Source organism: Neopsephotus bourkii, unplaced genomic scaffold (genome assembly GCF_033783945.1).
Source record: "Neopsephotus bourkii isolate Nb327-2 ecotype Australia unplaced genomic scaffold, CSIRO-AGI_Nbou_v1 NB_107, whole genome shotgun sequence".
Taxonomy (NCBI): Eukaryota; Metazoa; Chordata; class Aves; order Psittaciformes; family Psittacidae; genus Neopsephotus; species Neopsephotus bourkii.
Genome location: NW_026900624.1, coordinates 14,263,502 through 14,369,267, shown reverse-complemented (window position 1 = coordinate 14,369,267; position 105,766 = coordinate 14,263,502). Strand labels below are relative to the sequence as shown.

At 39.8% G+C, this 105,766-nt stretch overlaps 2 protein-coding genes across 6 annotated transcripts; one reads left to right on the top strand and one right to left on the bottom strand.

Moving 5' to 3' along the window:
• Positions 1-243: 243 nt before the first annotated feature.
• IFT56 (intraflagellar transport 56) lies at positions 244-52,208 on the bottom strand. Of its 5 annotated transcripts, XM_061361919.1 has the most exons (18): positions 52,084-52,208; positions 51,858-51,995; positions 51,374-51,466; positions 45,122-45,236; positions 37,754-37,803; positions 35,991-36,136; positions 32,354-32,525; positions 31,893-31,967; positions 30,695-30,797; positions 24,047-24,102; positions 22,336-22,389; positions 21,917-21,980; positions 15,747-15,835; positions 9,563-9,646; positions 7,261-7,330; positions 4,584-4,690; positions 2,711-2,844; positions 245-1,361 (listed from the first exon to the last, which is right to left on the bottom strand). In XM_061361919.1, exons 1-18 carry the CDS (start codon positions 52,084-52,086, stop codon positions 1,250-1,252), a joined length of 1,665 nt encoding a protein of 554 aa, XP_061217903.1. In that variant the 5' UTR covers positions 52,087-52,208; the 3' UTR covers positions 245-1,249. The 5 variants fall into 5 exon arrangements, 3 of the variants coding, with proteins under 3 accessions (XP_061217918.1, XP_061217903.1, XP_061217912.1); XM_061361934.1 differs by lacking the exons at positions 51,858-51,995; positions 52,084-52,208 and adding an exon at positions 41,744-41,789 and having other exon boundaries at positions 244-1,361; positions 51,374-51,391; XM_061361928.1 differs by lacking the exon at positions 22,336-22,389.
• Positions 52,209-57,779: 5,571 nt separating this feature from the next.
• GUCY2C (guanylate cyclase 2C) lies at positions 57,780-103,961 on the top strand. The gene is made up of 27 exons (XM_061361878.1): positions 57,780-60,724; positions 60,755-61,520; positions 62,823-62,890; positions 65,963-66,178; positions 68,513-68,634; positions 69,510-69,606; positions 72,086-72,200; positions 73,418-73,553; positions 75,705-75,790; positions 76,214-76,325; positions 79,907-79,988; positions 81,484-81,589; positions 82,130-82,192; positions 82,800-82,871; positions 83,816-83,920; positions 84,966-85,052; positions 88,344-88,476; positions 90,290-90,427; positions 94,528-94,616; positions 95,355-95,446; positions 97,040-97,198; positions 98,511-98,703; positions 99,061-99,235; positions 100,189-100,287; positions 101,065-101,159; positions 101,848-101,924; positions 102,962-103,961. Exons 3-27 carry the CDS (start codon positions 62,883-62,885, stop codon positions 103,134-103,136), a joined length of 2,832 nt encoding a protein of 943 aa, XP_061217862.1. The 5' UTR covers positions 57,780-60,724; positions 60,755-61,520; positions 62,823-62,882; the 3' UTR covers positions 103,137-103,961.
• Positions 103,962-105,766: the final 1,805 nt, after the last annotated feature.

The following is a 105,766-nucleotide window of genomic DNA, read 5'->3' as shown; positions in this document are numbered from 1 at the left end:
TGTATGTTCCACATACACCCAGCCTCCTTATTTTCAGCAAACTACCATAAAATCAGGATCAAGGCCACTGGCTTACCTTAGACAGATTAATGAACATGCATTTAATGACCAGTCACAAATCTACCCTCTTCCACAGCAAAATGAATATACTATTTCAACTTTTGCAGTATGAAGCAACACAGACCAACAAGGCATTCCATTCAGAGCTTTAATCAAAGTGAATAGATTTGAATAGAAATAGACAATAGAGAATACAGTATTCTGAGTTCCCCCTAAAAAGATAAAAAAATACTTTGTCAGTATTTTACAGATCAACAAAATGTAAACTTTCCTTTTAGAAACAATGTACACGTTTCACACTACAAAAATTATAACACATTTCTATATTACAACTGATGCCTTCTTAGAATTATATATTCCCTGAACTGTTCTCTTTAAAGAACAGGAGAGTATAATAAATCCCAAGTATAATAAATATATTGCTAATGAGGGTGGTAAATGCTGAAGAAAATTATTCAAAGCATCCTGCTCTTTTATCCATCAGATTGCTAAACTAAATGGATCACTCACATGAATTGTATTAACATGAATCAGTGTTTTGAATGTCAAACCTACAAAGCAAGATTAAACAATACAGTCAGCCAAATAAATGATGGTAATAGTTATTAAGATTTATCCAGAAAAGGACAGTGCTCAGAACATGGTTTGTATTTTACTCCAGACAGGTAATATACGTGTTTACATATTACCTGATACCCTAGTATTTGCTTTTGGTAGTCCCTGTCATCTTCTCTATATGCACATTCCATCACTTGCTGAATAGAGTCATTCAACAATTCTCAGTCATTCAACAAATGAGTTTTCTCCAGAGGCCAGAAGGCTTGCTGGAAAAAAAGCCCACAGAGCAGTCCAGTAACTTGTGTGGAGAAATCTGAGGAACACTCTGACTTGTGGACAGCTGGAACTATTACTAAAAACCTGAAAATTAGAATGAGGAATAGAGATTGATGCAACAGGAAAAGTACCAGTAAAGGTTTAAAAGCCAACCAACCAAAAAAAACCCAAACCAAACTTGCTGCATGTTTTGCAATCTCACTCCACTACACTGTTGCTCAGCTGCGTCAATCTGCTTGATCATTTAAAGTTTTGCAAGGAAGGAGATACCCAGAATGCACAGAAGAAACCAGGACCCACATCTTGAAGCCACGCACAGAGCAGTAACTGACCCAGTTCATTTTGTGGCACTGACTTAAACAGGGACTCTGTTCTCCTTGGCCCACTTTTTCATGATGCGGACAATGTATTCTACTTGAGAATTGCCAGTGCTCTTCAGAAGATGCAATACTTCCCGTAGAGTCTCTCTATAAAGGTGAAAAGCAAAGATTTAAATGAGGGCAAGACCCAGCTTATACAATAAACAACTACCCATATCCAAACTAGTTTGCAAAGCATGGCTCCTAGACAGAGGGGTCCATTAATCTGCAGAGCAGTTAGAGGTAAAAATGCACAGTAGATGTGAACCCAGGGAACACAAAAACCCCACCTTGTATTTCATTGCAATGAGAAATTAAAAGCAAGAAAGTCAGCAAAGTGTAATTAGTTTGGAGTTTAGTGCTTGCATGTGTGTATATTCATATATAGATCTTTACTTTTGCAAAATAGCTCCCCAGAATAAAGCAAGCTTTTTTTGGTTTTGACTTTAATGCTGTTTGCTAGTCTTCAGTATGGAAACATCTAGCTTAATACTGCCAAAGCACCTTACACATTAATACAAATAACATGGAAATGAACATTACCAATATGATAAACCAGTATGAAGCTCCAGTTTACCAGCTAGTTTACTGCAAGAACTTGTATGCATACTGAAAAACAGGCAACCTATGTGTATTTCACTGTATCTACTGCAGTAATTGCTAAAAGGACACTTGAAGGGTGCACTAGTTAATGAGATTACTCCAGCACAGAAGGGAATACAAGAAGGGTGTAAAAGCCAAGATACATACCTACCAGTCATGTATGAAACAGCAACTTTGGCCAGGGGAGAATGGCCATCTGGCATTACAGCAGAATATTTATGAGGGATCAGTTCTTAAATATAGCCCGAGTATTCTGTCTTATTCTCCCATCCAATGAAATGGGCCGAAAGCAAATTATCACTAACACAGGTAATTTCCCTTAAGCTTTCAAGTGAGTATATTTATCTGACATGTACAGCTTCTTCAGAAAGCAAATTTTAGTGAAAACACAGTCACATCTACTCACATTGTTTAGTCAAATTGTGTCCTTCCAACAGCACTGAGCAAATGTTTTCTTAGTTCTATTCTGTGAACCTTAAAATATCATGGAACCGTTTTCCATTCTTATGCCATTAACGTGAAATGAGGTGCTTTTCCCTCAGTTCACGAATATAGTACATTTATAACTTAACTCGTCCTAATACTACAACTAATGTATTTTGGTTTCATACAGTTCATGGCATTAACTGATGAGTTATTCTCCACTATATATTCCAGAACTGTTTGTGTGGAAGATACACTTAAAACTGAACACCTCATATGGAAGCACCGGCCAGAGTGTCAGTTTTCTGAAAGGTCAATAGAGAATTGGAAGAGGATACGCAGACCTAAAGCTGAGATGATGATTCTGCCTTACAGCTGACTGGAAGTAAGAAAAGAGCAAAATAAATTCAGATACAACACAGAATACTCACTTTGCTTCTTGTCCAGCTAAGATCATTTGAAAGACACCCACACAAGCACCTCTCTTGCCTTCCCAGTATTCAGTATTGCTGTCCAGTCTCTCCAGAACATCAAATGCTTTGGCTGAATAGTAAAACTGACGCAACTGCACAGAAAAGTGAAACGTTATTCATGACAATATGACCATCTTTTAGAAGGGGATTAAAAATTGTGAGCTTAGTTTTCGGAAATCAGCACTAAGTCATGGAAGCAATGTTCATTTTGCTGTTTTTCTGCAGGCAGCAAGTGATACAGAACAGGCACATTTCAGTAGGGAAAGAGGTGATACTGTAACATTACTGGTCAATGTCTTTGAACATTATAGACAAACTGCACTGTGAGCTTCATTAGTTGGCAATGATCTGCACTGTTGTTTTGATCATATACAGATAACACTAGCTTATAGAACTTCTTTTTTTATGAGGTGCCCTATCCAGTGTTGTATAGATACTGACTATACTGAAATCCTTGATAAAACATCAACTTCCAACTAGTCCAAACATTTTAAAACAGAACTACTTTTCCTTACGTAGGTCACAGAGGATGGTCACAGAGACCTTGTGATGGTCACAGGGACATATTTGATGTCTTTTAGGTTTAACTTGGAACTGGATTTTTTTCTTCACTGTTACAGTACAGTACAAAGTAAGATTCAGTGACTCTGTAATCCAAAATTATCCTAAACTTAAGAAAATCCTTGTACCTTATCATTTCTTCCTTCAATTCTCTATTTGTAAATGTGAACAAGAAGCAAGTTGGTTGAAAACAGTCAGTGTGAAAGGAGTGACTACACTAACAGACTTTTTATTTCAGCATAACTTGTGGACCTTATTTATGACTGTGAGTATTCTTAACTTGGGCAAGACTGAAGAACAATGTTCTTTATGGCTAGCATCTTCCCATAACAGAGCACAGAAGGTAGGCTGAGAACAACCTCCCATCCTTTGGTGGTTGGAAGTCTGCATCTGCTGAGAAAAACCCTGGATGGGCTGTGGGAGTTACTTTAGTCAGAGAAACACAGATACTACAGGATGAACAGATAAATAGAAAATTCAATTTTCTGCAGATAAATGGTAATTTTGACCATAGGTGACTGGCAAGCACTTAAACAGGTGGGAATAAAGATAGTGAGTATAAGCAAGATCAGATGTGTCACCTAAAAAGATAAAAAATTAATATCTATCTCTCCAAACTGGCATCTGACCTAGTTCCATTAAGCAAATACTGGTTCAATGTCCTTCTTCTATCTGACACAAAAGCAGGAAATGTTTTACCCCAAGTCATGTGCTGTTCCCTATATGGACAAGATGAGATCTTGCATGAAAAGCAGCAAGAAATCAGCCAGAAGTCCTTCGTCCCAGCTATCAGCATAGCAATGGGGCATCAAGCTACAATTAGTCTCAGGATGCTGTTGACCTTGCTCCATCACATTCGTTCAGCATTCTATTGAGTGAAGCCACTACAAGCTTTCAGGAAAAAATAACTGTCCAGGGAAAAAAATGCAGCATAAGGCTCCTTGCTGAATCTATGCTGGATTATTATTTTTTTTTCTAAGAAGTTTCTTGTCATTTCTACCAATAATGGCAGTATAAGAAACTGTTATTGACAGCTCAAGCATGGAGTAAATTATCAATGTTTCATTCAGGGGGCTGTTTATCAAGAAGGCCTGTAGGTTAAAATACTGACTAAACCTTGCCAACTCATCCACATTAATAAATATCCCGCTGTTATAAAAGAAAGTACACTAGTGATGACAATGATGAAAGACATAAAAAAAAAAAAAAGGCTTTTGGTACAGTCACTGAATTAACATGCCATACACCAAGTTCTAAAGAGAAGACTCACTTTGTAACAATCATTGGCAATGAGCTGCAACAGGCTAAATGAATCTCCTGACGTCTCCATCTCCAGATAGAGCTTCCAGGCCAACTGTGGTTTCTTATTCACAATATCTGCAACAACAACAAACAGCTGGGATTGTGAAAAGAATATGCCCCACATAATACCCAATGGCAGGTGGAATAAATGTTCCAAAATTTCTTTACTTAATATAGCACAACTCTCCTGATTTAAGATGTGATTAAGGAACAGAATGGAAAGCATTAGAGAAGTTATTTTATGCAAGACAATGAACTGTAGAAATCCATTTAGATGGTGAGTTTTAAGATTATGTATTCTTACACATAGAAAAATTTTAATTGGCACCAAACCAAGGTCTTTAATACTTGCTGCCTACCTCAATCTAAACATTCAATTCCCATGATTCATAACAAACCAAAAAGGGGTGAATGTTTCCAAATTCCTGAGATTTTGTGCTGGTTTTAAATTTGTCTATATGACCAGAATTTTTCATTGGCCTTTAAATTTAAACACCACTGCTATACACAAATAGAAATAGAAGAATATGAAACTTCCATCTCAGCTAGTGGAAATTCTGCTAGGGTCTTTGAACACAAAAAGTGCTAATATTTGATTTTCTGGAGATAAGAACCCATTCTATTGATACTGAGGTTGATATTGGTAATTCCAGACTCATTCAAGTACTGGGAGAAAAGAAAAAATTAAGTATCCCTTTCTTTTTCAAGTCTTATCAGTCTCCTTATCAAAGAGGAGCTGGCTGGTCACACATGTACCACTCATGCTCCTTCAAAAGAGGGACAGTTTAGCTTATTATATCTGTGACCACTGTTCTAATGAGTATGTTGCAGGTAGAATGGGTGGCAGTCATCAACAATAAACATGTATTACCAAATCACAGGATTTATAGACACTTTTAATTTAGAAGACAGCAAGACATCAAATCAGGTTTTTCTCTCATCAGCTCCAGATACCATATACAGTGGCAAACAGCCAGATCTTAATCTCCAAATACCAACCCATCTGTCTAGAGAAATTGAGTACTGTGCTAATTCAGAGGTTTTTTACCTTATCAAGATGAATTTGACATAAACAGTATAGTTATGTCTTACATCCAAAAAAGATGCATCTCTGGTACTTTTTGCCCTTTAGAAATATTTCAGCATTGAATTGTTTACGACTCAATACCTGATCATATTCTGACATGAATGTATTATGATCCTTTGTAATTTCTACAGCAGCCTTTATCCAGAAGGATCTAATAGTGATTTACATACTTGCCACAAAAAGATAACTACATTCATCACTGAGCAGTTGTTTCTGCAAAGAATTCTAGCAGCTAGAATACTAGCACAGAATGAAAAAACAAATTTTAAGACTGACAAAGAAGAATACAGCAGCTCTATGGAAACTTCAGCAGGAATTCAGAATGGCAAAAGGCATACTGAAAAATAAAGAGTAACTCCTATGAAAGAGTTAGAAAATTTTTAATTGATAACATGGTGTTAAATCCACTTATATAGTAAGTAGCACCTTCAAAGAGTTCTGAATCCCCAGATGTATGTCAAAGAACTGCTATAGCACAGAATCACAGGAATGAACACTGTCTACTGAACAACTTACTCACTTTTCAATGAGAGTTATCCCATAAAAAAAAAAAATTCACATAAAACATTCACATATAAAGCACTCAAACACAACCAGGTACCACAGCTTAATGAAAAAGGAAATAAACTGGCATGTCCTAAAATGGAGTCATAGACAGGCACCCAGGGGTGTGATGTGCCTGCCTGAGAGATCATGTTAGAGATGTTTATCACATCTGCCATATGGCATAATGTCCCAAAACATGCATATTTACATTCCAAGGACAACTACTGAAAATGGTTAGATAAGAGAACCTTTTTGTATTGAGGCACTGTAAGGAAAATAAATTAACCTTCAAGAGTCTCAGTCTTGAATCATTAGACAAGCCCACTTCTATACTATTTTATATGTGGCACGATAGCTGTACCTGTACAGAGGTGTACTCTGCAATGTTTTAAAAACTGGTTCAAAAACCTAAATATAATTTGCTATAGGATATTAAACATAGCAAAAGTTTTCAGGGTTCAAGGGAAGAATGGAAAAGTTTTTGGAAGAAAAAACATGCTGAGATTATAAAGGACATCCCTCGGGCACAGAAGTTTGGAAAATATGAGCAGTAATGCAGTAGGAAGAAAAATACTGTGTAAGTTTGCCTGATTCTTCTCCCTAGACAAGTGACATTGGCTCCTTCTGTTAGATACTGTTGGGACTGACCCAGTATGGATGCTTCCATGTATCATTAGTCTGAACATTTTAAAAGTTGCAACTCAGTCTTTGAGACAGAAAATCTTCACTCAAGCAATTGAGTAAACAATTGAGAAGAAAAAGGGTCACTGGTTAGGACAAAGCTGCATTGATGGAGCTATAACAGCATTGCAGTGAAGCAGTAATTGCTTACTAAAGCTAGATGTATGAAAGGTGCAATAACCACCAACACTGTAACTAGTGCAACCAGTGTTTCACTTTCATAGTTCTGAATCCACCTACAACATTAAATTCAATTAGGAGAGTGGATTGCCAAGACTGATGCAATAGAGGAGGATCTGTATTCTGCAATGTTGAGAGTAAAGTGACTCACAGCAGCGAGCTAGCCAGCTAAGGTAAACAAAATCACGCTTTATCTTCTCACTCCGGATCAAAAGGAACACCTGAAGGAAAAATGAAAATAAAAGATTATACATGCACCTACTTTTAAACAAACAGAAGGCAGACCTGCCTCGTTTCAACATGCAGCTAAGGCTGAAGCCACATGAATGACTGCTTCAAGAGAAGAGATAGGGTATGCAAGTGCAGTGTGGGGGTATCTCATCTCTCTGTGTCGAGTAGGTGGAGGATTCAAACAGGGCCATGCTTATCATGGGACTTGTACAGCTTCGAAACAGCAAGCTGTGAGGAGGGTGCGGCCTACTCTGAGCAAGTGCCAGTGGGCGGCCATGCAACACAAACAGCACAAAGGAACACTGGGCCTGTGGGAAAAGCTATTTGGAATGTGTTTGTTTAGAAAGCAGTGCAAGCAATTACATTAGCATCTTCTTGAAATACCAGAATTTTCACATATATATGAGCCTTTCCTCCCTATACATGTCAGAGAGAATTCCAGGTCAGCAATAAAACATTTCGAACCCTTTCGGATTCAGTAGGGTTCTGAGCCAAAACATTTGTCTTTTGTAACTTACTGTACAAATACTGGTTTATTACATTCTACATCTAAAGGGATGTGTGTGGAAAAGTTATACATTTAATAATGTATTCTGGCTTTTCTCACAGAAAACAGCTATTTATGCCCCTCTGCAGGTATATCTGTAGCTATACTAGGATGCTACTGGCAAAACTCCAAATACCTTTATAGGAACAGATATATGTGCTGGAACAGGAAGTTTGACAATTTACTGACATTTTTACTGGCTAAACATTGCTGATCCCCTAATTTGGGCTGGGGGGGGGGGGGGGAGAAGAGGGGAGGTGGTGGTGAAAGGAGGGGAAGGGGTAGGAGGGAAGAAATAAAAAGAAAGCAGCACTGTCACTGTAAGTAGAACTTTATCATAGGTTTATTTCATTACTTCTAGGGAGGTAAGCTTTTAAATAACTTATGTGCTATATGTGGAGGTATTTTACGAGATTATGAGACACTGGAGGAGGGGTGATCTTTCTATGAGAGTATCATCACAATCAACCGTCACACCTTAGGCCAGACTAATCAATGTAATTACATAATTCTGTTATTTAAACGCATCAGCTATAAGCCCAAGTTTATATAGAATCATTTATAAGAACGTAAGAGGGAAAATGCGGATTAACAGCAGTTTACAGCTCCGTGTTTCTTTGTTGCCTGGCTGCAGCTAAAGCTTACTTGCAGCATTATCATTTTTATGAAGTCTCAGGAATCACTGTAGCCTAGTAGCATAGTTTTGAAAGAGTCACCTACATTTTCATTAAGCTAACTAAATTTAAGGTAGGTGAATTGAAATATATATCCATTTTGCATGACAGTCTTGGATATTTTTCTTAAAGACAGATGCAATTTCAGGTTACAGAAATTAAGGGTGTGGGTGTGGGTACGGAGAGGGGGGAAGAGAAAAAGAAAAAAACAGGGGGCTCCATTGTTGAGAAACCTGAAGAGTTAAAAAGACAGGAAAACCAAGCAAACAAACAAAAGAAACCAAACAAAAAACTCCAACCCAAACCAAAACCCCCTGTATGATTCACTTTTGACTACATGATTGTTTTGTTGGGATTTTTTCTGGCTTGTCTTCTTTCTGGTCTTGTGAAAAATGTTGCTTCCATCTTTATAATAGTTATTTGCTTTTGCATATTTTAGTTGTAATTAAGTTTCTAGTGCACACAGACGCAAAAAATGCTGTGTGTAGAAGTTAATCTCTTCCAGCTGCATCTGGATACTGCTGAATAAGATAGTGAACATTTCCTCATTTCCCTGCACATTTCTCAGAGGAAGACATACATCTATTTATTTATTTATATACAATTTTCTAGGGATACCTAGAAGCTCCTAACTATTTGATGTCTTTTACTCAGCATGCCCCTGTCAGCCTGAACAATAAGACTGCCTGGGATCCCAGACAAAGCGTAGGAAATCTGATTAAGAGGGCATTCTTTGATCAATTAGAGATAGCTGCAAGCACTCTTGTGATGCACCACAAGCAGCATGGCTTCCCATATAGCTCACATTACAAGATTAGCAAGATAATCTTTTCTGAATGGTGTTCACTGAGAATTTCACTTCCTCTAAGAAGGGGAAGATTATATTCTACACAACCTGCTTATTTTCAACCAACATGAAGATCTGGAGCGAAAAAAATGAAGGAAAGAAGAAAGTATGTGGGAAATGTTTCCACTGTTTTTTAAGGTAAGTAAATGCATACCTCTTCAGCCTCATTAAAACAGCCTGTGGCAGCTTTGGCTTGAGCATAGTTGAAGTTAAAAGTATCATCATTGTAGAAGTAACTCTGGAAAATAAGATGCACAGACAAAATCCAAATAAATAAGAAAAAACCCCTCCTCCCATGGTATAACAACATTAAAAATACCCCTGCTCTCCAATCTGAGTTAGACTATAACAAGACAATGGGAAGGAAAAAGAAAAACCCACATTATGAACATAGGGCATTTATAAACAGTGGGTAGAAAATTATGGACTGACTTTCCATCCTACATTCATGACTACAAACACAGCTGGAACATTCCACAATATTAACCATGAGATGTCTGGGGAATGCTTCAAGATCAAAATTGCAGTGGCAGCTTTGTGGGTATAATTTTCACTTCAGGCATGTGAAGACACGCTGTGCTGCCATAGTCTCTTTCACCTCCTAAGCACTTATTTCACCACTAGGGTGGTAAATAAGTAGTTGACTCCCTAATGGCTTAAGGAGATGAACAGTTTGTTTTTCCACGACTTCTCAAGGTGCAACAGGAGATCCTGTGTATCTGGCTGTGTGATATATGCTAGTCTGACACACTGGATCCCATGATGGAGGTGGAGTTGCAGTAGCAGCTGTAGGCAGGCAGCACACCTGCCTGGTGTGTAATAGGTGCAGTGAGACTTCTTTGAGCTCAGCCTTTGCTTACATGCACTCTATTCGATGTGCAACACCACATTTTTCTCTCCCATAATATTAAACTGGACAAACCTGGTTAATGACAAGTCAGGTTGATCTGCATCTTTTTTGAAAAGCTGTATGTGCCAAAAAAGGAAATGTAACTCTAAGTATAAGTTAGCCTGATACTTGGGTTTGACCCAAATAGCTTAGATTTGATAACGGTCATATGTCAAGACTGAAGTATAACTCAGATGACCAAAAGCTGTGTTCTCTGTTCAGCACTTATACTGCTACACCAAGTAGACCTGGTAGAGCTAAGGTGGAACACAATACCACAACTACAAGCGTAGATGGAATTGAGGATCCCTGCCGAGCAGAGGTGCAGTGCTTATGAAAGAGCGTGAGAAAAAAGCAGGGTGGTTTATGCAGGATAATTGCTGTAACAAAGGCCTTCCTGGTGCATAACAGCAAGGCGTGTGGAATAATTGTGGAATCAACTTGGTTGGAAAAGACCTTTAAGATCATCAGTCCAACTGTTACCCCAGAACTGCCAAGTCCTTGGATGGGCTCTAAACGATGTCACTAAGGGCCTTGTCTACGTGATTTTTGAACATTTCCAGGGACAGTGATTCACTTCCCTGAGCAGCCTGTTCTAATGCCAGATCATCCTTTTGGTGAAGAAATTTTTCCAAATATCCGATCTAAACTTTATTGGATATTAGGCACAGCTTGACCTTGTTTCCTCTTGTCCTATCACTTGCTACTTGGGAGAAAAGACCAGCCACCTCTTTGCTCCATCCTCCTTGCAGGTAGTTGTACAGAGCAGTAAGATCCCCTTGAGCCTTCTTTTCTACAGACTAAACAACCCCAGTTCTCTCAGCCATTCCTCATAAGACTTGTGCTCCACGTCCTTCACCAGCTTCACTGGCTTTCTCTGGACCCACTCCAGCAAGAAGAAATGTTTTTCCTTATATAGCATCTACAAAAGAAACAGAACTTGTGTAGGAAGATACAATTTTTGTTTTGTTCCCTCTTTAACAGTGAGGAGGAGGTAAAAGGCATAGGCATACTTGGGACTGTACAAAAGATATGGGAAGGCATACTTGGGACTGTACAAAAGATATGGGAAGATATAAAAGAAGGGTAAACCCCCTTCCCAGAGCTCTCTATCTTCTTTCATGATGTAGGGACACTTGAGAAACTTCTTCTGTTTCCTGTTGCAGGCAGATAACAAAGGGTATTGATCCCATCCACCCACATACATCAAGCTAGTGCCTTGATAGGAGATTGGGGGGGGGAGAGGGAGCACCTTTTCTCAGATGTCTATATTACGGTTCAAATATAGCAAGCTATAGCAAATATAGCAAGCTATGTGAAAGCATGAGGATGAACCAATCAGGTGAATCTTACGCTCAGTTTGTGAAAACATTTCAGTACCCTTAGGGTGAACTAATGGGTTTCACTGTAGGAGAATTACAACATGTTACTGTATTCTTCCTCAATGATAGTTTCATGTGCATCAGCAGAAGTCCAGGTTAAGCAAAGCTGGTGAGCATAATGCTAGTTTTACTGCATGAATAGTTTCTTCTTTTACTGCATGAGTAGTTTCATGGGGGAATGGCTTTAAACTCAAAGAGAAGAAATTTAGACTAGATATTAGGAAAAATTCTTCACTATGGGAGCGGTAAGACACTAGCACAGGTTTCCCAGAGAAGCTGTTGTTGCTCCATCCCTGGAAGTGTTCCAAGGCCAGGTTGGATGAGAACTTGAGCCACCTGGTCTAGTGGAAGATATCTCTGCCCATGGCAGCAGGGCTGGAACTAGATGATCTTTAAGGTCCCCTCCCACTCAACCCATTATGTGATTCCATGATTCTTCTGTTCAAACAGCCCCTATGTATTTTTTAACGAAAATGAAAAAATAATTCTGTCAACAACAAAACTCAAAAACAATGTCATTTTATCCTAACTGTGTAACTGCTAGAGACCACACCTGATGCAAAACCCAAAACCAATAGAAATGAACTAGTGCTGCTGATAGTGCAACGCATTCACAGCAACTAGATGTTTCGTTTTGTTTTTTTCAAACTACATTACATGTACTGCACTTCACTCTTGTGAGGTCTTTTTAGTGGTCTTCAATCATTTTATAAAACTAACTGTGCTCTGAGTGATGTCCATTTCAATGACATGCTCAGATACCCAGTTGAACAATGAAGCATTCGTTGTGGCTAGAACTCAGCTGAGCCTGAATTAGCTTTTCTTCTCAGTTGATCGTCAGTGTTATTGTGTCACCCTCAGGGCAGCTGGCAATACATTTATAATAAGGTATCCTCTGAGACATTCTCATGCCTACAGCAGTTTTAATCAAATCATGAATGAAGGTGGTGTTTCCTGAGATAACGTAATACAAACAATGTTCAAGAGTGCACAGCTCCACTTAAAGAGCTGCAGAGATTCTGTTAAACTTTATCCCTGTGAATGAAGCACACCAGTCACTGTAAAGCCACCTAAACTTTGCCTATAACATGGCACAGGAAGAACTGTTTGCATCCCTGTGCCCTGAAGAGAAAGGGAATGACCTAAGTAAATCTGAGCAGTGGCTAGTCTCAGCTAAAAAATCATGAGAATGATGAACTACTTCAAAAGGATCATGCAATGAAAGTGGTAGTAGGCAGAAGACTTTTGCCCTTAGTCCTTGCTATTTATCAACTGCATTGTCTCAAATACCAGTATTTATGATCCCCTTCAAGAATTTAACAACGTATTTTACTTAAGCCTAATCGTATTGCAACTTGCTAGATGCAGTCTATAAAACCATCCAAAATTGCAATCTCAACCCTACCTTGAACTATGACAATTAGTTTCATAAACCACCTGTGTTCTGAGAGGGACAAAATGCGTTTTCTTGGAAAAGACACTGAGTTTGATGTAATTCCAACAAGCTGTATCTTGTTTTCAGCCTCTCCTAATACAAATGGAGGTTTCAAATACACCTTGTTTATTCTAATCCTCATATTGTATAATTTTCTTTTCTTAACTTCCCTCTGTAGCAAATAATGTCTATCTTCTAGATGTCTTTAGATAACATTTCAATTTCTAGTTATTGTCCAAATCACCTTACTTTCAGAATTTGAGGGGGTTGTGGTCAGTATTTCAAATAAGAGTATGCCACTGTGCAATGAAAGGCATCAATCTTTTTTTTACACTGAATTTTCTTTACTTAGCTTAATATTTTGTTGCACCCTTATAATGAAAACCAAGGAAGTATTATCTTTGCTTAAATATGGGTCAAATCAAAACAGACATATGGTTACTGATGCCAAGGTGTGTATATGTGGGCAAGTCCAGCTTGCAAGCTGAGATCCACATATGTATGTTATGTATCACAGTAGTTCTGCATGCTTTCAGAACAGATAAGTTTTTAAAACAAAACTTTCAAGCACAAGCAGTCAGATAACCCTTCCCCTCTCCTAGGCACACATAATAAAATCGTTTCTCCCAAATTTCACAAGGTCAAATGCTCCTTCTAGTTGATAAATATAGCAGGATTGAAGGCTTGGCTATTTGTACCTGTCACTGTTTCTGCCTCCCTTCTGACAGTTTTTAAGCATTAAATCTATTCCTCACCTATACTTTCACTGCATAGGCTCTTACTAACATCTTACAAAGTAACACCGAGTATTCTGTGCTCTTCCTTTTCTCTTCAGATTGTCTTTCCAACCCTTCCTATGACACTTTCCTTTATACCCTCACAGATGCATAATTGTCTCATCTAATCCCCCCCCATAGCAATTCTCTTGCCTCATGACTTTGACCTCTCCTCTGCTCACTCCATTGCCTGCTTTCACCCTCTTAATTTCTGTTCAGTGTCTTGTTTGTTTCTGGCTCTTTTATTTACAAATACTAGCCTTACTTTCCAATATCAATGACAAATCCATTTGTTTCCCCAGATGATTCTCTCTCTCTCATTTCTAAGTTTTCCCAAATACCTTGGAGGTGGTGAGTAATCACATTTAACTTTAAACTTTTCAGGTTAGAACTAGTTGTTTAAGAACTTTTTAAAGGAAACAGCAAGAGCTAGGCATTTCTATGGGGTGACTCATTGCATTCTAAGGAAAGTGTAGGAAATACATAGGATGAATTTTCCTCTGGAAATTACCATCTGCCCCCTTTGGCTATAGACTGAGACCAGATCATTGGTTATAACTTAGAAATCTGACTTTTAGATGGCTCAAGTTAGGCAAAACAAATCTCACTGTTAAGGTTCCAGCTCTCCTTTCCTTCGACTGTACTCACACTTCAATTTGGGGTGGTGATGGTGTATGTCTACAGTGGAGCCATTCCAGTGCTTACAGCCACTTGGGATTTCTTCAGTGATGTCTTTCCAGGTAAAGTTTAAAAACACTGCACCTTCATTTTTCACCCACCAGATGCTTTTGCCACCATTACACAGAATCACAGAATAGTTAGGGTTGGAAAGGACCTTCAAATCATCTAGTTCCAGCCCCCCTTGCCATGGGGAGGGAAACCTCACACTAAACCACCCAAGGCTCTGCCCAGCCTGGCCTTGAGCACTGCCAGGGCATGTTTTTCTTTAGATCTCACCCACCTTAGAACATTGCGATTTTGCTTATCACGTGTATCCCCTTAGTAATTTCTTTTTAGATACTTGTTCCTCTTCCTACCAAATACAGAGTTCTTAGAGCTCTAGTTTCAAATAATTGGAAGAAAACTCCAGTTGTTTAATCACACTCCAGCCTCTCTCTCTCCCCTCACATCTGACTTATAACTGGGTATCTGTAAATTACACCCATTTTATCCACTGAATTTTGGTAATCCGGTAATGCTGTATTGTAACAACTGCAAACACCTTCTCTTACTTTGAAAAATGCAACATTGCCTGAAGGGTACCACTCAGATTATTTATGCAAAAATAATGTTCTTAGCTTACTGCTTTGGTAGTAATGCCCTATCTTAGCTGTTCAGTGGCTGCTCTCCCTGGAAAATATAAGCATTACTACTTTCCAGATCTTTCATGTCCTATATTCCTTACACACTCTTGTTTATTAAAATGATGTTCACAATATAGCAATTGTCAATAATCTCCATCACTTATTTGGTAAATCTTGAGAAGACATTTGTTTGGTTGGTTTGTTGGCTCTTCTCCATGTTGCCCACTCCATAAATACCCCCATTTTTTCATTGTCTTCCTATAATTATCTTCCTCATATTCTGTGATGCCACCAGAAAGCCTGATAATGGTTAAATTGCAAGTATGAGGAAACCATAATGCCCATCATGCTGCACAATGCTATCTTAAAAACAGCTTCTTCACATTTTGAGCCTTTTGCTGTACCTGACCACTTACATCTCACTTGTTCCTGTGTTTTGTTGTTACTGTTGTGTTTCTGTATCCTTTTATGTTTACACAGTGTCTCATACAGTACAGTCTAATTCCATTAGTATTCATTCCATGCATTAGAGTACTAAATAATAATACTAACCTTGACTGAGTTGAGGTAAATCAGGACATTACCAAACTGTCTAAGAAGAAAGAAGTAGGAGGACATGCACTGTCTTCCTGGAATGGTATCTAAAATTCAAAAGAGAAATGCAAATTTGTAGAACTTAAAAGTCACATGGTAATGGAAATCACTGCCAAGGTGGCTGGCAACTGTGAAAGCAGCTAACTTCTAAAAATAGCATAGCTTGCCTTTTCAGGCAAAGGACCATACTAGAGGTTAGAAAAACTATTAGTTCATCTTGTCAACTTTCTCTACAGCATGCAATAACTATTGCAAGACTGTATTCAACAGCAAATTCTATGGAGACAAACTGTTTAAGTAACAGGCCTTCTCCATGGCACAATTTCCGTAACATAATTTTACTGAGAGTTATTCTCACACTTAGGACACTTCATACAAAGCCTGAGTTTGCTATTCTAACCTAGCTAGGCTTTTTTTTTTTCATAGAATCATAGAATCAACTAGGTTGGAAAAGCGCATTAAGATAATCAAGTCCAACCTTTAAAATTAAGCTTTTCAGTTATCCTGGACAAAGAAGATCGATATATTTTAATTTTAGTTTCACTAAGAAAGTAAACCTGATATGCTGAAAATACTGGTATTAAACAAACAAACAAAAAAAAAACAAAAAACAAAAAACCCAAAAAAAACCCACCAAAACCAAAAAAACACACAAGAAAACCACTGAATGAAAAAAGACAACATGAAAATTAACTTCCATGCATTTGGGATTACCAAATTGCTCACAAGTAGTGAGGCCATAAATAAATTAGGCATATCAGTACAAGTAAGTGTCAGTAAACTTTGCTGCCACTATGTTATTGTAAACTTTTTACCATCATGCTATGCTGTAATCTGCCCCAAAATTGCATGCTGTGCTACTCAAGAACTATTTTAAAACTTTTTTAGAGATTCTGAAGTAAGCTTACTAGGACTAATTTTAATAAGACTCAATCAGCAGAGACTGGTCAGAAATGGATCATAGAATCATAGAATGGTGAGGGTTGGAAAGGACCTTAAGATCATCAAGTTCCAACCCCCGTGCCATGGGCAGGGATGCCTCTCACTAAACCATGTCGCCCAAGGCTCTCTCTAACCTGGCCTTGAACACCGCCAGGGATGGAGCATTAACACTTCTTTGGGCAACCTGTTCCACACCTCACCACCCTCACAGTAAAGGACTTCTTCCTTATATCTAACCTGAGTTTCCCCTGTTTAAGTTTCAACCCATTACCCCATGTCCTGTCACTACAGTCCCTGATTAAGAGTCCCTCTACAGCATCCTTGTAGGCCCCCCTCAGATATTTGAAGGCTGCTATGAGGTCTCCACGCAGCCTTCTCTTCTCCAGGCTGAACAGCCCAACTTTCTCAGCCTGTCTTCATGGGGGAGGTGCTCAAGCCCCCTGATCATCCTCGTCGCCCTCCTCTGGACTTGTTCCAACAGCTCCATGTCCTTCTTATGTTGAGCACACCAGAACTGCACACAATACTCCAACTGAGGTCTTATGAGAGCAGAGTCAGAGCAGGATCACCTCCTTCGACCTGCTGGTCACGCTCCTTTTCATGCAACCCTTGACATGGGTGTTTCTGGCCTGCCAGCACATACTGCTAGCTCATGTTCAGTTTTTCACTGACTGTCATGTCAGTGTCGGTCAAGGCCTTCTCTGCAGGGCTACTCTGAATCACTTCTCTGCCCAACCTGTAGCTGTGCCTGGGATTGCTCCGACCCAGGTGTAGGACCTTGCACTTCACTTTTTTGGGTGAGCCCAAGCAACAGCTAGGAAGGCACAAATGCAAGTGATGTCAAATCACTAGGACTTCATGATGTCAAATGATCATTATCACAGTATACCATCCTCCATGTATTTTTAGTGGAAGATTTCATTAAAAAACCAAGTAGAACGCCTGCAAATCTCACTCATCTCAGCAAAAACTACTGGCAAACCCCCTAGAATTTTATAGTCCTAGTTCATCCCATGTGACTCATGCAGGAAGAGAAAAAAGTTCTCGTTTTGAAAAATTTCTTCAGGTGACCTAAGAATACCTTGAAGAAAAGACTGCACAAAGTCCAGAAGTGTTTCATTCCTCCCACTTGCTTGGTCCTAAAAGAGGAACAGTGAAAATGAAAGGAGTGCTTTCCTCCATTATCCTTCCAGTGTTTTTAGGACAATTTGTAAGACTGATGTTAAGCACCAAGAAACACTGCACTTAATGGAAATGTTGATGATAGTTTACTTTCACTAATGTTCCTCTTGCCCTATTTTATCCTTAACTTATCTCAGAAATCTGGTCTGTTTAATTTTCCACCCAGTTGAGACTCTGGGAGAAGAGCATGAGAATTAATTATAAAAATCTACTTATATCCTCCTTTGTAATACCAGTTCTATGTCATGTCACTGGGATTAAGTATTTTTAATAAGCTTACAAAAACCCAAACACAAAGCAGTAAACCAAGCTGCTGTTCTGGATGTTATTCATTGCTGCTAGAGGGGGAGTACAGACTCCTACATTGTAAGTACTTCCTGATTTGAGGGATGTGGGGGTTGGTTTTGGTGGTTTTTTTTTGTTTGGGTGTCCCTAATCCTCCTAAAATACATAACTTTCAACATGAGACGAAATGTGTACATATACAAACACATTACACTGTGTATTTCTTAAACTCTCTGATGTTGCTTTTTTCTTAATGCGGTCATGGGATTTCTACAGTTAAGAAGAGCAAGTCAGAAAGAAATCTGTAATGAAAAAATATTCCACATCTTCATTTTAGTCCATTAATTTTTGATAAAACACATTAAAATCAGGAGCCCTGTAGACACAGTTGTGAGCAAAGGATTTACTCACTAGTGAACACAACCTACTTTTGTAACAAAGCAGCTAAGTGACTTGATAAAGATCTTAAACAGACAATCTAGTGGTACAAGCTCCTTGCAAGGTCTGGCCCAGTGGGAAGTGCTGAAGCACAACTTACATACTTGAATAGCAGGAGCAGGCTATTTAGCAAAACCCCAAACAGCAAGAATTCTGTTCTTAATTCTAAATCCAGCAAAACAAAGGCAGCAGAACAAAACCGACCACAAATATACAACATAGTGGCTAACATGCTAAGTTACATAAAAACATGAAAAATATCCTATTGGAGCCAAAGTCTATCTGGTTCAGAAGCTTGCTGAATAAGAATATAGGTATCAAAAGAATATATTCTGATTTCAAATGTAATACATGCTGTGCTATGTAATGCTACTTCCTTCGAAGTTTCCCCTAGCTTCCAACAATCTGCACTGCAGACTTCCTAATCATCACTGAAATATTGTGTTAAACAGCCAATGACACAGTAATTATTTTGTTTTGTTCTCTCTTTCCTCGTTAATTCCTAAAATTCTCTTCAACTTTTCTGATAATTTTGCAAATACAGTTTAAGGTGTCCCGCCCCCACCATAGACTACTTTGCATTAATCAAAGCTAAATTCAATTTGCATATTATTACCGAGCCTCAGATATTCTTCCACAGCTTTCATGATTCTGAAAGCTTTCATTTTTCCTTCATTGGGTAATTTCATACCATTGGCAAACCTAGTCATGTCATTATTTGTCCCCTATACCTCATTAATTATGAATACAAGCCCTTTCTTTAAAGAAACAAAAGGTTCCTTCAAGTGTTCAAATCAGGTGCATTTTATCCTTTTCACTCCTACTTCAATAAAAGATTTCTGTTAGAAATGAGAAAGGTTATTATGTAGCTTCCTTTCTTGAAATTAGTACTGTGGGATTTTTTTGAGGTATTTGCTAACACATGAATTTTGAATTTGATTATACTCAGATCGCTGTATCAGAACGAGATTTTCATTATAAAATTTCTAATCAGGTTCTATGTAATCTTTATATCGGTCTAGAGTCACTTGCTCACTTGTGTGTCCTGTAGGAAAGATAAAAACATGGCATTTAAAAATGAATTCTTTATATCATGCTATGTCATTGCATTTAGTAGGGCAATATGGGCAGAATAGAAGTCTCCAACAATTACTGAATTATCTTTCTATATAAAAACTCTAACCTCTTTAATATGCCACTCACTGTTCCCATCCAGGCTGGCTGGTGAATATTTAGCCTTAATATGGTAATTCCTATTTGAGCATGTAATTTAAAACAATTTCATGTTACTCACTGATAAAGAAAATATATTTACTTTACTCTGAGACAAGGTTTCTATAACATTTAGAACCACTTCTCCACTAGCATCATCTATTTAGTAATACCGCATTATAGATTAAATAGGAACAATATTCTACATGTTACCTTCCTCCTATCACATTTAAAAATTAATTTAGGTTGATACCTTCCTCTTCTAAACTCAGGTGCTCTACTTTATTCATCTTCTTTTAAAACATCTTTGTCTAAAAACACTTACATATTTGGTTTTCATGTGTTTGCTTTTTGTTTTGTCCTATCTAAAATGAATTCTGTTTGCCTCTTCTGTTTCCTGTCTACAGTTTGTTTACCTCCATCTGTCATCTATTTGAAGCTACAAAAACCCCCGCACTATTTCACTGTTAAAGGAGGAGTTACTCTGAACTGTGTGCTCTTCTGTATGTAAGCTTTCTCCCACAAGTTTCTAAAAAGATGACAAAGCAGTTTTTACATGGAAGTACCAAGCCTCTAAGATGCTTGCAGTGGAAACCAATGTTTCCACTTAACCTTTAGTTGGAACCGATCCTTCCCATAGGCTCATTTTTTTCCCAAATAACCCACCTTCTTAATTGAACTACATTTCTGTTCTTTTATTCTTTTTTTTTTCCCTCCTTTCTGCCCCTCAACCATACCTCAAGTCTCAGCCTCTCTATCTTGTTCTGCATATGGGTTTAAAAATATTTCACAATAAAATTAAGTCTTCTAGCTTCCTAACAATTTCAATTTTGGGTTTGGGCTACATCTTCACTATACATCTTTTCAGGGTATCTCTTCTCAGACTGTCTCTGCATTATTTTTATCCATGTGTGCTACAGTCACTCACGACACCTGCATGACTGTTATGGGCATTAAGAGGTCTACCACCATTTTATCACTCACGCTGACTTTACTGGCATCACAAACCCTGTTAGTTATATGCCCACTGAATTCTCCACTACTGCAGTTCACATTGCTTCTTTCTATTAACTTGGATCCCAGCTCCAAAGGGAAAGCCCCAATGCAAAATGAATGTGTTAGAAAAACCTCATCTATGGAATCACTTCCAGCCTTCCAACATGAAACGCCCTGCTGCATAATCTCAACAGAATAAGGGCTGCAAGAGGAACATAATGGCTCAACAGTATTTCTGAAAGTTTCATCAGTGCTGTCGCTCTGCCTCTTGAGCTCCTTCTCTTTAGTCACCATGGACGCAGGAGACAGCGTTCTGTCTCTGAGGACTATAAGCACTATAAACATGCTTAAGTTATCCACCTAAAGAAACAATTCTAGAGAAAATGCCTACAATTGAAGCACCATTTTGGCTGAATTTCTGTGTTCCAACTACTGTCTTTTTACTTGGGATTTTGGTTTTACTTTGGTAAGGAGAAGGGAAAACAAGCTCTTGTTTTGGTATATTATTGAATAAGTAAATATTGAAAATATATTGATTTTGTTGTTAAGTTTCATTTTTGCTTTCTTATTTTTTTAATTCCACCAAAGAGTTAGTCACAGAGCCTCCATTTCTCTCTGTAGTCCAGTTCTTCTTTACATTTTTATCATCCTCAGTTCCAGGGCACACTTGTGCTAGAGCTCTATGAACTCAATAGGCATTTGCTAGCAGTCCTAGATTTGTACCTGTGAGGCTTCAGCTGCACACTTCCTCTAATTATGCTGTTGTCTTCTGTTTCTGTAATGGGATTAGTCAAAGGCAAACTGCCACTGAATCTATCAGTGAAGACTAGCAGCTTGCAGTATAGCCTCTTTTCCAGCCAAATTCATGCAGTAAGGTTTAGAATCAATTGAGACTGCTAATTTAAGCTTGCAAATTTGTTTTCAAATATATGTTAGACTGTTACTCACACTATAGCAACAAAATACCTAGCAAGTGTCATGCTAACAGTCAGCAGTTAGACAGAGATATGATGGTATATATTTGGATACTGTAAGAAGGATTACATAATGGAGAAAGAACATTTTGAACATACCACATTCACTGGCTGATTCACCCACCAACTGGAAAAACTGCTGAGCAATTTTCAGATGATCTCTCTGGGAGACAAAAACAAAACCACAAACCCAACATGAGTTCCAGAGCTCATGCTCCAATACACAGTGAAAATACACGCTGAGGAATGGACAGAGATGTACCACTGTATATTTCTAGAAGGCAAACAGGCCTTTTGGAAGCAGGACAGAAAAGCCAAATTCATCTTGATTTATTGTCAGGACTAGCAACAGAGATTTGCATTTCACTCATTCTAGATTGAGTACTATACAGAAGAAGATTAAGAGACTCAGAGATCCGGCAATTAAATGACTGTCTCTTTTACTCCATTCTGGTCCCTACAGATCTGTTCGTATTCTGCTGTTGGAGAAGTTGGAGAATCTCATGGGCTTCACTTACCAAGCCCATTTCTTGTCCAACTGCTGCATTTACCACTCCTTTGAGGATGTACTCCTGGGGGGGGAAGAAAAATAATGTTAAAAGCATTAGAGAGGACAAAGTGAAGATTTCAGGAGACGAGTAAGAGCCACCTATGTCTACATATTTTCTTCCTAAATTCAGCTCTATCCCAAATCAGTTTAAGAGGTAGGTGGTTAATATGATACTATGATGGTGTTTCAGCACAGTAGGACAAAGTTACCCCCCAAAAACGCATTTTACTCACTAGTCACATCTGCCAAGTATGTGCGATGAAAAGGTGTAATGTGATTTCTGGTAAGTCTTATGCCCAAAGACAATGCACCAGAAGGAACACCGTAACATACTATCATGCTTTCTTCACAATCATGTAACGAAGAATCATAAGTGCTATATTGTTATATTAAGGCACAGATCTCACATCAAGTATGCATATTGGTTAAGTATAACCACTAACATCCTTGCTCCAAAATGCACTGTATTTTTCATCAGGGCAAAAATGTCACTAGATTTGTGCTCTGTGATCATTTTATTACTCTACTGAAATTAGGAACAGGACTAGAGTACCCTGTAATCTCTACTCTGAGATACAAGTATAGTTTAATTCTTCTCTAAACAAGATTTTCTCAGCATGTAACAGACTCATTTGTCTTACTAAAATCTTTTAATTAAGAATTATTTCTATAAACCTGCTTTAATCGGTACTTTTGATAAATCTGGCCAGCACTGTCATAGGAGAAAGAGAAACACCTACAGAGCCCAACAATGGAGTGCAAAGAAATAATCTGAGAGTACTAGGCAGCATGGTAAATAATAATTTTAGCACTCTTACCAACTCTCTTACAGATGCCAAATTATTACCCTATAGGTATCATGACAAACAAGAAATTTGAGAAGACCTGCAGAAGGATATACAAGTAGTTTTGCAAGTCTTAGCGGGGAGTTCCATGTGAGAAAATAGGGGGAAAAAAACTCACAAAGATTCTTGTTTCGAAATGTGACTGAGAATGACACTATGTTATGTGTATTGGGCACATATATCAGAAACAGAGGCTAAAGGATCTGCCAAAAAGGATGCCAAAAAACCATTCACGTAAGTCTTGCTATACTGAAAAATGCAAGAAGTGGAAAGCAACAGCAGAAGACACTCCTTAGCACAGAATCACCAGATCTGTGTTCTTGAGGTTTTCTTTCCCCTCCCTCCATCTAATTCTCACACAGACTCATGAAAGGTCCCTTTCATGCCCAGCTATGTGACCTTTGGAAAATAAACTGCAAAGAGGAATAAATCAGAGACTAAGGATGTTGGAACAGCCACAAAAGAAAATTACAGTAGCAGCCAAGGGACACTGCACTTCCCACTCATTGCAGCCAAAGTGAGATAGGATTAGAAAAGACCTGTTATTTAAAACATTTAATCTAATCTAGCTAATTTTTACAGAAATATTATTTCTTGTATGTATTCTTAGTTAATCCCAAGAGGTACAGTAAAAAACATCCTAAGTATTCATATATTCACATATATAATTTATGCATGCACATTAAGTCTATTGTTGATAAAGATGCAAAACAGAAGAGTTTTAAGAGTGGGAATGGGACAAGCTGTCCTCAGGATACCACTTTTGTATGTGGCAGATTTCATATCCACTTATAATCTCTGTCTTTATATACCATGACATCAGTTTCCAACTACCTGTGGAGCTGTAGGTTCCAGGTCCTTCATCAGGTTATAAGCCTCCTGCACATCATCTGAAATACCAGACATTAGAATGCGTGACAACCCATAGCACACTGTATTAGAACAAGTCACTCGTCCTCTACAACATTCCCCAATAGTCACAGACTAAGAAATAAAGCAGTCAGACAGGAGGAGAAAGATAACTATAAATCACTGTGAATTTATATCACAATGGTGATGGTTTTCTAGAGCACAACAAACATGGAGTGAGTAATAGCTTCTTTATTACTACAATTTTCCTAGTAGAGATGACTTGCTCCCCTTGTTCATTATCCAATGGCTACCTTCTCAGCAGTACAAGGTCAAGATAATAAATCCATCATCTTCTTGTCTTTTCTCATATTTATTTACCCCTTAAGGAGGATAGGGTAACATGAATCTGGAGGTAAACTTCATCCCTTCCTTGTCAATATATCAAAATCTATCTAGCAGCTCTTACCTGATCCTAATTCTAACAAGCAAAAAGCACTACTGGTTTAGAAGTTTAAATGTAAAGTTTAAATTCAATGAACAACTTCCTTCCACACAGAAATAAACAAACAGAAAAGATCTTGAACACCTAAAATAAAAAAGATGTTGGCACTATGGTCAGCTTCGTAAACCAACCTAGTGAAGATGCTCTTTTTATTGGCAAAATTTTGTTAATACAGCCTTGTACTGGCCTCATCAAGCAAAACTATTTTTTGTTAGTACATACCATCCATAAATTGTGGGGATAGTACTCTAGTGTGACTTAAGGCAATATACACTGGAGCTGAAGGGCTCTCATCCAGCCCCTCTGCTTATGTACCCATTCCCTTGAGCAGCCATGTAGCAAGCCAGCATAAGGTACTAGACTAGCTGGAAGACTTTTTTTTTTTTAATTAAAAATAGGTTTGGTTTATTTTTTGTTAATTTTGGTTAGCTCAGCTCACCATTAACCAACAGGAGAAAAAAACCCCAAAAACAACAAACAACAAACCAGCAGCCTTCATTTTCATTAATGTAGACCATCGGCGTGGAATTTTGCTCTTCAGGCGCCAACAACCCCCAAACCCTGATAAAAGTCACTATCTTAAAAAGCCGAAAAAATGGGATGCATGTTTGTGCTTCAGTCAGTCCAGCTCACAGCATGTTGTAGTACAAACCTACCTTTATCAGAAACCTTTAAGTTTTGGAGAAACAGATGTACTGGCTCCTTTGTCAGTATGCAAGTCATTTGTATACTACAGTGAAGAACAGAAACTAATTATTGCTAGTTTGACAGCAAATTTGTAAACAAGGCTGGTTCTTAAGTGATGCAGAAGATGTACTTTCCTACTGTGTAAGTAGAACTTAATTTGAAACATCGTATTATTAACAATATTATTGGTAATAATACCAGTATTACCTATGGTGATACTGGCAACAAAATACTGCACAGAAAGGTGACTGGGAACAGCAAGCATAGATTTACCAATGCTAAAATGTACTGACTAACCCAATGTATGACTGCTTGTATGGATAAGGGATAGTAGTAGATGCTGTATAATGTGATTTTATTGTATTGTGGCAAATTTGTATTTGCCACAATACAAATTTCTGTAACAACTAATAGTTATCAGTAGTGGGATATTCTAAACTTTGTCACAGTCTGAGCTGAACTGAAACAATGGGGCAGTGTTTCAACTGTATATGAAGACAAAAGAAGCAGTCCGGGATACTGAGCACCAAAGAGAACTTATTCCAACTAAAAAGATTAAATCTCACCGGTCTTGTTAATTACAAATCCTACAGATGTTACTCAGAATCAGTATCTGAACTCCAAGTCAATCACACTCACAAAGCTTTTTCAATGTACTATGCTTGTGGCTGCTCGGATTCTCTGATGAGCTTACTGTGATGCAAAGAATAACAAGGTGGTATGACTTACTTGCAGACTTCAGGGTGTAGAGAGTGCCTGCAACTGGTGTGGTGAGGGAAAGGTGCACAATGGGCAGGGCTGCACTGGGTGCTCCCTGGTGGAGGCTCTCCTGCAGCAGGTGGCTGAGCTGCAGGAAGCTATTAATAGGCTACAAGGTGTCAGGGTAGCTGAGAGGAAGCAGGACTGCTTGCTCCCTGCCCAAACTGTGCAGAGTCCTCAAGGTTCCCCTGTAGCTCATAGAGGAAAGAAGGAGGTTGTTAACCCTCGAAGCTGGGAATTGGTGACAAAAAAAAAAAAAACAACAAAAAAAGGAGGAAAAGGACAATTGAAAGCAAGGGACTTCCTCCTAAACCTGTTGCCCCCACGCAGAACCGCTTTGCTGTCCTGCAGAGGGCTCACGAGGAAACGCACTTGCGCCAGAAACAGCTGGCTGATGCACTAGTAAAGATTTCTACTGGTGCTGCCAGGAAAAAGCGGCGGGTCCTAGTAGTAGGGGACTCTGAAAGGAACAGAAGCACTCGTCTGTTGGCCTGACCCGGTCTCAAGGGAGGTGTGTTGCCTACCAGGGGCACGGATCAGGGATGTGGCAGAAAGGCTGCCTGCTCTGGTAAGCCCCACGGACTATTACCCACTTCTGGTGATACATGTGGGTGCAAGGGATATAGACAGTAGTAGCCTGGGGAACATAAAGAAGGACTACAGAGCCCTGGGAGAGGTGGTTAGGGGCTCTGGAGCTCAGACAGTCTTTTCGTCTATTCTCCAGGATACAGGGGAGGACCTAAAAAAAGCTAGGAGGATTATCCTGGTTAATAAATGGTTAAAAGGGTGGTGTCACAGGCAGGGGTTTGGGTGTCTTGAACATGGGACCCAAGTTTGTAGGCCAGGTCTAGCAGGGACTGGTGGAGCTGGTCCGATAAAAGAAGGGGAAGAGCAGTTTTGGTAGGAGGCTTGCCAGACTGGTCAAGGAGACTTTAAACTAGATGTGTTGGGGGAGGGGGGCATCATTCCGTCCCAACACACCTAGTCACCAGTTGCCAGCACCTATAATAAATGCTCGGAGCAATGGAGATACATTCCGACTGCTCCAGCCAATGAGCCAGCTTCATTTGGAGCTCGGCTCAGATGCATCTATACAAATGCCTGTAGCATGGGGGACAAATAAGAGGAATTAGAGATGTTTGCTCGTCTATAGGGGTATGATATTACAGGCATCACAGAGACATGGTGGGATGGCTCCTATGACTGGAGTGTTGGAATGGAAGGTTACAGACTCTTCAGAAAAGACAGGCCTGGCAGGCTTGGAGGGGGAGTTGCCCTTTATGTTAGGGATAGGCTGGAGAGTATGGAACTCTGTCTGGGGACAGGTGATCAGTTAACAGAGAGTTTGTGGATCAGGGTTAAAGGGAAAAACAGCGATGGGAGACATTACTGTGGGGATCTGTTATAGACCGCCTGATCAAGAGGAATCTGCGGATGAAGCACTCTATAAGCAGATAGGAAAAGCCTCACGCTCACAGGCCCTTGTTCTCATGAGTGACTTCAACCACCCTGACGTCTGTTGGAATGACGGTACAGCCCGGCACAAGCAATCCAGGAGGTTCCTCGATTGTGTGGGAGACAGCTTCCTTCTGCAAGTAATAGCGGAGCCGACAAGGAGAGGTGCCATGCTTGACCTCGTGCTCACCAACAGGGAAGGGCTCATTGGAAATGTGACGCTCCAGGGCAGCCCTGGACGCAGCGACCACGAGATGGTTCAAGTTGAGATCCTCAGGACAGTGAGAAGAGCGTGCAGCAAGCTCACTGCCCTGGACTTCAACAGAGCAGACTTTGGCCTCTTCAGGAACCTGCTTAGTAAGGTTCCGTGGGATATAGCCCTGGAGGGCAGGGGGTTGGTCTTCAAGGATCACCTGCTACAAGCTCAGGAGTGTTGCATCCCAACCAGAAGGAAGTGCAGCAGGAGGGCCAGGAGACCTCCTTGGATGGATAAGGAGCTCCTGAGGAAAATTCAAATGAAAAAAGAGTTTTATAGAAACTGGAAGCAAGGACAGGCGGCTTGGGAGGAGTACAAGGATGTTGTCCGGGAAGCTAGGGACCAGGTTAGGAAAGCTAAGGCCCAGTTAGAATTCAACTTGGCTAGGAATATTAAGGATAACAGGAAGGGACTCTACAGGTACATAGCAAATAAAAAACAGATTAGGGAGAGTGTAGGCCCCCTCAGGAAGCTCTTGGGTGAACTAGCTACACAGGATTTGGAGAAGGCTGAGGTTCTGAATGACTTCCTTGCCTCGGTCTTCTCTAGCAAAGGCTCTGATCACACCACCCAAGTCTTGGAAGGCAGACGCAGGGACTGTGAGAATGGAGACCTTGGGCCCACTGTAGGAGAGGAATTGGTTCAAGACCATCTTAAAAATCTGAACGCGCACAAGTCCATGGGTCCTGATGAAATCCATCCGTGGGTCCTGAAGGAGCTGGCAAATGAAGTTGCTAAGCCACTGGCCATCATATTTGAAAAATCATGGCAGTCAGGTGAAGTTCCCGACGACTGGAAAAAGGGAAATATAACCCCCATTTTCAAGAAGGGGAAAATGGATGACCCGGGGAATAACAGACCAGTCAGTCTCACCTCTGTGCCTGGCAAAATCTTTGAGCAGATTCTCCTGGAAGGTATGCTAAGGCACATGGAAAACAACAAGGTGCTTGGTGACAGCCAGCATGGCTTCACTAAGGGGAAATCCTGCCTGACCAATTTGGTGGCCTTCTATGATGGGGCTACAGAACTGATGGACAGTGGTAGAGCAGCTGATGTCATCTACCTGGATTTGTGTAAATCATTTGACACTGTCCCACACGCCATCCTTGTCTCTAAATTGGAGAGACATCAATCTGATGGATGGACCACTCGGTGAATAAAGAACTGGCTGGCTGGCTGCACACAAAGAGTTGTGGTCAATGGCTCAATGTCCAGCTGGAGACCAGTAACGAGTGGTGTCCCTCAGGGATCGGTGTTGGGACCGGTCTTGTTCAACATCTTCGTTGCTGACATGGACAGTGGGATTGAGTGCGCCCTCAGCAAGTTTGCCGATGACACCAAGCTGTGTGGTTCGGTTGATACGCTGGAGGGAAGGAATGCCATCCACAGGGACCTTGACACGCTTGAGAGGTGGGCTGATGCCAACCTCATGAAGTTCAACCATGACAAGTGCAAGTTCCTACACCTGGGTCAGAGCAATCCCAGGCACAGCTACAGGCTGGGCAGAGAAGAGATTCAGAGCAGCCCTGCGGAGAAGGACTTGGGGGCGCTGGTCGATGAGAAAATGAACATGAGCCGGCTGCAGTGTGCGCTTGCAGCCCAGAAAGCCAACTGTATCCTGGGCTGCATCAAAAGGAGTGTGACCAGCAGGTCGAAGGAGGTGATCCTGCCTCTCTACTCTGCTCTCATGAGACCTCACTTGGAGTATTGTGTGCAGTTCTGGTGTCCTCAACATAAAAAGGACACGAATCTGTTGGAACAAGTCCAGAGGAGGGCCACAAGAATGATCAGGGGACTGGAGCACCTCCCATATGAAGATCAGCTGAGAAAGTTGGGGCTGTTCAGCCTGGAGAAGAGAAGGCTGCGTGGAGACCTCATAGCAGCCTTCCAGTATCTGAAGGGGGCCTATAGGTATGCTGGGGATGGACTCTTCATTAGGGACTGTAGTGACAGGACAAGGGGTAATGGGTTCAAACTTAAACAGGGGAAGTTTAGATTGGATATAAGGAGGAAATTCTTTCCTGTTAGGGTAGTGAGGCACTGGAATAGGTTGCCCAAGGAGGTTGTGAATGCTCCATCCCTGGCGGTGTTCAAGGCCAGGTTGGACGAGGCCTTGGGTGATATGGTTTAGAGCGAGGTGTCCCTGCCCATGGCAGGGGGGTTGGAACTTGATGACCTTAGGGTCCCTTCCAACCCTAACTATTCTATGACTCTATGATTCTATAAGTATAGATCTCCTTTTTTTCTGGCAATTTTTCAACATTTTGGGGAAAAAAAAAGTAAGCATGGATTTTATTTATTTAAACATTAATAAAATATATTTTTCTCCTTTCAGATGCTCTGGTCATCTAAACTTATAAAAAAGTAGTGGACTGAAAAGCAGTTATCACATCACCTTCTATTAGATGACTGCAGTTAACACCTACTCAGTACTCAGCCAGTCAAGCTGCAGTTGAATAAAGGAACACAATGAAGGAACAGGAATGGCTCTTAAAGTAAACTCATATAAAATTGAAAGAAGCCAGAAAACTAGGAAGAGAAACAATACTTTCCAACTGGTTCTGGCTATCTACCTGCATTCTTTGAGAGTTGTATAGTAGACTTGGAATGAAATGTCTTGCTCACAAACTTTTTTCACAGTGATTTTGACTCATACTCTGTGTCATATTTACAGAAGTGTAACTAGTATAACTCTCACTATAAATAAACACCATCCCCAAAGCCATCTTCTGCAGCCCAAGAACCTCCAATACTCTGCTGAAGTACATTTATTTGGCTGCACACAATGAAAGCCCTTCTCTACAAGCCATGGGAGCTCTTAGATCGTTATTTTCCAGAGGAACAGAAAATGAAATAAATTGCATTTCACTACAAAGAAAAAAGAAAGCATTTAACTGAATAGTCAGTTGAGATCAGATGAATTAATGTCATTCCTGAAGCTATGGAAGAGCCAGAGGAAAGTGTTATTTACCTTGCCGGAGGTAGTAAATCACAAGATTTAGTCTTGCCTCAGGAATAACATCCACCAGAGGAGGCAGGACCTGCAAAGCCCCTTCTCCTCCTCGGAACACCACCTGCAGAGAAAAGCAGCATCTTGATAACTGTATTATCAAAACCTTGTCTATGATCTCTTAATTCAGGGAAATTAATCCTTAAATTCCTATATTAACAATAGGAAAAGGGCAGTGGTACTGACATTACCATATTCCCTACTTTAATATAACTATAGAATGATACTGTGTGACAATATTTATTTTGAAGAATATAAAGTATTTAATTCATCAGTAAATAATAACTTATTTCAGCTTTTAGCAACTCAAAGCAGTAATACATTATATATCAAAGTTTTTAAATAATATGGTCTGAGACAAGAGTGAGGAGAATACATACAGAATTACAATTTGCTTATGAAGTGTTCACATGGAAAAATTAGGTTAACATGTCTGCGTTTACTTAGAATGCCACAAGATCCTAAATTGGTTAGGAGCAGTCAATTACATTCCAGTTTCACATGATAGATCCTCCAACAGAATCTAACATACTTATTCAGTAAACCACTGGCAAAAAGAGAAATTCAAAATAAATAATGTTGACTTACAAAATCTCAGTTGGAAAGCAGTTTTAACTCTTGAGGGAAAAAGTGTTAGCTTGTTGTGACTACTCTTGAAAAAAGACAAAGCAAGCAACTCCCCATTGTTAAATAAAAGCAATCTACTCTTAGGGGTTGAGCAGAAAATAATATCACTGCATGGAGAATTAACAGGTGATTAGCGACCTTTTAACTGCAGAACACATAGCAGCCTGCTGAACACTGCAGCTTTTTCCTGACAACTGTTGTTTCTACAGTGTCCTTATTGACTGGGTTCCACAAAATATCTTGCAAAGGAGTTATTACAGGACATAAATTATTTTAATATGCCTTCGGGGTTAAAAACAATAGCATTATCATTTTCTTAACACAGTCTCAAACTGACAGGAAAAAATGCCATGGAAAAAAAATACACTTGATGGCGCATTGACTATAGAGGTAGGATGTCTGGAGTGGGATTTACGTGGCAACAGAGATTCAATTTGGTCTGTAGGTCCCAAAATATTCCATTTTATGAATCATTAGGAAAAGCTCTACAAAGAGTGTGGTTCATATTAAGTCCAAGAAATACATCACTCACCAGATTGTGCTTAATGAGCTCTTTGCCAAACTCAAATGATGATGAAGCACTCTCTGTCAAGTTCTTGAGCTCTGCCTGGAATAACATACAGTCCAAAATTTTAACACAAACATAAATCGAGTTTCATACAAGCCTGACAGAAAGACATCTCCAGCAGTGCTGGATCACTGGAAGGTTTTTGCCTTAACAGTTTTATGTAATGTTTTAGCAATTGGGTAATATATATAGACACAAGGTCATAAGTAGGAAAAGATTAAGACTACAGGGCACACATGCTGACAGATGGCTTAACACCAGGAAAACTGACAGAGGTGACATTCCTAAGAGAAGAACACAATGACAAAATAAAGACCTGTATCAACATTACTCGTTAAGACAGATAAGGAAAAAAAACCAACCAAAAACCCTGTGCAGAATCTTGAATAAAATAAAAGCGAACTGAAGGGCTGTTCAATAGATACCTCAGCAGCCTTCCCATTGTGAAGGTGGAAATGGTTACAAGCCTTAAGGTTAAGAGCAATGGTACTGTCAGGAACTTGCTGAAGATAAACAGCTAGCACTTCCTGTGATACATCATAGTAATCCAGTTTGTAATAGCATAGGGCCACATACACATTCAAGGCCAGATATTCCCTGTGGGAAAGAGGATTAAAGAGAACATTTAAATTCCACCACAAAGTTATATTACAGAACATTAAAATCAGTGATAAAGCTCTCACGTGTCTATACATCTTTTACAAGCATGTCAAATCACAGAATCACCAAATCAACTAGGTTGGAAAAGACCCGTAAGATCATCAAGTCAAGTCCAACCATTACCCCAGGACTGCCAAGACCACCACTAAACCATATCACTGAGGGCCTCATCTACATGGCTTGTGAACACTTCCAGGGATGGTGATTCCACCACTTCCCTGGGCAGCCTGTTCCAATGCCTGACCACCCTCTCTGTCAAGAAATTTTTCCTAACATTCAGTCTAAGCCTACACTCAGCTTGAGGCCATTGCTTCTCCTCCATTAGCTTGTTACTTGGGTGAAGACACCAACCCCCCATCTCACTACAACCTCCTTTCAGGTAGTTGTAGAGAGCGACAAGGTCGCCCCTGAGCCTTCTCTTCTACAGACTAATCAACTCCAGTTCCTCAGCTGTTCCTCTCAAGACTTACTCTCCAGACCCTTCACCAGCTTTGTTGCCTGTCTCTATACCTGCTCCACCACTTCAATGTCTTTTTTGTAGTGAGGAGCCTGGAAGTGAATTCAACATATAGGTTTCGAGCTGTGGCCTCACCAGTGTAGAGTACAGAGGGATGATTGCTGCCCTGGCCCTGCTGGCCACACTGTTTCTGATGCTGTTGGCCTTCTTGGTTGCCTGGGCACAAGCTGGCTCAGGTTCAGCAGCTGTCAACCAGCACCCCAGGTCCTTTTCCATGAGCAGCTTTCCAGCCACTCTTCCCCAAGCCTCAATCATTGCATGAGGTTGTTGTGGCCCAAATGCAGGATCCAGCACTTTGCCTTGTTCAACTTCATATCCACTGGCCACAGCCCATCAATCCAGCCTGTCCAGATCCCTCTGCAGAGCCTTCCTATCCTTCAGCAGATCAACATTCTCATCCAACCTAGTGTTATCCACAGTTTACTGAGGGTACCCTTGATCCCCTCATCCAGATTATCGATGAAGATCTTGAACAACACTGGCTCTAACATCGAGCCCTGAGGGATACCACTAGTGACTGGCCACCAAGTAGATGTGATGACATTTACCACCACTCTTCGGGCTCGACCATCCAGCCAGTTTCCAACTCAGCAAAGAACCCACCTATCCAGGCCATGCTTTATTATCTTTTATGACAGTGGCCAGATTTAGCTCCACTTGTGCTTTTTCACCTTTCTAACTTTTTCTCTACATAACCTAACCATATCCTTATACTTTTCATGGGGTAACTGTCGCTTCTTCCACAGGTGATAAATTTTCTTCTTTCCTGAGTTTCAGCAATATCTCCCTGTTCACCCAGGCTGGTCTCTTCCCCACCAGTTTGATTTTCAGCACATAGGGACCATGTGTTCCCACACATTAAGGATTTCATTCTTGAAGAGCATTCAGCCATCCTGGAACCCTTTGTCCTTCAGTAATGTTTCCCAAGGAATTCTGCCAACCAGCATCCTAAACAGGCCAGTCAGCCCTCTGGAAGTTGAAGGTTCTGCTGACCTTCTTTCTGACTTCTCCAAGGATTGAAAATTCAGTCATTTCTTGATCACTTTGCCTCTAACCATCACATCACCCACCAGTCTTTCTCTGTTTGCAAACAGCAAATCCAGCCAGGCATCTCCCCTAGTTGGCTCAGTAACCAGCTGGATTAGGAAGTTATCTTCCACACTCCCCAAGAACCCCCTGGATTGTTTCTTCTCTGCTGTGTTGTACTTCCAGCAAACATCTGGCAGGTTGAAGTCCCCATGAGAACAAGGGCAAGTGGTTGTGAAACTTCTCCCAGTTGTTTGAAGAACACTTCATCTGCAGCTTCATCCTGGCTGGGTGGTCTATAACAAACTCCTACCAGGGTATCAGCTTGGTTGGCCTTCTCCCTGATCTTCACTCATAAATGTTCAGCCTTCTCACTCACCACACCGAGTTCAAGGCTGTCAAAGCACTCCCTGACATACAATGCGACCCCACCACCTCTTTTTCCTTGCCTAACCCTTTTGTAGAGCCTGAACTGGGGTTTCTCAGAAATGCTTAGAGTTATTAGAGCTCTAACAGTCAGCTAAGATTGAACAGATCCAGATTTGCATTAGTGCTTTCAATGGCAGCTACTGCAGCTTTAAAATTACCTGTAAAACTTTTGCTTTGCAAATTGCGGAAATGGTGGCAACTTTACACTAAGAAAATGCACAGAAGACAAGCACTATTTGGCCTGACAGAACAGGATTTTCTATATAAATACATTTAATATGCACATAGAAGTTCGAAAATATTTTAATGGATCTTATTATCTTATATGAAGTACAATTATTTCAAAAACTCCTTGCCATTACAAGCTATCAAGCCAGAAGAACTAGACACAAAAGATAGACAGGCATTTGTGGAAACAATAAAAGTGTATCTGTTGTGAAGGTTACCCATTCAGCTTTGAGTGTTTCTTTCTATGGGTCTTGGAAGTTAAAAATTCTCTTCCCTGAGCATTACACGACATATATACACACATTATCATGGACTTCTCTAAAGCATCCAAACGGAAAAAAGAGCTATGTCTCATGGGGAAGCAGTTTCTATTTTACTAAACAATTATTTCATCCACTTGAGAATTCAATTTGTTATTTGTTAAAATTCCAAATTAAAAACTTGCAGAAAGGAAAAACGTCAGCAAGTGTCATAGCAGGAAAAGGGGTAATGGGTTTAAACTTAAACAGGGGAAGTTCAGGTTAGATATAAGGAAGAAGTTCTTTACTGTGAGGATGGTGAGGTACTGGAACAGGTTGCCCAAAGAAGTGGTAAGTGTTCCATCCCTGGCAGTGGTCAACTCCTGGTTGGACAGAACCTTGGGCCTCATGGTCTAGTGTGAGGTGTTCTTGCCTATGGCAGGAGGGTTGGAACTAGATGATTTTAAGGTCCTTTCCTTCCCAAACTATTCTATGATTCTATGCTAAATAGAAACTAAAAGAATTTCAGACTTAAAGAAATACAAGGAACAATCTACATGAGACCTAAGAACTGAACCCTTCTTAGAAAGACTAAGAGGTAAAGAAGTCAGTAACCACAAACAAGGGTCACCAGACTGACCATCACGGGGCAGGGGAGGTTGGGGGAGAAAAAAACAAAGCAGGTACATAACCATATATAATCTAAGAAGTAAATAACAAAATAAAAAAAAATAATTTCAGAATTAATTACAAAAAATATCACTTAAAGCAAAATATGAATTTTTCAATAATGCTTTGCAATGAACAAAATTGAGGGGTTTGCAACTTGTGTGCATTTTGTGGTGGGAAAGGGACATAGTGATTGGGAAAATTTCCTACTTTCAGAAACCAAGCAGCTAAATAGAATTCAAATACCAACAGCATCAGAGAAATTGCAATAAGGTTCAGAGTAAAGGTGCCCACCGATTATCAAGAAGAATGCGTTTGTAGATATCAATAGCTTCTTGGTAGTGGGACCGCATGTAGTGGATAGATGCCAAGCTAAGCTGATCTTCTGTAATGTCATGCAGATTCTGATGAGAGCTCATCAGTTTCTTCTCATCACCGAACTAAAAAGAATGTGACATATTCTCAGATGAGTTCAGTGAGAAAAACATTTTAATTAGCTGGATTAGTTTTGTCCTTGCTGGCAAACAGCAGGTCATTAATACTAAACATCTGGAAAACCTCTGTTATTTTAAAGTTAATTTGACCAGTGGAGAAAGCAAACATTTAGAGAAGGCAGACCAGTTAAAACTAGATAAATGTGAGGCTGAAAACTACGTAGACATTTTCCTTTAAAGTGTGATTTATACATAATTACATGTCACATGCCTCAATGGATAAGAGGGAAAGAGCTAAATTATTTCACAAACAGAATTTTGCAACACAAGATTTGACTGTTATTACGTGAGCCAGCAGAAATCTTACGGCTTGCAGATCCAAACCTTATTTCTCATGGATAGCACAAAAATTCAAGACTTCCCAACACACAAGAACTAATTTTCACAAGACTTATTTACAGCATTAAATCTCTTTCATTAGCTTCCTAAAATTCCAGTTTCTTTAACTAAATTGTTTATTTTTAAGGGACTGCTGAATAGTACATAACATGCACACAAGGATAAAGTCAAGGAATAGAGTTAAACATACCCATTATATTTGTATTACAATACTAAAGGTGAGGCTATTCACCTAATCACTCCACCCAAATCAGTTATTCCAGTGCTTCCCTTTTCCGATTCAACAGTAATCATGAATTCTTTTACCCACAAAATATTATGTATTTGGTTTTCGTCTATCTTTCAGGTTTTCTTCAAATCCTTTTCCTCCCTCTTTGAGTCAGTCACAAAATGATACCCCAGCATAAAGGCAAGAGAAGCTGCTGAAGAGAACTAAAGGCAATGAGCTTCACAATTTTGTAAAACCCTTTATATTCCAAAGACTAACCAGATGAACTAATAATTACTCAACTTCTCTTTATCACAAACATCAGTGTCAGCAGCACTAGAAAAATGTTTTTTTAAGATTTCTCTCTTAACAAAGATTTAAGTAAAGAGAATCTTATGTCAAAGCTAACATTCAGGATTTATACTTTCTTTCAACTCAGTCTTTTCAGTAGCACAATACTTGTTAAGTATAAAACAGTATAACACAACCCCAAATTTAATGGAACATAGATATGTGTGGTAAATGAAATAAGCATTTAATTCTTGTTGAAACTAATGTAAATTTCATGCTATAAACAATGTAACTTCTTGGATACTGAATGATTTAGGAGGATCAGTAACAGCATACAGACCACTTTGGTCAAATTGCTAAATATAAGGCAGCAGCAACTTACAAAAACTTGGTACACAGAAGAAGAAATACAGTGGCTTATACATTTCTGATTCTATTTGATTTCCAGGTTCCTTGTGATCAAAAATACCATAAGGTTCCTGTTGTATGACTTATGTGACATGTGCTTGTAAGACTTTCCTTAGATACATGCTGAGGGCATCGACTCTATGTTTTCACACTCACCTTCTCATCCACATGTTAATACAGAAGGGTGGTTATGGAAAATGTTTGCTCTCTTGCTGTCACAGACATTTTAATTATTCTGCCAGGTTGCCAGCATAAACTACACATTATCGAATTGAAAAGAAAACAAACAAAGCAGGAGTGAAGAAAAGACATCATACCTTATGTGCCAGGTGAAAGAGTAAACGGTTCTGAAGACAACTCTTAGGTGCTGAAAGGAAAATTCAGTAATTATAGCTGCACAGAACTCAAACTCCTATTTTTTACTTTCTTTCTCAACAGACATGCATGCACCCATATTGTTTCATTAACTAGCCCAAGAACAGTTCTTCACTGATGTAGCCTTTGCAGGTTATGTCCGTGGCATATTCTACCAATTTTAGAGTAGTTTAAAGGCCTCCCTGCTTCGTACCTTCATTCACTGACCATTTCTTTTTAAATATCTTTTGAAAATAACTTTTAATTGGCCTCTTGTCTTCCACGAGCCTTTAAACATTTAGGAATTGCACTATCATTTCCCTGCAGGGCCACCTGGGTTTTGTGTTTTTTTTGGTGACACATAGCACAGCATCTTTCAGACAATAAAAAGCAGCAACAGATAAACTCATAATCAAGGCTCCTTCTACAACGTGTCACATTTAAAATAAGTTGTGATTCATAATTTTAGGAATCTTGTCAACTTCCAGCGTATTGTGAAACCCATTGCTGCTATCATTTTGTTATGTATGCACATCATATTATGCTCAGCTAAGATTCAAACTAAGATATGGAAAGAGATTTAAGGGGGACATATCCTTTCTAAAGCCACTGAAGTTAATGAAATTTCTTGTTGAAGCAGGATTAGAAATTCCATTTAAGTCACTCCATATGACACAAATCATTAACTGTAGAGCTTCAAGACACTAGAGAGAGCCTTGTGCTTCACTGAGAGTGACAAAGGTCCTAGTCCAACAGAGCTATTAATTTCTTTTGCAAAAAATCTTCCAAAAAGCTTTCCCTTGTTTCCTGCATTTTCTTTAGCCTACTCAGCTAATGAGCACTCTCATTCTTGCTCACACCAACCAGCTGGCAACCTATGTTTCAACAGAAAGGATGAACATGGAATCTTTCAAAAAGCAGAATGACTTACTGTGCTTATGAAGCCACAAAAGTTGCAGAGTTAGCAAAGCAACGGCCTGTAACACAAGGCTGTAATTCTTCTGACATCCTAAACCATGAAAGAGGGCTCAAACCACCGAAACCTCTTCCCTCCACCCTCCCAAGATGGAATTTTCTAGTAATAAGTTAGTTTTTTGTGGGTTTGGGTTTTTTTTTAAGCATGAAGGGACAGATTTTCAGGCTTCTTACTCTTTCTTCTCATGGCAGAAACACCCTTTGTAAAAGTGGACACTGCCAAAACCCAGGCCATTCTTGTCAGGCTGGTGGTGTAAGCCTGCCCACATAATTCTGATAGGTACAGCAATTATTTCTCTCGCTTCCTCCCTCCCAAGCTGTGTTAAGAAAAAGAAGACAGAGAGTTGTCTATTTTAACAACTGCTACAATACAAATGTCCCAAAAAAGCCAAGGTGGTATGAGAGCACTCTCGCAAAGCCACATCTTAACAACAGAGCATCAAGTTTTTAAGAAGTTAAATGACCTTCAATCTAGGATAAAAAAATGGGAATTTTTATTAGCCAAATTATTAAAGAACAGAAAGGTTTTTTCTGATCTACAATCAGTATTGTATAAGCAACAGTAGCAATGGGATAATTAGAATGTACTATTGTGTCAGAAATTCTTTCATTCACTGAGTTAGAAAGTTAAAGTATCTTAATTTAAATGCATGCTCTTCAAAATGTTGTTGGTAATGATAGTGTGGCAACTCTACATGTGCCTCAGCATTAACTGATAGGTTTCAGTATCAAAGTTTAGAAGGGTTGCACATGGACCCCACATGTGTGAAATTTAAACCAACCACAACCACCCCTCACAATTTAAAACATTTGGTCATCAAAGACTCCAAAAATATAAGCAGGACAGATTGTGGGATTTACACTGAAAATAATGTATTGTATAATCACAGTGCTATGCGTAAAGACACTTTTTTTTTTTTGAGTGGAGTTTAGCATTGATTTTGCTGTGAAAATTGTGACTTGAAAGCAATACTCCCTCAAGAATCTAAACCAAGGAGTTCTTGTTTCACTGGTCAGTGACTGCAGTGCTGCCTTCTTAGACCTGGCATCTGATCTGACATTAAAATTATTATTTACTTCTTGTCAAAAACTGAAGAGTTAGTCCATGTTATTTTACACCTATTACACCTAAAACCAGGCAAAAGATGAAACCCGAGTACTGGTGGTGGGCTTGGATATACAGAGGGAGAAAATATTGTTCTCTGTCATATGATATTATTTGATACTATCCATTTGATAGTCTTTAAAATAAGACACTTAATGTCAGCCAAAGAAGGAGAGGGCAAAAAACAAAAGAAAAAAACAATCCTGTTGATATAGTGAGCAGAGCCATGGAAACATTAAATATCAGCAGTTTCTTTCCTACCAGTGCCAAATGCATGTTTTGAGGAAGACAAGGAAACGTATGAATAAGATCGGATTACTTTCCAGAAAGAATTTGGTTATGAATATTGGATAAAGCTGTTGTCAATCACTGAATCAGGAAGGGATACAACCGCCTCATCAGAGATAATGACTTTTAAAGGACATTAGGCTTGTTCTTTTACTACTCTTTGCTGCTACTGAATTTCATCGTTGCTGATGTATTGACGCCACAAGGAAGCAGTCTTTTCCTATCCTACTTTTTCAAGAAGATGATTGTAAATTATTACTTTTTTTTATCAGTACTAAGAAATCTAGGGATCATACCAAACATGATGACAGTGCTGCATGGCAATAAACTGAACCCTGCTCCAAATCTAGTATTGTCCTTGTGGTAAAGACATGACTGGGATAGCTAGATAGAACAGATCTCTTTCAAGCTAGGAAACACACCAATATTCCTGTATTAGAATTTTTGTCATGATCAGTGCTGATGTTCCAGGTACTAAAGTCATAGCTGACATTGATCTTAACATTTTTCTGTATAGTTTTATGTGCTGACGCTGAACAGGTACCCAGTGAAGTATTTGTAAAAGTATAATGAACAGAAGACAGTTATCTTCACTAATTACTAAACAAAAAGTTAAGCTCACTAGAAATGGCAGCTCAGACTCCTTGTGGGTTCCATTTTGCTGCCACAGGCAGTAAGAAGATGATGAAACACAGTAATAGACAATGTGGCATTTGTGCCCTCTTGCAAAAGTGCAAGGCAATGCTGGTCATGCATCCAGTGTTAACAAATCCCATCTAGCAGATGTAATGCATATGCTGTAGCAGCACTTCACACATTAATGGACACAGAACACTTCTTATACATAGCAGGAACTGGGAGGAATGAAACAGGGTTAAGAAGGCTCCAGCCTGACATCACACAAAATAGCACCAGAGGGAATATTATTCTCCTGTCCCTGAGAAACAACACCCTGCTCACTTGAATATGGTAGATGAATGAAGTCCTCTGTGCCTCAGAACCACAGTTTCACTGGTGGAAGGAATATGCAAGGGTATGGGGAAAATGTTTGTAAAAGCCATGGTGAGGCAGTGAGGTTCACACTTGCGCACACTTGAATAGCTCGACTGTTTAGAATTTTCTTGAATGAAATTTACAGAGGACATTCACTGAGATTTTCCTATTCCCAAAATACATAAAAGCTAGCGCAGCTATGTTCAGTTACTTGCAATATATACACATTTCATTTCAGTCATGCCTAAGCACAGGAAGTTAAAGATCACTGAAGCAAACACTATCAATTATTACTGTTCTGTAGCTTTAACAATACTTTAAAAGGAAAGCAAGAAAATAGGGTTAGTAGTTTTTAAAGTTTAAATATGTATAAGTTGGTATTTTCACTTACACACTTTGAAAGTTCCATATATCTAAATCTGCTGGTTCAAAACCACAGCTAAATGCAATGAAAACGAGTTACTGCTCTCAAGCAATTTTTCCATGCCCGTTTGTAACTGCACATTTTCACTGGTGACAACTCTGACACCTGGCAAACGTTAGGACGTGCATAAGCAAAACTGGTTTGGAAAATGTCATTGCTCTTACTAACCCGTTTCTGTTCTGCTTTTGTACAACATTGCTCCTTCCAGTATAGCCTGTGAAATGAGAAGTATCTCTGTTCAGTTAAACCACATTCAGATCTGACACATGCAGAGTTGTGAAGAAGTAACATAATTACAAGGTTTGCCCATAAAAAATTAGAAGGGAGGAAAAAAAAATAAAAATCCCAAAACTACAAACAACTTTAATAACTGGTTGAGCAACGTAACTCTGTCTGCACATGAATCCTTAATTTAATTGTAAAATTCCATTTATCCAAAAAAGACTGCTTTTCATAACAGAGTTAACTGTAGCCCCACTTACGTACATTTTGTGGTTTAAAAGAACAGTTAGTTCTTGTATTTTTCTTAATGCAGTACTAGCCAATGGCTTCTGAGAGCGCTAAGCAGGCTTCTAAACACTAGGACCAGTTGCCAGGATCACCACGCAAATGTGCCAGGCTAAGTTTCTACTCCTTATCCTTTGCAAGACACATAACCTGTAAATGCACCATAAAGTTATTTGGTTTTATAATAAAAAAGTATGTATTTGTTATTACTTATTAAACGAAGATGAAGACTTTCAGCCTCATCCTCCCAAGGTTAGAAGGGTTATCACACACATGGAAAACACATTCAGCCGAAGTATCACAGCAGAGAGGCAGAAAGAGTAAACAAAGCAGCACTTGGCAGCTTCACTATGGGATGACTATGAAACAACAGTAACTGCCTTGAAGTAACTCCACCTTAGATACAGGAACATTAACAACTGCAATTAAGAGGACAGCAGGGAAAAGGGAGAAGCTTATAATACATGGAAGGAATTTGGAAGTAAGCCTAGAGGAGGTAAAGTATAACTGTAATGAAAAACTTTCAAAGATTTTTCTTTATTGACTTTTTGCTCTACTTCTGAGGTTATATTTGTATTAATTCTGGTTTATATGACTTTTGAGATACATATTTATACTTTCCTGAGAGAATGTACCATTAAGTTTTAATTAGGTAACGACAAGCTAAGAGAACACATATATTACAAACCAAATGTAAAACCTTGCTCTACAAGAGATTGTGGACTATATATCTCGTATGAAATGCAACAATTACCTTATAGCTTTTAATGCTAATTTCCTAATTTTTAAGTATCCTGCATGTTTCTCCTCAGACAGTTAACAATTTTCTCAGGCAACAGCTACAGTACATGGCAAGAAGGAGCTTCTATTTGATTTCTAGATATTTACATGTTTGTGTAGAAGATTTATTACAGAAAGCTAGCTGACGGTTACGTTCCCTTCACAGAGAGATTCCATCACTAGTAATTTAGAATTATAGCTGAAAATAAATTATTTCTCCCCCATTTGCTTTAGCACTATGGTACTTTCAGGAGCTTAACATAACGGCAGAAATAAACAGCAAGCAGTATGCAAGAAATTAGGCAAAATAGTCCCAAAATAACAAAGATAAGCAGCCCAACACTAACACTATCTATCATTCAAGGCAGTACTGGATAAATGGTATTCTTCTAGAGACTTCACCTGTTGTGTCTGTATCCAATGAAATATTTTGCTTCTTTAGGATCTTTGCAAAATCATGTAAGAGGTCTCAAGATGTTATGGCCTCAGCTGTCAATAATATATTACAAACAGCCATCACTGATGCAATCCTGAGATGTTAAAGAAAACCTAGAAGAGGATCTGTCTGCCTCGAGTGAAAAAAAACCCCACATTCAACCTCAATGTAGAAAGACTGAAATGATGGGAGTGGGAAGAGAAATATACAATACTTTGAAGCCTTCAATGGAGAAACGACAAGTGCTACAAATCTTCAGCTGTGTCTGCCTCCTCACCAAACTTAAGTAGCCAGAAATCATCATTGTTACAGTACTCACAAAAAAAGTTTTAGCACCGCACTAAAAATCCTGGCATGCTGTCTTTAAACAATTACATAAAATCAGGACTAGCATGAGCACTCAGTTACTCTCTGTTCCCTCCCTCAGCTATGCTCTCTACATCTTACACTCCTTTCTTAATATTCTTGCCTTTGCCTCCAGCACCCAAGTACCAACAGCACCTCTTACCCTACCACTCACCATAAGCTAACTCACAGTTAAGAAAGGTGCGTGCCCAGCTGTGTATCTGTCACCTCTAAAATAGATTACTGTAATTCATATGATGTGAAGCTGATGACAATGACTCCAACAGGTACAGGGTGCAGCTGCTTGCTTCCCCCATGGTTTAAGTCATACTGACACCTCAAGCTGTACTGCCCAAGTATTTTCAGATTCCAGTTCAAGTCCTATAATGTAATCTCTAAAGATCAAATTTGTGGTACATGAAAAATGAAATTATTTGTGAATATTAGAATTTTACACACCTCTTGAAGAATACAGATCACAAAGCTCTGTGAATTTTTATAGTTACAAACAAAACATTCCAGTGTTTTGTTTCCAAACAGAATGGACTTCCAGAGGATTTAAAGGGATACTACAAAACTGTCCTTTTTGAAGTTACTCCTCCACAGTAGCAGAAAGTACAATTATTTTCCTCCCTACCCTATTTTCAGCCCAAGAGTAGGAGATTAAATACAGAAAGAAAGAAAGGAGAAAATTTGTAAGAGTTCTATCCTTCAAAGGCAAGAGTCAGAAGCTGAATAAGGTATCATTACTATTAATTCTATTTAGAAAGCACCAGGATACTTATGGCTACGGAAGACAATATACATCACAGAGATAAAAAGAAAGTGATGGCTAATAATTAAACTGCAGAAACTTTTTTAGGCAGTAAAAACTGCCTTGGAATCTAATTTCATTCCTCTTCTTTAAATTATCCCATTCAGATTAAAGTAGAAATTTAACAATGTGACTGCAGTGAACTCCACACCTTGAAGAATCACATACCCAATATCTGACTTATGAGGCGACAAGACCACCTACTAAGTCACTCAAACTATGTAAACAGAGCTCTTGTCTACCTCAGGGATAATGCTGAACCCTCTCAGCTGTGCATTTTGTGCTAATTTCACTTGCCTAATTAGCTTCATCTGCAGTGGCACAGAGACATTGAATCAGTCAAAAGAAAAGTAACTTATTGCTGGTGGTCATCACATACTAAGTTTTGTATTTAGAAATTAATAAGACAATTTATTTTGCAGATGCTTCTTTTCAGTTCCAGCTGCTCTACCTGCCCACTGTATTTTTAGGAGCCAAACTGCAATAAAAGTCTCCTGTTAAATGGAAACAAACAAACACAAAAAAGAACCAGCCCAACTTGGCTCAAAAGTGTCCTTCCTTTATTCCTATATATATAAAAAAAAACATTAAATACTTTGTCTGGAAATCACTCTAAGTGTTCAAGTCCACGAGTAGTCCTTTCCATCAGAGACATACATCCTACCTTTCAAGGCTGCTTGTTCAGCTTGTGTATACATTCCCAGAAAGAAATATGTGCAGGCAAGGTTCACCCAAACATCTGGATTGCAAGCTGGTTGTTTGGTTAAGGCCTCATATTCCTGGTAACAAAAGAGAGGGTTGATTTTAAAAAATGCTTAACAGCACAGACTTCTGTTAAATATCATCTGTATACCATATTTCTTTCACCATTTTACAATGTATCATTAAATTCTTGAGATTAAATGACTTATTCTCAAGTTCATTGCAGTTCTAACAATGAAACTATTACATTTTAACCTATGTCCCTAGTTCTTTTTCGTTTACAGCAATAGGAACAGAAAAAAGGAATAAGCAGCATTATAAATCTTCACTGTATGAGCATTAATTCTGTCAATACTGAAATTATAAATATATAAAAATAGAAATAATTGTATATAAGGACATTCTTTATATTTATAAAAGATTGATGTATGAAATTTATAAAGGCATCAAAATAACCAAATTATCCACAGTCTTTTCTGACGCTTTCCTAAATTCTCCTCCAGTCAAAGCCTGGGAACTATAAATGCCAGGGAAATCTCTTTGTGGATATCTACTGGAGCAAGTGTTAAAACACGCTTTTATAAACCTGTAGGTAGTGTCTTAGCATAGATTAAAACAGTGGTCTCCAAAGTGGAGTGTATGCAACAATGCACCCCAGCAGTGGTGCAAGACAATACCGTTGTGTGCAGGAATAATATTTTTGGTACCATTAATAACTAAAATAAATATTTTTTAAATAGTGTTTACTTAATATTTACCTTGTATTTTTAAATGTCTATTTTGTGTATTTTTATAATTACATGCTAGTATAGTACTGTATATTTATACATACAGGTATGTATACTGGGTGGGTGTGTTCAAAACCTTTTTACTGATGGGATGCATGACCAAAATTATTTGGAAACCACTGCAATAAAATACAAACCTACAAGTCAGTATTGTGCAAATTCAAAATGTCCTAATAGATATAATTAAATATTACTAAACTGTGCATAACTTCACTGTTTCCATTTTAAGATTTAAAGCCAATAGCAATAGAAAACCAGTAGATACCATATTCTGATATCTTACACTTCCATATTCATTACATATCCCTTAATACTGCCACACAGACTGCTTCATTTCTTGCTCTTGGTGGAACATAAACACTTAACAGGTGAATTTTTCAATCTACTTTTTTTTTTTTTAATCGAAAAAACTCAACTTTGCAGCTACAGAACAGTGACATTCCTGAAGATTTTTTTCCCCCCTCTGTGAGGTTTCTGGTTAATTACTAGGAAGGACCATCCCAGTGAAAGTGCTTCCTGCTGGTGCTCCTGCTCTCCATTCAGCCATGTCCAACCAGCAACATAAGGCAAAGCAAGCAGGGTCATGCAAAGTTCTCACCAGCCCTGAAAGAATGCCATCTACATATTCCAAATCACCATCAGCCTCTCATCCCTTCCAGCAACACAAACACCTTGCTGACTGTACTCTGTTCTCCAAACACATGAATTGGAATTTCCCTCTGCCTAGGAAGAATTTATCAGGTTGTGCTGCTATGGGTCAAAAACTTATTTACCTCTTGGGGAAAGGCAAAAGACGTAACAATAGCACCAGATAAAATAAGCCATGCCCAAAGGTCAGTGAATACCAAGAAAAGAAATATGCTGACAACAGTAAACTTTATAGTTTGCAAGCATAAAGACTTTTTTTTTTCTGTTGCCAAGAAAAAGTAAACTGCACTCCAAAACAGAGAAGGTATTAGTAAGGTATGCTCTTAAAAGCCAGCTGAGTCTTGCTAGTACTTCAGGGACTGTCCTTCAAGAAGATTTAAAATAAATAACAAAAAATAACCAACCAAACCAAAATATTTACATAGAGGCCAATCTTTCTACTGAGGCCAGTTCAGTCTTGATATAGGTCTGTCACAGAGCTCTAAGAGACAGGCCACTGCTGTTTATTGGGACCATCTGGAATCTTTCAAAACCCATCCAGATGAAATGTACCCAGAGGTCTCTTTTGACTATAGCTTCAGGCAAATTAATTAGAAAAGACAAAGTGCATAAACACATGTCATGTTCTGGCTTGGCCATTCAAAGCAAGCAATAAATAAAGACTGCTCTAGAAGTACCAAAGTGAACCTATGAAAACGCAGTAAATAAAAATTAGGACCATTAATGCTACTTACTCTGTAGTTCTGGGCCATTAGCCCAGACTATGTGCTGCTGCCCTTTTCCTCACTAAAAGACATTCAACATCAGTCTCTGGAGGACTACTTCACAAGCACCTTCACTCTCCTCTCCAGAAACCCAGCAAACTCAAACAAACTAAATACTCCAAAAGCTTTCCCAGCAGTCAACTTGTGACATATTTTTGTCACCCAGGAGCATAACAACTTCTTGCTATTTCAACCTCCTGCAGCTCTCATGCCTTTCACAAGACACGTGCACTTTTCCTCAAAAGCAGGCTGCCAGACTGATTGCCTACAACTGTGGACACCTACTGACAATGCTGCAGCCAGCAGGATTCTGCTCCGTGCCCTTATTCCTTGTCTGCCCATAAACACTTATCTTGAAGCGCCAGTAACAGGCCAACCTATAGAGCTGCCCCACAAGTGCTCAAAGGAGGTGTGGAGATACTCATCATAACCTGGCTACGTCAGAGAAGCATAAAAAACTTCACCAAGCCAAAACTTAATCTTTTATTTCCTAGCTTCATCTCTCAGGAACTTGAGTGTACCTATATTCTCACACTTCTCGCGGAAGTACTCAAACAAGACCTGATTCTGTTAATGGATGAACCATTACTCTAGTACAGCCCTGTTCCTTTCCTGATTTACTATCTGACTGAAATTATCCTGAAGGTAGGCAGTAAGTCCAGTCCAATGAAGAGCAGAATGACTCCCAAGTCTCCTTTCAGAAGGAGGCAGCAGACAGAATCACAGAATGATCTGGGTTGGAAAAGACCTTAAAGATCAGCTGGTTCCAATCCCCCTGCCATGAGCAGGGACACCTTCCACTAGACCAGGTTGCACCAAGCCACATCCAACCTGGCCTTGAACGCTGCCAGGGATGGGGCAGCCACAGCTTCTCTGGGCAAATGGTTCCAGTGTCTCACCATCCTCATAGTGAAGAATTTTTCTGCTAATGTCTAACCTAAATCTCCCGTCACTTTAAAGACATTCCCCCTTGTCTTGTTACTACATGCCCTTGTAAAAAGTCCCTTTCCACATTTTTTGGAGGACCCCTTTAGATACTGGAAGCTGCTCTAAGGTCTCCACACAGCCTTTTCTTCTCTAGGCTGAACAAGACCAAGTCTCTCAGTATGTCTTCATAGGAGAGGTGCTCCAGCCCTCTGAGCATTTCTGTGGCCTCCTCTGGACTTGCTTGAGCAGCTGCATGTCCCCCTTGTGTTGGGGGCCCCGGAACTGAGTGCAGTACTGCAGGTGGGGATCTTAAAAAAAGCCAAGGAAAGGAGGAGAATCCCCTCCCTCCCTGCTGACCATGCTCCTTTTGTTGCAGCCCCCATTATACTTGGCTTTCTGGGCTGCAAGCACACATTGTCAGACTGCAGGAATCACTGACTGCAGCTTGTGGGATTTTAACCAAAATAATGCATTGAAGGCTCTGGCCCAGGGATCATGCTTTGCTCTCACATGTGCAGCTGATGGACCAAAATGGCATTACCATGTCTGGCAGCTGTACCATGCCACCATCCTGCATTCCTAAACCCAGGAAGAGGGTGCAAAGTGCAAAAGTGAAACCTGTTCTTGAATTCAACCTAGCAGTGGAACTGCCCTTGCCAATTCCTCTCTTAAACTGTTACTACCTCAAGCATATTATAACCCTCCCTTTCCTACGCCCCAGCTGCTACAATTTATAAGATCAGGCATCTCAGAAAAAGAATCAACGGACTGATTCTGGTCCTTGGGTGACATTTGAGAAATTTTTCAGGAAAGATGTAAGATGAGTGCTGTGAACAAGTCATGGCAGAAAGACAGGTGGGGTTTTCCCCATTAGGAATAGTAGATGTGGAAGATTCCAGGAAAGTAATTAGATGCTGTCATTACTAGGGGAGCTCTGGTTGCCATACAATGCCAGGAAAACACTAGCCACTCAGTGTTAGTAGAACTGAATTTGTCAGGGAAGGAAGCTAGAGAGTCCCCAGGGAGGGACCACCACCATGACTGCTAGAAGACTTGAGCCCAGTGTAGTACCATTTGTCAACTGGTGTACAGGAGTAGGGATGATCCCACCAGGCCAGTGTCAGTGTCATATTCTTTGAGAAAGGGGTCTACTTATTGAGAGGGGGAAAGTGTGACCTCAGTGAAGCTGCGGTTAGTGATCTAGGTTGAGATGCACAGGGTCATTTCCCACATGCCACCACAAAATGACAAAGTTACCAGGACTCACCGCTTTGTCAAAGATCAGTATTAAATCTGAAAAGACAAGCCCTGGGATTTCTCACTTAAAACATGCACACAAACAAACCAAACGAAAACCATGTATACAAACCTTTTTTATTGTCCTTACTTGGGCAGAAAACCGGGAAAAAGAGGACTAGTACAGTTTTTAAAAGCCTGAATCAACAGCATCACCTAGTGGTGAATCAAACGCCACATACAAAACCTAATCTATAAAAAAATCCCCAAATGAATCAAACAAACAAAAAAAAAAATCTCTTACTCTTTCGTTGAAGGAAACATTTAAAAATCTATTCTGGCCATAAAAGCACCCACTGGATATTCCAAATAGCAGAAGTGATTTCAAACAAATTGCAAGCTATTCTTCATTTGTAGACAAACATTTTTCTGTTTTCTAAACTTTCCCTGTCCGTTAACACCTAACATCTAGATATAAATTAATTACAGCAATTGATTGTTACATTCATAATGTTTAAATTCTGCAACTCAAGTTACCACTATGTCCTGTACTACTATTCTGCATTCTGTACTGTCAATTTGATTCACTGAGCATTTCTAACATCTCTAATGGATGTCTCCTCTTCAGATTTTTAAGGGGGAAAGGGCCTTGTGAATTTACTTGGAAACGTTAGGAATTCTGTTTCTGCTTTCCACCTGCATCTTGTGCATGTGACCATGTATTACTATAGTTAAACACCTAATTTTACCCAAGATAGAAACTATCGCCATTATTCTAGAATGTATTTCTCTGTGGTTATTTCTGCTTGTTAATACTCCAAGTTATCATCTGGTTTTAATATTTTCTTAATAGGGAAAGCAAGAATCTGCAAAACCACTTCACAGTTATACTTCACAGTTCTGCTTCACAGTGAATTGCAGTGCAGAACTCCCTAGCTGATACTGGCTGAAACCAGTAAGCCCTAAATGGTGCATTACAGCATTGCAAGGACCCAGCAATTACACCTGTAGGAATACAGCAATGAGACAAACAATACTCAGGGAGAGACGGAGTTGTTTTTCAAATCTTGACAAGCTTATATGCAGCCTTGTGGGTATCACCACACCACTCCACAACACTCCCTCTTCTGCTGTGTACAGATTCTAGCTCTTGGAGGTACAGAGCCAAGCAGCCACAAAATTTAGCTAAGACTTCTACAGAGAAATATGCTAGCACAATTAAGAAGATAGAGGGACCTGAGCAACACTAGCAACAAACTGATTTGCAACAAACTGGGTTTCATTGGAGACATAAATGGACAAGAGAGAAAGAATTGTGTATACTTTCTCTTATTCACGCACTGAAAGTGACACAACAGCATTTTACAGTGCAAATAATTTAAAATGTATGGGTATTTGAACAATCAGCATGTCTTTTAGTAACTTAAAGCTTCTGGAGAATAAGCACATTTCATTGCATTGAATTACCCAATACAAGAAAACATAAAGAACAAGAAGAAATTACATTAAATGGGCAGGGGCATCAACCTCTAGAGAAAGAATACACAATAAGACAAAAACATAATTAAATCTGAAAAACAAAATTGTGGAAAGTAGCTGCAAAAAGGGAATGGAAAATTTAGGACATGATCTCTGACATTTAAATTGGGCTACTAAGCTAGTATTAAATCAGATACCAGGTAACATTAAAAAAGGTTTATTTTTATGGGCACAGGACCTACCTTATTACCATACATTTGTATCTTAACTGGCTGGTAAAACTGTTCTCTATTACAGAACATCTTCCTCCTTTGTCAACACTTTACCACATCCTGATTCCCAGCCTCGGGGAGCTGTATTTTCCCACCTTACCTCCAGTGCTCTCTTGTAGTCACCCAAATGAAAGGCACAGTATCCCATCCAAAGGTCAGTATCTTCCTCCTGCTCACCCACTTGCCGTTTAAACTTTGTAGAGAAGAAATAATGTAAGAGTTTTGTCTGCTGCCACAGTTTATAAAGCCCCACAGATCATCAAACTAATACTAGGCCATCTTATCTCACGGACAGCTTGACAGGTATGGATGCTACAGGGGTGGAGCTGCTCTGAGGGATGCAGCCGGCAACTCTCACATGCCGAACCTATTGCTGCGAACCGAGGGGAAAGCTGCTGCAATAGGGCCTAACTGGTGCGGAAGGAAGAGAGGGGGACACAAGGTCGGGGAAGGGTTCGCCTTGCCCCGCAGCCGTGTCGGGCACGGGCCTGGCAATAACGATACCGGTCTCCTGAGGGGAGCGCGAGAACCGGGGAGCGGCGGCACCCTCGGGTTGAGGTCTCCGAGGCCGTCGCCACTGTTACCTCCAGCAAGGCGATTGCGCCGGTGAAGTCCCTCACGGCCAGGAGCTCTTCCAGCTGCGGCACCTTCTTCCCTTTCTTCCTCCGGCTGTCTAACGGCGGCGGGGTATCCGCCACTGCCGGCTTGGCCCGGGAGAGCATCTGGACAAAGATCAGAGCGGAGCCTAAGCAGAGGTTCCCCCGTCCGAAACGAGGGAGGCGCCGCGCCCCACAGCCCACCACCTCTCACCATCCTGCCGCCAGGCCCGCACTCCTCACTCTGTCGACGGCGCCGTTGCCGGGGTAACGGCGGGGAAGTGGAGGGCCGCGGCGCAGGCCCCAGCGCAGCGTCGAATAGGCGCCGGCTCGGGACTGGAGCCGTCGTCCCCCGGGTTCCGCCTCCACTGCAGCGGGCGCCCGTCTCCAAAGCCAACACGGGACGGGGAGCAGACTCTCAGTCTGTCTTTAGTCACTGGCATGCTGGACACGTAGGCCTAATGTGGTCACATTCCAGCTGCTGGCACTTAATCCCCCGTAAACACAGATTTACATATGGGTGCAGAATAGAGAGTCCCCTCACTCAGGAAAATAGTTGGAAATGGAGTGTATGATGGAGCTGAGAGACACCAGAGCAACTGGTTTGCATGTTAACCACCCCCTTTTATCCCCTTGTCCTGTGTTCTATACTGGTTCCTCCCCAAACCTGAGGGATACTGTCCTGGTTTCAGCTGGGATAGAGGTAATTTTTTTCGTAGTAGCCGGTACAGTGCTGTGTTTTGGATTCAGTATGGGAATAATGCTGATAACACACTGATGTTTTAGTTACTAAGTAGCTCTTACCCTAATCAAGGACTTTCCAGTCTCTTATGCTCTGCCAGTAGGAGGGGCACGAGAAGCAGGGAGGGAGCACAGCCAGGACACCTGACCAAACTAGCCAAAGGGATATTCCATACCATATAATGTCACCCTTAGTATATATAAGGGGCGGGGAGGTGTTAGCAGGAAAGGCTGGACATCAGTCAGAAGGTGGTGAGCACTTGTACTGTGCATCACTTGTTTTTCTTGGGTTTTAGTTCTCTCTCTCATTTTCATCATCATTATTATTATTATTACCTTTTTTTTCAATTCTGAAACTAACCTCAGCCCACGAGTTTTACCTTTTTTCCCGTTCTCATCGCACTAGGTCAGGAAGGGGGCGTGAGTGAGCAACTGCGTTGTACTTAACATGCCGGCTGAGGTTGAACCGTGCCAGGTAACAGTCACTTGACAAAGCTGTATCCTGCTTAGTCTAGAGCAGAGTCTAACTTTTATGCTGAAAAGAAATATACGGCCTGTCATTCTGAAAACGAAGTCCTTTAGAGAAAGGATATGAAATCAACAGTTAAGAGGAAAGATTTCTTACTATTTATTTTGGTAATGTACAAGTTAGATAGATGAGTAATATTAACTTTCAAGTGTGTATGTGTTAGAAAAGGGTTAAAAGGAAGAAGTCTTTATTAATTGAGCTAGATATTATGATACATCACATATTTGGCTTCATCTACTGGTATGTGGTAACCACATACCAGGCTGCTGGTATGATGCAATTTCATAGAATCATAGACTAGTTAGAGTTGGAAAGGACCTTAAGATCATCAAGTTCCAACCCCCCTGTCATGGGCAGGGACACCTCACACTAAAGCATGTCACCCAAGGCTCTCTCCAGCATGGCCTTTAACACCACCAAGGATGGAGCACTTACCACTTCTTTGGGCAACCCATTCCAGCACCTCACCACCCTCACAGTAAAGAACTTCTTCCTTATATCTAACCTGAGTTTCCCCTGTTTAAGTTTAAACCCATTACCCCTTGCCCTATTGCTACAGTCTGTGATGAAGAGTCCCTCCCTGGCATCCTTGTAGGCCCCCTTCAGATACTGGAAGGCTGCTATGAGGTCTCCACGCAGCCTTCCCTTCTCCAGGCTGAACAGCCCCAACTTTCTCAGCCTGTCTTCATACGGGAGGTACTCCAGTCCCCTGAACATCCTCGTGGCCCTCCTCTGGACTTGTTCCAAGAGTTCCATGTCCTTTTTATGTTGAGGACACGAGAACTGCACTCAATACTCCAGGTGGGGTCTCATGAGAGCAGAATAGAAGGGCAGGATCACCTCCTTTGACCTGCTGGTCACACTCCTTTTGATGCAGCCCAGGATACGGTTGGCTTTATGGGCTGTGAGTGCACACTGCCGGCTCATGTTCAGTTTCTCATCAACCAACACCCCCAAGTCCTTCTCCACAGGGCTGCTCTGAATTTCTTCTCTGCCAAACCTGTAGCTGTGTCTGGGATTGCCCCAACCCAGGCGTAAGACCTCGCACTTGGCATGGTTAAACTTCATGAGGTTGGCATCAGCCCACCCCTACAAGCATGTCAAGGTCCCTGTGGATGGCATCCCTTCCCTCCAGCGTATCAACCGAACCACAGAGCTTGGTGTCATCGGCAAACTTGCTGAGAGTGCACTCAATCCCACTGTCCATGTTGCCGACAAAGATGTTGAACGAGACTGGTCCCAACACCAATCCCTGGGGGACACCACTTGTTACAGGTCTCCAGCTGGACATTGAGCTGTTGATCACAACTTTTTGTGTGTGTCCATCCAGCCAGTTCTTTATTCACCGAGTGGTCCATCTGTCATATTGATGTCTCTCCAATTTAGAGACAAGGATTTCAATTACAACAGTTCTTTTCCTTACCTGTAGATTTCTTTTCACTAGATTAGTAACTTCTGATGAGAACAATCAGTTCTTTGCAATGTAATTTCACTCTAATATGTGGCAGCAACAGTGAACTCTAAGATTAGACCTAAACTCCTGATAACTCATCACAATGGCAATATAATCAGAACTTCTACTTTATCAGGATATGTACTGGGTTAGGATCATGCTGTACCATCAGGATCATGGAATACATGACCCACATATTTGCATGCTTTTTTGGAGGCTTGTTGTTTATCATTAGATAGTTTCAGTTCCAAAGAATAATATGTGTAAAATCTTCTTTTGTATTCTTGTATAGTAAATGAGAAAAAAAAGCATTGGTTCTGGAAAGTCAATATAGTTGCTATGCAGCTGCTATATATGTATACTAGATACATGTATATAGCTTCTATATAGATATGCTGTACAGCCTATGTTAGTCATTTACATTACTGTCTTCTAAATCTGGACAGTAAAAGATTGTAAAAACCGTTTAAAAGAGAAAAAAAATATCATGTCATTGGTGTTCTGTAATACTGAAAGTTAAAAACAACTTTATACTATACAGGCTAGACCTGTAAGTTACTGACATTAAATAAACACAGACATACTGTAATCTTTTCTGTCTGTCATCACATTTGGGATTCCAGCCTCTAATAAATCTGGAAAAAAAGAGGAAACTGAAACATTTCTATTTCATTTTTCTTCAACATGATTTCCTGAATATTTTTAATGGCAGGGTAAAAACTATTAAAGCCCCAGGCAAACAAAATAATTTGCAATCAGTCATATTAAGAATGGATAGAACTTGAAAACATTGAAGTTTTTCTACATTTATCCTGTTGTCTAAATAAGGTCATCTATTGAAACGTATAGTATCTCATGCAATTTTAATACTAAAAAATCTGTATTGTACATAAACTTAATTGAGAACTTCATGTTTTTCAAAAATACAGGCACGGCCACTGAAACCAGGGAATTTCTCTCTTTTTTTTTTTTAATGAGAATTAAATACATAAATATGTCTGCTGTTCTTTTAATTTACATATCTTTTCAGATTTTTTTTTTAAATGCCCATTTTTCACATTTTCTATTTCTGCAATGCTGGAGACTTGCAGCATTGCTTTTTTAATGGAACCTTGGATTCTTGTGTACTGTAAAAGTTCCTGGCTCTGGACAATATAAACAATAATGTACAATTGTGAAACTTGCAAGTTGATCATAACAATCATAATTAAATGACATTGAGAAAATAAATAATTGTAGCAAGTAGGAAAAAAATCTATTTTAAAGGGTGCAATCAAATATTTTATTCTGCAAAATAAGACAATTGTATCACAATGCATGTTTCTTTACAAAATAATGGCTTGAAAAATGCTACGTTGATTGTCTTTGGTACCAAAGAGGAACTGACAATATGTCTACATTATTGTCAGACTTACTAGCACTAACTTCCACAGTAGTAATTTGACTGACTGGGAACAGCTGGAACATGCATGTAACTCTTTGGCTTTTCTGAGCTTTCTGAAGTTTTCATTTCGTATGTTCTCTCTGTTTTCTTGTCTCCAAGTAGTCAAGTGGAAATAATGATTTGTAATTAAGTAAAAAATTAGGCCATGTGACAGTAAAAATGAATATGGCAAAGGAATTGGAGATGCATTCAGAACAAGTGACTTGTTCTGAATACAGTTGCACTTTTACAATATGAGCAGAATAGGCAAAGGGATTCTGTGATTCTCAGGCTGTCCTCTCAGTACCATTTTTCAGGCCTCTCAGACTCTGTACAAAAAAGAAATCAATGAAATGAGGAAGGCCTTGTCACATGAACCATTAAAATGGACTGGAAATGTTCTGTAGGGCATAGCAGGCTGAGGGACTTAGAGGAAAAACTCTGGTTTTTGCTCTTTTGCTTTCTTTTTCCCTGTCTGTGTGTCTCAGTATTCCAGAAGACTGAAAAAACCTCTCAGAGTAGTTTCAGATCAGGAAGTCAGTGCTGATTATTTGTTTTATATACACCCTATAATATCTGATTGTTAATAGTGCTGTAGAATCAGGCACTAAAAATCACTTTTCACTAAAACCAATTCTACACTTCTCTGGTGAGTTAATTTAAGATGGTATTTCTAATTTAACACAGATTATAAGAACACTCATAGGTATCTATTATGGTGTTTTGTACCTGTGCAATACATGTGCAGGTACTGTTGTTCGTGAGGGTCTGAATTCTGTGTTCAGATGAATAAATACAAGGCCTGCCTATCTGAATCTTATTTGCCCCTGTGCTTCTGAAGGCAGAATAAGAAACTATAGGGTTTGTATTCAATGATTCAAGGGTAGACCACCATCAGCTATTAATAATTCTAGGATTACAGAGATGAGGTACTCAAAGTGATGTACACCTAAGAACTGTCTTTTTGGATAAATACTTGCACATAGTGAAACTATTCAATGCTAGGATATTTTTAACTTTCTGACAAGATGGTAGCAATAGGTGGTGCCTAGAAACCATAGCCAGAAAAAATGCACTGGGGACGTCAGATGCAGTTTCTTATCACTTTATTCCTTTTAGAAGGTGATTAAACCTTGACCCATAAGAAAGAATAAGTAGTTTTAGAAGATGTGCTTTAGAGATATTTTAGCATAAATTTTGTGGGTTATCCTGGGGGTGTGAGGAGAAGTTACCTTAGGCAAGATATTCCTGGTGTTTGAGACATTTCCTCTGCTTTGCCATGTCATCACATCCTTTCAGGGGTAGGCAGAGCCATTTGCATCGCCTTCAGGATGCTCCAGTGCTATTCTGTTCTAAGACAGTATTTCTAATTAAAGCTGCAGTTGCCTGTAGGAGTCAAAAAGCCTTTTTTTCTTTTCCTCTGACACATAACTTGGCTTCTAGGTTTCTGAATTGTATCCCTCCTTGACTAACCTTTGAAGTGTGAGAGTTGGCTCACAGTTGGAGAAAAGTTACTGAGATAGCGGGGCCTGAAGAGATATGGAAGATTTTTTTTGGGTATCTGGCTGATTTGTGTCACTGGTAACCTCTTGGTTTTATAGATTGCTAGGCTGGAGTTTGCAAAAGAATTATATGAAGTTAGCTGAGATCCTAACGGGTTTAGCTTCATTCTGCAGCCAGGGCACTATGAGTGGACTGGCATTGGTTTCTCACCTCTTCTATTCCTTAGGGACTAAAGATCCCTCAGGCACAGACAGTAACAATTTTTTTTTGCTTTGCTTGTAGCAGGCCCATCAAATTTTGTGGTTTACACTTATGACTCACTCATTTACTTTTTCTTCTCTCCACCCTTATGGTCTCTAGTATCAGTAACTCTCACATTTACAGCATGATGCCGCAGCTTTTCTTTGTCTCTCTCACACCATGAAGCAGATGTTACTAATCAGTCTGCCAGGCAACTGTGTCTGATGTGCAAAGCCCTGAGGTACAAGGGGAAGTGCGGTGCTCAGCAGGTTCCAGGGAGCACTTGCTTCATTGCAGCTGCAGTCTCCTGCTGCATACCCTCCAGCTCCACATCACCCAACGCTAAACGTGTGCTCATGGGACTTGACACTGAGAGACTACAAACAGTGGGCAATTAAATAGTTGAGAGGTCAACAACTTATTTATAACATGTTCTGTCTGGGCACCCCCTGTGGCACTGTGAAGGCAGGGGTTAAGAAAGAGATTAAGAAGAAATGCTGTGCCAAGGATATTGTTGATTTTACCTTTTGTTTTTAAAGGGTATTTTTAAGGTGCTATGAAAATCAAATAAATACATGGATATAAGACCAGGGAGACCTCAGTGCTATTACATGCTTCCTGCGTGACTAGCAGCGTAAAATACTCAGTTCTACCTGTATTATCCATGATAGTGAGTGATTTCTCTCAAATAGGCAAAAAATTTTGTACTAAAGAGTACAAAATTACAAATTCTGCTTTGATGAAGTTAATGAGAAATCTCCTGCTGACTTACATGGGATACATTTCAAAGAATTTGTAAATACCTATTAAATGGGGTCATGATGAGCCCATGATCTCAGCATGAAAAGCTATATTCCATTCTCATTCTGTGGCTCTAGCCAGCCATACTACTCCAGATGTTGAAACAGCAGACTGCTAATGAAGAATTACTGTATTACTAATAACAAATGCTAGATGAGATATGCTGAGGTGTTCAAGGTCTGCTCTTGAATGCTGGCTTACGTTCTCCTTTGTTGTTTGGTGTAAGAAAGATTCAAGCAATAATCACTTGGTATTAAAATAGAATCATATAAAATGTCTATGTAAATATATTTGAAGTGTATTCAACCCCTTTTAAATACAGCTTTGAAAGAAACCATGGAATTGTAGTTCTATTTTAAACCCCAAACTATTATTTACACTTCTGCTGATTATTTTCCTTGTTTTTCTTAAAATTATTTCAGGAAGGTGATAAAAGTAAACAGATTTATTATCTGACAGCCTTAGTCCAGGCTTCAGTAGAAAATAAGAAGCTGATGTAGACTTGCATAAACACCCCAAATTCAAACCAGTCACACTCAGTACTTTATTTATTTAGATTTGCCTGTTGATTCCTTTTATCTTGCAGTTCTCCTTTGAGCCCAGACTTACCCATAAGGCTTATGGATGTTTGTCTTCTTTTTATTCTACCTGCCTTCCCTGAGACCATACAATATTCAGGAAAGACCAAGAACCCTACACAGAAATGATAGCTCAGAGTCCTTCAGTGCATGGCTTTTGGCAATGCCATTTAAAATTTAGCTTTGGTCCCATAGGTCTGACATGTGGCCTTCAGCTTTGCTAATCCTTGTGTGATGCAAGAGGTTGAATCACAATAAGTATGAATATGTTTGAGCCCCATTTGTAGAGCCGTCTTACAAAGAAGCAAAGGGCAATGAGACCCGTGCTGCCAGAGAGCAATGTGTCTAGGGCAGACCTGGGGTGCTTTGGTGTGTAATGCTGGGTGAGTATGAACAGACAAACTTTGTGCTGAGTCTACTCTGTAAGTAAAAACAAAGGCTTTGGTCTGGAGGATTGCAAGTCAGACATTTTTGCCACACATAAAGTGTTTCAATGGTAAAAGCTAAAGGAATAAAATTGGTTTCTTATCACAGAAGAAAATATACCATTGATTTATGAGCCTAGCCACCAGAAATGATTTTGCAATTTAACCAGAGATGTAGGGCAATGCAAATATGAAGTAACCATCTGTTTTCCTCTAGGCTTTAATGAACCTTGTATTTTATTTCCATTTAAAAGTGTTGTCTTTACAGTCCATTTGTCCCCTCCTCTTCCTTCTCTTAGCTCATCCGCTTGATGAAGAGTTAGTGCCCTTACAGGACAAGGTTTCAGGTAATGTTTCGGTTTTATAGCCTCAACCTTACCATAAGCAAACATTCACAGCAACCTTTAGCCTCTCTCCTTTCCTGAGTTTTGCTGTTGTTAGTTTTTCACAAACAGAAGTGCAGCTAGCACACTGGAGGGGCAGGCAGAGGTGGAGGCGGGTAGGGGGATAAGGAAGTGCCTGAGAGAAGGATCATACAGCCTGTCTTTGAATCTACGGTGTGGAGATCTCTTTCATCCCATCCAGGAACAAAACCAGTGTAGAGTATCTGAAAGGAAGAGGGTTGGAAGGGAAACAGAAAAGAGAGAGCACACACAATGGATCTAAACTGAACAGTAATGAAGAAACAGATGTTGGGTCTGGCCCTTGGGCCTTTGTTTTTCTCACTTCAGCTGCTGCAGCAAGTTTGTTCAAATGAATGTAGAAACAATAATTATGTGATCAATGTAATGCTCATGAATTACTCGGACTTCCCATCAACTACTGATAATTTGAAATTAGCTGTGAAGCAAGCCTTGAAAAGGGTACAAAATGAAGTCCAGCTGAGAGGTAAGGTGACAGGTGTTGGCTATTCTTCTCCTGCTGTGGTTCCTTGTGACACTTTGTGCCACAGCTTTCTACTCATCTGCTCTTCAGCAAACTGCTCCTCCAACAGGCTCGCTGCTTAGCTATTCACTTTATATAGATCTTACAGAAACAACGACCTTCCTCTGTGAAAAACAGAAGTTTTGCCCACACATGGGCAGAACCATATTTGCTTTAATGGTGTTTGGGCAGATTCTTTCTGCATGCTTTTCTGGAGATATTCATTTTGATGCAGAGGGTTGACCAATGTACAGTTTGGGATTTGAAGTATGGGAATTGCTGAACTGGATCAGGCAAGACCAGTGATCCATCTAGTGCGGAAACTGGGACGCCCTTGCTTCCTCTCCTGACTGTATTAGCTTGTACTTTCTGAAAATAACTTTCGTCTTGACCCCATCTGTTTACCACATTATGACTTGAAGTGTGAAGAATGTGCAGTCTATATGTTTTTCCTTCATTTAGAATCACTGCAGAAGATGCTTTTATTTATTTTTATATATTACCTCTTCTTTCAGTATCACCAATCTACTATCATTCTCTAGAATATCATAGGGAAAGAGGTTCCAGAAAAATGGTATCCATTCCCTTTCTGCCCTCTACTTGAAGAGACTTTGTCAATTTCATTGGAAAGTGGTCTCTCAGTTACTTCATGCAGAGTCTTAAAAAATGTCTCTAATGATGGCTAACACTAAAAGTACTTTGTATTGAAAGTACTAAGGCTCAACAACAGAAATAAACAGTCCACACTGCAAATTTTGGAGCAAATTTTACAGTCTTATCCTAAGCAGTGGGGGTTAGGTGGTACATGGACTTTCTTGCAGGTTTTTGGTGGGAGACAACCTAGAACAAGACTGCTCAGACCTGTGTATTAGTGATTATCTGCAACTCATAATGCTGTTTATTTTTGTGTTTGCATTACAGAAGAAAATGTTACAGTCAGTGCCACTTTCCACAGCTTTACCTCATCACTCTATGTCTCACAAGGCTGTCGTACCAGCACCTGTGAAGGTGTGGAGCTCATCAAGCAGATTTATGTGAGTAGCAGGATTCTTTTAGTTGATTTCCTAAGACAAGACTTGTTTCTTTCTGCATGTGTGCACGCATATGTGTCTCTCTCTTTGCTTGTTAGCTTTTGATCCTGTTGCTCAGTTTCAAAAAATTTTGACAGAGAAGTGGAGTTTTCAAAGAGGAGGTGTTCCTGTAGGTTTTGTGGAGACGGGCAAATACTGGAGAGAGATTCTTGCTGGAGGCTATCATTAGACATTTGGGGCAGTACCAGCAGCCTTCAGCTTCGGGACTCTTTTCCTATACTTACTTTGTCCTCTTCTTTTGCATCTGCACAGCTCTTCGAATGGCCACATAGTCAAAGCAATCCATTGAAAAAAATAACAAAGCAAAACACAACCAAGAAAAAAACCCCAACAACCACCCCAAACCCTCAAACAGCCCAACCAGAGCAGAAAAGGTCCATTTCCAACTGAATCAGGCCCTGATCTGGTTCACCGTTGGTTTACACAAATACACAAAGGAGACAGCTGTGTGAGGATGGGAACATGCTGGCAAAGAGATTAGGCTAGCACTGATAGCAAAGAAATGCATATGGAACTATGCCCAAAGGGCAAAGATGAAGTGCTCACTTCTCACTAGAAATCACAGAAGTCACATGGCAGAAACTAGCTGAATGCCCTAGTATGTAGAAAAGCTTCAGATAGAACTGCTGCCTTACAAGAAGCTGTGTTTCAGTAATTTTGTCATGTCTAATAACTGTTCCCTCTAAGTGAAGCTTTGTCAATCCAATGTGAATTCTCAAATTCAGCAATTTATGAGCACATGCAATAGTCTTTGATAAGAAGTCCCTCATGACACACAAAGCTACTGGTCAGGCCTTATTTGAGGGTCATGGAAGGTTTTAATTTTTTTCATACAAACTTCATATGCACATAGCTAATAATTTTTCTGATACACAGTATCCTGTAATTCCAACCACTCTGTCTTCTGTCAATGCAAGCAATTCTGGTTTGTGTAATTTCATACATGCAGTTGTAGCAATTACAACATTTTAATCCTAACTTGCTGTCTCTCCCTTAAGGAAGGTCCTATTTACAGGCACTATTCTGTCCTTTGCCTTTTCTTAGCTTTCTGTGATCCCTCCCTTTTTCACTCTAGGTTTGTTCTTTTAACCTTTCTGTAGCTCCTTTGCGACTCTGTTCTTGATTTTGCTGGCTCAGTTCTTTGACTCCTTCTCAAATCCTCAAGTTTTCTGTATTTTTCCATCCTCCTTTTTTGGCCAGTCCTCTTCTCTATCCCCACTACTGACCTTTTCTGATCCTTTGCAGAATAGTGGCACGCTTGGTTGTGTTGTAATAGGACCCGCTTGCACTTATGCCACCTATCAAATGGTCTCGTAAGTACCACCTCTTCCCCTAATATTGTGTTCTTCAAAATATCAATTGCTGAACAAAATTGTTTTGTGTACAAGAAGCCAGCAGAGACATTTGGGTTAGGATACATCAGACACCTCAAGGTATATATTCATAGCCACTATTCATAGATTTCTATTCATAGCCACTATGTTTGGTAGGGAGAAGAAAAACCCATTCCAAAGCACATTGATGAAATCCCATTGCTAGAAGGGAAACTTTTGTAATTGCTGACTGTAAATTGATAAAGAGCTTAAAAAACTCAACCCTTCAGCAACTGCAGCAGGAAGGAGATATTAGCTTGATGCATGTAAACATCACAGCACTGCAGCTGTTGGGTCCTTCTGGGTGGGTGTTCAGCCATTGAGAGGGGCCTGAGTTATATGTGTCAAGAGAAGATCCCAAAATCCCAACCATCTTCAGTAAAGTGTATTTGGATAGGAAGCAGTCGGTTTAACCCCAGCTCCCCTGCCTGAGGAAGCATTCCTGAAGAATGAAATGTCTGCTATTGTATTATACATCAACCTCTGGTTCTATTCTATACTATATTATACATTAATATGTTCATTCTCAGATATTAGGAAAAGTGTAAGCTGAATCTGCAGACTTGTAGCATAAATCAGTTAAAAAAACTCGTATCAGTCATAACGTACAAAACTGTATCATGTGAATCACCTCCCTTTTCAAACTTTGGTAACCTTTCAGTTTCACTGAGAGATACCGGGAAGATGAGGCACTTTTACCTTAAGCTTTATCTGGTTTTGGCTCTATGCTTTTCTTTGAGTAGTATGACCAGAAATTAGTATAATGTTACTGGTGAATGCATGTGATTGATCTATATAAGAATAAAAAGAATAAATCTTATATATATAGGACTGTGGTAAAATACTATGCAATACGCCCCGTTTTATTCATTGTGCCTCCTAACCTTATATGTGCTTTTTTATCTGCTGGATATGGAGCTGCCCAGAATGGTGCTGAAGTATTTTCCTCGGACTCTGACACAGATAAATCGGCATAAAATGTGGGTAGGGGAAGTTTATGCAAAGCAATGAAGGACACTAACAAGCAGGCAACTGGCTTTTGCCCCTGGTGCAATACCTTTTTGAATCAGAACAAGCGCCTTACCTTACAGCACTTTAAGTGTGGGCAGGACGCTGTGGGGAGGGCACTTATGGGCAGTGGGCTGGGAGTGTTCAGAGCCTGCAGCAGCCTGGCTGCTGCCTGTGCTTGGCTGCCACTCTCTGTGTTTCATCTTCATATTTGGTTTGTCAGATGGATATTAAATGACACTGAGTGATAACTGCAAGAGGTCCATATGCACAGCATCAGCTGGGATGTGACAGAACAGCGGAAGTAACAAGCATTTGGAATTAGCCTGACTGTATACCTTCAACTTCTTCATCTGTGATTCAGGGAATCACTGGGCAACTGTTAATGGGATGAAAGTTAACAAATCCAAATTCTGAAAATGTAATTATTTCCAAATTTAACAATTCTGCACTTAGGACAGAGTAATGCCGGGCACAAGTATAAGCTGGGAGAAGAGTGGCTGGAAATCAGCCCTGCAGAACGGTGTGCTGGTCAACAGCGGGCTCAATAGGAGTCAGCAGTGGTCCCTTGCAGCCCAAAGGGAAAACTGCATCCTGGGGAGCACCAGAGATAGTATAACCAGCTGTTTAAAAGAGGTTATTATCCTGCTGTATTCAGTGTCGGTGTAGCTTCATCTTAAGCAGTTTGCACTTCTGGGCCCAACAGTTTCAGAAGGATGTGAAGGTCCTTGAATGCATCTAGAGGAGGCCAACAAAGCTGGTGAAAGGGTGGGAAGGCATGTTCTGTGAGGAGTGGCTGAGGACTTTGGGTTTGTCTGGTTTGGAGAACAGGAGGCTGAGGGGCAACCTCATAGCTCTCTGCAGCTTCCTGAGGAGGGGAAGTGGAGAGGGACGTGCTGAGCTCTTGTCATTGGTATCCAGTGGTAGGAAGCATGGTAATGGTTCAAAGTTGTGCCAGGGGAGATTTAGATTGGACATTTGGAAGTGTTTATCTACCAAGACGTTAGTCAAAACACTGGAACAAGCTTCCTAGAGAGACGGTTGATGCCCCAGGCCTGTCAGTGTTTAAGAGACAACACAGTTTAGTTTTTGATCGGTTCTGAATTAGTCAGACAGTTGGACTAGATGATGGTTGTAGATCCCTTCCAGCTGAAACAGTCTATTCTTTTCTGTTCTAAGTTCAAACAGAATAATGTCCTTTTCATGAGTGAAATACTCTCCCTGACATTATTACATCATCTGTGCCTGTTTCTGTTGCAACAAGCGTAAATCCTGTAACTTGTAAGTGCGCTTTACCTGGAAAATAAAGTTTTGTGACAATAATGCAAACAACTCCAATAGCCATGTCTTTTGCAGGCAAAATTGCCTGTCTTAAAAAAACACCATACAAGGCCTAAAATATTTTAAATCTAGCCTGATAAGAATGCAGCATCTAGGAAAATACTTTAATCCTTAAAAACTTATTGTCTATGTGGATAAAAATTACCTTTTACAAATTTCCTGCCAGCAGAGGTTTGCCTTCGTTTTTCTTCCTGTTTGCTGCTGTTGTACAGCTCCTAAAATATGCCATAGTGAAGTTAATAGAGTTTTCCTTTGAGTTATAGGGGTAAATATTTTTTGATGGCAAAAATCTGTCACCCTTCAGCACTGCCTCAATAAAAAGATCAAATCCATTCCATGTTAATGGCAGCCAGGGAACAGAATTGGATGGGTCCTCAAGTCTTTGGACTACTGTCACAGCCCTTGGGCTCAAATGGTGCATGGTACCCAAAAGGGCAGGAGAAACTGGGGGCAGTGAGAGAAGCTGCCTGGACCGATTCAACAGGGCCTTATCGTGACCTCAAATCTTCTTGTGTTCTTGGGGAGCCCTCTATTTCAGGTTAGAATTGCTGTTAAACCAATGCAGGGCACAAGAGAAGAGGGAGATGAGGTTGGAAATCATGTGTTAGCTGCTTTGGTGTGACCGGAATCTGTTCAAACTTATTCTCTTGTCTCTTCCTTCAGAGTTGAAACAGTACTGAGCCTGCCTCTGATCTCTGTAGGGAGTTTTGGGCTGTCCTGTGACTACAAAGTAAACCTAACACGCCTTCTGACCCCAGCCAGGAAAGTGAATGACTTCTTCTATTATTTTTGGAAAGAATCTCAGCTACCATTCAAAACCATAACCTGGGAATCTGTTTATATTTACAAGAGGAATGAAAACTCGGAGCCATGCCTCTGGTAAGAACTGGATCTATCTCTGATGTGGCTGTTGATAAACTCAATCTCCATCCTTGGATATGGCTTTTACAAGCTGTCCTTTGAGTCCCACTTTGGGAGGTGCCTTACAGCTACTAAGGAATGAGAGAAAGAAAACATGAATTATACCCTTTAGCTGCACTGTGTATCTGAATGTTTCATTAGGACTACCTTCCAGTACACTCAAGCCTTGGCTTTTGCTGTGGACAGCATAGCCTGTTGTCCCTGCTGGAAATACCTGTTTTTTGCATCCTTCATGTAAATAATGTGACATGAGAGGCTCTCCATGGATGCCTTTTTAGGTCAGGTGTTCTCAGTTTCTCATTACTCTTGTAGTTTCTCCACATTAATGACTTCAATCTATGGACAGTATTGTTACTAAAAAACATTTTCAGAGTTCAAACTGTATCTTCGAACAAAATGATCTTCAATGATTGCAGAGTTTAAGCTATGCTCTCACCAGTTTGGAGCAAAGGAGACAGTTTTCACTTTGTGATCTGAAATGTCAGCCTGTACTTGAGCCTCAAGAACGCTGGGTTTTCTGCTTGGCTAAAATCAAAGGCTGTTTTTAGTCAAATAGACTCTTTAATATGCTGATATTTATCACTACTCTTCCATTATTGGCATTTATTTTCAGCTTGGAGTGTTTCTATACTCGTTTGATTTTTTTCTTAATTTTGGGACATAAAATACTGATTAAGTAAAAAACCCCCAAACAAACTAGTTTCTTCTACTAATTCTACAAACATAGCTGTCAAGAATTCATGGAAATAGCTATTATTTATCTTTCCAATTCATAACCTGAGGAACTTGCAGAATATTAAGTTAAATTTATGACTGTTTTCTTCAGAGTGATGTAAGCATGTACTTACAGAATGTTTTGTATACAGAATTTGGGTGGGTTTTTTTTTTGTTTCTGAATTAAGGGGAATAAAAAACAATTTCCAATTCACTGTTTTGTAGATATTTTGGGTATTTTATTGTTTGCTCCTTCTTTTTTAGTATACATAGAAACTTAATCAGATAATGCTATGATTATCTCTCTTTGATGCTTTGAAACATCAGTGCACTTCACTTATCTCTTAGTACACTCCCTATTTCTCCATGTTTGCAGCGGCAGTTGCTGAATACAACTACACATACTTTAGCTAAATCCCTTTAATCCTGCAGGTTTCATATCTTTCAAGGAAGTCTATGTATGTAAATTATTTACCAAGTGTTTCTTACTTGGTCTTTATTAATACTTCTGTTCAGGATCTTGACTTCAGAATTGTTCACATTCTTTTTCCTTAATGTTGAATTAACAAAAAAATTTTTAATTTAAAATTACTTTTTTATCTCTGCCCATTTGTCATACTAATATAGTTGTAAGAATTCACCTCATTCTGCTTTAATAGACACTGTCAGCCTGAAAGTTTATGAACTGTCTAATTTTAAAAATCAGTTTTTGCTAAAGTACAAGTTATACTGCATGGGCTAATTGTCTTCCCCATATATGTATACGAATAAGTGAATACCCACAGTGACAGCTAAATTAATGTTCCTGTAAATCAATGGTTAATGATTCTGCTCCTATAAAAATATGGGAAGCAAAATAGTAGCTTACAGGACTGGGATCACAGTTTTGCTAAATTAAAAGTTAAGCATTTTTAAAACAAAGGGATTTCTTTTGATTTTCCCTCTGCATTAACTTTATTTCAGACAGAATGTCTCTTCTCAAAGTGCTGACCCAAGAACAGGATTTAGGAGTCGGCTGGTTTTGCTTAATCTTTTAGTTAGCTTTCACTTACTTGGTTGTGTTTTTTGCTGTCCTCACTTTTCCCTTTCAAGGTTTAACTGACTAAGTACGGGGTTTTTTGTTGCTACTTAACCTTCCTTCACTTCTCTCACAGTCATGGTACATGTGTGTTTTCTATCTCAGTTCTTTCTGCAGCTCCCTTTTACTCCTTTGAACCTTCACATGTATCTTCTAAGATTACCACTGATGTCTTAAAACAGCAAAGCTTCCTTGGTCTGCCTCACAGTTAGTCTCACTTACTGTAATTTCCCCATATCCCTGATTTCCTTTCTTAATTGTTAATGTCTTATTACATCATTTGTACAGCCATGTTCAAATTCCTCTGGGTGACTTTCCTAACACTTCTCTCATGCCCTGTATTGATTTTTCTCTCTTCTATTGCTGCAGAAAAAAAATGTTCCATAGTGCCTTACAAACCCTCTTGTGTGCTGTAAACAGCCTATCTCACATTTTCGCTTACTTAGGAGGAAGTGAGGAATTAGCCATTTTCTGACGGTATCTGTGCTCCCTTGTGTCAGGTATATTAACGCACTAGATGCTGGAATCACACTCTTCTCTGAAAAACTGAAGTACAAGGAGATTTTAAGGACTCCAGAGCAGCTCCAAAACACTGTGACAGATCCAAACCGAAAAAGCAATGGTAAAAGAAGGGGGGAGGTGGAGATAGCGAGGGGGAGAGGGGGATGAGGGTGCACTGTTGGTTTCCCAGGTTGATTTTCCCAGGAAATCAAATGTGTCCCTTTATTACATTTTAGGTATAGACTTTCCACAGAAATTATGAAGAAAACAGATACACCAATTCACAAGGTTGTAAACAAAAAATGGCACAAAGTTCCTAGATTCCTCGCTCCATCCCCATAAAACATGAGGGAAAATCCTGGTTCCAGAGAGCCTTTGTGGTGAATTATGCCATCTAGGCACAAGATCAGAAATCCAGGAATCACACCCCCTCCAAAGAAGGGCCTTAGATACTATGAAAATGCTTAGCTCCCTAACATTCCTGTGTTTGCAGCCCTGGTACATATATGGACCTCAGTTGTGCCATCTAGGGGCATTTCCTCTGGAAGTGTCCCATCTAAACTAGAAAAATGGTGGAGTGAATACCTCATCTTCTCCCAAGAATAAGCACCTGGCATCAGCAGGCCAGCTGAGTGCAAGAGTAATAAGTAAGCCAATGAAACTTTTACTCAAATGCCATTTAACTGAGAAATGGTCATGTTTAGTAGCCCATATGGCATCAGAACTGCTAATGCTTATTTGAGTGGGAAAACAGTAGTGTTCTGGTGCAATCAGAGAGAAAATGGTGCAGGTGTTGAGGCAACTTTTACTACTTTCCCTCAAATATCCCTGTCTTACTGCAGAGAAACTGTAGCTCTGTGCCTGGCTCCCTGCACAGCACAGGTAATGTGCTCAGCATTGCTCTGCTGCCTGCTACTCAAGCACTGGGAGCAGGCAAATATCCTCTTCTTGTCTGTACTTTTCACCAATCTGTCTCCATTTTTGCCCAATCTATAGTGATCATCATGTGTGGCTCTCCAGTTGATGTCAGCACAGACCTAGGGACGGAGGAAGTGGATAAGGACATTGTTATCATCCTGATAGATCTCTTCAAGTAAAGTATCACCTTTGTTTTTTCTCTTCTCTGCAGTTTTCTGAAGGATAGAGATAATGGAAATAGTGTGGAACTGCTTGGTTGAAGTGCTCTCTCACAAAATGTTTTCCATTGCCGTCTTTCCTCATGTCTTGCTATTTATCTAAACTGCGTAGTGTTCAATTCATGGCACATCCTCTACAACATCCCCTTTAGTGCACATATTTTTCTAAGGCAGTGACAGAACAGGTGGGGTTATGATGTCATCCTGTGGACTCATCAGTGCAGGAAGCCATGAGAGAACTAAAAAGTCAGAATGGTCATGAGCTGTTCATATGCGATAATGTATATTTTTCATACACTCTGCCCAACCAGACAATTATGTAAATGTGGCTTACAGTATATTTTTCTAGGCTTCATTGATTCCATTTTAAAATCATTTAAAAGAGTGGTACAACTGTGCCTTCCTCTGTATAACTCTTGCATTTTATAACTGTCTCTTGAACATCTTTATAACTACATAAATCTAACTTTTCAGAGGCATTTCTTAGTATACAATTTAATTTTTATGTTGTTCAATTTCATCCTTATATTACTAATTACAAAATCTTTATAAATAAAGACTGATATAAACTGGCCTTATCAATGGTAGCCTCAAAATCTTTGACTGTATATGGGGACCGAGATCTAATTTCAGGCCCTAAGCCTATGTGACACAGAACAGCTCACATCCATATAGCTAAGTGTACGTGCCCAAGCTGCTTTTTGGGTATGGCTTCCATCACTGTAGCAAGTCACAGTCTGAGAGAAAGCTAGAACAAAACCATGCTCAGGACGATGCTGGCAGCTTAATAGTATGGATGATCGCAAAGCAAATGTATGTGTCCATGTCTTGATCTTGCTTATTTCACTGTTGATATAGCAAAAGAACCTCTGAATTTCCAGCACCTGTGGGACTTCCCAGCCCTCTTGTCTAAAGCTGACCTTGACAGGGTAGGGCTGAGGAGCTTTGAATTAATGACTAGAGTCATTTAACCTTTGGATCCAAACTGGAGCCTGTGGTTCAAATTCTAACAGGATCTTCTTTGTCCTGCACACTTTCAACTTCACCATCTGTATTTTTCAGAAGTGCCTCTAAAAACTTTAGACTTTCAGCACTTTATTCAGGTACTAGGATTACCCAGTTGCTTCTCCTGAGGCAACTGGACACAATTCCTGTTTCTTTGCAAATGCACCATGGGGGCTACATATGAAAGTGCTTTGGCTTACTGATGTTTCCTGTATAATTGTTGCCTCACAGTAGGTGAGAGCAGCTAGGGGCTTCTCGGCTATGATATGCATCCTTCTGATATACCCAGCTGCCTCAGACAAAGTGACGGATTTAAAGTTTCTTCAGCTCTGAGCCCTCTGTAAGCCAGAACACAAAGATAGTGTTTAAACCTCCCTCAGGGGAGGTGAGATGCTGTAGAGTTGTCCAGTCTGGTGGAATCTAACGAAGCTTCTTTTTCCTCTGACTAGCTCAGCCCAAGCCTGAATGAAGAGCATTTGGAAATTCTTCAGGGTGAAAAGTGCAATGTAAAAGTCAGAAGGTTCAGGGAAAGGCAGGGACAGGACTCTGGTGTCAGGATTCCACTGACAGCCATGGATTAGAACCTGCGTCCAAAAATTCTTAATAAATTACTGAATGATCAAATAAAAGCATGATCAAACACGAAAAATGAGAGGAGGCTCATACATTTATATATAGGTATATTTTTAATAAATCTGGCTATAACAATGACAGATGCTGTTGCTTGACACTAGTATCTATTGCTAAATTGCTCTGTAAAATGTGAAGCCGGTGGTGGCCAGTCTGCAAAATGCTTCCAGATGGCCTGTCAGGGTGATGAAACAAAAGATGCCTGGAAGTTAGAACCTTTTCTGCTTGTTTTAGCATAGTTTTCCTGGATTTTCCTAGCTTACTGAATTAAACAAATAAATCACTATGCTGCTCTCTGCACCTCTGATTGTTTCATGCCCTCCTGTTAAATGCTTTTAATGCGAATCCTGCTGTGATTTCTAGCAAGAAATACCAAAATCAGAGGAACATGCACAGGAGTGCAGAAGAGGACAAAAACATGTACAATAACATGAAGAAACTACAGGCTGCAGTACTGTGGATTCCAAGAAGAGATTTGGTTTTAATAAAGTCCAGCTTGAAAGAAGAGGAAATAAATAGGACAGAAACCAAACAGTTACAATAACAACAATAATTCACTGCAATCTTTGAGTTTCAAATTGCCAGATCTTTGTGATGTTACCTTTTAATGTAGTCAAGCTCAGAAATCGGCATCCGGGAATGAAAAGCATAGAGTTTTGTCCATGATGAAATTTAATTTTTAGAACTATTGTTTTAACCTGGTAAATAACAGTGCTCCTGGGAACAGGAAAGTGATTCTGTCAAGGTTGCCATTGCCCCTGTGGCTGATTGTTTGTGGGGTTCTTGTGATTTGCTTTGCAGTAATATGTACTTCAGGAACAACATCTCAGCCCATTACATGCAGAATGTACTTGTTCTGACTCTGGCACCAGCTAATTACAGCTCGAATACTGTAACGACTGAGGAGGCCGTTCTGGTAACCACACTATTTTATATCTGACTAATGCATTCAGTTCATTCATGTTCATGCACTAGGAAAGAAAAACTAAAAATACATCTGTAATCATACCCCATCATGCTTCTATGGTGATATTTTCTTACATTATCACAGGATGACATTTTGTCCTGCTGTAATGATGTAAAAATGTAGTATCATAAGCAAACATGTAAGCTCTCATATTCCTGCTTTGTGAAGTTCAACTCAAGCTTTTAATTTGGTCTGCACATGTCATATTCACTGGGTGTAAGGGAGATCTATAGGTATATGGCCTTCTGACTACAATTCAGAGTGACTGACAATCTTACATGTAGCTGCAAGGTATCACTGATGGGAGATTTATAGGTGTAATCAAGATGTGAGCATGGAAAGTTCAGAACTAATAAATGTTGACTGATTTTTGTGTACAGATATGTATAAGCAGTGGCAACCATTGCTGTTTCTGCCCCCCGGGGCTTTCCAGTTAAACTTCAAATATAGGATTTGTTGTTGTTTTTCTGTAGGAAATATGTATTTTTTTTTTTTTATTTCCTGGAAAGCAGAAACTGTGCAAATACTGTGTGTGATTAGTGAAACTGATACTCCTGCCATCTGCCCAGAAGCCAGATTCTACATGTAGAATTTCTCCCAGGATTTGTGGCTTTGACTGCCAGCTCTGCAGTAGGCAGCCCGAACATTTTGGCTGGGTTTACAGGGCTTTCAGATCTCCCAGCCTGGGCTCAACACTTTCTGGGTGCCAGCTCTATGGCAGGCTGCTGGAAATTCTGGCACATCTCTTTGTCCCTGAGCTGTGGCCATCTGGAAGCCCAGACTTGCTGGCGCCACACCAGATTATTTGCACAGAGAGTCTAATCCAAAACCAGGGACTTTGGGTCCTGCTGAGCAAGCCTACTCACAACCTACAGTGTAGGATTTATTCAGTCCTTTACATGAGGATCAACATGGCACAGTTTTACATTGGCCTTTTACAAGTTTTCACCACCTCCCTGTCTTCACACACCAAAAATATATTTGTTTACTTTTATTTTTCTAAGTGAGAACATTGATGTGGCTTTGCCCATCTACTTACTCAGTGTTCAGCAGATTCTGGTCTTCCATGCTGAAGCTTTTGCCAAAAGAGACCACTACAGATATTATAGTTTTAAGGTAGACACATGAACACTCAAATTACCATTTTTCTTTTTCTCCTGTTGTAGATGGAAGATGACTTTGTTGCTGGATACTTTAATGCAGTCTTGCTGTTTGGACATATTCTGAAGAAATTTATCTCCTCCCAGAGCCCAGTGTCGTCTCTTAGTTTCATCAACGAATCCCGAAATATCACTTTTGAAGGTAAAAAACCCAGTCCTGTGTAGGGTTCACTAAATTGATGAAGGGAAAGAAATTTGGTTTTATGCATTGTAACGATAAGTAAATTATACACTAAACAAGTCAAAGCCCTTCAATGAGTTTTATTCAAACCCTTTCTTCTTTTTCTATAATTTTTTTTCCAAGGATGTTATCTTCAATATTTGCAGAAGCACTAGATAGCAGTTGTGCAGAATCACCTCAGTGTACACAACACAGAAGAGATAGAAAGTCAAAATTACAATTATTTGAAACATTACAATTAGCAACAGACTGAGGACCAGACCACTTTCTGGGCTTTCCTTCTGCTTTGAAGTACAAAACACATTTAAAGAATGTTACTGCCTAACGAGGGGTAGGGGAAGAAGGAGAGACAGAGCTTCCCAGTCAGCAGAGGTGGAGGACAGGGTCCAGGAGCAGATGCTGGCATCATTCTTTTGACAGAACTGAATTCTCCATAGGGAGACTATTTGGAGAACGAGAAGGGAGCTGGAGGGTGAGTCACCTAAGTAGGTTTTGGGGTCTGTGCTTTTTCCAAAGGCAACCTGGCATTCAAGTTGTTAATTTGCAACAGTAGCATTCCTAAGCCTTCCCTAACAGTCTAGTCTTGATTTGAGGCCAGAACATATGAAATATGATTGATGTTCAAAATGACATCCACTTAGCCTGCTTTAATGAAATAGTTTTGGCCTTTTCAACCAGTTTACAAAGGCCTGGGTGCCTTCAGTGAGTGTAAGCCAGCTAGCAATGGGTTGGCTCTTAGTCAGCGTTCTTGTTGTTCTCACAGGTTGTCTAGCACCAGTGGGCTTTTGTAGACCACAGGCTTAAAATCACAGAATTTGATTATTAGGAAAAGACAGAGGCAAGACTTAGATAAAGAAGGGACAACATTACTTCTCTGGAGGCAAGGTTCCAGCTCTAACTTCAATTCAGAGATCTGTACCAAAATGATGACTCAAAGCTTCGTGTTTACGTCCCACCTGCTTCCAGCAAACACATTTATAGAAGTTTCCTAAATTTTCCTAATATGGCCCAACAGGTTTTAGACTTATCTTTGCTTTAACTATGGTATCCCAAACATATCAAAATACAGTTTACTAACTCCTCCTGGAGACAGCATCCTTTTTTACATATCAGTAAACTCATCTGTTCAATTTCACTTCAAATTTGAAATGTAAGTTGCACGAACTTTTTTACTTATCCAAAATCAATCTCACATTGTAATGCCCCAGATTAGTTATAGGTTCAATTGAACCTCCTTCATTCTTTCTTGTGCTGGAGGCTGTGAGAGCAGGGAGTTCATACAATAATTATTTTGATATTAAGAAAGTGGACCATAAAAAACTTAGCATCAATTTTTGAGATGAGAAGGGAGAAGGGTAATTCCTGAACTAAAATAATGGCACTGAACTTCAAGAAAAATTAAGTAAGTCATCAGCAACAGCAGCAAAAAGCAACCCGAAGGTGATCAAAAAGACTCTTCTGACAGAGGAAGGGAAAAAATGAAAGTGAGACTTTCAGGAGTGGTAGGTATTGGCTAAGCTTGTGCAGTTGGTGAAATGACTGACTTTATGAGAGCAAAATGAAGCCATGCTGAGGGACTTACGAAGTTCCACCTTAAAAATTCTTTGAATGTGCTACACAGGCAATTTCTCAATCTGCACATTTGCTGACATACAGAGGCAGGAAGTTAAAAGGAAAAAGAATGGTTAAAATAGTATTATTAGAACCAAGCAGGTAGCTCATAAAAGAGTAAGGGGAATGAAAGTATCTCTATATTTCCTTTCTTGCTGATAGATCCAACCTGTGGGTGGAAACAGGCAAAATGCCCCTATAAGTGAGGTTACTGGGACATTCTTGGTATGCTGAAGAAACCTGACATATATTTTTCTATAGCTAGAGGGACACCTTCCTCTTCAGTGCAGTCAGTTCAACACCTGTTGTTGGATTTTGTAGAGAAAATGTAGTATGCTATTATGGCAGTAGTGCTACTCTGAGCTGATATGTATTCTAGCATGTACATGAAGAAGATGAATACCCCGAGCATCAGAAATCCTTTTATTTATCCCATCCTTCTTGTTACATACTTGTGTTTCTGAGAAAGCAGTCCCTCTGACTAATTCCTTGTGTCTTCAGGTGTTCTGGGTCCTGTGACTCTAGATGAATTTGGAGACATTGATACGAATTTGACGCTGCTGTACACGTCACAGACTGCAAATCATGTATGTATGTCCAGGGAGCAACTGTTTGACCTTATATGTGAAAGGTGAAACAAAATGTCCTGTACTGTTGCATAAGAATGATGAAAATAACCACAACAGAAGTGGTAGTGTGCCAAGGCATGCTGAACATGCCATGAGGGGGTCATGAAAGGTATGCTGGAGACTGACAGGGTTGATGTCATCTAGTGATTCAGTAAGTGAAGTGCAGCTGGTACTTTGTGGGACTGATACATTTCTTTTCAGAGAGAGGGGACGAAAGAGGAAGAATATGGCAGCTAAAAATATGGCTAAGCTGAGGAATGCACTACTGTAGCAGAAAGCAAGTGTTGAGTTTGGGCAATACACTTATTAATGGTAGTTTGAAGCAAGGGACAAAAGGAGAGCACAGCTGCTGACTGCATTTCTTCCCTCCTATACCCATAGTTCAAAACTCTTCTATATTTCAACACTCACAACAACGAGACACACATGGAGACTGCCAGTCCTGATTTTGTCTGGAAGAACCACAAGCTGCCCAGTGATACTCCAAGCACTGGTGAGATACCCATTAAACCTACCTCTTTGAAGACAAGTCACACAGTCCTGAGATCCACCTGCTGTGAACCCAGAATGCTACTTTCACACCTCCCCCAGCCAGTGATGGGAGGAGCTGAGGGCAGAACAGCATCTTTCCTATCCCTGCTCCAGACTCCCATGTTCTCTGCATCCAGCTCAGTTCTAAATCTGCAGGTGCTGCTACAAAGTCTCTTTGTAAACTCTGTACTGTACCAGTGATTGTGGGGAACACTATGGTGTGTTTTGGAAGATGTTACCCCTGAACATATTAACCTTCATTGGAATATGGTGGTGGTGTGAATTGCTTTAAAGACTGTTAAGGAAAGGCAGCAGAGTTAAGGTTATGATGAGTTATCTGATTCTGCATTGCAGCATGATGGCTTCTGCTTGCCCCTTTATCCTTGTTGAGGAGAGTTTACAGCACTGTGCAGATTCGGGGTGCTTCTCTGGAGGGGTCTGTTAGAAGAGCTTTGCAAAAAGACAATGGGAAACTAGGTTATTGTTCTGTCTACACTCAGACTTCAAATCTGAAATCCCAGAAATCACCGCCTCTTCTTCTTCTGAGTTTTTGGTGACTCCTGGATAGAATGGATGAGCCCTCTAGTTATTCAGCACAACAGAGTACAACCTTGTCAGTCTGATCAGATTGAGATTATTTCCCCAATTAAACTTCTGCCACATGGTTATTGGCAGTGGAAAGGTATATGATTCAGGGTATGATCGGCAGGATAAAAATTACTGCAGTGGCAGTGGTTGCAAGGGCTAGTGCATGCTGGCTTAGCATTCACTTGAGTCATTCCCATCAGTGAATGTCCAAAGATGCTGCTAAAGGCCTCTGTTAGTTTGCTGTATTGCTTACCTCTGTTAGGGAATAGGTAAAGCAATAACTGGAGAAATAAATACTCTCTGCTAAGAGTCCATTCACAGTAGGGTGGTACATGGTTTCAAACATGTTTATTCCTCAGTAAAGTGAATCAAATGTCTTCAGATTAGGGCTTACCCCTCCTAACAGAAGCAGGAGTTCATTGCCAGGGACACATGAGAAGCAGGTAGCAGCACTGACAAGACTCTGGTTAGATAGCTCTGGAAAAGCAGAGGGAGTTCAGTGAAGCTTTTACTTTTCAAAGCTGGTCAAATCTATAGTCTTCCTTGTGCAGAAACAGAAGTGCTGCAAAGGTCAATGACAGGGTGTCCCTGCAGCTCCCCAAGCTATGTGCTGCCTGTTTGCAGTCTTCTCAATGTTGCTCCAGTCCCATTTTCACCCATCCCTTGGGCCTCACAACATGTCATGTTGTCAGTGGATCTTTGTATCTTTAAAACATTCCCTTGAGTGTGTCCTTGTTTGAAGCTGCTGTACAAGGGCAAAAGGAAAATGGGAATGGCAGAAAGCCAGTGTCTACAGATCATTAGCTTAGCATTTTGTACTTAATGTAGACCTGATTCTGTGGCCAAGCTATACTAAACCAAAGTAAAACCACCTCCCACAGGTACTTTATCATTTTGGTTTAACATTTTTGAAAATAAACCTTCATTTAGTGTGAGTTTAAAAAATACATTCCCCCAAAGGTCAACTTTTTACAGGAAAAGTTTAAGCAATCACTATGCTTTGCCAAAGCCAGTCAAAACTTTCCAACCAGAAATATGGTTTTTCCTCCAGGGAGGTAACAGACAGCAACCTGAGCCCTGCTTCTTCCTAAACTGTAATTGAGAACAGCTCACCCAGTTCTGCTACCCTCCTTCCTCCTGGCACCCCTTAAAGAAGGGTCTTCATCCACATTTTCTCATTGCTTAGAAAGTTTTAACCCTTGCTCTAAACATGGGTAAGGTCAGCCGTCATATTACACAAAGGTTTCTGGTTCCAGAGGACCTGAGAGTAGTGAATTTGTGATGCACTCTCCCTTTGTATGTTGTAATACTAAAAGCCAGGTGGTGGTAGCAGAGCCTCAGGAACGGGAAATTGTGGTCCCACCACACTTCCAGGGGAAAATACAACCTGCTGATTGTTAAGCAGCAAACCACGATCACACAACTCTAAGCTTTAAAGAATTCATACGAAATGCACATTCTCATACTTTGTACATTCTCATCTATCTGTCCTTTTGTTAGTGGTGACTTCCTGCCATTTCTTGGTAGAGGGAAACATTCATACTGACAGTTTTCAGTGGAGCATCAGACTAATACTAAGTTGCTAAGAGACCCTCTGAACACACAGAATGAAGGTGGGGAGGCATGATACACAAGACAAGAAAAATTAAAGCCAGAAAGCTGGGTCCAAATCCCAGAGGAGTTTCATAACTGAATTCTATACCAGATGCAGACACATTGGTATACTGAAAATCCCTGCTCAGTTGCTGCCTGATTCATTTTTCTGTGTGCCTTTATTTCTGTTTCTAAGAACAGGCAGAAGTGCATCAGCCTCTAAGACTGGGTAGCTCCACACTTTTACTATCCATAACCTATATGGCAACCTGACAAAACCCAGATTTGCCTCTGTCTTCTTTCCCTGAGAGACTTGGTCAGTAGAGTAGGCACACTCTAGATGTGTGGTCACCAGATGAAGCTCTGCACTAATGACCTGATGCTCTTCAAAGGAACTTGATGACTGCAATTTTCTTTCCCAGTACAGCTGAGCTCCAAGAATTGACCCAAAACAGGCTTCAGGTTGCTTTTCTACATTTAGACAATCAAAATTACAACCTTAAATAGTCAGTTCCCAGCCTTGTTTGTCCTGCCTGCCTGCTCAGGATTAGGACACTCATGTGCTCTGTGGTTTTGGGTCTAAGTCCTCAGATGCCTGAACAGCCTGATTTTCAAATTGTTTGGCACCTGGCAGCTTCCAAGGACTTTACTAGCTTTGTGCTGTCACCAGATTAATTGCCTTCTATAGTGTATGAATTTCTTATTGAAGAGTACAGTCCACTCAGCAGCACTTGTCTTCCTTGTTCAGAAATTAGTTCACAGTCTCCACAGTTCTGCTGACAACTACTGTAGAATGACTTTAAGCAACTGGGCCAATAAGGGCCACTGAAATGTGGGAAATGTTAAAAGCTGTACCGTGCCAGTGACTCTGATTTCAAATGGCCAACTGCTTACCCCGTCTACTTCTGATCGCGCAGAGAATTGTATCCAAGGTTTGCTTCCAGCATCCACTCTTATGAAGTTATTGCAAAGAGAAGTTTAGCTGCTTCATTTTTTTAAATGTGGTTACTGAGAAAAGTAACCTTCTAGTTCGTTTTTAAAGAAAACACCTGGAAACTGCTGCTGTGTTGATGTGAGATTTAGTGCTGTTAAAATCACCTCCCATCTGGGTGTCCTTACAGACAGCCCATGCCTTAGGCAGGGATTTAAGACTGCACTGTTCCAGGTTGTGCTTCATCCTGCACATGTCATCTTTAGGCAGTGCTGGAATTTACCAAAGCCTCTCAATTTGGATGTGACCAAAGAATATCCATCTCAGGTACTGTGACTTGCACGTGTGTGGGTGAGCATAATTTCTTAAGTATAATACTGGTTTTCAGCATCCTCTGTCAAGTTGTTTATTTTTCAATTTTCTTTTTGCAGGCCCACACATCTTGACTGTTGCTGTTTTTACACTCACAGGAATTGTGATTCTGGTTCTGATCATCTCTTTGCTGATTCTAAGGTACCAATGCCTTTGGCCTTGAGTTTGTCCTTGAACAATTTTCCTCCTAGGGCAATGCCTTTGATCTCTCCTGAAGAGACATTAATTAGCTTACCTGGGTGGCTGCCCTCAGTGTGAACTCTTTAGTATATGTTAATCAGTGTTTGCATCCATAGTGTTGTTATGTCAGGTTAATAATCATGGGAGAAGGTGCAGCAAGGCTCAGAAGTTTTGCACCTACTAAAAAGTTCTGATTCCTATACATGCACAAAACATACGTCCCAGTCCAGTCTTCAGAGTTTTTCCACTTTACTCCCCATCTTTAGCTTTAGCTTTACTGCCCATCTTTAGCTTTAGTTGGATTAAGTTATATTTCTTTAGTCTATTGGTGACATAAAAGTTCAATCTAGAAAGAAGTATTTGTCTTGAGTCACTGTAGTAGTCAAAACACCATGATGTTTCAGTGGTTTCATTGCACGGATACATCCTGTCTTTCAGTTTCCTCTGACTCAGTTCAGCTCCTCTCACACCAACTTCATTAACAGCTAGAATTTCATGAGCATAACCCAGTTCAGCATTATCATGATGGAAAAAGCAGAAATAGAAATCAGTGATGTGTCCTTTGGCTGGAAGAAATTCCACCCCCTTTCCAAAGCATATGGTTTTCTTTCATTCTTAAAAAAAAAAAAAAAACAGATCTTGCTGCAATTATTGGTCTTCCTTTTCTTATATATGTGTATGTTAAAATATATTGGAAAAGTGAAGATTTGGTTTATTAGTCAATACCACCCATGCTCCTGTTTAGAGCAATTGCCAGCAGTCATCAGTGTGTTAAGATTCTCCTGCAGTCTCTCCAGTCAGTCTTGTGTTGTTTTTTTTTAATAGAGGAAGGATTTGCACAGATAAGCAGATAATTTGATGAGTACTCATTTTCTCTAAGAGAAGACAGTGTCTGCTCTGAAGTTCTGCAAAGGAGACAGAAGATTCCTTCTGCCTGTTCTGAGGGCTCTTCCGTCATTTCTGCAAAATGTGCAGAACACAAGCCACCCACAAAAACGCAACTAATCTCAACGCTTTTGTTACTTCCTCTCCTGGCATGGTATTCACATCAGTTCTTACCATCTAGTGTTGATGGCAGGACTTCGTTTGGCTTGCGTTTTTTTGTGGGACCTCCCTTCAGAGTACATTCAATAACACGAAGGAAAAAGTATGTAAAATCCAGACAGCCTTTCGTATTTTAAATTGGTCTGACATCCCTTAAGACTCTGGCAGTTGCCTGGAAGTTTTCTGCTAAATCTGTTCTATCTATGAAATTGAATGAGTATTTAGGCTTTTCCAAAGCCAAGGGAATTAGAGCAGCCTTAAAATGGAAAGGCCATGGGGCTCGTGCTCAATCTTTGCTACCCTGGCACCCCATCCTTTTGTCACCTTGACACTAGAAGCTTCATGTTCTAATCTTCTGTTCTGGATAGGATATTCTGGAAGGATATTCTGAATGAGTTTGCTCGTTTTGCAGGAAATACAGGAGAGACAATGAGCGCCGGTGGAAGAAATGGTCCCATATACCACCTGAGAAAATCTTGCCTCTGGAAACCAGTGAGACAAGTCACGTTAGTTTGAAGGTAAGAAAAGCACAATGTCCAAAGCTGGGTTTTGGTTTCTTTCTTCTAAAGACCATTGATTCTGGAGTGTTGGCATGCTCTGACTACAGTGCAGGCTATGGCTCTGGTTGAACTAGGATCTGTTAAATGTTTGGGGGTTTTAACATTTTTTTTTAACCCTCACTTGCTGTATTGAATTAAAAAAGGAGATTATTCCCCATCTATCACCCCCTAATACAATATATCTCTTCTGCAGCAGTAAAGCTCATTTTGTGACGGCAGAATGGGCTGGGTATGGATTTCCAGTCTCTTCCTGTTACAGATGATTTCTCTGTGCGTTGTTACGCCTCTGTAACGCCCAAGAGCATGAAAGCAGCATGTGGAGGCATGGCCAACTGTGGGAGTGGCGAGGATGTCCCATACTTTTGTGTCATGTAGTGGCCCTCCCGAGAGAGGCTTATGCTTCCCTGTACAGCACACACTGACATTACTTATCTCTCAGGACCTGCCAAGTGGGAAGTAGGTGATAATTGCAAGTTAATTATTCTTCTTTATTCTCAGATCGATGACGATAAGAGACCTGACACCACCCAGAGACTGCGCCAAGGCAAATATGACAAGAAGGTAACCTGACTGCAGTGTCCACACTGTCTTCCTTGGTTTAGGAGGGCTCTTTCTGGGAGGTGGTTGTCCCTCTCCAGAGAAAATTCCACCTCCCCTGACTTTGCAGAATAGCTTGATCTTATGGAAGGAATAAGCCATTTTTTTCCCTGTCAGGTGCTTTGCATCTTGCTTACTGATGGGAGGCAAAATACTAGACTCCATGAGCCCCTAGCCTAGTCCAGAAGCACAGAAGCAGAATGACCAGAAATCTGATGCATTTTGTTACTGAGATTAACAGATTAAAGGAGGACAGGCTATTTACATGGCAATTCTTGTACATCCAGTGAAGCTGTCAACCTGAATGAAGCATATTCATATTAACATAAAATCTGCATCACTGACAGGTCTAAATATTTCCTATCTGCCTGGTATCTTTTGAAGGGAATATAACTCAGTTACTTATTAGCTGATTAACCTGACTAACCAAAATTCCAACAGCAAAGTAGTAGGCAGGTGTTTCTGTAATATTTCTGTGTATGGATATTTACTAGAAAAGAAGGATGAATTGCTGTTGTACTAAACCTATGGATGGTGGTTTTTTTTTTTCCCACTGGTATTTTTTCTTCAGGTGGTGATCTTAAAGGATCTCAAAAACAGTGATGGTAATTTCTCAGAGAAGCAAAAAATAGAACTGAACAAGGTAACTGTTGCACCTATCAACTGGATGCTGCAGGGTGGGATGGAACCTATGAATGAAGTCATTGCTTTCCATTGTCAACAGCCATATGCAAGAGCCATATGTTTGTGCATGTTTGTGGTGGATGGGTAATAAGTTCCTCAAAGGATGCTGCTTGATGAACTTTCTCTTTGTGTGTGTGATCTCATCACCAATGCGGAATCTGAATTGTATGCCAGTGAAGCTGAAGATGAATGAAGTAATTCATGCTCTGTCATATGGCCTTGCTAAATACATTTTTGCAGCTGATGCTAAAAGTCAGTGCACTCTTTTTGCTCATATCATGACTATTAGTAGTGGAATGCTGTAGTTAAATCTTACTACTGAATGCCAGGTGCAGCTCTTTAAATACAAGTAACTCTGCTAACTTGTGCATACAGACTCTTCCAACATGAGACATGAATTTGGCTGCATTACTGCATCTTTTTTGAGTATTTTTCCTTTTTACACAGTACAGCTATACTCTGGATCAATAAGCTCTAAAAATACCTCAAAGTAAAATACAGTTGTCTATAAAAATGGACAAAGTGCATAATATCATGCAGTGTCATTAAATTTTTATTACTTGCTCATTTACTGAGTAATTCACAATATTCTGTCACTCATAATGGCTATTGTGGTCAACTGCGAAGTTTGAGTAGGGAGGCAATAATGGAGAGAACATTGGGCTCTGGAATTAACTTGCAGTTTCCAAAAGCAGCCACTCTTATCTCCTTAATCCAGAAGGCTCTGGAATGACAGATGTCTTCAAGCGCTTCACTCAGTGCCTTAGTATACACTAGTTTAAATGAAGCTCAAAAATCTTATCAGGCCTGTGATAAAAAGCCGTGTCACACAAGTATCACTGACCTGTGTTTCTGTACTAACAATGATTGCTTTTAAAAATAGATGCTTTGTTTTTCCTCTAGCTCCTACAGATTGATTATTACAACCTGACGAAGTTCTACGGCACAGTGAAGATAGACGCCATGATCTTTGGGGTGATTGAATACTGCGAAAGAGGTTCTCTGCGGGTAAAGGATTTTGCAGGTCTCCTTCCACCCCCAAATTATAAAATTTCAAGTAAGGAAGAAAATCCCCATCTCCATGTCTCTGGCCCTCATGCAGCAGCCATGGACTGAGCAAATGTTGGCAGGTTTCTGACTCTGAGTTTCCTCTCCTTTGCTCAGTTCTCTCCAGCCCTTGTGGACCCTACAGTGGCCCCAGGGTGTGAAAGAATAGAGAAAATAATATATTCCATAGTAATAAGGGTCAAAGAGATTGAGGCTGGAATTTGGCAAATCCTGTGCATAAGGGACAACAACCCTTAATTTTTATTTATAAAAAGAAATGGTAAACTCATGACTGGAAAAAATTATGGAAAGACTTATGGTTTATTACTACCAATATCATTTCAGTGCTAATCATTAAGTAATGGTGGCACTAGCTCTTCTGCAGGCACAAATTGTTTCTACATCTGAGTCCATACAAAGACTCTCACCAGTAGAAATGGTCTTTGGAACAAACTCAGAGTAAAGCAGCAAAATAGCAGCTCTATCTCTAGAGCTGTTTCTTGTAAACTGGCTTACTCATGGAGGTTTACTTTTAGCAATGGGAACCATAGTGGCTGGGAGAGCTGTAAATAACTGAGACTTAAAGAAACAGTCTACTTTGAACTTACAAGGCCATAAGTAAATTGATAGGAAATGGACTGTGAGCACAAACCACAGAAATTCTTCTGCCTTCCTCTTGCATTCCTTGCCCATTTCTGTCTCAGCTATTTTACCTTATTAAAGACTTGGCTTTAAGAGAAAATTCACAATTTACCTTTAATGATACAAAACACTCTTTTCTGGTTTCCCCACTTTTCTAGCTGTGTGTAAGTCTAAAATATATTTGATATCCTCTGTTTTGAGTCATCTCCTGCTGTAATGCATGTACTCCCTATAAAAAATCTCTCCCTATAAAAACTCTCTCTTTCAGTCGCTGGTTGAAAGGCTGTGCAATTTAGGTACTCACATCTCATCTTGTGCTTTTTCCCTGATGTAGATTAGAACCATTCTTTTCTTCTCTTGATAGGATGTTTTAAATGATAAAATCTCTTACCCTGATGGCACGTTCATGGACTGGGAATTTAAAATCTCTGTCATGTATGATATTGCCAAGGTAAGCGGGCTGCTGACAGTGCAGTGTTGATCAACCTGTCCTTGTCTTGCAAAACTGATCCTTTGGAGGAAGGCAACGCTCAAGGTCTTCTTTCCTCATTAGAGCTGTATGCCCTTCCACTCTTTCCTCCTCTGGGAACAGGTATACAAGGCAGGAGGGGCCAGTGGCTCTCAAAGTGGAGGTAAGGGCTAGAGCTGGCTTTGGGTATTTATAAATAATCAAATAAAGTATGTCCCAAATAAATGTGACCCAAAGATCAGAGGGTTACAACCTGTTTATCAGTGCCTCTGATTAGTAGGGCTTTTGTAGTCACAAGACCTGCAAAACACACTGCTCTCTGGCTTCAGGGAAGGCATACAAAGGAAAACTTGTTTTTCAAATGATGGAATTATTCTGATTTGTATCTAGAAATGGGATCAACTTTTTATAAACAAACTGTTTATTTTACATCCTAATTTTCTCACTCACTAGAGTGAGAAATTCCAGTTTCTCACTAGATCTATCAATTTCAGGCAGTTTAAGAGGGAAGAAATTAACCTTATACAGAAACCAAGATTGTTTTTCAGTAGCTTTCGGCAGATCTTTGCGTTTTATGCTTGGTAAAAGAAATTCTCTTCAACATTCAGACTTGTATCCGTTTAGCTGGTAGGTAAGGATCCTTTATAATTCACAGGTATAATAATTAATTATACCTCTGCAGGTAACATAGAGAATTACCTCTGCTTTTTTGTTAGTGTTCAGCTGCTCTCCTCTTCCTATTGCTGGTTTGCAGTTGGACAGTCCTTTTATTTCCCTACATGCATCAGTTCAGATTTGGTCTCCACACTGAATGACTCCACTGTGTCTGTTCTAAAGAGATACTGAAAATCTTGCTTTTTATTAAAGCCCCCTTAATCCAAATTGTCACAGTTTGTTGGCCTTGTTAATGACTTTTAAGTTCAGTTAATGTTTAGCATTAAGTTTCATTTTAAATAGCAGCGGTGGAGTTCCCCTTCTTCCTTAAAGCATATAAAAAAACAGGGTATTTTTAACCTTTTGCAGTTCACCTTCAGATGTTTATATTCCTTAGTAAGTGGGTTAGACAGAGGGAGAGCCGTAAATTTGCTCTGTTTCAATTTTTCTCCTTGTTTTTGCTGTCTTTTTTCTCCTTAGGTTTGATGGCACCACCTGTAGCTACATGGATTTAGCTACATGTGACCAAAGAGCTCTGATGAAAGGTCTGCTAAGGATGAATTGCATAAATTGAGCCTTGCAGTTATTAGTGCATACACTGTTGTTGTGACACTATTAAATAAAGGGCTCTGCAGGATATTGTGCAAGGAACTAATATTTTTGCATTGTGTCAGGAAAAGGGTTCTCAGTCAGAACTAAAGTTTCAGAGCAGAGGTTACAAAAGTGTCTCAACGATTTAGAAGTACCACACTGAAAGTCATTATAGATTTTGAAAATCACATTGTTAATAATATTGATTCTTAATAAGCCCTGTGTTTTCAGGTGTGCAGGATAGTTGGAAGGAAAAAGGAAAATTTTATCAGGCACAGATATAAGACTTCTGCCTCCAGAAACTGTTAACAAGAAAGCACTGGTATAAGGAAGTCGAAATCAGCTTTGCCTGCCATTTGATGCTGAAACTGATTGGGAATTCTGCTGTAGCAATCAGTGTATTTCCTGGCTCATGAAAGCAGCAGCTGGAAGAAGGCACAGCTGGAGGAAATAAGACTTAAGCAGGCAAAACAGCAAAACATCCTGGATAGTGTCATCAGGGCTGCATGATAAAAGCTGCTTAATCGAGAAACGTGTTCCTTGGATATAGCCTGTACACAGACTCTCTAAATGTTGGCATGGTTTAGATAGGTCCAGGATAACCAGTCCAACAGCATTCCCCAAAGATTGCATCTCTTGCAGGCTCCTTGTGTCTCAGACATACATGTATTGTGCCCAAACCTCTGCTGTTATCTTAGTGGAACAGATCTTGCTGATCTGTTCCCAATTACAAGTACCCCATCTTTGGAGAGAAACCCAGCATGTCATACAGTGTATTCATGACCACATGGGCTATGTGTCCCTGATTAAAGTCTATCTAAAAGTTATAATATAAGGGGAGGAGCTATAAATGTAGGTGTCTAAGTGGAAGACCATTCAGAGAAGAAACTAAACAGATATGACATACCTGTTCTGGCTTTCACAGAATATCAATTCTGCTTCGTATACTGAGCTAAAGGAGGAGGACTATAGGAAGAAAAACCACCAGCAGTAGGCTTTAAGTAGGTGTGAACGTAGGTAGTTAAGAAGAGAGAGATGAAACAGAATAAATAGTAGCAATAGGGTGAAAATTAGCATATCTGCTCCCTTCGGTTTACACCCACTTGCTAATGTTCCTTTCCTGCTCTGCCTCAGTGCTGGCCCCTTCTCATGTATTGCACAATATTTGAGTGTCTTAGACTAAATGAGATAAATTCAGAGGTGATGAGTGAAAAGGAGCAAACTGCACACCTTTGTATGCCTGTGTGTGTTGTGAGTCAAGAGTCTGAATCTCAGGAAATATAGCTGAAAATGCATCGGCCAGTCCTCATGGTGCCCACTTCAGAGTTTAGCTCATGGATGGCTGATATATATTGACTAGTATATGGAAAACCATAATCAGTCAGGTCAGAAGATTCTGATTGTGATTGTCTAATCTTCTGCCTTATACAGCCTTAGTGCATCATCTAACACTCTGCATTGACCTGTCCCTAGCTCTCTGCTTTGCAGAAGAGGGTCTGCTGCAATGTTTCTGAATTAAACCTCTGGTATATGGTAATCTTCAAAGATAATGCAGACATAAAGTGCAATTACTCTCACACCTGTTGTTTTCACTGGATGAACATGGAGTTGGAAGCACTTTTTTTTTTGGTGTGACATTCTAACAAATCTGTACTAAATTTACCAAAAAAAGTATTTATTGAAAAACTTCTGTGGAAGGAAATAATTTTTCCTAATTGCTTATTTGTGCTCTAATCTTATCAAAACCCAAGATGCCATGTCAGGCTTTTGTTCATTAAAAGGAAGGATTGTCTTGCATGACATTATCCTTCTAATGATCATCCTCTCATCTTGGAAAGTATCTTAAGTAAAATAATATTTGTTTCCCTCTATGATGGGGAATTGTGATTTATGTATACCCATTGCCATTGAAGGCCATTTAATTACTTGGACAGATATTACACTACTACTTCACATTCTTGTTGAGTCTGCTAACAGCTGGGTGTCTCACATGTAGTCTTGCTTTCTTCCTCTTATCATCAACCACAGGGGATGTCTTACCTGCACTCGAGCAAAACTGAAGTCCATGGTAGACTCAAATCCACAAACTGTGTAGTAGACAATCGCATGGTAGTGAAGATCACTGATTTTGGCTGTAATTCAATTCTGCCTCCAAGAAAAGGTAAAAACAGTACCCTATTAGACTTTTTTTCATGGTTTCCAACCCAGTGGAATTTTCTTATATTAGAAGTCCTGTAGGGTCTAATTACATCTTGTACAGAGTAAAAAACATATATGATTTTGTTTCTTGTAGCAGCCATCATATAAATGCTATCTGAAAACACTGTCTTGTCTTAACACAATGAGAGAATTATTAGCAGGTAGAGAAAGAAATTAGGCAGTGTATGTGAGAAGGAAAGATTAGTTTTCAACTTACTGTTTAGAAAACAGAGAATTCACATGTGGCTGAGATACAAGAAACATTTTCAGTGTTCAAGGCCTTCATGCAAACAACTCTCTTTGGCAGAAATGCTGAACTGGTGTGAAAAAAAAAAGAGTTAAGTGCCACAATGTCTTGTCATTTATCAGATACATGTTACCACAGTGCTCTGTGATTTCATTTAAATATTAACACTAGTGACCGATCATCCTTAAAGAAATCGTAATGATATGCAGTAATAACCTAAATATTTTTCATTCTTTAGGTTGGAATCTAGCAATATGTGCTTGATCAGACTGGAATAATTTTAACAACTTTTCTTTGCATTTTCTATTCATCTCATATTCATTGGACATTTCTGTATAATAGAGCACTCCTTCCTACTCATCTTTTCCTTCTTACTTGATTTTGAGTGAAAAGATAAGCCCATCTGCAATTATGTAATCTCAATCTGTAGTAGTCCTTGGGGTATAATAAGCACAGCATTATGCCACAACTTCTGTATATGACCTGAGAAGAAACTGGTTGCAACTAGGTTGATAGAAATGTTCACATTCAGACATAAACATGCTCAGGAGTAGCAATGAGAATGTAAGAAGGAGTAAGAAAAGTGCAGTGAATGTAAGTGCTCTATTAATTCTTTATTTTACAATTTTAGTATTTAAATTATTATTATTATTATTATTACATTGTGATGTATTTATCGTCTTTCATTGCTCGTAAGCAGCCTCAAACTTTTGGGCTACTAGATTTCTTTCCTTGAAGAAAAATTAATGTTTCACAAGAGATCTACAGATTCATTGTGTCTGGGTGTTTCAGCCTGATATCATAACATTGTATTCAGTGTCACTATGTTCAGGTCACTGTTACATCACCAGCATGTCATAACAAATTGTCATACCATGGCAGCATTCAGGTTTTGAGGTATAGTGGCAGTTGTTGTACTAGAAATACAGATTAATAATTTCTGCAGCAAGAAAGTGATTATGAGGAGGAAATACTATGTCAGGCTCAAAAGCACTTGAGAATGATTTCAACAGATTCATGTTATCAAGGCCACTGGGAAATACAGTCTTCTCATCTGACATCTTGTATAACAAACTCTATGCATTTAGCTCAATAATTTATGGCTCAGCTTTTCTTTCTTTTATTTTTTTTTAATAGCACTGGCATTCCTTTGTCTTATACAGATGCATAACCTATTTCCAAGCAGCACATGAAAGGTAGCTAAGAAAAGCAAGCTTATTGCCAGTAGTTATAACTTTTCTGGAGGTATGATGGTCTGCAACCTACAGTGGAAAATGGTAGCATCAACAAATCCCAGACAACTGAAAACTACCACATCAGAGAGTTATCTAACCTGTACTGATGTCAGCTTCTCAAGAAAATGCTAAAATAGGAAATAAACTGTACCAGTGGGCTCTGGGATTGACCTGGAAAGACTGAAGAGAAATACCACTGTAACAAATGGATGCTCTGAGAAGGATCACTCTTTTTCAACTACTTATCTCACTTCCCTTTTTACCTTATCTCCCATTATCATTGGGATCTTCAGACCTGTGGACAGCTCCTGAGCATCTCCGTCATGCTGATGTATCTCAGAAGGGTGATGTGTACAGCTATGGGATCATTGCTCAAGAAATTATTCTACGCAGGGAGACCTTCTACACCAGACACTGCTGGGACAGCAAAGGTAAATCCACAGATTTCTCCTTCATTGCAGGCTTCCAGGATGATGTAGCTGTAACTGGCCCATTCTAAATGTTTTGTGAAAAGCACTGTCTCTGATAGCTGTTTGAACTGCTGCTTCTTTCACTATGTGATAATTGAAGAGCTTGTTTGAAAAATCTCACTGGGGGGGCAAGTGTCCTTATTCTTCCTGGAAATCAAGTTTGCATTGAGTTTTCTTGCCCTTTCTCCTCCTTTCTCACCTTGGCTACAGCATTGCAAAAATTAACATTATAGAATGCTGTTCAGGCTTACTCTAACATTTAAAGGTTAGAGTTTTTCTGTTTTAAGGTTTTTCGTTACAAGTTGTGCACAACATATAATAATTCACTCATGTTGGGCATTATAAATCAGCAATGTCAACACAGAACAGCAAAAAATCAGCAGCAAGAACAGTTGGTGTTTAAAAACTGGGAATTCAGACTTCCTTCAAGCATGAAAAAATTAACTTCAGTCATTTAACTTCTGTCAGACAAAGCATCTCGTCCTGTAGTGCATCCATTAAACCCCATTTTGTGAATTTTATGACAATGTTTTTGAGTGGTTAATGGCCTAGTCAATCCCAGTTCCCCGAATCCAGAACTAGGTATACTAGAACTGACATAAAAGCGTGTGTGGGTTTGAGATTTTCCTGGTGACAGTTACCAACAACAAGTTCAGACATTGCCTTTACCTCTGAGTCATTCTGATAGATCCGCCTCACATTTGTTAAAACATCTAGAGCAGCAGCTGGACAGCCTAATAGCTCTTTTCCTGAATTATATTTAGGCATAACTTCTGAGGCACATTAATCATCCTGTATTATCGCAGCTTTGTGTTCATATCTGGGGAAACACAGTATTTCACATCACCAACTCTTTAATAGAAACGTAGACCTAAGAGAGATTAGAAATGCCTGTTCCCCTTCAAGCTAACTCTTCAGGACTCCATGATTAAGATAAAGCAGAGAAAATAGAAGTTTCTATTCCTTTTTCTTGGGAAGAGGTAGGCACAATCCTCATGAATGCAAGGACTTTACAAGTATCACAGATGGAGAAAGGAAAGAGCAGTGTCCTTCCTTGCTCATTTTGACTTGCAAAGTCCGATGGCTTGACTTCGCGAACAAAGATTTGGGAAGGGCTTTACCCATGCTTTTGCAAATGAGTAAACCCTTCAGGCCTGCGCAGTGGATTTTTTAGGTGAGGCACAGTGTGCGCGGAACTGGCCCCACCCTTTACACCTGAGGTTTATCTGCCAGGGCCTAGCAAGCTTGGACAGTGACAGCAAAGTCCTCAGGTTGTAGGTTTGGTTAGAGTGTCCTTCTCTTAGCTGGATAGCCTTACAAGGCTAGACGAGCTCCATCTGCCTGGGTTTGAGTTGTCCTTCTCCTAGGATGGTCGCCTGAAGGCTAGTGAGCCCATCCTGCCCATAGACACACTTTGTCTGACCCTTCAGTTGAGACCTGTCTGGCATGGGAGACCCTACTGGAGGCATATGCCACCACCAGCATAGCTCTCAACCTCACAAGGGCACGCAAGCTCTTTCTCCATGACAAAGGGCTGCCCATGAAAGAGACTTGCAAAGTAAATTCATGACAAACTACATTCCATATTTGTTGAGCAGTTACAGTCTTCCTGTGTTACGTTAATGGTTATTCAATTAGTCTCAGACACAGTGTTTCTGGGCTCTTCTGAGGTGTGGTGGCATCCTCACTGCTCTGTGTTTGACCCTGGCTGTCACAGTCACAACCTGGTTCCTTGTTTAAACTTTGACCAGTTTCCTAACACTTCATTTTGTCATTTTAGAAAGACCATCACTTTCAAATTGCATTAGGTTAATCCATCCAACTGAAAGAATTTTCAGCACCTCTAAATTCTTTGCTGGAGATGGTCACAGGTTGGTTATCAGTATGCTTAGTAAGACAGCAATAAACTTACTGGGCCCAAAGCCTGTTTGGTAAGTTTGGATTCGGTTAAAAAAAAATCTGCTTTGTAAACTTCAGTTGAAATATTAAGTTTTCCATTTAGTGAGGAGATTGTTTTATCCTGAAAACTTTTTCCTTAAAAGCATTATATAAGATACATGTTGCTGATCTAATAGCTTCTGGTATTATTCTTAATTTTTGATTATGCAATTCAAGTAAATGTGTTCAGCCTAGTTTCAGCAGTTAATCAAATTTAATGTAACAGAAAGGAATGAGTGTTATTTTATGTTATTGAAGTGCCTCCTCATTTAAATGTCTGGATTCATTCATTAGCCAAGATAAGACAGCAAGAGGGTGGACCATACTTATTTTAACACCTTTGAATTTTTTGTGGAATCATCTAACTTTGGAAGACAGTAGCTCAAACTTGGCATGACTATTAATTTAGAAATATCTAGGATAAAAAGACAGAAAAGAATACCAAATTAGAATCAGTGGTAATCAGCAAAGAAATGTCCATGTTGCATGTTAGATTAATTTGTTTTTTTAAGTGTCCTGCAGAAAGTCTTTCAGTGACTAGGCTATCAGAACTTAATCCCTACAGGTTAGAAGATATGAAACCGGTGTTTCAGGACAACTGATACAGCCAGTTCTCCATGACTTACTTTGACAACAGCAAAGACTGTGTTCAGATTTTAAAAGAGCTGTTCTAAAAACTCTGTACCTAGATTCTATAAACCAACTTAGGAAAATTAAACTCTACATCCAGTTACTCAGTGAGATAATTTTCTCAACCAGCAAATATGTACCCACCAACTTAACACACAATAATATTGCTATTAATGTGAGAAAAGAAGTCCCACTAACATGATGGGCATACAGAACTGGTTTTCTAATGTATAGAAGCAACTAGGTCATAGTCCTCTTCACTGACTTCTCTGCAAGACAGCTGTTAGGCTAACTGGTTGCCTCACTCTTCTGCAGAAACACTTCATTCAGTGCTCAAGACTGAAATCTTATCACATACCAGTGCTCAATTCAAGCTACCTCCTTGTTCCACTACTTTCTGCCACTGGCTAATTGCAGTGTTGCTAATAGCTGCTGTTACTTCTGCTCTCAGGTGTATGTGCAATGTGGAAATTCAGCACATTCCTCTTACATCCATGAGACTTACAAAGATTGTCTCATCTCAGCCCACAGAAGACTTTTTAGCACTCTCTCTACTCCACAGCATTTGTGAGACTCAAGCCTCATGCTTATTTTCTACTCTGTAAGTTCTCTCACTCAAACCTGAAAGCTACTGAATCTTTTAAAGTGGTCATGCATATTGGACATGCTTAGGCATCCCTAGCTGTTCTAGACTTGCACATACTATCACGACTACAACCATTGTATGCTTCCTTCAGTAAAAATGGCTCCCAAATATAATCAGACATTATTAATAAATGTGTTTCATGCTTGTTCACAGATCTCTTTCAGTTTCTCTTTCTCTCCCCCAGAGGTAAAAAATTGCTTCTCTTTTTTTACTGACTCCCTCTGGAACTGTTGAGGTCTGGAGGACAAGAACAAAGAGAGAGATTTTTGCTCTAGCTCTCACTAGTCCTAAATCGAGTTGTGCAAATGCAGGCTGCATTCTGACTTTCAAAATAACTTTCATAAAATAGATTTCATGAGTAAAAGTACAAATGAGCTAACAAATGCAATGTTTTTAAACCACATACATTGATAGCCTAGTTTCAAGGAAGCAGAGCATCTGTAGGACAATTTGAACTGCTCTGATGAGAGTTGTATTCTCTGCACTTTTGATCAAGTCACAATGGGCTTTTCACATTGTTTTTTACTATAGCTATACTTCATGCTGAGAGGCACACTAATAATGCCTAACGTTTATTTGGGAAGATGCCATAACCATGTCTACCGTGACCAATAAATACTCATGTACAATCCTATTCATTTTGCTTTCAGGTACCTTCAAGCCAGCCTGATTTGATCTTGTGCCATATACTTAGAAAAGCTCCAAAGTTGAAATTCACATCAAAATGAGGGAACTGTCTTTAAGGCTTTTATTTATACAGTGACTTGTAACACCACAGGACACTATCCACACAGAATGTCCTTCTTACGTTTTTTGTTTAAAAATTTTCATCTTTTTCCTGTGTTAGAGAAACTTCACAGAGTGGAGAGTGGCAAAGGAGTGAAGCCTTTCCGACCAGACCTGTCATTGGAAACAGTGGGAGAAAGACAGATGGAAGTAAGCTAATAATTAACTAAGGCATTTTCTGGGTGAAGGGGAGAAATCCTGGCCAACCTAGAGCTCATGATCATGGGATGATGAAAGCTTTGCACATTTTATGCCAAATGTCTAACCTCATGGGAAAAAATGGTATTCTATAGTTGTTACCATTGAAATGAATACAACTCATGAAAATTTTTTCACTGGAAAGAAATGGATGCTTATATGGTGCTACTCTGCTGACCTATTTTAGATATCTCTAAGATGGGATGAATCACACCTCAAATACACCTCTCTTGACTGATTATATAGCCCCTAAGGCTTCCTGCTTGGGTGAAAATATTTGTATGGTAGACATCAACATATTCAGCAATGAACCTCATTCTTTTTGGCTGAATCATTTGTTTCAGAAAAATCCTGGACTCACGATATTGGAAATACAATTACCACATCATTCACCTCCATGTCAATAACTGTATCTGGCACTAGCTGCAAGACTGCATCCATTTACTTGCCTTTTATTGATGTACTGCAAATTCACATTCAAGTTATGATCATGTCACTAGTCACCACAGAGTTAAATTTAAGGTGCCTACAATGAGTGTCCTAACCATTGATTCAAAACAGTTAGTCACACATTTTAATATGCTGCCCGTCAAGAGTAACCAGAAATTCCCTAATGAACTATTGCTGTTTAGCACCATTAACTTCTGTATCCATTACTTAGGTGGACTTTCCTTAAATTTTTGTTTGAAGGTGTATACACTAGTGAAGAGCTGCTGGGAAGAAGATCCAGAGAAAAGGCCAGACTTTAAGAAAATTGAGAATACTTTGGCTAAAATATTCAGGTGAGCAGCAGGAGCTGTTTCTTAAGATGCTCCAAATCCCTCCTAAGTAAGCTCATGTGATTATGATTCAGTGGAAAAACTGAGTGTCTTCGCTTAGATCCTCTTTTATTCCTTGGCATTAAAGTAGGTGAGCACGTGCACATGTATACGTACATGGGTGTACATGAGCATCTATGCATGTATTAGCTGAGTGAGGGTAAGACTATCACCATACCTCAAATAGTTATATTGTGAAAGTAGCAAGCTGGATAATTAGAGATTTAAACCATTTAAGTAATTCACCCCCTGTGTCTAGTCAAGAGTTGGATAGTGACTCATGTTTTCTAAGTTTCAGGAAATGAGAGCACATAAATGTTTGGAGGATGATTAGAAAGTTTGAATGAGCTAGGTTGTTCCATACAGGAGCTTGGATGGTCTCAAATTAAGCTGACTAGAAGTGTTGGGTTGTAACTCACCAGAAATACTAATTACAGGGGTTTACTGGTATTAAGTTGTGGCATAGTAAGGGCCATAGCTGGACAAATAATGTGGAGTTATGCAGGCCTTTCACCTGGCCAATGCTGCATTGTCCTACAGACTTTGGTCTGAATTGATTATTTTGATGTCCAAACAATGGGCTTTTAATCACTTCTCTGGGGATATTGCTTCCTGTTTTTTTTAAACTCTCCTCATCAACAAACCCCAGCAGTACTTGTATCATTTCACACTTTACATGGGCAGAAGGACAACTGTGCTATGTGTAACTGAGTATATCAGTTGAATAATCTTACTGCAGATGAACGGAAAGACCTTCTGGTTCAGCTCCTGGTTCAGCTCCCCATCCTACAAAAGCAGAGAGGTTGCCTCTTGCCACATGCAGTGTCTCATTCTCCCCATGGGGGACTCTAAGGTGGTGCATCCCTGACCTAAAGATTTATTTGAAATAAGAGTGGTTTTAAAGTCCAGTTGGGAACAGTACTAATCTGACTTTTCCAGTGAGCCTGGCCTCATCTGCTTCAGGCTGATCTGGCAAGTGCAGGCTGCCCAGACAAAGAGAGGTTATGAGTGACTCACGTTACCATACTTTTGCTTCCAGGAGTTAGTAGGCTGGAGTCTGTAGGATCCTGTGAGTAAATCTAGCCCAGGAGCTGGTAATTGTTCCATTGAATTGCTCTGTTTTCCACACAGGCAGCCCAAAATTGTGTTAATGCTTCTGGCTGAAGTCTCCATCTAAATGTTTATGCAATTTACTACCTACTATCTTTAGCTTCCTCTCAGCATTCAAGTTGACAGTTACTTTTTATAAACGAATGTTCACAGATTACCCAAGGTAACCTGGAGCTGACAATAATAGCAGAGATAGGTGATTTAAGAGCTCCTTAAGAATTGCCAGCTTCAACTGAGAAACATGGATCACAGACTTTTGATTCATATATATATATATGTCCTCCAAGCCAGAAAAAGGATGATGTACTCGAGGCACTGTGCATTCTAACTATATGGAAGTAAAACACTGCAGAAATTTCCATTGCTCCTTTTTTGCCTCTTTTTTGCCTTGCTCAACAATGTGCTTCTATCAACCTTTCTTTTTGGCTCCTGTGTATATCTTCGCAGTAACTACCATGGCCAGACCAATGAAAGCTACATGGATACCCTGATCCGGCGTTTACAGCTGTATTCCCGGAATCTGGAGCACCTGGTGGAGGAAAGGACAGAGCTATATAAAGCAGAGCGAGACAGAGCAGACAGGCTTAACTTCATGTTACTTCCAAGGTAACTGGCCAGGAGGATTTTGACTGTCATTTTTTTTACATATATCACCTGAATCTTGGAGAATGAGGGTTGGAATTAATATTAATCTTCCATTTCATTCCCCTCTTATCTGATCCTGCTAGGGAGGAAAGAAGAAGTCCTTGAAGTCTTCACAGTATAGTGGAGTTTCATGCCAAGATGGTACTGGGATCCATTACCTTCCCCAGTCTCTCTTCATGCACAGGATCTCCCTTTTCAGTACAAACCTGTTTTCCACTGCCTTTCTGGGAACACATAGAGCTCTGCTCTGCTCCAGCAGAACAGAGTGTAGTAGGAGTGTAGAAGGAGTGTTTCCAGTTGGAGTGCAGAAGTGCAGTCCAGTTTCAGGCTGGGGTTTAGCAACGCAGCAGAAGGGCTGAGGTGGGCTGGGCCATTCCGGGCCATACAGGGCTAGATGGATGCTTCAGAGTATGATAGGACAAGTATTATTGAGACAATAGTGAAACTATCCTGGTATGTCATTACTAATATTCAAGGGTATTTAAGTAGTCAGGGTATTGATTTTATGACTAATTTTTTTTTTAAAAAGTGGCTGTTCAATCCAGTTTTGGGAAAAATAGTGTGGCTGTGTAGACTGTAGCAAGAAACCCATGCTTCCTTCTACTCTTTTTATTTCTACCACTCTACTGTCTTATTGTAGACGGAACACAGCATTGTGCAACACCTATAATTTTCTGGGACTCTTGCTATTATTCTCTTTCAATACGTCCACTAGGAACAGATATTTTCCTGGATTTAGAAATGGAAGAAAATTAAGGTCCCTCTGAATAGATATTGACTGTCATGGAATTGAATTTTTGTTCCATAAAATTATTATGGTATCTCATTTGAAATCAAGATGAGGTGATGTAATTATTTGGATGAAATTACTTCTCTACTGGAAAAACAGAAAAATATGTCTGTTCTTACTTATTTGGTGGGTAGAATGTAGATCTACATGTTAGAATTTTCAGAATTTCAGTTTTAAATTTGACTCAATATTGCTATTCCTGATCTTACACAAGAAGCTCAGTTGCCTGTGTCTCAGTTTCCTCATGACTATTAATACACTTGAATTTTGTAAGGCTGTAGCACATTAATTAGCATTTTAAGCGCTTTGAGGTCCCTGGCTGACAGACATTATGGGCATCTTAAATACAATTACAGTGGCAGTTTTCAGCAAACTATTTGATGTTTCCTACATAGAAAGCAATTATGTGGTTGGGTTGCATGAAAAAATATCTTTAATATTAAATACTACTCATGTGTCTTCCTGCCTTCTCTATTTACACAGGCCAGTAGTAAAGTCTTTGAAGGAAACTGGTCTGGTAGAACCAGAGCTATTTGAAGAAGTCACTATCTACTTCAGTGACATTGTTGGCTTCACTACACTCTGCAAATACAGCACCCCTATGGAGGTGGTAGATATGCTGAATGATATTTATAAGAACTTTGACCACATTCTTGACCATCATGATGTTTACAAGGTGATTAGCTCTGCACTTTCGCTCACTTAACAATCAGAGGATGCACAAATCAAATTGCATGATGTGGTGGACTTGGGAATCTCCCTTCTAAGCAAAGACAAAAGAAGCAATGTGCCTACCTATACTGAATTTTCTATACTAAGTGGTAATAGATTAATTAACTGGAATGCTGGGTACAGTTATAAACACTTCTATACCAAGAAAGTTTCAGCTACTTTAAATTAATCAACCAATCTTGCTGTCCAGGGAAGAAATGTTTAATCATGAACATGAAGATCTGATACAACCTTTCTGCTTTTAACTAAATACGTAATTTGCCATGTCTGCAGGTAGTGAGTTCTAATTTTGTTAACACAGGTGGAGACCATTGGTGATGCTTACATGGTGGTGAGTGGTTTACCTAACAGGAATGGCAACCGGCATGCAGTAGACATCTCCATGATGGCTCTGGACATCCTGAGCTTCATGGGATCTTTTGAACTGAGGCATCTGCCAGGTCTGCCTGTTTGGATTCGAATTGGAATTCACTCTGGTAAGCAATAGTGCTAGATCAACAATGACAATGTTGTTGCCTTGGTTTTGAACAAAATAAACATCCATAGAAAGTCTGGTAGTACATCATACACAACTGCTTTCCTCGTGAAGTGTCAGGTTGAAAACAATGTACCTGGAGGAAAAGCAACAGAAGTAAATAAGCCATTGACTTGCCCCCCCTGCAGTGAAATAGCCCACACCCATTCATTCATAGCTTAGTCAGTAGCTAGGAAGAGAAACGACCATTGTTCCTGGTATGATTAAGCCAGTTGTATCAAATAAGCCTTCACAGATCACTCCTCCCTGACCAAAGTGGAGAACAGTCATGGCCAGCTATGCTTGTCTAGCCAAAAAATGCAAGCCTGTATTTTACACTTTTGGAAGCAAAAATTCTGTCAAGCCTACATGGAAATTAATGTTTTAATTTATCCATATAAATACTTTTCGTCAAAGGGGAATTGGAGATAGGTCAAGAATCCAAAGTACTTTGGGAAATTTTCTTTTTATTTCTACTTGTTTCAACAACCACCTGAACAGCAACTGCCAGGGGAGGAACATATCACTGAAAATTACTGAGGCACTGGGAAACAGCTTGAGGCATCACTATGGACATCTCCATAATGAAGCTTATTCTTTTTTACTCTTGCTTCCAAAATTGACAGCTAGTAACTGCGCTTCTTTTTTCTGCACAGAAATTGTGTTTAAATACAATTAACACTGTGCAACTGTGTCCTTTTTATGCTTTTGTTGGATTATGCAAGACTAACAGAGCTGTTCTAGCTTTGGAGTAGAAGGGAAGACCACTAGACCCTTCAGAAAGTAAGGTACAGAGTATCGCCATTGGTGAGGAATGCAGAGCTCCAGCAGGCACCGCACTGCTCTGCAACAGTGAGACACCTTCCAAACAATCTCTTGATCCACCTTTTAACATTCTCTGCATCCCATTTCTAGGTCCATGTGCAGCTGGTGTGGTTGGAATAAAAATGCCTCGTTACTGTTTGTTTGGAGATACGGTGAACACAGCTTCGCGGATGGAATCCACGGGTTTGCGTAAGAATTTCATTTTAGCTGTCAGTGTAACAGGACCAAAGGCTGTTGGTTAGTCTGTGACTGAAGCGTCTGTTTTCAGCTGAAACCAATTTATTATCAGCTTGCAGGAGTTTTAAAGATGAAGAAGTCCTATTTGTTTTGATTACTAATTATTTCACTGTCTGAAGTGACAGTGGACACTTCACTAAGCAATGAAGAAACTGTTCCTTGGTCATGCTTCAGTACTGGTGACGGGGAGTACATAGGCCGGATCACTGTCTGAGTTCCCCCAGAAGACGTGATACTCATATGTCTGGAATTCAGTTTTACTCTATAAAGTGTAGATTTTTAGTTTGACTAGAAATGTGTTACAACTTTGCTGTGTAAATATGAAAACTGTGTATTTTAAATTGAAGCAAGTATGTCTTCAACTTCACCATTAAGAAACTGTGTCAAGAGTCTGTCTTTCTTCTACCAAGTGTCTTCACACAACTATCTTTATTTAGGTAATTCCCAATTACTCTGTTCCCTTTTGGCATCTAAATACTACAGATACCTTGGTCACCTGTATTTCAGATCAATAGCTGTACCAGCAGTTCCTCCCTAAATACAGTGCTATATTGTGGAGTCAGATTTTTTGGTACAGTAATGTAACTGATTCTCATTTAATTTGACTCTCAGAATTTATGTTGATAATAGTTGAAGGAGTTTCTGCTATAGCACCAGTTTTCATATATACTTAATATGACTAGGTGAAACGTTTCCTGGTTGAGCTTTCATTGTCTCGTTAATTTTTAGCTTTAAGGATTCATGTAAGTGGTTCCACTATTAACATCCTGAAAAGAACAGACTGCCCATTCCAGTATGAAGTGAGAGGAGAAACGTACTTGAAGGTAATCTTTACCATGGCTAGTGTGAGGTGTCCCTGTTTATGGCAGGGGGGTGGAACTAGATGATCTTAGGGTCCTTTCCAACCCAAACCCTTCTATGATTCTATGTAAATGCATGAACACTGAGAAAAAGGGTAGCATAAAAGCATCACATAACTGAGACTACCCTGCAGCTTCATGAACAGCTGGGGAACAAGGGTTACACATGAACTGGCATTACAGTCTCTAGTGGCTGACGACACTTCTATAAAAAAAATGAAGGCAATGAAGAACTCCCTAAGTCATAAATTAAAGCAACATAAAGATGTGGAGAAGAAATGAAACATATCATCTGTAACAGAAAACTGTAGAGTGAATTAATCTGATGGAAGGGAAGCTAAATCTATTGTTAATTTCCTCATGCTCTGATAGCTGACTGTCTACCTAACAATCCATTCATTTCAGTCTGCTACACTTGGCAGATTCTGTACTTGGGAGCTGGTGGCAGGCAGCACAGCTTACCTCTGTGCAGCTGCATCTCCCCCATTATTCTTCTTCTCACGTCTGATTTTTATTCCTTTGCGTGAGCATCAGTTACTGAAAACAAGCAAAGGAAAACACATCAATAAGCAATACAGTATTAAGTGAATTAACAATGGGAAATTGTATTCTAAACCTGAAATGGTGCTTTCTCTTTGTCATACATTTTTAGGGCAGAGGAACAGAGATCACCTACTGGTTGACGGGTTCTGAGGACAAGAAATACAATCTCCCAACACCTCCTTCTGTGTAAGATGGTCTTTATATGTGAAAAGGGAAGAGAAATTCCCATTTTTTTGCACTTTAGCCTTCACTGTTCCTCCCCGGCACTTCTGTATTTTTTTCATATCACTCAACTTGCTTTCAATAGTTAGAGGCTTAACAGTGTATGTACATATAAACGTGCAAACGTTCTTGACATGGGACTATGTGTGCACTGAAGGTTGGAACTAGATGATCTTAAGGTCCTTTCCAACCCTAACTATTCTATGATTCTATGACATATATATAAGTGGTTAATGGGTTCATGTCCTTGGAAGGGAAATAACACTTGCGGGACAAGTTCTGATGTGGTAAGTGCAGAAAATACACATGGAAAGTACATGTCTCTGGGCTGCACAGGAAATACTGTCAACCTCACTTCTATGGTACATTGCATTTGTAAACTCAGAACTCTTTTTTTTTGTTGTTTGTTTTAATCAGTATGTTCTGTTGAGACGATCAGAATTATAAACTTGCTAATTCTTCTGGAATTCAACTACTGAAATTACCTATTAAGCTGTATCACTGTTGTCTGTGATAGTTTTGGTTTTGCTTCCTCATATAGGTTGTGACTGATAAAGTTGCCCCTTAAAATTGTCATATATGGGGTACTCCGGAAAATTTGTGAAGAAAATGTATGAAAAGTGGCAATTTAGTTACTGAAGGCCACTTGAAGTTGAATAGGGAAAGGGCTGGTGCCAGTAATGGCACTGAAAGCTACAATCTATTTTGATTGGGAGTGAATCTAATTAATTCTTCCTTTTCATGCAAATGATCATAATTTTTTTTAAGGACCATAATGACACTGTGCAGAGTCATGGATCTATACTATCTGGACAAATCACATGGAAATCCTGAATTCTATTCATAAATCCAGAACCTGAATATGGTTCTGTGCACACTTTTTATCAGTAGCATGTGAATGTGATTAAGATAAACATGGGGTAGAGATGTTTAAAAAACACTGGGGATCACTACAAACATGCAAATCACTGATTTTTGATTTTCCATCCTTTTGCTTTTAGGGAGAACCAGCAGCGGTTACAGGATGACCTAGCAGAGATGATAACTGATATTCTTCAGAAAAGGAAAAATGAAGCATCCAAGACACGTAAGCTTTCACGGGTAGCTAGTTACCGATCGGGTACCCTGGAATACCTGCAGCTGGTCAGCACAGAGAATTATGACACATATATTTAAAACTGGGTGTCTAGTATGACTCAGAAAGCTGCAGCAACTCTCTGAAGGACTTCATAAAAAGCCTGGAGGCTTATACTCTCAGCTAGAGGAGAAGGAAAATATCTTTTCAAGCATCCTTTCAACCAGCTGACCTGCTATCAGCAAATCAAACCTCTCTTCATTGTAATGTTGAAATTGTTGGATGACTTCAGTACGACACATGCAACCTGACTTGAGGTAAATGAAAGTATCTGCACCTGAGTCTGGAAAATATTTGGTTTTGTTTGTTTTGGTTATTTTTTTAAATGGGACAGCCTGTTCAATAATCCACTTCTGAAAATATTCATAGCAAAGCCTTAATTTGCCATGATTTTTAGATGTTGTATTTAATTTGCAATTTCTATTTGAAGAAAGATTTGGTGTAATATATTTGAAAATATCATTAAACATGTAATACGTAAATCCTGGATATGTTGCCATTTTGCTTCTTCTGTTTTTTTCCCCTGTGTCTCACATGTTTTGTTTGGTCAAGTTGACATTGTTCAAGAGACAACACTTCTGTTATTTACCTTGGGAGATTACTCCAGAAGCTGTATGGTTTCTAAGCTTACCTGAATCTCTTGCGCTTGCAAAATGAGACTGGAAATCTTGCAAAAACAGACACTTTCATATCTTTTCTCCATTTCTGCTTCTGCCCCCAAGCCAGAAGTGCAACAGAAATGAAGAAACCCAACTTACTGAACTTAAACCTCAGAAACTTTCAATTCAGCTTTTGGATAAAGTTTCACAACCAGGCAAAACTCAGGTTTTACTCAAGTGACTTGCTCATTAACTGACACCATGGCATTTATATGAATAAACAGTGAAATGTTATATTAAAAACTTTGTGTGAGTTCTCTGAGTGGAATGGATTTTTGTGGCACCATCACCGTTCATTTCAATTTAACTCACACAAAAATAAAATTTCTGTGAATCTATAGGTTTGAAGCATGAGGAAGTGAATCTTTCCAAATACACATCAGAGCTTTGTAGCTTCGGTCATATTCAGACTCCACCCATTTCTCCCTCTCATTTTTGTCATGCACAGACTCATAGAATGGTTTGGGTTGGAAGGGACCTTAAGATCTTGTAGTTCCAAGCCCTCTGCCATGGGCAGGAACACCTACATGCCCCTGTAAAAAGTCCCTGTGCAGATTTCTTGTAGGCCCCTTTAGGCACTGGAAGCTGCTCTAAGGTCTCCCCAGAGCCTTGCCTTCTCCAGGTTGAACAAACCCAACTTCCTCAGCCTGTATTCATAGGAAAGGTGTTCCAGCCCCTGAATCATATTCATGGCCCTCCTCTGGACTTGCTCGAGCAAGAGCTGTGTTGGAGGCCTCAGAGCTGAATGCAGTACTCCAGATGGGGTCTTAAGAGAGCAGAGGGGGAGAATCACCTCCCTGGACCTGCTGTCCATGCTTCTTTTGATGCAGCCTGGGATACAGTTAGCTTTCTGGGCTGCAAGTGCACGTTGCTGGGTCAATTTGAGCTTCTCATCAACTAACACCCCTCCAAGTCTGCCTTAGGGCTGCTCTCAATCCATTCTCTGCCTAGCCTGTAGCTGTGCTTGAGAATGCCCTAACCCAGGTACAGCTGAATTTGCCTTGTTCAATTTAATGAGGTTCACACTGGCCCACTTCTTGAGTCTGTCCAGGTCCTTCTGGATGGCATTCCTTCCTTCCTTCCAGTGTGTTGACTGCCCACGTTGCCAACAAAGATGTGAAGAAGTGCTGGTGCCAGTTCCAACCCCTGAGGAACACTTGTCACTCGTCACTCATCCATACTCCGCTGTCGTTTCTGCATTCTGTATTTGTACTCTCTGTCCTGCATGTTTACATGTGCCTCTAATTCCTGGCCACATCCATCACTTGTACACAGAGAACCTTGTTTTAAATACTGTGGTGGTTTTTTTTTTTTCCTGTGGTAATCCCCTAAAGAGAATTCTATGGAAAATAAAAATTTGTGTTTTACTTCATCAGCACAATAAAACTGAGAGCAGCACGTGACAAACGAAATTTTCATTTGGAAAAGCCTTTGGAGAATATCCCTCCAAAGCAAACACAGCATCCATTCATGATTAGGCCTTTAAGAGTTATTTTTGACTGGGTAGGCAGTAGTGTTGTAGTGCTTTCTCCCTGGGCTTAAGGCCAAGACTTGCTACTTGGCCTGAACTAGTTGGCATGTGACCTTGCTATATGAGGATATTACAGACACCGGCATCAAATCTGAACTATCTTTAACAATTACTGAAACACAATGGCCTAATGGCAGCTGGTTTAGGACAGTGGTAGAATATCCAACACCGGGAAGAAAAGGCAGTATCGCAAAATTATCTGAACCAAGGGGGCAGGGGGAGACCCCAGGGAAGGCTGTCCCTATCTGTAAGCCTTCAGAAAAGGACTGTCCAGCAGCCTTTCTGCTGGGACATGTGCCGTTTTTCTTCTCAAAAGAAAGCTGCTCTTCCTCTGATGCAAAATGTGCAATTTGACAAGCACCACGTAACTCCTCACTCCATATTGCTTTACAGGGGCTTTTCCTGATAAACCTTTGCCCCTTTGTGGGCAATCACCCTCTGCCAGCCCAGCAGACGCCTCCTCACTGACCTGTGCCTCATG

Bases quoted from the DNA above. Each gene is read 5' to 3' on its own strand.
- IFT56 (XM_061361919.1), bottom strand. The intron at 15,836-21,916 runs GTATGTTCAAAA...TTTGAATTTTAG, and splicing joins TGAATCAGCCAGTGAATGTG to ATACCATTCCAGGAAGACAG. The intron at 9,647-15,746 runs GTTAGTATTATT...CTTATTTTCCAG, and splicing joins TTTACCTCAACTCAGTCAAG to AGTTACTTCTACAATGATGA.
- GUCY2C (XM_061361878.1), top strand. The intron at 97,199-98,510 runs GTAACTGGCCAG...CTATTTACACAG, and splicing joins AACTTCATGTTACTTCCAAG to GCCAGTAGTAAAGTCTTTGA. The intron at 98,704-99,060 runs GTGATTAGCTCT...TTGTTAACACAG, and splicing joins ACCATCATGATGTTTACAAG to GTGGAGACCATTGGTGATGC.